Consider the following 144,179-nt stretch of genomic DNA (forward strand, 5'->3'; position numbering starts at 1 on the left):
ATAATTTGCTACTAGACTGAAAGCACTACAGTGTGACTGACACATAGGGAAGACCTGGAAGTCTGTGCCTAATCTCTCTGGTCTTCACCTAGGCATATCTTTTTTTCTGCTGATTCTATTTTGTATCTTATGCTGTATAAACTTAAGCCATGATTATAACCTGTTTAGTTAAATGAGTCTTCCTAACAAATCTTCAAACTAGTATGTTCTTGGGACTCTCAAAGCACAAGAATTTCTCTAAAGGTTATTTTTAAGGACATTTTAAGCAACAAAATGTCTAAGTTTCAATAGTTTTACAAGACTCTTTTTAAAAAAAATTATACTTCCAGGGTGCCTGGGTGGTGCAGTCAGTTAAGCATCCAACTCTTGGTTTTGGCTCAGGTTGTGATCTCAGGGTCATGAGCTCGAGCCCCACAACTGGCTCCATGCTGAGCCCATTGTCTGCTTGGAAGTCTACCCCCCCACCCCTCCCACTCTTGCAAGCTCTCTCTCACTCCCTCTCTCTCTCTCTCTAAAATAAACAAATAAATCCTAAAAAAAAATTATACTTCCAAGGAAGATATTTGCAAATGATGTATCTGATAAGGGGTTAATATCCAAAGTATTGCTAGTTGTTAATTTTAACTATATAGGACTCACACTTTGTTAAAATAAGAAATCTAGCAAAATCACGGGCTTTTTCCCCCATCATGCATGAAAAAGAAGAGGATCAAGAAGGAGCTCACACAGCACATCTGCTTATTTCTGGAAGTATCCGGAGTCATGGTACCAACCATTGGCCAAACTCTGGGACCAAACTTATACAATTTAACACCAAAAAACCCACAAATAATCTGATTAAAAGTGGGCAGAGGACGTGAATAGACATTTCTCCAAAGAAGACATACAGATAGCCAACAGATGCTTGAAAAGCTGTTCAACATCACTCAATCATCAGGAAAATGCAAATCAAAACCACCCGGAGATATCACCTTACCACCTGTCAGAATGACTAAAATCGAAAACACAAGAAACAACAAGTGTTGGTGAGGATGTGGAGGAAAAGGAAATCTTGTATACTGTTGGTGGGAATGTAAATTGGTGTAGTAACTGTGGAAAACAGTATGGAGATTCCTCAAAACATCAAAAATAGAAATACTACATGATCCTATAATATCACTAATGGGCATTATGCGTTAAAAATGAAACTACTAATTTGAAAAGATATATGCACCCTCATGTTTATTGCATCATTATTTACAATAGCCAAGATATGGAAGCAATCCAAATGTCCATCCATAGATGAATGGATAAAGAAGATGTGATATACACACACACACACACACACACTGGAATATTACTCAGCCATAAAAAGGATGAGATCTTGCCATCTGTGACAACATGGATGGAGCTAGAGAGTATTATGCTCAATGAAATAAGGCAAACAGAGAAAGACAAACACCATATGATTTCACTCATGTGATTCTACTTTATATGGAATCTAAAAAACAAATCAAACAAATAAACAAAAAGCAGAAATAGATCCATAAATACAGAAAACAAGCTGATGGTTTCCAAAGGAAGTGGGGTGGTGGAATAAGCAAAAGGGTTGAAGGAGAGTAGGAGGCTTCCAGTTATGAAATGAATAACCCACAGGGATTAAAGATACAGGTACAGCATAGGGAATATAGTCAGTGGTATTATAACAGCATTGTATGGGGACAGATGGTAGCTACACTTGTGGTGAGCACAGCATAATGTATAAACTTGAGTCACTATGCTGTACACCTGAAACTAATGTAATATTGTATGTCAACTACTATACTTCAATAAAAAAAAAGTTTTGGTAAATAGAAAACAAATTAGGGACAGCTTTATAATAACAAGAAATAGAACATGCTGAAAATAGTTATGAAGTTACACCATCTCCATTTTGCACAGAAAAAAATCAGTATTTTTGTGGATATCCACCATTTAACATTTAAATGCAAATATTTTGAACAAATTTTATGTCACAGAAAGATCTCTCTTCCTCTGTGCTATGGGAATAGAAGCATATCATTTATCTCTTTCTGAGCTATCTTTTGTTAATTAGAAAGGCTTGCATTGATAAAGCCAAGCTCTGGATTTTCAATAGTTAGCGTTATAAGCTAAAAGCAGACCTATGGAGACCAATTTTAATGGCATAAATACAGTTAAGAATGAATAAGATCTTATAATAACAATTTAAAAAGGAGCACATAGCTTTACTTTTCTACATATTTGGTCACATATTTATAAATGTGACAATAAAGGAAGTATCACTAGAATAATACTCTCTACAAATTTATGGCAATATGAGCAAATATACCCTAAATGCTGCCTTATTCTTTTTTACACAATTGTATATTTACATATGCTTTTCTGTCAGGTCAGACAAATTTTACTTTGCTATGACAAGAGATACTGGATCATTAGGTTAAAAGATAATAGATTTGGGTCACAGCCAGGGAATATAAACTTAAGTTGATTTGTGTATATTTATAACAGGACAAAAATTCGAGGCTGTTACCCAGAATGCATAGAGTTATCTAAATTGTCTCTGAAATAGAAATAATTTACTTTTCAAAAAAAGTCCTTCTTTCCTGTTTAAACACAAATAAACAATAAATTAAAATAAGTGGCAGTAAGTAAAATAAGAAAATTCCTATGTTGCTTTCTTTTGCTTTATGTGTAAAAATAAGCCCTTCTGACAATAATCTCTCTTGTAAGTACACCAGGTATGTATCTGAAACCTGATCACATAGAACAGAGTAGCAACTCCCTAACTTTATGAAAATACAACAAAACAAAAACTTGTGAGACAAGCCTCTATTAGGAACCAAAAAATTGTTTCCTAGATCAGGAAGGAGGAAGATTTTTCTTCAAGTTCAATTTCTTGCTGTTTATTGTCTTCAGGAGCTCTTCTTATCTATCTGTTCATCTATCTGTCTATCTATCCATCTGTGTGTCTATCTATATTCCAGCTTTACTGAGATATAATTGTCATGTGTTCCGTTACCAGGTCAACTAGCCTACTCTGAAGTGCTGATCCTGGGATGAAAGTTATTTTTGCTTTTTTTCTCCAACAGTCAGAGGTATATCTCTGAGGACCTTGGCCTTCCAAGTATGATACAGAACCCAGAAGAGATCTTTTTAAATTATAAACTTGATTAGTAAAAAAAAATGACACAGGGCATAAGTCAAGAATTTATTAACAAAGTCAAAAGACAAATGAGAAATACCTAGGAAATAAGAATACCTGTAAACATATATGATCCATTAAGGCGATTGGGATGTATTATCATTGAGAAAGGACTAGAATGTAATTGTACCCAACACTGATAAAATATCAATTTTACACTGTCTAAAGAAATTTTTCAGTAAAAGCAAATGTTAGAGGAGATAATTAAATGATAGCAAAAGAGCAAGGTTTGGCACTGATTACATAATTACCATTGTGAATCCAGAGAAATTGACTATGGTAGACACATATACTCTGATTGTGCCATAGTTATAACTCCTGAAGGATAAGGTTGGTTTGCTTTACTCATTATAGTTTGGATCAAGACTTTCATAGTTTAGACAAATGATATACTTCCTGTTGCTCTAATTCCATTCTCCCCTAAGTAAACTGATTGTTAAATGCTTCCCAGTCACCTAAACAGAGGACATGAAAAAATATAGAATTTCCACTATAAATTTTTCTGATAGATACATGTCCTGGCTTATAAAGTTTCTTCTGAGTTTAGTTATCAGGTTATTCATGGAGTCTGATCAATTCTGGGTTTATTGACAAGTTTAAATGTTCACATCTGTGAGCTGAGATCCAGACTGTACATTGATGACTCTAATTAACAAATCCACCTCAAGAGCTCTTAGCCAAGCAGCCATTGGTCTCAGACATATCTGTTTCAGGTAGCCTTTGTTGCATTACAAACCACCCCCAAAATCAGTAACCTAAAACCTAAAATGTATTATTCATAATTTCTGTGGATTGCAGTTTGTCAGCTGGGTGGTTCTTCTCCTGATCTTTCCTGGAATCACTCATGTGGCTACCATAATCTCTCCAAGTCTCACTGACACACCGGGCACTTGTGCTGGCTATCAACCAGCGTTCCTCAGTTTATGGCCTTATCCTCCAGTAGTCCAGACTGAGCTTATTAAATAGTAGTCTCAGGGCAGAATTATAAAAAAGTTAAGAGCAAAAGCACAAGACCTTTGGAAGCTGCAGTTCAAAAATCTGTAATACTGCTTCTACATTTTATTGGATAAAGTAAGTCATTAGACCAGTCCTAGATTCAAGAGGTAGGCATGATAGTTAATTTTATGTGTCCACTTGACTGGGATAAGGGATGCCTAGACAGCTGGTAAAACATTAGTTCTGAGTGTGTCTGTGAGGATGTTTCTGGGAGTTTAGCATTTGAATCAGTAGACTGAATAAAGAAGATCACCCTCACCAGTGTGAGTGGGCATCTTCCAGTTCCTCAAGGGCCTGAGTAGAAAAGAAAGGAGAGATAAATTCATTCCGTCTGCTTGAGCTGAGACAGCCATCTTCTCCTGCCCTCAGATGTTGGCACTCCTGGTTCTCAGGTGTTCAGACTCAGACTAGGACTCATACCATTGGTGCCCTGATTCTCAGAGATTCAGAGTTAGACTAACTTACACTACTCACTGGCTTTCTTAGTCCTTCAGCTTACAGATGGCAGACCGTGGGACTTCTTGGTCTCTGTAATCAAATGAGCCAATTCCTCTCATCTATATATCTAGATCTATTTCCATATATGTCCTATTGGTTCTGTTTTTCTGGAGATCTCTGACTTACACAGTGGGGAAAGAGTCTTCACCTCTTTTCAGGAGCAGCTACCAACGAATCTGTAGCTATATGTCATCCTCCACTATTTCTAACATAAATTCATCCCAATGAATTGTTGTCCCAATGATGTCCTTTATAGAAAAAGAAAAGATTCTCTAGTCTAGGACCCAATTTGGGATCACGTGTTGCATTTAGTTGTCATATCTCTTTAGTCTCCTTTAATCTGGAACAGTTCCTTAGCTTTTCTTCGTCTTTCATGACATTGACATTTTTTAATTTTGTCTTTTGAACTATTTGACATTTTGAATTTTGTAGACTATCCCTCAATTTGTCTGATATCTCTTAGTAATTAGATTCAGATCATGTGTTTTGGCATTAACATTGTATAAGAGATGTTATGACCTTTTCGCTATATTACATTGGGAGGAAATAATATCAGTTCACTCCATTATTGGTGATGTTAACCTTGATCAATTGGTGTTTCCACTGTAAAGTCACTGTTTTTCTTTTGTAATTAATCAGTAATTTGTGTAATGATATACTGTCCCTTATTAAACTTTTACTGACTAGTTTTGGTATCAATTAATTATTTCTAAATAAAATTTATAGAAGTAAAAATTTTTAAATTTAGGTTCAAATTTTGGTTTGCTACATATCAACTGTATGATCTTAGGGCACTCACTGATGGCTCTGAGCCTTAGTTTCATCATCTGTAAATTGTAGATAATACCAATTATTTCATAAAGTTGTGAAGATTAAAATAAGATAATACAGGGGTGCCTGGGTAGCTCAGTCGGTTAAGCATCTGCCTTCGGCTCAGATCATGATCCCAGCGTCCTGGGATTGAGCCCTGAATCTGGCTCTGTGCTCAACAGGGAGCCTGCTTCTCCCTCCCCTCTGCCTGCCTGTCTGCCTACTTGTGATCTCTCTCTCTCTCTGTCAAATAAAATCTTTAAAAAATAAATAAATACATAAACAAATAAATAAATAAGCAAATAAAATAATATACGTAAAGTACTTAGCAAAGTGATTACCATTTATTTATTTTAATTTGTTTTTACTGGGGTTCTCTAATTTTTATTAGTGTTCTAGGAAGACATAAGTAAAACAGTATCTTTGCCTTAGAAGAGATTATAGTCTAGTCTGCTGCAGATGTCAGCAAACTTTTTCTGTAAAGGACCAGAATGTAAATATTTTAGGACCCATACAAGCAATACATAAATGAATGGGTGTTGCTGTGTTCCAATAAACTTAAGTTACAAAATATGTTGGGGGCTAGACTTGGCCCATGTGCCATTGCTTGCTGATCTCTCTCTTTTTTTTTTAAGTTTTTATTTATGTATTTGTCAGAGAGAGAGAGAGAGAGCACAAGCAGCGGGGAGCAGCAGGCAGAGAGAGAAGCAGGCTCCCCGTTGAGCAGGGAGCCCGATGCGGGACTCGATCCCAGAACCTGAGCCAAAGGCAGCTGCTTAACCGACTGAGCCACAAGTGTCCCGCTGATCTCTCTTCTATAGAAAACAGACCAAAAAATAAATATAATTACAAATTTCCATAAGTGCTATGAAGGAAAAACACAGGTATTAGGAGATTATATAATACTGACCTCATCTTGTCTAGAATATCAAGGATAATAAAGCTAAGGAAATAACATGTACACTAAGACCTGAAAAACAGGTAGCTGTTAACTAAATATATGGTGTCAGGGAGCTTTCCAGGCAAAGCAAATAGGATATGCTAAGGTACTCAGGGAGAAAGTTGCACTGCATTTTTTTAAGACCTCAAATAAAGCCAATGTCACCAGAGGGCAAAAACATAAGAAAAGTGATGTGAAAGTCTTTTCACAAATGGTTATTAATTTCTTACTACATGCCAGGCATTGTTCTAGCTAAAAGGAATATATTGGTGAATAAGACTGACAAAGTCTCTGCCCTGATGGGGTGGACATTTGGGATAGAGATGGTATTAGAAATGTATAATAAACTCATAAATAAATACATATTTAATATGTAACTGCATGTATGTATATGCATGTATATGCATGTATAAATGAGTGTAATAACATATTGTGGTAAGTGCTAAGAAGAAAATAAATAATTTCTTCTATGATATAAAACAGGATGAGGATACTTAAGATGCATGGTTGGAGAAGACTTTTTGAGGAAGTGACACTTGATCTGAGACTTGAACATTGAGAAAAAGCCAAACACAGGAAAGCAGGAGGAATAACGTTAAAAATGTGAAACAAGAAAAGGAGATGAGACAATAAAGAGCCAGTATTGAGGACAGAACCCTAAGGGAGCCAAAGTGAGAATGCTTTGAAACAAGACTGAAGATGTAGGCATAGCTCAGATCATTAGAGTCCTTGGTGAGAAATTTAGATTTTATTTGAAATGCACTGAAAATCCAATACAAAGTTTTATTGAAGGGAGTTATATTACATTTATATGTTGAAATGATTTTTCTGGGTAGTAGCATGGTGAATGCAATAGAAGAAACCAGGATCAAAAGCAGAAAGGCAAGTTAAGAGACCATTTGCACTAATCCAAGTGAGAGCCTACAAAGCAGCTACAAGAGGGTAGCAACAGTATAGATGGAGGGAAATGAACAGATTAGAGAGATATTTAAAAATCAAAATTGATTGGATTTGGTGGTTGATTGGGTATGAGCATTAAAAGAGAAAGATGATCTCTAGGCTCCTGAAAGGAGAAGTTGGGTGAATGGTGGTGCCATTCACTGGGACATCCAAATGGAAATGGTAAATATGCAGTTGAAAACGGGAGCTCAGAGGAGATTTTATAAAACTAGGGATGCGTTTGTCCATCGATGGTCACTGAAGCCACAGATGTAGATAGTAACACCTGGGAAGAAAGCATGAAATAAGAATGGAAGGCAGCCTAAGTCTGGGTCTTGAGAAACTTGGACATTTAAAGACAGCAGAGGGGACAAACTGATCAAGGAGACTGGGAAGAAATGAGTATGTGTAGGCAGAAAATCAGGAAGCATATGGCTATGGACTGCTGCTGAGAGACAACAAAAATGAGGAGTGAAAAACAGCCACTGGATTTAAAGACAAGGGGATCATTGATAACCTTGGTAAGAGTTACATTAGCAGAGAGCACAGAGCCAGATTACAGTGGTGACGGGGTGTAGAAGACTTTGAGAAATGTCTTTTATTATATATATAGATAGATATAAAAGGAGTAGACACATAGGCCACAGAGTAATCTCTCAGTCAATAATAGTTTTTGTTACTCCTATTTTATAGTCATTTAATAAATGTTATAGATACTTGGGAGTTTTCACTTAAGTATCAAATTTGCTTGCTTAGTCCACATTAATTTTTAATGTTAATTTTGCTTTTTAAAATATGCAATATATCCAAATGGTTCCAAATTCAAAAGGAACAAACAGTACAGTGAAATATTTACTTCTTACCCTGTTCCTCAACCCCCAGTTTCTTTCCCAGAGGAACCAATGTTATGAGTTGAGCTGTCTCATTCTTTTTAACAACTGCATGGTAAGTACTCAATTATATATGTTACCATACTTTATTTAACCAGTATGCTTGTGACAGATACTTAGCTTGTTAAGAGTCTTTTCCTATTACAAATAATAAAGCAATGGACAATCCTGTATGTGTCATTTCACGTATGTGTGAGTATCTTAGCCCTGTCTCTGTAGATGCAGAGATTCTGGTGGAGATTCTCGTGCAAGTATTTTATTAGGAGAACACTCTCAGGAACCTAAAAGAGTGAGGGAAGTAGGAAAAGGAAGGGGAAGAAGTCAAGCAAGAATGTGATTTCAGATGAAGACTGGATTCAGTCTGTTCCTATAGGGAGCTCTAAAGCATAAACTGCAAGCAGCTTCTATCTGCCCTTAGGCTAGGGACCAGAACATTTGTACCCTCGCTGTAGGAATGCTGACAACACTGACCATCTTTGGCCCTCCATCTTGTTCATGCCTTCACAGTGACCTCCCTCCGGACTATGCGTTCCAGGCCCCCTGGAGGTTAATGTACGATAAGAATACAGGGAAGGTTTGCTCTGATCTTACCTAAATTGGCCCGCAGAAGGTGTCACTTTAGATAACTAATAGAGATGACTGGCCGACAGAAGGCACCACTTTAGATAACTACACTTTGACCTCACCACAATGATCCTTTCACCCTAAAAAAGCCGTGGGTTAAGGTCCAAAATGGGCAGAGAATGGCCATGTGGTGCCTGGATCCTTGCCCGCCTGATCTCCTCCATCAGTAAGTTAGTCACCCTGAATAATACTCTGTGTACATGGTATGGAGTGGCTTGCTTCGTTTTTCAGTCTCAAAGTGCATTCTCAGTCTGGAGAATACTTTAGAGTCCCTCCCTCCACCTTCTAACACCCAAATAGTCACTGGCTACTCCAGGGTGGGGGTGGGGGTGGGGAGGTATGGGAGATCAGCACATAACTCCGGGCACTTTAAAGTTCAGGTGGCTCTAATCATCCAAGGGCAATCCTCTGGGGTTGTAGGTGGGAGCCATTCCCAGCAGCTCCCACAGCTGGGGAGTGTGGGGGAGGGGTGGAAAGGAATAGGCACACCAAAATGGTAGCAGGGATGTCCGGGGCACCAACAGATCCTGCAATGGTGAGTATAACTGTAGGATAAATTCCTAGAAGTAATATTGCTGTATGGGGCTAACATTGCTAGCTGCCTATTCAAACAAGATCCACCCCACCCTGCCCAACTCTTCTTCCTAATAGAGCACCTATGTCATTTGTTAAGTAGCTGTGTGCCCAATTCGAAAAATACTTTCCCATCCTCCTTGGCCTCTGGGCTGGTCATGACAGTTTTTGAAATAAGATGAAGGTAATAGTTTCTGGGGATAGTGTCCCTTTCTGAATAAAAAGAGAAAGCTTATTTTGTCCTCTTCGCCCTTTACTTCACATCCTTCTTTCTGCCAGGAATGTACAGAAATGGGTCTGGAGGTACAGTGACCAGAGTCTTGTGGCCATGAGACAGAGAGTAGGAAAATGAAGGCCTATGCAGGAAAGTGGGGGAAGTCAACACAAGCCACTAATTCAAATAGTGCCTCCCTATACCCAGTAATATACACAGTTTGTGTAATAATTATTACACAAACCGGCATTCATTTATATGGTATTTTCCAAGTCACAAGTGTGCTTTCACAAAATTCACCTCACCCTCATTCTTTCAATGCTTCCGCCTCTGTGTGATAGGTACCAGTACCCTGGCAGGGGCGGGGGACGGTCTCCTGCAATATTAAGAGCACATAATTCACTGATGGCTAATTTTGAGTTAGTTTGCTCTCCTTTTAGCAACTAGCTAAGCTCCACCACCCTAAAAGCATGGAACTTTTTAATTTGGGGACATAGGACAAAAGTAGTCTTGTGGCATAGAGTATTTTGAAAAGCATCCCATACCCCAAAATTGAAGTGATAGGGTAGAGTCCCACGAGAGCACCAAAGGTCAAAGGAAAGATGCACTAAATGGGAGGGAGAGAGCACAGAAAGGATGTCCATACATTACAAAAACACGAATTTTGCCCATTCTGAAATTCTGCACTATAGTCTGTGGGAAAATTAATTTTCCCTGTATTCCTGTGTTCCTGTAGGACACTGAGCCATGGGCACTGATCTACTATGAAGATGAGAATATTTGCCCTTTATAGCCTTGCTTACAGAGACGTCTGCTGCCACTTAAAGGGTAATAAAACTTATCTTACCTGGAGTCAAAGCCTCACATTCCAGGACCAGGAGCTTTCCCTCCTCCCTAGAGATGCCTACCGAAGGACTTAGGGAACTATCTGTCTATGTGTTTACACATCAAAAGAACAGAAAACTCAGGTTGCAATTTCAAAGAAGCTGGTTTTATCTTCCCTCAGAGACAATTTAGATAATTGAGTTTCCAAAGGGTAACAATCCAAGATTCTTCCCCTTCTGTTCTAAGGAGAATTAGTTTACATCAGAGGCGAAGACTTTTCTCCCTCCTCCAAAAGAAAGGGAAAGCAGAATGGTTATTCCTCCCTAGATAAGCTCCCAGAGTCCCTCTCCTGCAGGGTGATCCCTCCCTACATGTAGGCCTAGCCACCTCGCTCCCTGTATGGTGCGTGAGGCCTGAGGGACAATGCAACAGTGTTAGTCCACCTGGTGTTATTGCTGTGAGTAAATAAAGCTCTGATCTCTCATCCAGAGACCAGGTGTTTTTGCTAGTGCCCCTTTGTCTCTCACTCTTCTCTCACTCTCTCTCCCGCTCGCCCTACCTACCTATCTACCTATCTCTATGCAATCAGGGTAGCATCTAAGACCCATCTCAGTTCCTGACTTGACATAATCTTCCTTTAAGAAATTAGTGAATTACTCTCTTTAATAATGGTTCAACCAAGACTGAATTTCTAATATGCATACGATGATACTCACTTATGCATTTTCCTGCCTAAAATGGAGGAAATCTAAACATTGGAAAAAAATCTTAATTGGCAAACATTCTAAAAACATACTTCAGGGGCGCCTGGGTGGCTCAGTTGGTTAAGCGACTGCCTTCGGCTCAGGTCATGATCCTGGAGTCCCGGGATCGAGTCCCGCATCGGGCTCCCTGCTCGGCAGGGAGCCTGCTTCTCCCTCTGACCCTCTTCCCTCTCATGGTCTCTGTCTCTCATTCTCTCTGTCTCAAATAAATAAATAAAATCTTTAAAAAAAAATAAAATAAAATAAAAATAAAAACATACTTCAAAAACGTCAATGTCAAAGAAGACAAAGGCTGAGGAACTGTTCCAGATTAACGGAGCCTAAAGGAACATAGGAGCTGAATGAAAAGTGTGAAGGAGAAGGATTGTTACAGAGGGCATTACTGGAACAATTCAAAGAATTTGCATGGACTGTATATTAATAATAACAGTGTATCAATGTTAAGATTCCTGAATTTGGTAATTATACTGTGGTTTTGTAAGACATTATCTTTTTCTTAAGGATAGATGTTAAATTACTTAGGTGTGATAGGTCATGATATCTATAACGTAAAGGGAGAAAGAGAAAAAAAAATCAAATCTGGCAAAATGTTTACTGAACATTGTTGATCTAGGTGAAGGGAGTTCCAGAGTTCATGGTACTATTCTTATAACTTTTCTCTAATTTAAAATTTTTTTCAAAATAAATAAGAGGAAAAGTATTTCTGTCAAAAGAGTCTAACATGTGGCAGGCCCTGAGCTAACCATAGCCCCAGAGATAGGGTAATGGATGTGACATATTCCCAGCCCTCAAAAACCTGACATGTAGTGAAGGAGATAAACAAGGAAATTGATATAATGTGATAAAATTAAAAAGCGTATTATTTATGTTTATGTTTATGACCATTTTCTTTTCACATGGCTTATGTGACACCCCTCTCTCTTAATCCCCTTCCTATCTCCCTGGCTACTACTTCTCAGTATCCTTTGCTAATTTCTCTATATCTGATGCCTCACAGACTCACTCTTTGAACTTCTTCCCTTCTCAGGCTACTCTTGCCCCTCAGGTGGGCTTAATTTAGTTATATGGCTTTACAAATCATCTATAAGCTGATAATTCCCCCATTTATATATTATATATCCAGCCTAGGCCTCTCCTCTGAACCCCTGCCTATTCCACATCCCCACCCACATGTCAGATAGAGATCAAAAACTCAACTTCTCTAAAAACAAACTCCCGATTTCCTTTCAATCCTACCCTTCCTGGAAAACATGTGCAGATCATATATCTGACAAAGGACTTGACTCCAGAGTATGGAAAGAACTCTCAAAAGGCAGAAATAAGAAAATAAACAGCCTTATTTTTAAAATGGTAAAAGATTGGGCGCCTGGGTGGCTCAGTTGGTTAAGCGACTGCCTTCGGCTCAGGTCATGATCCCAGGGTCCTGGGATCGAGTCCCCACAGAGCAGGGAGCCTGCTTCTCCCTCTCCCACTCCCCCTGCTTGTGTTCCCTCTCTCGCTGTGTCTCTCTCTGTCAAATAAATAAAAAATCTAAAAAATAAATAAATAAAATAAAAAATAAAATGGTAAAAGATTTAAATAATCATTTCACCAAAGAGGATGCACTGATGGCCAACAAGCACATGAAGAGATGCTCAACATCACTAGTCATTAGGGAAATGCAAAATAAAACTACAATGAAAATGAAATACTACATACCTATTAGCATGACTACACACACACACACACACACACACCACAAAAAGCTGACAATACCAAGTGCTTGTGAGGACTCCAAGTAACTGGAATTCTTATACATTGCTGGTGAGAATGCAGAATAGGACAGCCAATTTGGAAAACTCTTTGGCAGTTTCTTTTAAAGTTAAACATACACTTAGCATATTTATCTTAAGGTAATGAAAATTTATGTTCACACAAAAAACCTGTATGTGTTTAAAGCAGCTTTATTCATAATCATCAAAACCTGGAAACAACTCAAATAGCCCTCAACTGGAAAAAAAAAAAATCCTACCCTTCCTATAGCATTATCCAGCTCAGTGAGGAAAATTTCTCTTATATGTTTAGGGCAAAAATGATGGATTCATCTTTGATATCTTTCTCTCAAACTCTACATAAATCCTTTAACAAATTACATTGGCTTTATTTTTATTTTTATTTTTAAGATTTTATTTATTTGTTAGAGAGAGAGAGCATAAGCAGGGGGACCAGCAGGTAGAGGGAGAAGCAGGCTCCCCACTGAGCAGGGATCGATCCCAGGACCCTGGGATCATGACCTGAGCTGAAGGCAGATGATTAACCGACTGAGCCACCCAGGCATCCCTATATTGGCTTTAAATTCTAAATGTAATATATCCATAACTAACTATCTCATAGCATATCACTGCTACTACTGTGTTCCAAACCATCATCATTTCTTGCCCAGATTATTGCAATAACTTTCTAATTAATCTCTATACTTCTCTATATCTGTTCTTCGTACTGTTAAAAATGCAAGCCAGATCATGTCACACTTTGGCTGAAAGCCTGCAATGACATCCTATGTCACCCATCATTTTACAACCAACACCTAGCCCTAGCTACCTGGCCTCATCTCCTTTTATTCTTCCCATTGGTCCCTCAGCTGCAGCTACACTGGCTTCCTTTCTGTTTGCTGAATGCAAGCATGCTTCTACCTCGGGACCTTTGCACGTGTTTTTCTTTTCTTTCAAATTTTTATTTAAATTTTAGTTAGTGTATATATAGGGCAATATTGGTTTCAGGAGTGGAATTCAGTGATTCATCACTTACATACAACACCCAGTGCTCATCATAAGAATGCACTTGCTTTTCCTTCTGTTTGGAATACTCTTTCATCACAGCCATATTGCCATATCACTTCCTCCTTTACTTCATTCAGGTCTCTATTTAGATGTCATCACCTTCATGGTGAAGCTTTCCCTGACCACCCTATATACTATTTTGTATTTCTGCCACCCCGCCCCAGGACTGCCTAACCTCCCTTGCTCTTATTTTTCTCCATAGCACCTATTACTATTTGATATAATGTTTGTTGTTTTTTGTGTTCCCAAATTAAATGTAAACTCCCTGAGAGCAAAAACTTAGTTTTCACCCTGTATTATCCCTACACCTAAATCAATGCCTGTCATATAGTAGGTGCTCAATAAACATTTGTTGAAAATGTGAATGAATGAATCATAATGGAATGTAAGAAATACACATAGAATCATAAATAACAATTATATTTGGTTAAAAGCCTTGGAAAATGGCGAACAGGGTTATCCAGATATGGGTATCTGGAGGATTTTCAGTTCTAAGGGAAAATTTCCCTGGTCAGCAATAAAGAAGAATGAAGTTGCATAGCTGGCTCTCAGCTAAGAGATAAGAGAATGAAGACCAAATTCGGCTTCAGACTTGAGACTGCCAGACCTTACTTACCAAGTAAGCCAAGAACACATTAGAAGCTGGCCAAGGGAGTGGGTAAAGGGCTCCACAAAGCAGGACTCCCCAGGCATGCTCTGGTTACCAAGGAGATAAGCCTCCTCCTGAGGAGAACATTATAATGAAAAATGATGTAAATCGTCAGTAAGAGTTGAGCAGAACATTGGTCTAATTGGTGCCAGCTTGGAGGAAGATCTGGGGGAAATGTAACAGTAGATTAAGGATAAGATAACCTGAGCACGGGTGCCTGGTGGTTCAGTCATTAAGCGTCTGCCTTAGGCTCAGGTCGTGATCCCAGGGTCCTGGGATCGAGGCCCACATCGGGCTCCCTGCTCAGTGGGGGGCCTGCTTCTCCCTCTCTCACTCCTCCTGCTTGTGTTCCCTCTCTTGCTGTGTCTCTCTCTGTCAAATAAATAAATAAAATCTTAAAAAAAAAGAAAAAAAGATAACCTGAGCACAGATTTTAGATTGTAAATAAAATATAAACCAAGACTCAGGCTCAAGAACTTTGTGGGTGCTGATCATCCATGAACCTTCCTCTGACTCTATTAGTGATTGGGGTTTGTGTTTATAAATTTGATGTTTGACCTAACAACATTGATTCATTTTATACTTCAGTAAAAACAAAGTTGTTTTTTTGTTTTTGTTTTTGTTTTGTTTTGTTTTTCTGAAATGAAACAGAACTTATTGTCTAAGTAGTCTGTGTGCCCTGGCAAGGGGATGGAATGCCTATGGCCTCTTACTGCTTTGTTTGCTTTCTCTGCCTCTTACTATAGTTGCAAAGAAACTATCCCGACAGGGAGAATATCAAAGAGAAGAGCAACATAAATCAACATTTAATATACAGTGGAGGATGTGAACTAGGCTTCTTGTGGTGATCATTTCCCAATATATACAAATATTAAGTCATTATGTTGTACACCTAAAACTAATATAATGTTATATGTCAATTTTACCTCAATAAAAACTATATATTCACACATATGTATTCACACACAGTGTGATGGTTCAGATCAGTAATATTAGTAATAATCATTTTAAAATATTATATTTATATGGTACTTTACAAATTCAAGTGTGCACTCTTCTCTCATTTCGTTCTCACTACTGCCCCCTTGAGTTAGGTGTCAACACTCCCATTTACAGTGAAGAAATTGAGGCTCAAGCAGGTTAAGAAAACTAGCTCAAGGGGCGCCTGTGTGGCTCAGTGGTTAAGCGTCTGCCTTTGGCTCAGGTCATGATCCCAGGGTCCTGGGATTGAGCCCCGCATCGGGCTCTCTCCTCCGCAGGAAGCCTGCTTCTCTCTCCCACTCCCCCTGCTTGTGTTCCCTCTCCTGCTGTGTCTCTCTCTGTCAAATAAATAAATAAAATATTAAAAAAAAAAAAAAAGACTAGCTCAAAGCCATTCAGCTGTGACCTACACCTAGAATGAAGATATGTACTGGTGTGTCCAGAATAGTCCCAATTTATGCCTACTGTCCTAGAGTAATAAATATTAATAGTAACTCTTTTCACTCTCCAAAATCTCCTAGTTGGACAATAAATTTTAATGGTCATTCTACTAATACCTACCTACTTCTTTCATTCACTCAATTCCAATCTTTTCTTTCACTATTGCTTTGTTTCCTCCATTTACAGCAGTTCGGGGTGGTTTTAACAGCCTAAAGAGCTGGCTTCAGACCATGAGATCACTTCTCTGAGCAACGGCCTTTCAGTTTGCAAATAAACTCATCCTTAACAAACTTTTAAAAATGGAAAATTACCAATATAGTATAGCTGTTAAATGATCAGGGTCTCAATCTCAGCTCTACTACTTCCTAGCCATGTGGCTGGGGAAATTAATGTGGAAAAAATCAGCCAGAGGACCATTAGCATAGGACTTTATTTTAAAATGTTGGTCCTGGGGCGCCTGGGTGGCTCAGTCGTTAAGCGTCTGCCTTCGGCTCAGGTCATGATCCCAGGGTCCTGGGATCGAGCCCCGCGTCGGGCTCCCTGCTTGGCGGGAAGCCTGCTTCTCCCTCTGCGACTCCCCCTGCTTGTGTTCCCTCTCTCGCTGTGTCTCTCTCTTCAAATAAATAAATAAAATCTTTAAAAAAAAATAAAATAAATAAAATAAAATGTTGGTCCTGACATGAATAGACATTTTTCTAAAGAAGACATCCAGATGGCCAACAGACACATGAGAAGATGCTCAACATCACTCATCATCAGGGAAATACAAATCAAAACCACAATGAGATACCACCTCACACCTGTCAGAATGGCTAAAATTAACAACACAAGAAACAACAGGTGTTGGTGAGGATGCAGAGAAAGGGGAACCCTCTTGAACTGTTGGTGGGAATGCAAGCTGGTGCAGCCACTCTGGAGAACAGTATGGGGGTTCCTCAGAAAGTTAAAAATAGAACTACCCTACAACCCAGCAATTGCACTACTAGGTATTTACCCAAAGGATACAGAAATACAGATTCAAAGGGGTACATATACCCTGATGTTTATATCAGCATCATCAACAATAGCCAAACTATGGAGAGAACCTAAATGTCCATCGACTGATGACTGATGAATGGGTAAAGAAGATGTGATATAATGGATAAAGATGTGATATGGAATATCACTCAGCCATCAAAAAGAATGAAATCTTGCCATTTGCAATGACGTGGATGGAGCTAGAATGAATTACGCCAAGTGAAATAAGTCAGTCAGAGAAAGACTCCATATATGATCTCACTCATATGCAGAATTTAAGAAAGAAAATAGATGAACATATGGGAAGGGAGGGGAGACAGAGAGGGAAATAAACCATAGAGATTCTTAATAGAGAACAAACTGAGGGTTGATGGAGGGAGGTAGGAGGGGACATGGAATAGATGGGTAAAGGGTATTAAGGAGGGCACTTTTTGTGATGAGCACTGGGTGTTGTATGTAAGTGATGAATCACTGACTTCTACTCCAGAGACCAATATGCACTGCATGTTAACTAGCTAAAATTTAAATTAAAAAATAAATAAATAAAAATAATAAATAAATAGTTGGTCCTGAGAAGGCTCCTGAAGGAACTAGAGAACAGTTTGTCTTCAGGAAGGAAGGGGCAAGAATTTTATGGAATTTTAGCTGGAGTCAGGGAGGGGACTTCAGCCAAAATTCAGCTAGTTTTAGGAACAGCTGGTCAGAAAAGCATCTCAGAAGAGGAGGAAATTGATGGGGCGCCTGGGTGGCTCAGTCGTTAAGCGTCTGCCTTCGGCTCAGGTCATGATCCCAGGGTCCTGGGATCGAGCCCCACATCGGGCTCCCTGCTCCACGGGACGCCTGCTTCTCTCTCTCTCCCACTCCCCCTGCTTGTGTTCCCTCTCTCGCTGTGTCTCTCTCTGTCAAATAAATAAATAAAATCTTTAAAAAAAAAAAAAAGAAGAGGAGGAAATTGTTAATGCACATTAGCAGCCATTGTTTGGGCAATTTGAATTTATCAAAATGGATGGGAGAGAGAGATCAGGATTAAAATCCTGTGCAAGAAGGAATGGGAAGAACAACTGAGGCAAAGTAGAAATACAGGGGCCACATGGAAAACTCTTGGGACTTCAGGGATTCTCACATAAATTAACTTCTCCAAAGCTCAGTTTCCTCATCTGCAAAATAAGAGGATATACAGCATATACCTTCTAAGTTGTTGAGAAGAGTAAATATGTTATTAAATATAAAGCAGGCAAAATAGTGTCTGACACATATTAAGTGCTTAATGTTATTATTATTTTCTTTCTTTACATACCTCTGCCCTTCTGAAGGAGGGTAGGATGGAAATGAGGGGAACATATATTTGCCAGAAAGGTTTAAGGCAGTGCCATCTCCAGAATTTTTATAAGCTTGGGCTTAGGGCTCACAATTCGTTTGGAAGGGGGTCAGTAACAAAAGGAGGCTTGGTTTGGCATTAGTGACTTGATAATTTTAATAAACTCCCGCATATATCCTTTGATGTGAAAAATGACTTTTTCTCGAAGAACTAGCCCCACACTAATCCCTGTGACACTGGGATCCATCCACCATCCTCAACCCAACCAATTTGCTATCTCTAAACCCCAACGTACTGGATCTGTAAGGAACAGCTAAGGGACTTTTTCAAGGCTTTCTTGTATTTGCATAATAAGTCCACCGTTCTCTACTTAGATTACATATTTATCTAAAATAAATATAAATAAATAAATAAATAAAACACAATTTACTAAAGAAGCCTTGATTTACACTTTCCATATGTTTGAGGGGGGAAGACTCAATTGTTTATAATAAAAGATGAAAACCCCAAAAGGCATCTGAGGCGAGGGATAGAGAGCATGCATAGAGATTATGGAGGCAGGGAACTTTCCAAGCTGTACTCGGACCTCACCCACTCAACAGATTGGAACACAGACTGGTGACTCGTGGTAGTTTGAAGGTGCTTTATTTGTTACTCATTACTTAGAGATTTTACTATATTTTCCTTGGGGGGCGCGGGGAAAACTCCTTCTTTTGGCTTTTGGAAAATAAGGTCGATGTCTTCAGATGTCAAAAGTATTAATGACTAGTTCAACAGCTTCTCTCTAGCTCTAAGACTAAAAGAAGAGCGATTAACTCCCATCTGCTGTTTAGTAGTTTCGTTCCCAGAAATCACAAATTTTCCATTATTTTCTTGCCGGAACTGTCCAAACTCTGTCTAGAACCAAAGGCTCTGGTGATACAAACAGTTTCTAATTCTAAGTGTCAACATTCTACACCTTTTTACCCTTATCTGGACAACAGCACAAGTGCTTTATAGAGAGACGTGCTGCTATGAATCAAGGTCTGGAAAGGCTGTCCATTTTTACCTCTGTTCAAGGAGATCAGTCTCCTCTGAAATCAAAACTCACCTAACAAAAAAGAAACCTGATGCTTTACTCCATGAAACAAATACCATGTAGGAAGGTAACACTTTTATAAAGGCAAATTACTGTTTTTAAATTCAAAGTTTATATTTTTAGCACCAGACTAGATGGTCCTTCCCCATCCCAAGATTATACAAATACGCAACTAGGGTGGTTTTTTTTCCTTTTGTATTTATTGTTTTAGGACAAGTGTTTCATTTCATTTTACTCCTTTATGTTTTCTGTATTTTAAATTGAACAAGTTTTACTTTTATAATAAGAAAAAAGATAAAAATAAATTTTAAAAAATGCACATACAAAAGGATTCACATAGTGTCAAATAAATGATAAGGTAGTCAATAAGGGCAGAAAGAGTCCTGAGAAAAACAGATGGAAACTAAGGCGGCAAAAGAAGCTTTGCATGGGCAGTGAGATTAAAATGGTCTTGAACAAAAGTGACATCGGTTAAGAGGACCGGAAAAGGAGAACAAAGGATCAGGGGAAGGGAAAAAGCAACAAAAGCATTGTGAAGGGGGGGAAATTAGTCAGTTTGTCAATTAGTCTGTTTGAATTTTTATGCAAAGGAGAAAACTTTGGGGATGTAGGATCCACGCTGTAAAGAGTTTAGAATTAGGATTAAAGGAACTTTATTCTGCAAATCTCAGACACAAATTCAAGAACTGAGCAGAGTTTTAACTTGCATTTGCAAAGGAGACAAGTTAGTGCAGAACTGGCTCACCTAATCAAGAAAATAGAAGCCTTTGAATAAAAAATCGCAAGGTCAGGCGATAATTCAGTTTGTTCTATGGTAGTCAGTAATTCTGATTGGATAACTTTTGCGTCCATTTTGATAAAAAAGAAAAACAAAATGTTTCTGTCTCTGAAATAAAAAACAACTTTAGGCTTATCTTAGAATTCAAGGCTTTTTAGAATATTCCTGTTTTTTTAAGACTCATCTAGGAGCGCAATGTTTTTAGAAACGTCAGCCTTTTCTAGGCTTTGGCACAGGATGGGCTTGATTAGTCATTATTGTGGACAGGGTTAGACAAGACATCAGTATTCTTTGCCATATTGTATAGACTAGAGTGTAGAGCATCAAACGTCCAGAGGTTTTAGCCAGGCCACAGGGTAGAGCTGTGATGGTACCAGGTTGTGCACTGCACAACTATAGGGGGTGCTATGTACACAGTGCCCCCTGGAGTTATACAATGCAAAATCTGCTCAGCTTTCCTTGGCAAGTTACATAAATCAGTGAAGCATATGACCCACCTAAAGGATTCCAACTAATTAAAAAAAACAATGTTCAAAACACTGCAAAGCAATAAAACAAATTTGCAGACCGTATCCAGCCCTGGAGCTCCACTTTGCAACCTCTGCTATAGAATGTAGAAACAGTCAATATTTTTGAGGAGTGTAATGATGCATTAAAGATGTTTGTAGGGGCGTCTGGGTGGCTCACTCGTTAAGCATCTGCCTTCGGCTCGGGTCATAATCCCAGTGTCCTGGGATCAGCCCCGCATCAGGCTCCTTGCTCAGCGGGAAGCCTGCTTCTCCCTCTCCCACTCTCCCCGCTTGTGTTCCCTCTCTCGCTGTGTCTCTATCAAATAAATAAATAAAATCTTAAAAAAAAATACATCTCTAAAGAGGTTTGTAAAATGAATTACAGAGAAAAAAAAACTAGAAAGAAGGAGACCAGTAAGAAAACTACTTTAATAGTCTAGAGCAGAGGAAACAAGAGCCTGGCCTAGGCCGATGATAGTCGGATAGAAAGGAAAGAATTCTTAGGATTCAGTGCTAGAATTCAGATTTGATTCAGAATTGAGTCAATTCAGATGACTTCCCACAAGGAAAAAATGAAGGAGTTCAGAGTAATGCAAGGTTTTGAACCTAGGTGCTTAGGAAAATACTTGGAGAAAAAAAGATTTACCTTTGAAACAAAAAACCCACAAATTTTACATGCAAAGAAACAATGCTAGACTACAATAATAAAAATCATGTTTGGAAAGATTATTTAATGCTATAGTACTGCTTATAATTAAAAATACGTGGGGAAAAAAGCCAAAAAGAGGGAGAAGGGAATTGGAAAAATGATACAAAAATTTAACAGTGACTATCTTTGAGGAATGTGATTATGAGTTCTAACAATTCTCTTCTTTATATTTATATGCAGTTTCCAAATTTTCTACAATGAACATGTTATGTTTATAATTAGAAAAAGCAATTGTTTTAATATCCTAGGGACTCACCTTTTACAAAATCAATAAATTAAATCTCCATTGTTTTGTTTTTGTGACAACTATTTGTAATAGCAAATGCTAATAGGTTAGTGGGGTTTTTTGTTTGTTTGTTTTGTTTTTTAAGTAGGCTCCACACCCATTGTGGAGCCCAATGCAGGGCCTGAACTCAGGACCCTGAGATCAAGAGTCAGACAGTTAACCAACTGAGCCACCCAGGCACCCCTAGATTAGCTTTTTCATGTTGGGAATATAATCTTGTTCTAGGGTGCTAAATACAAAGTCCTTGCAATCTCAAAGAAATATTCGATATTTTCCAGTAATGTAGACTTGTAGGCATTATTTTTTGACTCAAAAATTAATTTCAAATGTGTTAATAATTTTGTTTAAAAGACAGTGGTTTTTTCTTTTTTTCAGCATTAGCTATTAGCCTTTCTCAAGTTGCACTCAAGACTTAAAGACCATCTGAGCTTTTGCCAAGAACATAAAAATTCAAGGTAAGAAGAAATGATAACAGTATCAACAATAAAAATAATATGTTTATAGCTTTAAAAATAGCTTCACATATATTTGATACAAGGCTATTTGACTTTTAAGAAAAAAATCGAATGTAATAATGGCAGGGTTTTTTTTAGCTCTACTTTGTGGAGGAGACATTGAGACTCAGGGAGGTTTGTCTCTTACTCAGTATCACACAGCTACTAAATAGTAAAATCAGAATTCAAATCAAGGTCTTCCACTTCCAAGTACTGTAATTTTTCCCACAGAGTATTAATGGGAAACCATGAAAACTATGTCCACCTTGTTAGACCCTTCTCTGTTCTGACAGCAGGGCCTGTTAATCTTGCCACCTTTGCCCGGCCCATGACCTGGTCAAGCTCCAGGCTCTCACTGTGGTCCAGCCTACTCCAACCTAGGAAAACCCAAAATACAACAAAGGAGAAGAGATAGTGATAAAAGAAAAACTCTTTCGTTAAGGAAAAAAACCACTGTCTTTCATTTCTTTGAGGCATATTTGGCATTTTAAACTTTGCACAATGGTTTGCAGGTAAGTCCTTCCTAAATGAATAAAGAGTAAAGTTCTGAGATAGATAATGGAAATGACTGCAAATTCACAAGTTCATTATGCAATAAGTCACATCCACCAACAGAATAATTTTTTATGCATGAATCTTATACTTATCATAAATGGGTTGAAGGGGGGTACAACTCTCTTGGATGACCTGAGGTAGAACTTCAAGAAACAGCTTCAGTTCCACCTGGTTCTAACCCCAAAATTAGTTTTCCTCGTATTTCTTCGTATTTCTTTTATATGATCCCATTTGGCAGTTACACACACTTGCAGGAAGAATTTCTCATTGTTCTAGGATCAAGGGTATCATTTTTCTTAACTGATACTCCACTGTTCGTCATGCAAACATGATTTTTGCTTTGAACACAACTTTGATTTGATACATTCTCAGATTGTTCTTCATGCATGCATGGGTTCTTTGTAGGTGTCATTTTTTTCTGCTTGCATTATTGACTTCTCACATATACTATTTGGACATTTGTTCATGCTTTTATGCTTAATACCCATACTGCTTTGTTCAGTATGGGTGGGTAATTTGGATATACTAGCAAATAGCTTGTCGGCACTCTACTAATCACTTTCAAAGCAACAATGTCACATAATAAATATTTATCAAATGAATTATTAAATGGATATCAGCTAAAAGGTATTACAGACAACTTTGAGTGGGATGTTACAAAAAGTAGGAGATTCTGCTGTGGGGTGTTTTGTTTTTTTGTTTTTTGTTTTTTGTTTTTTGTTTTTTGAGCAATAAAAATGATTAAAGTCTAGTTGTAAGTTAGAATTTAAAATATTTCGGGCGCCTGGGTGGCTCAGTCGTTAAGCGTCTGCTTTCAGCTCAGGTCATGATCCCAGGGTCCTGGGATCGATCCCCACATCGGGCTCCCTGCTCCGCGGGAAGCCTGCTTCTCCCTCTCCCACTCCCCCTGCTTGTGTTCCCTCTCTCGCTGTCTCTCTCTGTCAAATAAATAAATAAAATCTTTAAAAAATAAAATAAAATAAACTATTTCAAGATACCAAGAATAAGCAATAAAAAATAAGCTTAAAGAACAAGAACTTATAAAAATGACCCAACTTGATAACGTCTCTGAGGAAGCAGAGAACATCCTCCTGCGCAAAGCTGTTCCCTCCTGTATTATTTATCTATTTATGCTGATGGGGTTCAGAACACACTATCCCAAAATATGAATACTGAATATTTTAAATGAAGGAGTTTGAGAAAACAAGCAGAAGCAGGAAGATCACTCTGACCTTCCTCCTACACTTCTGCCTTGAATCAGGTCATAAAACCCTCATGTGAGAGGTGCCTTCCCTGTATGTTGGAAAGAGCATCGTTATCTCCAGGACAAAAGGACACCAAGAAGAATCCAAACAAACAGGCATTGCTAAGTGTGTTACTACAGTTACCTCAAATTCCTTAATCTATCATATTCCTCCACAGCAATGCACTCTTCAAACCTAGCATAAAAGTACTCAGTTCTGTTTCTTTGGGTCTTCATTTCCTTATGAAGGCTCCTGTGTCACATAAAACTTGTATTCAGTTTGTACTTTTCTCCTGCTAACCTTTGTTTAATTTTCAGACCCAGCCTGGGACCTTCACAGGGTTGAGGAACACCTTTTCCTCCCAGATACTGCATAGCAAATTACTTGAGACTTAGCATCTTAAAACCATAAACATTTTTTTATCTCACACCATTTCAAATGGTGAAGAATCTGGGATTCTGAATATCTCATGAGGTTACAGCCAAGATGTCAGCCAGGAATGCAGTCATATGAAGGCTTACCTGAGCCGGAGGATTCCCTTCCCAGCTTGGCACTTGGTTGTCGGCAAGAAGCCTCAGTCCCTCACCAGGTGTGCCTTTCCATAAGATTGCTTATGAAGTGGCAGCCAGCCTCCCCCAGAGCGAATGATGAGAGAAAGAAGGTACCAAGATGAAAGCTACAGCGTCTTTTAGGACCTCATCTCAGAAGCGACATAGCATCACTTTTGTTGTATTCAATCAGTCATGAAGACCACCCCTGGTACGACCTGGGAGGAGATGACCCCAGTGTGTGAATACCGGGAAGCAGGGCTCATTGGGCAACATCTTGGAGTCTGGCTACCACCCTTCCCTTGTATCCTTTACTACCTTCTCCCACTCCCATCACCCTTTTGCTCTTTCAACTTATACTACTTCCTCCTTACTAGGTCTTCCCCTATCTTGGTTCTAGATACTCTGAAACTGTACTATGAAGCTCCACTTCTATACCTTCTTGGGGAAAAAAAGAAAAAACAAAACCCTTCCGAAATGCTCTTCCTAGTTCAGCTCTAGTTACCCACTCTGTCTCCATGGATGAATTTATGAAAGAAAAGTCCATACACCCTTCCACTTCCTCACCTCCCATTTCTTTGGCCCACAGTAAACTTTCCAGTGGAGCTGCGGTCCCCAGGTCACTGGAATGTTGCAAGGAGTTCTTGGTTTAAAATTCCAATACATTTTCAGCCCTTACTTAATCTCTGCAGCGTTTGATTTCCATGAATCTCTTTTCCCTGGGCCACTGTGACACCATTCCTCCCTGGCTTTTGTCCTAACCCTTTCGTGACTATTCCTCAGCTTCCATTGCTGATCTTCTTCCTTTACCTCCCTGTAAGTACTGGCATTCTCCACAATTCAACCCTTACCTCTTTTTTCTTATTATTTTAATCATTCTCCCTATATTTTTTCTATTCCAGTGGCTTTAGCTGCCATCTATATGCTGCCAACTGCCAAATCTAAATCTCCAGATTCGTTCTCTTTCTTGAACTCCATACCATTATAACCAACTCCTGGCTTAGGAGTGTGACAGCCGCCCCACAGGTTTCTCAATAGGTAGATATGTTGGCTCAGGTCGAGGGGATCAATTACTTCTAGAACTACTAATTGGGAAGGGAAATTTTAAAAAAATATTCTGAAGGAAACCTTAACTCCAAAAAGAGTTTCATCCATCTGGTACAACCTCTAGTGCAAAGGCATGATGGAGTGTGATCCCAGCAAGAGGGTTTCCCTCTCTTCCTAGAAGAAGCCACCAATATGGTCTACCCAGCCATTATTCATCATTTTAGTTCAACATAAAGAAGAGCAGACAGCTCACCCTCATCACCAGTTTATGCAGAGATTGGTAAAAGCAAGAGCTACACCCAGCCTCATAATCAACTCCTACCTGTCAGCACCTCCTTCAAATAGTTCATGGTAGCTCTGCCAAGACTCCCAGAATCTTTCCACATTCTGTCGCCCTGGACACATTGTTCAAATAAGACCAACCTCTCCCTGGAATGTTCAGGGTTTCAGACCTAAACCCCTCCTAACGTACTGTCCTGAGACCATGTTCTGAGCCCCGTCCCACAGTGTGTTGTTAGCACAGACACAGATGTTGCTACTGCAGCTACACCTGCTCTCCTCACACTTGTACCATGTAAATGTGCTGTGAGCAGGAGCTTATCAGGCTCGGTAATGTCATGATGCCCAGTCAAGCATTCCGGGCAGCAGCCTGCTGTTCATACACCTACAAGATCAGGAGCTTTTCACATTTCCCTATTGGTATGTGCCGCTCCTCAGGAGCAAAGCTAGATGTCAGGTGGGTGGGTGTTTCCTTTTATTCGAGCCACAAACCTTATTTTTGCCAGGGAAACCACTGGTATTGAGACTGAGCACCCAGAATTTCTCTACCTCCTGGAGTCTCCAGAGCCTCATTCTAAGGCTAATGAAACCATCTCTGTAGGTCATCTAGTCAAAGAGACTGCCAGAAACCAGACAGCAGTGCTACTGTTCTTCTAAGGTATAAAACTGATGAGGAAAAAAATAAGATAAAATAAAACTGATCAGGGATCACAAGAAAAACTCAGCTTTCATCCAGGGGAAAATATCTAAACACTGAAAAACTTCAGTAGTGTGGGGGGAAATTGTAAAATAAAATGAAATATTAAATAGAATGAAAATATGAAACATATGGGGCGCCTGGGTGGCTCAGTCGTTAAGCGTCTGCCTTCAGCTCAGGTCATGATCCCAGGGTCCTGGGATCGAGTCCCGCATCGGGCTCCCTGCTCAGCGGGAAGCCTGCTTCTCCCTCTCCCACTCCCCCTGCTTGTGTTCCTGCTCTCGCTGTCTCTCTCTCTGTCAAATAAATAAATAAAATCTTTAAAAAAAAATATATGAAACATATGTACTGAGGAAATGCCATGTCTTAACAGATTTAATGCTAGTCCTAGATTACTTAAGGAGAAAAGGCAGAGAAGAAGAAAGGAAGAAAGGAAGGGAAAGGAAGAGAAGGGAAAGGAAGGGCAAAGTGGGGGGGGGGGGGAGGGAAAGAAAAAATATATAAGAAGAGCCTCTTTATCTAGAAATCAATGAAAAAGGGACAAGGCTTGGTTCTAAATACCCCGAAACCACCTTTGCAAGTTAGTCAAGTTTCCTTCATCTCATAGTGCTACTTTTTATTTACTGGGATTTCATAAATTTATGGCTGGTACTGTTTTATACTGATATGCTTGTATTTTTGTCATTTTGAGAATGCTTTATAGACTCTTGTAACTAAGACATAATTAACAGGTGAAATAGACAAAGGGGATGACCAGTACACTTATCTTGATGAGCGCTGAGAAATATATAGAATTGTTGAGTCATTATATTGTACACCTAAAACTAATATAACATTGTATGTTAATTATACTTCAATTTTTTAAATTTTATTATGTTATGTTATGTTAATCACCATACATTACATCATTAGTTTTTGATATAGTGTTCCATGATTGCGTATAACACCCAGTGCTCCATTCAATACGTGCCCTCTTTAATACCCATCACCAGGCTAACCCACCCCCATTCCCCTCCCCTCTGGAACCCCCAGTTTGTTTCTCAGAGTCCATAGTCTCTCATGGTTCATCTCCCCTTCTAATTTCCCCCCCTTCATTTTTCCCTTCCTACTATCTTCTTTTTTTTTTTTTTTAACATATAATGTATTATTTGTTTCAGAGGTACAGGCTGTGATTCAATAGTCTTACACAATTCACAGCGCTCACCATAGCACATACCCTCCCCAATGTCTATCACCCAGCCACCCCATCCCTCCCACCCCCCACCACTCCAGCAACCCTCAGTTTGTTTCCTGAGATTAAGAATTCCTCATATCAGTGAGATCATATGATACACGTCTTTCTCTGATTAACTTATTTCGCTCAGCATAATACCCTCCAGTTCCATCCACGTCATTGCAAATGGCAAGATTTTGTTCCTTTTGATGGCTGCATAATATTCCATTGTATATATATACCACTTCTTCTTTATCCATTCATCTGTTGATGGACATCTTGGCTCTTTCCACAGTTTGGCTATTGTGGACATTGCTGCTATAAACATTGGGGTGCACATACCCCTTTGGATCCCTACATTTGTATCTTTGGGGTAAATACCCAGTAGTGCAATTGCTGGGTCATAGGGTAGCTCTATTTTCAACTTTTTGAGGAACCTCCATACTGTTTTCCAGAGTGGCTGCACCAGCTTGCATTTCCACCAACAGTGTAGGAGGGTTCCCCTTTCTCCGTATCCCTGCCAACATCTATCGTTTCCTAACTTGTTAACTTTAGCCCTTCTGACTGGTGTGAGGTGGTATCTCATTGAGGTTTTGATTTGGATTTCCCTGATGTTGAGCAATGTTGAGCACTTTTTCATGTGTCTGTTAGCCATTTGGATGTCTTCTTTGGAAAAATATCTGTTCATATCTTCTGCCCATTTCTTGATTGAATCATTTGTTCTTTGGGTGTTGAGTTTCATAAGTTCTTTATAGATTTTGGAGACTAGCCCTTTATTTGATATGTCATTTGCAAATATCTTCTCCCATTCTGTCAGTTGTCTTTTGGTTTTGTTGACTGTTTCTTTTGCTGTGCAAAAGCTTTTTATCTTGATGAAGTCCCAATAGTTCATCTTTGCCCTTGCTTCCCTTGCCTTTGGTGATGTTTCTAGGAAGAAGTTGCTGCAGCTGGGGTTGAAGAGGTTGCTGCCTGTGTTCTCCTTTAGGATTTTGATGGACTCCTGTCTCACATTTAGGTCTTTCAACCATTTTGAGTCTATTTTTGTGTGTGGTGTAAGGAAATGGTCCAGTTTCATTCTTCTGCATGTGGCTGTCCAATTTTCCCAACACCATTTGTTGAAGAGACTGTCTTTTTTCCATTGGACATTCTTTCCGGCTTTGTCGAAGATTAGTTGACCATAGAGTTTAGGGTCCATTTCTGGGCTCTCTATTCTGTTCTATTGATCTATGTGTCTGTTTTTGTGCCAGTACCATACTGTCTTGATGATTACAGCTTTGTAATAGAGCTTGAAGTCCGGAACTGTGATGCCACCAGCTTTGCTTTTCTTTTTCAACATTCCTCTGGCTCTTTGGGGTCTTTTCTGGTTCCATACAAATTTTAGGATTATTTGTTCCATTTCTTTGAAAAAAGTTGATGGTATTTGATGGGGATTGCATTGAATGCGTAGATTGCTCTAGGTAGCATTCACATCTTCACAATGTCACACAGACCAGAAAGGAACACAGACAATATACAGTAACACCTTACAGGCAATACAATGGCACTAAATTCATATCTTTCAATAGTTACCCTGAATGTAAATGGGCTAAATGCCCCAATCAAAAGACACAGGCTATCAGACTGGATAAAAAAAAACAAGACCCATTGATATGCTGTCTGCAGGAGACTCATTTTAGACCCAAAGACACCCCCTGATTGAAAGTGAGGGGGTGAAAAACCATTTACCATGCTAATGGATACCAAAAGAAGCTGGGGTGGCAATCCTTATATCAGACAAATTAGATTTTAAGCCAAAGACTATAATAAGAGATGAGGAAGGACACTATATCATACTTAAAGGGTCTATCCAACAAGAAGATCTAACAATTGTAAATATCTATGCCCCTAACATGGGAACAGCCAATTATATAAGCCAGTTAATAACAAAAGCAAAGAAACACATTGACAACAATACAATAATAGTGGGGGACTTTAACACCCCCTGCACTGAGATGGACAGATCATCTAAGCAAAAGATCAACAAGGAAATAAAGACTTTACATGACACACTGGACCAGATATATTCAGAACATTCCATCCCAAAGCAACAGAATACACATTCTTCTCTAGTGCCCATGGAACATTCTCCAGAATAGATCACATCCTAGGTCACAAATCAGGTCTCAGATGGTACCAAAAGATTGAGATCATTCCCTGCATATTTTCAGACCACAATGCTTTGAAACTAGAATTCAATCACAAGAGGAAAGTCGGAAAGAACTCAAATACATGGAGGCTAAAGAGCGTTATACTAAAGAATGAATGGGTCAACCAGGAAATTAAAGAAGAATTAAAAAAATTCATGGAAACAAATGAAAATGAAAACACAACTGTTCAAAATCTTTGGGATGCAGCAAAAACAGTCCTAAGAGGAAAGTATATAGCAATACAAGCCTTTCTCAAGAAACAAGAAAGGTCTCAAATACACAACCTAACCCTACACCTAAAGGACCTGGAGAAAGAACAGCAAATAAAGCCTAAACCCAGCAGGAGAAGAGAAATAATAAAGATCAGAGCAGAAATCAATGAAATAGAAACCAAAAGAACAGTAGAACAGATCAACGAAACTAGGAGCTGATTCTTCGAAAGAATTAACAAGACTGATAAACCCCTGGCCAGACTTATCAAAAAGAAAAGAGAAAGGACCCAAATAAATAAAATCATGAATGAAGGAAGATCACAACCAACACCAAAGAAATACAAACAATTATAAGAACATATTATGAGCAATTATATGCCAGCAAATTAGATAATCTGGAAGAAATTGATGCATTCCTAGAGATGTATAAACTACCAAAACTGAACCAGGAAGAAATAGAAAACCTGAACAGACCCATAACCAGTAAGGAAATTGAAGCAGTAATCACAAATCTCCCAACAAAAGCCCAGGGCCAGATGGCTTCCCAGGGGAATTCTACCAAACATTTAAAGAAGAATTAATACCTATTCTTCTGAAACTGTTCCAAAAAATAGAAATGGAAGGAAAACTTCCAAACTCATTTTGAGGCCACTATTACCTTGATACCAAAACCAGACAAAGACTCCATCAAAAAGGAGAATTACAGACCAATATCCCTGATGAATATGGATGCAAAAATTCTCATCAAAATACTAGCCAATAGGATCTAACAGTACATTAAAAGGATTATTCACCATGACCAAGTGGGATTTATCCCTGGGTTGCAAGGTTGGTTCAACATCCGCAAATCAATCAATGTGATACAATACATTAATAAAAGAAAGAACAAGAACCATATGATCCTCTCAATAGATGCAGAAAAAGCATTTGACAAAGTACAGCACACTTTCTTGATCAAAACTCTTCAGATATAGGGATAGAGGGTATATACCTCAATATCATAAAAGCCATCTATGAAAAACCCAAGTGAATATCATTCTCAATGGGGAAAAACTGAGGGCTTTCCCCCTAAGGTCAGGAACACGGCAGGGATGTCCACTATCACCACTGCTATTCAACATAGTATTAGAAGTCCTAGCCACAGCAATCAGACAACAAAAAGAAATAAAAGGCATCTGAATTAGCAAAGAAGTCAAATTCTCACTCTTTGCAGATGATATGATACTTTATGTGGAAAACCCAAAAGACTCCACCCCAAAACTGCTAGAACTCATACAGGAATTCAGTAAAGTGGCAGGATATAAAATCAATGCACAGAAATCAGTGGCATTCCTATACACCAACAACAAGACAGAAGAAAGAGAAATTAAGGAGTCGATCCCATTTACAGTTGCACCCAAAACCGTAAGATACTTAGGAATAAATCTAACCAAAGAGGCAAAGAATCTGTACTCAGAAAACTATAAAATACTCATGAAAGAAACTGAGGAAGACACAAAGAAGTGAAAAAACGTTCCATGCTCATGGATTGGAAGAAGAAATAATTATACTTCAATTTAAAAAAAGACATAATTTTCATCCCTTATCACATTAATTATTTGTAGCCACATGTAATCTTGATGTTCTGATGATTGACTGGGAAGAAGGCACAAAAAATTTCAAATAGCATCTCTAGTACCAGATAGCTACCAGATATGACCTTCAAGTCCAAGATTGTCAACTTAGGAGGAAGAATTTCGGCAGCAGAGCAGAATACAACCTCACTCCATCAATCTGCCCTGTCTAACTCTGCATATAACACTGGTACATATATGCAAAAGAACCACTGAATTACTCCAAGTATTACAAACACTTATAGGATGTAGGTAATGGTAAGGAGACTCTTACCATTGTTGTAATCAATGTTGTAAATTTGGGAAGGTTTTGATTATATATGTTTTTTCAGAAGTTTATTCTCACAAGCTAGGTTTGAGACATCACGACACTGGCATGAATCACAAGGTCAATAAAACCTTCCAAGGTTCTGCAAACCTGGTACCTCTGTCTCCTTGACATTCTCCTGTTATGCTTAAGACAAGCTATTGAGCTTGAGGGTGAGGTTAAAGGGCAGCTTGAAGAAAATTGTAAATGTTTGTAAAATCTGCTGAGGCAATTTTGGAGAAGCAGATGGCCCAGAACAAATAAAAAGATTGCCAAGCTCTGTTGGAGGTTCACCTGAGTTTAGAGGTCATGGATTTTTTTTTTTAGACGTCATGGATTTATTGTGGCTATTATATGCCAGAACCATTAGGTTTGTTTTCACATTTAATGCTCATGACATCCATATATGTAAATGTAATTTTTCTTGATTATCCAGAATTTAAGTCACTAATATTATCTTCCGCAGCTAGTTCATTAGGGTTTTGTGGTTGCAAACAATAGAAAATCACTCTGGCTAATAGGAGATAAAAGGAATTTCATTGGGAGGATATGTGCAAGCTATCAAAACAAAGAAGAGGCTAATGACCAGTATGTAAAGGACAAAACATTTTTCCAGGTCTCAGCAGTAGAAACAGAGAGATGCCCATGTAAATCACTTAATGTCTTTGGGTCACTCCATTCCAGAGTCCAGTTCAAGAGAGAGAGAAACTGCCCTAGTAAGGGTCATATGCTTAGTTAGGAGAGCTGCCTCCAAGCCTGGAGGGTTGGGCAGGTAATTCACTAAAGGAGAATTGTAGTGCTGTTGTCAAAAGAAAAGGGGTTGGATGATGGTGAGCAAAAATTAATAAATGTCCGCTGCAGACAAAAGAGTAGAATTGAGATCTGAATCTGTATTTGTCCCATGTAAAACCCAATATTGTATGTTCTTTGCCAAGTTCCTTCCTAATAGGAATGGAGAAGGTAGACTGTTGGTTGGGGGGTGACAGTGCAGGTGAAACAGGAGAGTAAGAATGTGAGAGAGTTGAGAAAGATGCAAATAACAATGGATGGGCCTCCAAGCTTGGGATGTAAGTGAGGCTAGAAAGGGCCTTCAAAACTGGGAGAACTGGAGGGACAGGGTACTAAAACAGGTGAGGTGTGGGCATTTCTGGGAGTCTTCTGAGATGATGCCAGAAATTCTATTGTGTAAACCAAGTGAGAGACATGTCCTGAGACGCTGAGGTATGTCATGAAGGGTCATGAAAGAATAAAGTTTCAGGTGTCTTTGAGTTTCTGAGGCAGTCAGAAGCATACTAATTATTTGGTTCTTGAAAACTTAAGCAGGAGGAAGACAGTTCATTGCCATAGCCTTCTAAAAAATAAAATCTGCTCCAGAGGTTTTATGGCTTTATGTTGAACAAAGGAAAAACAAAAACTATATTGATCATGGTATTTACAAACTAAGTGAAGAATGTCTGAAGAATATTTTATGAATGAACTTATTTTTCTACCCACACACCTTTCCCCAAAGAACTGTTTTATGATTCCAGGTAATTCTCTCAAACAGAGTGTTAACACAAGCCTAGAGGCATTAAGTTTTTGTTGCCTAACGATAGTCCTACTGATAAAAAGAAATTGAAAGCAGGTGTCTCTATTTGCTTTGTATTAAAAGGAAGGAAAACAGATCAGAGGAAATCTGCCATTTACAAAAAGAGCAGAGCACATTAAAATGAACCTTTCTGGAGTGTGGGGGGCAAGAATGAGTGTGGGCATAAAAGGGCAACCTGAAGGATCCTTGTGTTGATGGAAATAATCTGTACCTTGAGTGTATCAGTGCTGGTTGTGATATTGTACTATAGTTTTGCAAAATGTTACCACTGGAGAAAGCCAGATAAAGGCAGTGTGAGATCCCTCTGTATTATTTTTTATAATTGTGTATGTATCTATCATTATCTCAACATAAAGTTTAATTAAAAAGAAAAACAACACACACACAAACACAAAATGAACTTTCCTAGCTATAGGGAAAAACAGTCATCTCCACCCCTTGTGTTTCCATATGCAATAACTTAAGGGAGACCAAAATGGTTCTCTAACCTGGTGCTCATTTGTAACCTGGGTGACCTCAAACTTCCTGGAAAGCTGAGAATCACAACCTCTCTCCACCCTTCATTTCTTCCTCCCCAGGGGAACAGGAGAGCCTCGTTCGTTGGACACGTGAGTTTGGGAGAATAAACAGCTCAGCCCTTCCCCTACCATTTCTAGACCTGTGTTTTGCAGAGAGTGTGTCAGTTTTCCTCTCATGGGCCTGTATTCTACTGGGAAGCCTGTGTTGTTCAACTGTACCAGTAACTACTGGATAAGTCTGGGAAAAGTATAGGCAGTGCCCACTTGGCCATGTCTTCTAGTCAGCTTTATTAAGGTGACAGTTTGACCTTCATTTGTCTAATTCTGTATCTCTTTCAACTGATTCCGAATTCAAGAGGAAGAAAGGGACACTATATTTTAGGTACCCGGTTCCTGCAAGAAGAGGGTTTTCAGCTGGCATGAACTCATACATGAGACCCAGGGACCCCAGGGATACGACCTTAGATTTGCCTTCTTGCCACCCTGCTCTCCAGAATGTAGCGAAGTAAGATAAATGTGGAATGTTAACAGGTCAGATTGCACCTAGTTTCCAGAAGCATTCATTGTGAAATCTCTGACTAATGAGTTGCAGCTACACTGGGAGGCATGCGACTTGGCATTTACTCCCAAAGAGACTGTACAAGAAGCATGGGATTACACTCAGGTAGGGAATAGAAAGGGGGGGCTGCCCTAATGTGAAGCTGTCTGCCCCAGGTTCAACTTCATCTCTTGTGCCTGAGCCCTCCGGAGTGGAGGAGAGTGTCACCAGGGATCCTACAACACGTGCAGCAAGTAGTCCACTAAAATTCTAGCAGCTGGTACCTGCTCTTCAGTAACTGGACAAAGTTCTTTGTTAAGTTCACTTAGTTGTTGCAGTCATTCAGGAGGTTAGCACAGCTAACCCTCATTCCGACACTGATTTCCATTCTCCTTCCCTTTTTAGAGATGCAAGAAAGCTAACGTGCTTCTCAGATTGCCTTGCAGGTAGAGGTGGCCCCCATGACTCAGTTCTGGCAAATGAGACGTAAACTGCATTTTTCTGGTACTGTCTCTTCCACTTCATTCTTCTTGCCTGGAACACATGCATGATGCTTGAGACTTACAGTCATTGCAAACTATGTATACGGCAAGACAGAAGGGGTCAGGTGATGGCGTTGTGGAGCTACCATACCAGTCTTGGACCTTCTATCACCAGATCTTCGGAGTGTCCTGGATTATCCAGCTGGACCCAATGTGATCATAAAAGTCCTTATAAGGGAAAGAGGGAGGCAGAAAGAAGGATCGGAGAAAGATGTGACAACAGAAGCCAAGTCAGAGGAATGCTCTGTTGCTGGCTTTGAAGGAGGAGGGAGGCCGTGAGGCAAGGAATGTGGGCAACCCCTATAAGCTGGAAGAAGAAACAGATTCTTCTCCAGAACCTCCAGAAGGAATGCAGCCCTTCCAATACCTTAATTTTAGCCTAGTGAGGCCTGTGTCAGACTTCTAACCTACCGAACTATAAAATAATAAATTGGTGTTGTTTAAACCACTAAATTTGCAGTAATCTGTTACTGCGGCAATAGAAAATGAATAAGCTCTATTAAGACCTTTTAATAACAAATTATGATTAGTCTAAGGAAATTGTTTCCTTTCAGTGCAAGACCCCTCTAGTTTTCAAAGCAAGGGCAGGCAAAAAGAGACATAACTTATTTTTTAAGAATTAAAAAAAAAAATCCCCAGGAACCTAGGAAAAGACTGATACTTTTATAACCATGGTAACAAAGACCAAAGCTGGTTTTGAAGCTATTTAATTGATCAGTGACAGTTTACTCCAGTAAACACACCTCAGAAACAGGATACAGGCTTTTATAACCTGTGTTTCTAAGGCTGATTTTCAACTACTCCTGCCTTGGTAACTAATACGTCCCAAAACAATACTTCCCTTAAAACCTCTATTTGCACCGCTCAGTGAGACTGTGTCTGATGAGCATAGCTTTCCTTTACCTAAGTAAGCAATAAATTCAGTTTCTAGGTTTCACATTTTGGGTGATGATCTTATCCTTTAGTATACTGTACATTCTTCTTAATTTAACAAGGGTCAAAGAAAACACAAAGTGCCAGGTTTTCATACTAACTGTTAAGTGAAGGAGTTGGGAAAGAGAGAAATAGGAGAATTTGTTTTGATTATGCGAAGAAATAACTTTATGTGGTTGTTTAAATTTGTTCCTATATTTGAAAAACAAAAACCCTAAAACTAAATAAAGTCACTCACGATTCTACCATCTTCATTTTTTAAGTATTTAAAGAAGTACAAGTTCTCCACCTCTTTCCTACTAATCCCACCCACCAGGGGTAATTGCTAATAACAATTTTAAGTATATCTTTTCAGATGTAAACTTAGGCACTGAGGTGTTACAATAAGCCTATTTTAACCGGTTGCCACAGTGTTGCTGGTGTATTTGAAACATATTTTATATGGTTAATTATAGTTTGGTATTTTAGCATGGTTGTGGGCTTCATGAAAATGGTAGCCATGATACATTCATCTCTCCATAACAAATTATGTTACATAATAGGTTTTCAACAAGTACTTATTGAATTTAACTATGAACTAAATTTCTCTAAATTTTAATTTCTGGTATGAGAATATAATACCTAGTCCTAAGGTAATAGAGATACAGATATTGAGCCCAACTGTGGTAGACTCTTTGGGATCATAATGTTTAAAGCTCTAGGGCAATACTGCTCAAAGAGTGGTCAAAAAAGTTTGGCCATTTCAGGGGAGAAAGCAAAGAAGTAATTTTGTCCACACACAGTTCATAAATGTGAAGTTAAGATTAATTACTTCTTTTACAGAAATCGTCTTATATTTTTAGTTTATTATTTTAAAAATAGATATGATTTTCATGATTCAAAGTTGAAAAATGTTGGGGTGCCTAGCTGGCTCAATTGGTAGAGCATGCAACTCTTGTTCTTGGGGTTGGGAGTTTGCGCCCAATGTTGGGTGGGGCAATTACTTAAAAAATAAAAAAATGAAAAAAAAATTGAAAAAGGTCAAAGGATAAACAGTAAACATTCTCCTTCCAACCACATCCCCTAGCCACTAGTGATCAGTTTGTTATGTATTCTTCCAGAGACATTTTACAATAGATAAGAAAACACACACATACAAACACACACACACACACCTCTGATCTTTTTATACATGTAATTTAGGCTATACACTCTTCTATACACTTGCGAATACTTTATCCCATTCTTTGGTTGTCTTTTCACTTTCTGGGTCATGTCCTTGAAGCACAAAATTTTTTAATTTTCGTGAAGTCCAATGTATCTATTTTTTTCTTTCATTGCTTATGCTTTTGGTGCCATGTCTAAGAAACCACTGTCTAATGCAAGGCCATAAAGGTTTTTATCTATGTTTTCTTATAAGATTTAGCTCCTGTATCTAGGTGTTGATCCATTTTCAGTTAATTTTTGTATACAGCATATGATACTTGGGTTTTAAATTTGTTTGTAAATTCCAATTGCCCCAGAACTGCTCATTAGAGACTATTACTTCCTCCCACTAAATTGTCTTGAGAGCCTTATTGAAAATCATTTTACCATAAGTATATGGGTTTTTTTCTGGACTCTCAGTTCATTCCACTCACCTATATGTCTATCCTTACGCCAGTACCACATAGTCTTGAATACTATAACTCTAAAGTAACTTCGAAATGGGGAATTGTGTGTTCTAACTTTAAACTTTTTTGTTATTGTTATGCATCTGAAAGTCTTTATTAAAGAATAATTGACATACAATATTGTATTAGTTTCAGGTGTACAACATAATAATTTGATATTTATATACATTATAAAATAGTTACCACAATAAGTCCGTAACCATAGAAAATAGTAACAGTATTATTGGCTATATTCCCTATGAAGTATATTATATCCCTGTATCTTATTTATTTTATAACTGGAATATTGTGCTTTATTTTTAAGATTGTTTTAGCCCTTAGGGCCTCTTGCAATTCTCTGTGAACTTGAGGACCAGCTTTTCCATTTCTGCAAAAAGGCAACTGGAATTTTGACAGGAATTGTATTGAATTGGCAGATTAATTTGGGGGAGTATTGTCATCTTAACAATATTAGCTATTCCAATCTATAAACATGGGTATCATTTCAATTCCAGTCTTCTGTAATTTCTTTCAATGGTGTTTCCTTTATTCACTATGAGTCATCCACTTCTTTTGTTAAATTTATTTTAAGTACTTTATTCTTTTTAATACTACTGTAAATGGAATTGTCTTCTTCAGTTTTGGATTGTTATTACTAATATATAGAAATACAACTATTTTTGTATATTGATCTATGTCTCTGCAACATTGCTAAACTCATTTATTAGCCCTAATGGATTTGTGGAATCTTCAGGATTTTCTATATATAAAATTATGTCATCTGCATAGAGAAATAGTTTTACTTCTTCTTTTTTAATCTAGATGCCTTTAATTTCATTTTCTTGCCTAATTGCCTTGGCTAGAACCTCTAGTACAACATTGAATAGAAGTGATGGGAGCAAACATATTTATTTCCAATATTTTTTAACTTCTAATTTTTCCCCAAATTATAAAGATAATTGCATTAGCGGGGTGCCTGGGTGGCTCAGTTGGTTAAGCAGCTGCCTTTGGCTCAGGTCCTGGGATCTGGGTCCTGGGATCCCAGGGTTCTGGGATCCAGTCCCACATCGGGCTCCTTGCTTAGCAGAGAGCCTGCTTCTCCCTCTCCCTCTGCCTGCCTGCCACTCCCCCTGCTTGTGCTCTCTTTCTCTCACTCTCTCTCTGTGTCAAATAAATAAAATCTTTAAAAAAAAAAAAGATAATTGCATTAGGTAGGAAAATATTAGTGGAAATAGTCATCATTTTTTTAACCGTTTGTTAATGGGAGTGCTTCTAATATTTTCCTATTGAACATAAGCTGGCTTGGCAGTTAAAACAGATTTATGTCAAGGTAGTGTATTCTATTCTTATTCTTTTATAAACATCTTTGACTCAAAAGTAGCTTTTAAATTTTTATCAATTCTGTTTCAAAGTCTGTAGAGTTGATCTTCTTTATATCTATTCATAAAATATATGCCTAATATTCCTGAAATAAATCCCATTTTGTCATGTTATTCTTTTAAGATATTGTAGGTTTCCTTTTCCTAATATTTTATTCAGTATTATTTCATCAATATTTATAAGTGAAATTAATGGACATTTCTTTTCCCTATCATCTTTGTCAGACTTAGTATCAAAATTATTCTTGCTTCATATAAAGAATTTGGGAGGTTTCTTTCTTTCTGTATGTGCTAGAATAGCTTAAATTTTGGAATTATCTGTTCCTTAAAGTTGCAGCATAACAACTTATAAAAGTGCTTTGATTGTGTGGGAAAGCTCTTTATACTTTCTTTTATAGTAATTGATTTGTTTAGACTTTCAGTTTCTTTTGAGATCAGTTTTGGTATATTATAGCTTCTTAAAAACAAATCCATTTTATCTAGAATTTCCAAATTATTGCATCAAGTAGATTTGTGCTTTTTTTTAATTAACTCACTGAACAGTTTATCTTTTTTTTTTTTCAAGCAACCAGCTCTTGGGTTACTTCATTCCACCATTTTTTATTTTATAATTAAGTGGTTTCTATTTATATCTTTTTATTCTCTTCTGTTTTCTTAGATTTATTTTGCTGATCTTTGTTTAATTTCACTTGGATGCTTACTTCATTTGTTTTCATTCTTTCTTATTAGTTAATATGGTGAAATTTTCTAGCTGCTTTGTAATTTATTCACCTGTGAATAAGACCTAGTTTGGAGTATTTATAAAGCTATATTCTAGGATATGTTTCTGTCAGCATGACCTGAAATATATGCAATTTATATCCACTTAAAAAACAAAATCATTTAAGCAGGCACTGATAGCCAATTACAAAACTGGTCAAACTTAATGCTTGACATAACTTTAGTTTGCTAAGAAACGGCTAGACCCTGAACTTTATGCAAACTTTCTGTGCTGTAACTTCTTTGCTCCATCTCAGACCCAAACTCCACCCATGTGCCTAACCACCAACTAAAATTTCCTGCCTTGATCTTCCCGCTTTTACAGTATTCGATACAGTTCGTTAAGTTCAAGACCCACCCCCTCCTTGCAGTTTTAGTATACCCCTTCCTCTTTCCTCTGCCACCTGTCCCATGGTCTCTGCATATAAAAGTTTTGCTTGCCCACTTCTTCTCAGAGATGTTTCTGCTTAGATTTTGAGTATCTCTCTATTGCAGTAGTCGCCCTTAATAAACTCTTGCCTTGGTAATGTCCAGACTCACATTTTTGTTTTGACACCATAACAGTTTGAAAGATACTTTGATTTCTAGAACTTTGTTGATTTTTGGATTTTAATTTTGTTGCTAGTGATTTTTGCTTACTAAATAGGATATTTACGTATGTACTAGGTTTTTGGAATCCCCTAGTACAATCCCTAGCTATTTTAAGCAAATTGTGACATATTACAAACGTATTTAAAATGTTTGCGCTGAACACTGCTTTAGCAATATGACATAGGTTCCGATATGTACTGTTTTTATTATTGTTTTATCTAAATAGCTGCAATTCCATTTTTCCCTTGGGCCCAAGAGCTGTTTAGCCCAAGATATTGTATTTCCAAGGGGGGCTTTTGTTGCCTTCTAGTCTTATTGTATTGCTACTAGAGAAAGTTATCTGTACTGGGTTTGTTTTTTGTTTTTCTTTTTGTTTTTTGGAATTTATTGAGGTTTCCTTCTTTTTTTTTTTAAAGATTTTATTTATTTATTTGAGACAGAGAGAATGGGAGACAGAGAGCACATGAGAGGGGGGAGGGTCAGAGGCAGAAGCAGGCTCCCTGCCGAGCAGGGAGCCTGATGTGGGACTCGATCCAGGGACTCCAGGATCATGACCTGAGCCGAAGGCAGTCGCTTAACCGATTGAGCCACCCAGGCGCCCGAGGTTTCCTTCTTAATTAGGAACATAAATAGGAGGTATATTTTCTGATTTCAGAATTACAGAATTTGACATACACCAATTAACTCTACTGTATTATGTTATTTAAGTCTATTATATCCTTATTTGTTTCTTTATATGCTTTATCTGTCATGGACTGGAGGGGTGAATTGAAGTATCCTGCCACTAATGTGCTTCTGTCTACTTCTCTGTATACACCCTAACTTTTGCTTAAGGACTATGCTTATCCTGATGCTACGTTATTTGTATGTAGATATCCCTAACTGTTATGTCTATGAATTGCACCCTTTTGCATATGAAGTGCCCTTTCTTATTTAATGCTTTTTCTTCTCCTAGTTTTAAGTTTCTCTTTCTTTACAGTGTAGAATTATTTTTGTTTTGTATCCAATCTGACTTTTCCCCCTGAGTTTAACTCGTTTATAATTATTACAATTATTTACAATTATTGATATGAAAGATATGTTTAGTCATGGTTATGTCATATTATATTGTTATGATTCATGCTTTTAAGGTTAAAAAATGATTTCCTGTGTGGGATTTTGCTTGGTTATATGCACAATTCTTCTGATGATTATAACTATTTGTATTTTTGTCTAATGTCTAATCCTTTCTTTCATTATAAATGCCCTATTCTAAGCAATAAATTAGTAGCTTGCTTCATCCTTCTACCTCTCCTTTCTCTCCACAACTTTCCAATTTTAATTAATTATATTATCTTTCTTAATGATTAGCTTTCTGTTTAGTAAAAATAATGCCCATATTTGTTTTTGTTTTTTGTTTTGTTTTTTTAAAATTTTATTTATTTATTTGACAGAGACATAGTGAGAGAGGGAACAGAAGCAGGGGGAGTGGGAGAGGGAGAAGCAGGCTTCCCGACGAGAAGGGACCCCACTGCGGGGCTCGATCCCAGGACCCTGGGATCACGACCTGAGCTGAAGGCAGACGATTAACCCAGGTGCCCCTTGTTTTTGTTTTAATCCTATTTGTCAACAGCCCTTAATGCTATCTACCTTATGCTTTCTAGTCATCTATTGTTTGATAAAATTTGTCCACTGGCAGAATCTTCAAATGAGTTAATAGAAACATTATCCCTAGGATCTTGTGTTTTCAGAACTCTTTGCCTTTTTATTTACACAACAGTTCAACTGGATATACAATCCCTAGGTCATACATCTTTCCTTGACTGTATTGCTCTATCTACAATGTCTTCTAGGAAAAAATAATTGTGGAAAAATATGAAGTCAGCCTATTTTTCTCATTATAAGTGATTTATTTTAACTTTCAAAGAATGTTAATTTTTGAAATCTAGTAATTTTATGAAGACATATATTGGTGTTGACCATGTGGGACTATTTTGTAAAGTAATATTTGCCTTTTTATATTGTTTTCAGACTCAAGTCTCTTTATTTCTATGACATTTTTCTTGAATTATATTTTTAGTATTTTTTTCTTCTTTGCTTTTAAGACCTATAGATTTATGCTTTTTCATCAGTTCTGAAAAATTCACAGCCATTATCTCTATATATATTGCCTCTCCTCTTTTCTCATTATTCTTTCTATGTGGAACTCTAAGTGTTAGATCTTGTCATTCCATCTTCCATATCTTTTAAGCTTTTTCTTTTTTCACATTTTCCATTTTCTTGTTTCTCTTTACTACATTCTGGATCAGTTCTTCAGATATATCTTCTGGTTTGCGAATTCTCACTTGAGTTATCTAATCTAGTTAAACCCTTCACAGTTGTTTGTTTGTTTTTGCTGCCAACAACTGTATTTTTTATTTCTGGTTTCTTTTGGATTGTTCCCAAAATGTTTCTGAAAATTCCTGGATGTTTCTAATTAAATGATCACTTTTTAAATTGCATGTTTATTTAAACAGTTCACACATAGCTGTTTTACGTTGTATGTATATAATTATAATTCCAATCCTTGAAATTTGTAGGGAATCTAAATCTGTTCTTTGTTTCTGCTGACTCTCACTCATGGTTATTGCCTTCTTGTGTGTTTGGCAATCTTGTTTCTGAGTTCATAAATCTGTCAGAGTCCTCTGGACCAAATTTGGAGAGATCTCCTCCAAACAATATTTGTTTCTATTTCTGTCAGTAACCAAGATCGCTTCAGTCCTCTTTGGGGCTTTGGCTTAGAGTGTCCCAGGTACCGCTTGTCCAGACAGCTGCCATTCCAAGCAGTGGTACCCACAACAATTGTGTTGCTATAGGAGTATTTCCTCAGGCCAGCGCTGCTCTTCCTGGCTTCCCGAAGCCAGGCAGCTTCCCGTTACTCTGGCTATCTACACTGTTTTCCAAGCCAACAGGAATCTTGCTTAGGACCTAGTATTTTGTATGGGAGTTTGACTTTTCCCCAGGCAATGGAGATAGGCCACTGCAGGGATGTTCACAATGCAAAGTCTCTCTTTTCCCCTGCTGTCACAGATGCAGACTGTTTTCTGCAACTACAACTCCAATATGTGATACATCCGTTGCTATACTTTCTCTGCTTCTTGGAACCATGTTGATCCAGGGAAGCTCCTGCAACCAACCTGTGAATTGCATTCCTGCCTTTGAAATGAGATATTTAGGCTCTATACAAGAGATTTAAGCTATGTCCTTAACTTTTAAGCAGTATATTTTGCTACTTAACCATAACCCTGACCCCAAGCCAATCTGAAACCCTAAATCTAATGAGATCTTTCTAAAATCTGCAATCTTAACATCCTCCAATACTCTCACTCCCATCCACTTATTTTGTAATTTAAGGGTTTGTCTCATACTTTTTCTTATTCTACTCTTTACTTTTGGGTGATTTAGCCTCCAAAAGGAAAAATGCTAACTTTACACTACTGTCTTCAAATAATAAGTCCTGCTACATTCTCTGTGATAACATCATTTTTGAAAATATCACATGAACTATAAGAACCGTGCTTGGCAATTTGTCTCCACTAATATTCAATTATCGGGTACAGTTCATCTCAATTTAAAACATTTCCACAACACTTTAATTTTCGTGTTGTTACTATTGTGTGGCCTTATATCTCCAATGTTTGAAGAAATGTTATTAAGAATTTTGGAAGCACTACAGCAAAAATATAATGATGAAAATAGTAATGTAAATATTAAAATTCAGAATGTCATAAATATAAACAATGAAGAGGACCCCCGTTTTTAGATAAGAGGTAAATGTGATAATTTCACAGAAACAAGTAAAAAATATATGAAGTGTGATGGTGAATATCTGAAAATTAGCAATGCAGTTATTTTTTTCACACTGTGCTATCTTCTAAGAAACTTTGTCAAGTTTCGGCAAGAAATTAATGATGCTTTGATTTCAATTTCTAACATAACACTGTAACCTCCAGTAAACCAATTAGATTTTTCATTACTAAAACAAAACAATATAGTACAGATTAAATAATTATTTTTGCTAAAGTCAGAAAGAGACCAAAACTATCAATATTTTATTCAGAGTTGTGTTCCTTGTATACTAAATGGGGTAGTTCTCAATGTTGTCAAAAGGTTTGTAAAAACTAGCTGGAAAGTTGTTGAAAATACGCTCAGAAAAAGCAAAACAAACTACTGGCAAAATTCCATTGTCAACTTATTTGACATTGCATAATGTCAATGGCATTTAATGTGAAAGAGGAATTACTGTTCTGTGCTCATGCTAGCAAATATTTTATTTAGAGTTGCATGAAGACACTAATCGCTAATGTCTAGAAAATGAATCAGTTCTTGCATATATGTGGCATAAGGAGAAGTGCTAGAGGACTTTTTGTTCTGCTCATTACTAAAATCCAAGGCTTCAGGAGAACTTTTTTTTTTTTTTTTTTTTAGATAATCACTATTTTGTGAGCCATAACATGGACTGAAAAGGTATAATGGGTTCATTTCTGATACCGGCTAGCTACACATAACAAGGAATACACGCTCTGCTTTATAAGGAAGAATTGGTGGCCAATGACGATATGCCTCCTGGTATTTTTTTAAAGAAACTGTAAAAAAGAAGAAAGTGATCGAACTGAATGGTGGTCACTGAGTGTTCAACTCCCCAGTGTGCTGTGTAAAGCCAATCAGGTTTTTGCCTGCTTCCTCCACAAAATATCTCTTATAAAATTTGCTGACCATCTTTACTTTGCCAAATCTAATAATTAGTTCTCTGTCTAAATCATAGTTGATCTCTGAGCAGTATCTGACAATTCCTTTCTCTTTGAAACACTTTCTTCTCTAAAATTTCCTGAAACTGTACTCTTCTGTTCCCTTCCTTCCTCACTGGCTGCTCCTTCTCAGTCTCCTTGGGAGGACCCACTGCTTCCTCTGCCTACCTTCTAATTACTAACACTCTACACAAGTCCTTGATGCTCTTCCCTCCTGTGTCTACACTGTCTTCCTGTGTAATCTCAACTAGTTCCATAGCTTTATGACAGCTGTATGCCACAGACTCACAAGTGTATACCTGTAGACCCACTTTCCACACTAAACCCCAGATTCATATATCAGAATGCCTTTTTGACTTCTCCACGTAGATGTTGAAAAGCTCCTCAAATTTAACATATCCTTCAGATAATTTTGTTTCTCCCCCCAAAACCTTTTTCCTTCTGCATTCATTGCTGTCCCAGTTAATGGCACCACCATCTATCCTGTTACTTCAGCCAAAAACCCCGTAAGACATTCCAACTGGTGTTCATCTTTAAAAAAAAAGAAGTTAAAAATAGAGCTACCCTATGACCCAGCAATTGCACTACTAGGTATGTACCCCAAAGATATAAATGTAGTGATCCGAAGGGGCACCTGCACCCCAATGCTCATAGCAGCAATGTCCATAATAGCCAAACTGTGGAAAGAGTCGCGATGTCCATTGAAAGATGAATGGATAAAGAAGACGTGGTATATATATATACAATGGAATATTAGTCAGTCATTAGAAAGGATGAATACTTACTATTTACATGGACATGGATGGAACTGGAGGGTATTATGCTGAGCGAAATAACTCAGAAAAAGACAATTATCATAGGGTTTCACTCATATGTGGAATATAAGAAATAGCGCAGAGGATCATAGGGGAAGAGAGGGAAAACTGAATGGGAAGTCATCGGAGAGGGAAAAAAACATGAGAGACTCTTAACTATAGGAAACAAACTGAAATTTGCTGTAGGGGAGGTGGGTGGGAGGATGGGGTAACTGGGTGATGGGCATTAAGGAAGGCACATGATATGACGAGCACTGAGTGTTATACACAACTGATAAATTATTGAACACTAAATCTGCCATATGTTGGCTAATTAAATTTAGATTTCAAAAAGAGAGAGATGTGAGAAAAAAAATAGATTTTCCCTGCCTATACCTTAGTGGGAGGATATATTGCTTAGAACTGTAGGGTCATCTTACAAGCATGAGAAGAAAACTTGAGAATTACAGAAATGCTAAGCTGGAGTCATGATGCCATTGAGTCACCGAGTAACCAATCATGGAACAATCCTACTCTGACTTTTCCAATGAGATAAAAATCTTAATGCTAAAGCCATTTTGAGTTGGGTTTTCAGCCAAATATATTCTACCTCATAACCTGTTACATTGCCCTCTTTTATTTTCTTCTTAGTACTTAACATTCTGTGTAATATCTGGTTTGTTTATTGCTTGTCTCCATCAATTAGAACATAAAAACATCAAGGACCTTCTCTTATTTGCTGCTGTACCTAAAGCATCTTAAATAGTACCTAGTATCTAGTCAATAGCCAATAATTATTAGTTAAACATGAATGAATGAACAATGCCTTGATTTCTCTCTTTCCCTCACTTCCAATCCTTCAGCAAGTCTATTGGTTCAACCTTCAAAATATATCCAAATTTGACTACTCTGACCATCCCTGGGGCTTTCATCAGTAAGTGTGCTGGTTGAAGTGTCTCACCCTCCTGTTTACCTAGTAATAATCTCTTTACTCCTCTTCCTGTTTTCGTTGATTCCATGTTTATTGAGGTGCATGCAGGGCACTGGGCTGCCCTCATGAACCTATAGTCTAGTGAGGGAGCTGGGTAATGAGTAATGACACAGGTCATTATTGCATAAGAAATAAGAGATGCAGAGGGTGGGTATGGTGGTGGGGCAGGTGGAAACCTGCAGTCCTCACTCCAACTGCACAGAAGACCAGGCAAAAGACAAGGAGCCACTCCTCTGTTTTCTGTGTGGGGTGGAGGTGGGGTTTATTTAGTATTAGGGTTGGGAGCATTTTCTTCGTGTATATAAGGAAAGATCAGGCAGATCCTTGCATATGTTCTTCCCCTCAAATGACATTAAAAACTAAAATAATCCTTCAGTCTAGAATGGGTACACTTGTCATACCTCTCCTCTCACATAATGAGGTGGGAGGGATCAGCCAGCCCCATCTGACAGATCAAGAAATTAAGACTCAGCAAGAAGCCACTTCCCTAGGGTTGTGCACCTCTTCAGCAGTAAGGCCACAAGTAGACCATACGCCTTTCACTCAGAAGCAGTTCACATTACAGCTCACTGAGACCCAGCCCAAGTCTCCCCAGAATAGGGACTCAATAAACAGGAGTTATTCCCCCAACTCTGGGGTCCTCTGAGAGGCCCTCCTGTTAGAGATAGGGAAACTGAGAAGTAACTTGCAAAGAATAGCAGCAGAGAGGCTGACCTGCCCCAGGAGCTCTGATTCTAATCATAATTATGGCCAATAGTTATGGAGTACTTCCTATATGCTAAATCCTATTCCAAACCCCTTAACACAAAGTATTTTTTTCCATCCCCCAGCAACCTTATAAGGTTATATGATACAAGTCTACAATTCCTTATCTTAATTTGGAAGCCCAAAAGACTGAAAACCAACAGTCTTTTCCTGTATTTGCTGCCCAAATGCTTCTGGTGGCAAAATTTGTCTTGAACAGATGTGAGGCTCTTTAGATTACTTATAATGTTTTTTATTTTATTTTCTTTTATTATGTCATGTTAGTCACCACACATTACATCATTAGTTTTTGATGTAGTGTTCCATGATTCATTGTTTCCCAGGACCCTGGGATCATGACCTGAGCTGAAGGCATCTGAGCCACCCAGGCGTCCCTATCTCTAAGTCCAAACCAGGTCCTCTGCTTAGGGTCTCACAAGGCTTCGATCAAGGTGTTAGCTGGGGCTGCAGTCTCCCCTGGGTTCAAATGGGGAAAGATCCACTTCCAAGCTCACTCATATTATTGGCAGAATTCAGTTCCTTGAGGTGATAGGACTGAGGGCTTCAGTTCGGTTTTTGTTTTTGTGTGTGTGTGTTTTGTTTTGTTTGCTGCCTGTCAGCCAGAGGCTGCCCTCAGCTCTTAGAGGCTGCCCATCCATATTCATTGCTGTGTGGCATCCCCTACCACGGTCATTTGCTTCCTCAAAGCCAGCAAGAATGAAGGGTAGGAGGAAGAAAGACTGAGACTCCAGCAAGATGGATACTACAATCGTATGTGACATAATCACATAATCATGTGCATATAATCACAGACATCCTATTATCTTTACCAAATTTTCAGTTAGAAGCAAGCACAAGTCTTGCCCATACTTGAAGGGACAGGATCACATAAGGGAGTGAACACTAGGAAGTGGGAATTGTGGGACCACTTTAAGAGTCTGTCCACCATAATATTTTCAATGCAGAAATATTAATGTTTGATTTGCCCTAGAGCCCCATGGGGGTGTCTCATGGTATCTGGTATTCACATCATGATAGCATTCTAAGACCCTGAAATTTAGAAATTCTCAGACACATTGTCCTCGTGGATTTTGGATAAGATACTGTATTACTACCCTTATTTTACAAGTGAAGAAATTTAATTACCGAAGAGTTAAGTGACTCAGTCCAAGGAAAGCTCACTTCCATGTGTTTCTCCTCTACTCTCAATATTCCACTGCTATATAACTTCCTCAACTTATTATGGGATTACATCCTGACAAAGCTATGGTGATTGAAAATGTCATGAGTCGAAGATGCATTTAATACACCTAACTTACCGAACATCATAGCTTGGCCGAGCCTGCCTTAAACATGCCCAGAACCCTTACGTTAGCCTATAGATGGGCAAAATCATCTAACACAAAGCCTATTCTATAATAAAGTGTTGAATATCTATGTAATTTATTGAACACTGTGCTGAAAGTGAAAAACAGAATGGCTGGTTGTAAGTTTATCAGTTGTTTACCTTTGTAATCGTGGGCTGACTGGGAGCTGTGGCCCATCGCCACTTTCCAGCATCACAAAAGAGATGGTGTCACATACTGCTAGCCCGGGAAAAGAACAAAATTCAAAACTTGAGGTACAGTTTCTACTGAATGCATATTGCTTTCACACCACCATAATGTCGAAAAATCATAAATTGAACCATTTTAAGTTGGGGACCATCTGTACACTACTTCATTTCTGACACCAGATGTCTGGGTTATCTACACATCAGGCAATTCTGCAGCACCAGCTGGGTGTCCTACAATTTAACTCGGTTCTGACACTATCTACCTGGAGACAGCACCAGATCCCACAGGTTAAAGGCTCACAAATCCCCTCCCACACTCACATCTGATGCCAATCACAAGTCCAGGTTGTCACCTATGCTTCTGACCTACTGGCTCTAAAATGGAAATTCCCTAGCGCCTGGGTGGCTCAGTCGGTTAAGCGACTGCCTTCGGCTCAGGTCATGATCCTGGAGTCCCGGGATGGAGTCCCGCATCGGGCTCCCTGCTCAGTGGGAAGCCTGCTTCTCCCTCTGACCCTCCCCCCTCTCATGTGCTCTCTCTCTCTCTCATTCTCTGTCTCAAATAAATAAATAAAATCTTTAAAAAAAAAAAAAAGAAGGAAATTCCCATGAACCCCCTCTTGGGTTCAATTACTTTGGTAGAGCAGCTCACAGAACTCAGGAAAACATTTTACTTACTAGATTACCAATTTATCATAAAAGAATATAACTCAGAATAGCCAGATGTAAGAAACGCATAGGGTAAGTTTTGGGAGAAGGAGCATGGAGCTTCCATGTTCTCTCTGGGTACACCACCCTCCCCAAATCTCCATGTGTTCACCAATCCAGAAGCTCTCCAAACCTGTTCTTTTGAGTTTTTATGGAGGTTTCATATGCAGGCATAATTGGCTAAATCACTGGCCATTGGTGATTGATTTAACCTCCAGCCCTTCTCCCCTCCCGAGATGGAGGGTGGCATTGAAAGTTCCAACCTTCTAATCAGGTTAGTTCCCCTGGCAACTAGCCCCCATCCTTACGGGCTTTCCAAAAGTCACTGCATTAACATAAATTCAGGTGTGGTTGAAAGGGGCTTGTTATGAATAACATGACATATTCCTTTCACTTTTAAGGCTCTGGAGCTATTTCAGGAACGAAGGAGAAAAGACCAAATACTATAACAAACAAAAGCTGCTCCCATTGCTCTTAGGAAATTCTAAGAGTTTTAAGAGCTCTGTACCAGAAGCAAGATGAAGACCATATATATATACACACACGTGTGTGTGTGTGTGTGTATATATGTATTTTATTATAAATCACATATTTTATCTATATATGTATATATGTATTGTATTATTATAAATCACAAACATATATACCAAATATATATTTTTATTATTATTATAAATCACAATATTATACTCACCTTAGGCAAAAATAAGGGTTCAGACTCTGAGGGTAGAGCCCAAGCTCTTAGCCACATGCAGGCTCCATGGTTCTGAGATTTAAGAGTCTCAGGTTCTGAGACTCATCACCACCATGACAGCAACCCAGGATTAAAATCTTCAGAGTCCCAGCCATGAAGGTCCTATGAATGCACATGCTGCTTACTACCACCACAGTTCTTCTCTTTCCCTGGGGCTCCTTCCACCTGCTCCTTCCGTCCTTCCAACTTTAGCAAGCACATTGTCTGCTTCAGAGCCTTTCTCTTCCATCTCCAGATCTCTGTGTGGTTAGCTCCTTTTATGCTTCAAGTCTGTTAAATTAATTAAACAAGGAGGCCATTAGATTGAGGTAGCTCTAATGCTATAGTGGCCAACATGTGCAAACCAAAATCTAAGCCTATAAATGGCTCAAGGTTCCAATATCAAAACGCTAAGGATAACCAATCACAAAAAGCCAACTAGACTTCAATATATGGCCAATCAAGTACTTTCCTTTCTCTGCTTCTGCACTTGGTGTATATAAGTCTTTCCCCTGAATTCTGTTGGCTCAGTGATCATAGCTACATTTGGTTTCGCAGCACCTAATTCCAATCAATTTTTGCTCGAATAAACTTAAAATTGTTTATCTTTTAACAAGTCTGAGCAAAAATGCTACAGCCTTAAAGATGTCTTCCTTGACCACCAGAGCAAAACTAATCCCTCTCTTTGTCTCTCCGCCTCCTTCTCCCTTTCTCCTTAGTACCCCTTTGTCCACCATCCTATCTTGTTCTTATAGTCCTTATCTCCACATATTTGTTTGTATGCTTGTTTTCTCGCTCTCACACTAAAATGTAAACTCCAAGAGGACATGTTTATTTATTGATATATCCTGTCTGGCACGTAATAGGCATTAAATACTTATTTGAATAACTGTTATTAATGGATTTTTAAAGTCTATCCAATGGGAATGCCAGGCATTTGATTCCACTGCACATGACTAATAAATGTGAGTTAGGAATTGCGTAACTTTATAAAAATAAAAATAACCAATGAAGCTAACTAGAAAAAGACAGGGCTTAAGCTGTCATTGCTCAGACTCTCAGAATCTTGATGAAAGACCACAATTGCCATCCCTCTCAGTTATAAAACTATAATAATTACTACTTTGGCTCAGACTGAGTTATTACTCTTTTTTTTTTTTAAGATTTTATTTATTTGACAGAGAGCGAAAGAGGGAACACAAGCAGGGGGAGTGGGAGAGGGAGAAACAGGTCTCCTGCAGAGCAGGGAGCCCAATGAGAGGCTCGATCCCAGGACCCTGAGATCATGACCTGAGCCGAAGGCAGACGCTTAACAACTGAGCCACCCAGGCACCCCGCTGAGTTATTACTCTTATTAATTTTCAAAATGTTCATGATATTTAATTATTTTATCTAAAAACCAGTGGCTTATGAATTGGTTATTTTCCACTCTATCCTTCTCTACTTTGGGCTTTAAGAGGCTGATTTTTATGGACTGCACAAACTGGGATTTCTTTACCTCTAACTTCTGGGTGGGTTGAAACTCTAAGCAGAGGCACCAGGAAATCAAAAAGGGATGGAGAATGGGTTTAGAATATTTATTCTTCCAGGATCCCTCCCAGCTGGGTTGCCACAGGTGGACTATGTTCCTTTACTGACCCAAAAGCCATAGCTCCTTCTAGGTGGCCTCACCTACGGCCACTCTCTCCTGGTTTTGGTAACTGTTCCCTTCCCAGCTTTCAGGACTAGGAGAGGTAAGGGCTTCCTGCTATTGCTAGTCTAAGGGTATTAAACCACCCTTACCCCTGCTTTCCTGTAATTCTGCCCACACCTTTATAAACAGCCTCTTTATTAATATCTCCTTGCCTAACCTGTTTGAACTTGCCCAGCTATTTCATGCAACAATCCTGAGTCATACATTTTATGCCTCAAATTAAACCAAGGGTTTAATCAATGGAAAATTTTAACAATGCACAAGAATTCATGAGCATGGGCACTGTTTTTTCCAATTTGGAGTAAGACATGATATGAGATATAAAAAGAAATTAAATAAAAAGAACATGTGTTATTTTCACATTGAAACGAATTAAGGACATTCCCACTTGGAAATAACCCACACATAGTAGGATAATAGTCACTCATTTGGCTTCTCTTTATTCTGTTTGTCTTCAGCCCCCTTCAGAGTTATAACCTAAAGATTAGGTTTAGAAAATATACTGGACATGGGATTGGTAAATATATTCTAGTCCCATCTTTGCTCAGAAATCTTGAGAAATCAGTGAACTTTTCTGAAACACAGTTGCCTAAACTGCAAAATTAAGATGTTGGAATAAATCATAGCTAAGATATCCTTTAGTTTTAAATCTCCGATAACTGTATTTTATGATTATCAAGAACTATCAAGAGTTTTTATTTTAAACGTTGTAGGGGCAACCAAATAGTATTGTTTAAGAACCCAGCTCTGCAGCCTAACTGTTTGGCTTCAAATCCCAGCTCTACCACTGACTAGCCACATGAACTTGGGCATGTTTCTTAGTATCTTTGGGCCTCAGTTTCCTTGTCTGGAAAATGGGTATGATAACAGTAAAAATATCTATCAGTGAGGGTTTCTTTAACAGTTAAATGAGTTAGAAGTTGTAAGATACTCACTGTGTGCAAGGTATTATTCTAACTACTCTATAAGTGTTCACAATTATCCTTGATGCTGTTAACAGAAAATTTTCCACAATTTACTGATCTAGTAGGTTTTATTCAGCAATTCATAAATGGAGCAACATCTCGTCTAGCAGATAGAAAAGAGCTCTAAAGAGCCATACAAGGCAAGAAATGTTTACAGACCAAAGTGAGAAGGAACAAGGAAGTTATACTCGCATCTGCTGATTGGTTAAAGCAGGATTACTTCCCTATATGGAGCAAAGGAGAGTCTTAGAGCCAGGGCAGATGACTTGTGCTGGGCAGGCAAGCACTGATTGGTTGGCCAAGGCCCGCTTTTTCTGGAACAGCCAAGCATAGAAACTTAAATTCCAGTTTGCTGATGTGGGCTTAGCATAAGTGGTTCCATCTTGCACCTAGTCTGGACACTAACAATACCCAAATGAAATGATTTGGGGTCAGTAGTAGATGATAATGTATAGGTTATACTGAGCTGAAAATTAATATTAGAAGAGCAATTGCTGGGGCGCCCGGGTGGCTCAGTTGGTTAAGCATCTGACTCTTGATTTTGGCTCAGGTCATGATCTTGGGGTCCTGGGATCGCACCCCGTGTCAGGCTCCACACTTAGCAGAGAGTCTGCTTGGGATTCTCTTTGTCTCTCTCCCTCTGCCCCCCAAGCCCCTGCTCACTCACACGCACTCTCACTCTCTCTCTCTCAAATAAATAAATAAATCTTAAAAAAAGAAGAGAAATTGCTATTTTGAATCTAAATATAAGCAGTATGGTTTAAAAGTGAAGAACCTAACTCATAGCCTGTTCTTATATTTTGAGATATGACATGTAAAGATTATCTGAACAATTTATTGCTATCTACTTGTACGCACGCACATTCTTAATAAATGACCCAAGATTCATTACACACACACACTCACATAGTTGACGTAGGGGGCCCAAACCACTACACAGTCGAAAATCCACATGTAACTTTTGACTCCTCCAAAACTTAATTATAAATAGTCTACTGTTAAGGAAGCCTTACCAAAACATAAAGTCAACACATATTTTGTATGTTATATATATTTTATACTATTTTCTTACAATAAAGTAAGCTAGAGAGAAGAAAATCATAAGAGATGGGGCGCCTGGGTGGCTCAGTTGGTTAAGCGACTGCCTTCAGCTCAGGTCATGATCCCAGGGTCCTGGGATCAAGCCCCGCATCGGGCTCGCTGCTTGGTGGGAAGCCTGCTTCTCCCTCTCCAACTCCCCCTGCTTGTATTACCTCTCTCGCTGTCTCTCTCTCTCTGCCAAGTAAATAAATAAAATCTTTAAAAAAAGAAAGAAAGAAAGAAAATCATAAGAGGAAATACATTTGCAGTACTGTACTAAAAAAAATCCATATAAGTAGACCTGGCAGTTCAAACCCATTTTGTCCAAGGGTCAATTTTGTATGTGTATATATATACATACATATACATATATTGCATAAGATATACTTCATCATTTTATCTGTAGACATTTATTATGTATTTTTCTACACATACACAAACATGCTAGGAATAAATAGCATGATTTAAGGTAAGTAATGTTGCTTATTATTCTTATATAACCTACCCAGAAAAACAAAACTAGAAGTTTTTTTTATATGGTAGCTAGGATAGGAAATGGAGGAGGTTCCGAGCTAGAGGAAACTACAATAAAGTGGGTACAGCAAGCAAAGAGGGGAGAATGGGAACACGACATCTTGCCCTTAGCCTGGCACTGTCCACAAATCACTTACCATGCACCAGAAAAGACTTTTATTCCTAATAACCTTGCATTCCAAGATAAACCATGAATAACAGGAAACTCCTAAAAGCATTGACTAACAGGAAATCCTGAAAGCTTTGCCTCTTGAGATAAGCCACAAAAATAAGAACATCCTGTTTTCCTTACAAAAAGACAGGAACATCTTGTTCTTATCCAATCTGAACTGTCAGCTGCCATATCTGAGCTATAAATATCTGCCATATCATCAGAGCTATAAATGCGTCCTCTTCTACGGGATGAGCCACTACTTCTGAACTGCGAGTGAAAATGTTTTCCTAAAAGGCAAAATAGGTAAAGGGGATGAAGGGGTACAAACCTGCAGTTACAAAAGAAATAAGCCACAGGGATGAAAAGTACTGCATAGAGAATACAGTCGATAATATTATCACTTGGTATGGTGACAGATGGTAACTATACTTTATCTTGATGAGCATTTCATAATATATGTAACTGTCGAATCACCATGCTGTACACCTGAAACTAATATATCATATGTCAACTGTACTTGGATTTTTTTGAAAGTTGCCAGGTGTTCACATTTGTCTCTGAATTCTATTTTGACCAAGTTACTGAATAGTCACTAGCTGAAACTGATTTTCTTGGGACGTCCTGCATACACCAAGGCCGGCTTCATGGGTGGACCACTGGTGCTGATAAACCAAGGTCCTGCCTTGGTTTAATGCTCTGCTATCACCATCTTGAAAAATCTAATAACTTTTTGAAAGAGGGCTTTGCAAGTTATATTGATGATCTTAGATGTACCATAAACCTCTCTCCTGAACACCCAAATAAAGTAGAAACAGCATGGTCTTTGGAATCTGACAGACCTATTTATTTAGGTAAACCTCACGTTCATCTATAAGATAGCATATTTCAGACTCGATTGATGACTACATGAGATCCTGTTAAGTATTTAGCATGTTTGACACCTAGAAGGTCCGTAAATAACAGTTCTGAGTTATCCCATTTTACCTTCCACAAAGTAGAGCTATACACTTTTACAATCTCCTTTCCTTCTCAATATGAGTCTTAAGAGAAACAGCAATTCATTTGAACAAGTATGTATTGTAAATGAGAGTTGGGCTACTTGTGTGTTAATTTCCTTACTTCCCATTCATTCCTGACATTACAATCAGACTGCATCCTCCATCACCACCTCAAAGACCCTTGATGACCTTCTTCTGGCTAAACCACCTTCAGGTGTTATCTTACTTGATTTCTCTTCAGCATGTGACAGTTTGGGTCATGATTATCTTCTGTAGCACCCCACTGTTTTTTTTCCCTACCTCTTTGGCTGTTTCTTCTCAGTGTCAATTGCTGTTCTCAGCTACCTCTCCAAGGATTTGTTCTCACTCTATGTACCTCTGACCCGCCCACTAGCTCTCTCCAAAATAAATGAATCTTTGAAGAAAAAAAAAAATAGTCCTAAGAATTGTGATACCATGTACACATCTTTGACCTTTAAAATAATTGGCTAGAGGGGTACCTGGGTGGCTCAGTTGGTTAAGCGTCTGCCTTCCGCTCAGGTCATGATCCCAGGACCCTGGGATAAAGCCCCATGTCAGGCTCTCTGCTCAGCGGGGAGCTTGCTTCTCCCTCTCCCTCTGCCTGCTTGTGCTCTCCCTCTCTCTGTCAAATAAATGAATAAAATCTTTTAAAAAAATAAATAAAAATTTTAAAATAAAATGATTGGCTAGAAATAACTAGGACTTTGTCATCTTATCTCATTATAATTTTCTTAAAAAAAAAAAAAACAGTTGTGATGACTTCCTTTGACTACTGAGAAGAATACTGGCACCCAAAGCTGAACATCTCATAATAATGGGGCAATGGCCTATATTTTCCTTGAAGAATCAAGTAATCAGTGGGAAGACCCAGATGGACAGCTGTGCAGCACTCAACAGATAAGGAAGGACTATGAAGTCCTACCCTTATCTGCTCTGTCAAGCTCTCCCGTGGTCTTCCAAGGTCTAAATGGCTCCCAGAACAGCAGAGGATTCTTCTAAATTACTGTTATCAATAAGTAAATGCATGCATTATCACTGCTATTCAATCTCTTCTTTAAAAGCAAACCAGCACAATTTGCAGATCTATAGCTCCATGCCTACATTTTTCCACAGATACCTCAAAAGCCACATGTCCAACAATACTTCTCTCTTCAGAAAACTCTTGCAATCCTCTCAGCTCAATAAATGGCACTACCATATGCCACCCAATTCTCCGAACCCAAAGCCTAAAAGTTCATCTTGACTCTTCACTTTCCCTCACCCCCACCAATCTCTAAATCCTATCAGTTCAACTTCTATTACCTCTTGAATCTGTTTATCCATTCCATTGTTACTACTTTAGCTCAGGCTATCATCAAAGGACTCCTATCTGGTCTCCACCTGTGACCTCTACAGTTCTTTGAATACTTCACAGCTAGAGTTCTTTCTAAATCTCATTTTTCCTATGCATGCCCTGTCCTTGCTTAAAACCTACCTATGACTCCACCCAAAGTCCTCCAGACAAAGCCTAAATTGTTTAACACAGATCATTAGGCCCCATTTTAGCTTTCTGATCAGAAGAGGACAGACCTACCACCAGCCGGCCAAATCCAGCCCACTGCTCATTTTTGTAGTTTGCAACGTAAAGTTTTAAATGATTGAAAAACCAAAATATGAATATTTCATGACAATGAAAACTACATGAAATTCAAACTTCAATAAGAAAACTTTATTGGAACACAGCTCCACTCATTCATATTGTCTATGGCTTCTTTTTGAGCTACAAGTTGAGTAGCTGTGACCAAGACAGTATGGCCCACAAAACTCTACAATCTTTACTATCTGGCCCTCCATAGAAAGTTTGCCAACTCCTGCTCTACATTCATCTCTCACCACTCTCCATTGTAGCCACCACCCTGAATTGTCTGCAGTCCCTAACAGACCACAGTTTTCTCTCTGAACTGCTCCCCCAACTCCTCCATGGGTGCTCGCATAGCATTAACTTCATCTTAGCATTTAACAATTTAATTGTCCTTCCGAATCCTCAGCACCAGCACTCTCTCTACCCTCCTTCAGTGCTTGATAAATGTGTATTGCCTGAATAAGCAGCATCCTGAAAAGAGCAAAACTGGGTTCCAACTTTCAGCTTATAAAAGGAAGACAGACACATAAACAACAAATCAATCCACAAGGAAGAACGAAAAACACTAAAAAATAGCCGGCACTCTGCAGCATAACCAAAGAGAAAGAATTCCACCTGGGAAAGGGTGCCCCTTCTTTAGAATCCTTTCTGATTTGAACAGATGCCCCTCCCCCCATGATGAAATTCTTACTGAGCTTTTTGGCATGTAGTGTCCTCATCTGTAAAATAAGGCTAAATAATCACGACTTCACAGGATTAAATGAATGTAGTTAATTGAGAGCACGTAGCTCAGTACGTGCTTCAGAGAAAATGCTCGGTAAACAGCGGTCACTCCTGGTTGCTCTAAAACGCTCCGTTTCACGTTAATGGAGTCCACCTCCAAGGGAGTCTCCAGTACGTGTCGCCAAATGCACGGACCAGCATCAAACACGTCCCTGCAGTAAGAGCAGCGGCTTCTAAGCAGAGCGCCGAGGGAGGTGTGCCCAGCTGGGCTGGCGCGGGGCTTCAACTCCTGGGAAACCGCCCGTAAACGGAGCCCGCGAGGTGGCGGAACTACAACTCCCGTCGCGCCTCACCGAGTTTAGGGCTACTCTACATTTTATCACCTCCCTTCTCTTCTTTCCCTCCGTAGTCCCGAGCGTGGCTGCGTCCCGGTCACCGGAAGAAGCCGTGTGACGTCACGAGGGCCTACGCGTCGCGCGGGGGCAGGAGTTGACGGACGGTCTCTGGCTCCGTTTGGGCGGCCCCGGGACCACGGAAGAGGCTCTCCTGGGCGGCCGCGATGCCTAGCTCGCGGCGGGTCAGTCAGCTTCTGGATCTGTGAGTCCACCCGGTCCCCGCCTCCCCTTCGCCCCGCCCCAGCCGAGCCCTGTGCTTGCTCTCCCTCCCCGCCCCTTCCCAGCTCTGGACCTCTGGAGAGGGCCCCGCTGGTGTTTCTGTTTCTGAGTTCCGGATTTGTTGTCTCCTCTTAGAGGACAGTTGTGTCAAGTGGGCTGCTAGGCAGGTTTGCCCCGCTGTCCCCCGTGGGCGCCCCCAGACGGGTGTCCGAACTCTCAGTCAGCCTTGACTACTTGATGCCCAGGCAGTTCCTGGCAGTGGCCTGTTTCTGACGGGAGCCGAAAGCCTTGGTAGAACAAAACAAAACACCAGATGTGGCTCTCAGAAGCCTTCAGCAGAGTTCCACCTGGGATAGATACTGCTTCTTCGGGGCAGCACGGCTCCTTGATTGCTTGATTGCGATTACAGGGTTCAGCTCCCAGTCCCATTCACCAGCTGTGTGACCATGGAGAGTAATTTAACCTCTGTGCCTGAGTTCTTGACCTATCAAATTAGTGTAACAACGGTACCTATCTCATAGAGTTCTAGTGAGGAATAAATTTAACATATGTAAAGTCTTTAGAAGGATGCCTAGTGTCAAAAGAAATTTCAAGGAGCTTTATTTTCGTGAGGGAGAAACGAGAATCCCAGAGGCATGTGTTTGCAAGATGGCTTATAAACTGAGAATGACTAGGTTTGTTTAACCTTTACAGTGATTGGTTATTACAGTGATTGGTACCACAATTTAAAGAACTGCAAGGGATTGGTTAAAAGTAATTGTCTTACACTATTTTAGGGAGATGATTTAAGTTTTGTTTATGATTATCGGAGGGATTTACAAGAAATAACTTGTTAAATTTCACTTACATTCATGAAATAAACCAGATTATGTTTACTTATATGATCTAACTGGTTTGGTCTGCTTAGGGGATTTTCAAGTGTGGTCTCCATTTTATTTTATCTAAAAAATTACCCCCTTTTGGTCATTCCCTCAGCAAGCTGAAAGTGTGAGCCAATATGCTATTACTCTCGCTACCACTGTTGATGTAGTCTTTGGGTCGTATGGTCATGTAGTTGCCATTACAAACAGTTGCATAGTCATTGTAGGCATGGGCAGTAGGATTACTGAGTTCTTTGAGTTGTGTAATCCTGATGGATATCATTTGGTGTGTGAGTGGCTGCTGAAAGGCATTTAAAACTCTTGAGAGGATACAGTGCACTAGTGTTAGAAGGTGGGGGAGGTACAGTAAAATATCCTCCACACCAAGTAGGCACTTGGAAAGCCAAAAATGAAGCAAGCCACTCCATAGTGTTTACACAGACTTTATTCAGTGTAACCTACTGACAAGGGGGAGCCAGTGGATAAATGATCCAGGTGCTATGCAGCTATTCTCCACCCAGTCCAAACCTTAAGCTACAGCTTTTATAGAGCACGGGGCACTGTGGTGCAGTCAAGGGGGGTTATCTAAAGTGGCGCCATCTGTGCACCAGTCATCTCTCCTGGTTATCTGAAGTGGCGCCTTTTATGCACCAGTCATCTCTCCTAGTTATCTGGAGTGTGCCTTCTGTACGCCACTTGAGGGAAGATCAGAGTAAGCCTTCCCGCATTCTGGTCAGGGCATACATTAACGTCCAAGTGGCCTGGAACATGTAGCCCTGAGGGAGGTCATTGCATGAGCAAAAACAAAATGGAGGGCCAAAGATGGAGTCAGTGTTGTTGGCACTCCTACAACTAGCAAGGTTAATATGATGACTATGAGGGAAGTAACAGACAAGGATTGAAAAATTCCTGGAAGCAGAGATTCCCAGGAGCCAAGATTTAACCAACTAAATAAATCAGTGAAAGAAGTATCACCTATTTGATGAAAGAGTGACATCTGATCTTTAAGATCTTTTAAATTGGGGGTAATTAGTCCTAATTTATTAACATGGAAATTTTTTTTTTAACCAGTTGGAGCATATGCATCTCCTTATTAAGTGGTTAGGGTGTCTAAGGCTGTGCAATTATCTAATATAACTCTGGCTAGAGAGTTTATAGATTTTTGCTGTAATTGTAGGGATTTTGCAGAAGAGATCTCTCTGAGGTGATTTAAAAGCAGTCTTTTGTTGGTGTCTTTTCCAATAAACTAAGTCTCTAAGTTCTAATGTCTTTTTTTGGAATGGATCACAGAAAGCTTCTTAGACCTGGTGGAAAGTAAGTTTTTTAATATTATATTAGTGCCTCACACTGTTGAATCATGTTATGATTACTTAGGATAAACATGATGATGTCTTATTTCAGGAGTGTTATAGGAGAGCTTCCATCTAAGTTGGGCCCCTATACAGTGTGACCAAACAGGCATTTCTATGGAAACAAAAGAAGGATAAAAATTAATCGTTGGAGCAAATTACAAACTCAGTTTCTGAGTCTGAAGAGCAGCCAGTCAAGAAAATTTCTAGATTTGAGCTCAAAACATCTTTAGATAGTGGAGTGAGGATGGCAGTTTCAATCTGTTGGATTTTCCTGATTTGCAGTTTGAATGACTTTGATGATGTCATTGGGTGTTCTGGTGAACTGGGTGGCCCGTATAGAAATAAGCACTAAGGTTGTCTGTACATGATCTCTTGTGGTGATATCTCTGAGATTTATATCAAGTTGTCTGGCTTTAGGTTGTAGGGCTTGGGTTAAAGGGCAATTTTAGTTTTTATTCCAAGTCAGAATGGTGAGAGAAAATTGGAAATGTTAGTTTGGAAAGCTGTAGCCAGGTGTTGGAGGAAACTGGAAGAATTCAGGACCAGTTGAGTTTACAGATAGATAACAAAACCTCAAAGATAATGAACAGGACTAGAATCTGATAATAGGTATACTATAGTTTTCTATTGAAACATAACTTTTCTCTCTTATAGTCACTTCGTGGGTTTTTTTTTGTTTTTTGTTTTTATTTTATTTATTTATTTGATAGAGAGAGGCACAGTGAGAGAGGGAACACAAGCAGGGGGAGTGAGAGAGGGAGAAGCAGGCTTCCTGTTGAGCAGGGAGCCCGATGCGGTGCTTGATCCCAGAAACCTGAGATCATGACCTGAGCCGAAGGCAGACGCTTAACGACTGAGCCACCCAGGTGCCCCTAGTCACTTCGTTTTTACCAAAGATAATCACAATATAATTGTAAAACAAGTTTAGTCTCATTAAATTCAGCTTGTTATTTATATAAGTGCAGCAGAATAGTGATTTTATGCATATGTTCAAATATGATATTCCAGTCCAAGCTTTGGTAACTCAAAGGGTTTTATTGGCTCCACAAACCAACCTTAGCTTCTTAAAAACCATCTGGTAATTAGAAATCTCGGATTAGATGTTTAAACACCTCTTCAGGCCAAGAAGCCAAGCCAAGGGCTTGTCCAATTGTGTCCTGTTACAAAAAGAATAAATTCTTGTTGAATTTATGCAAATATCTATACTGCCATGAAAATAAGTACACTCAATAAGGGTTTTTTTGTTGTTGTTTTGTTTTGTTTTGAATTCTGAAGGGATCAGGTAGGGAGAAAAAGATAAATGTTTAATCTTTGTTTACAAAAGTTTACCAAATTGTTATAAGTTACATAGTGGCTTCATAGGAGAAAAGGGGTTCTTTAAATTTGGAGAGTAAAACAGTAAAGAACCAAAAATGTTGCAAACAATGTCATAAAAATTATAATCATCTGCATGAGTTTAGTCCCATGTAATCAATTCTTGTTTTCTTGCTCTTGGGTTAGCAGTTTTATGGATCAGTTTCTCCATAGCATGCTAGAAATTCTTACCTAGTTAAGTCGTATGATCTTAAAATTATCAGAAACTTCTAGAGTATATGTCAGTGTCTTTTCTATGAATCTCCTTGAAAACAAAGCATTCTGGCCTGTAGTTGATTATAAATGTTTTCATAGAAGAATTAAGTGTAAAACAACTGTCTGTGAATGACAAAAGACTTAAAAACAGCCTTAAAGAGTTCACTGTAAAAAAAAAAAAAAGATGTGATTGACAGGTAAGTTTGGCTATTCCTGTGGCATACAACATTTAAAAATAACTGATAACATTTTATCAGGGCATATCAGATTCCTAGGAGTTCTATGCAATTTCTGGAACACTTATATTAATAACATATATCCATACAAATACAGTCTAAGAAGATTAAGCATCCCCTTTACTTGATAATGTTTCCCATGCAATTTAATATTTGAGAAATTTATAATTCAATGTCTCCATTTTTATAAGGAGAGAAAAAAACCAGATCTTCCAGGGAGCCTTGGGAATACCCCAAAGTTAGTTCGAAGTCAAAAAGACCTCATTTAGAATTTGATTTTGGGGAGTTTGTAAAAAATGTCAAAAGGTTTCAGTCACTTGATTAGGGGCGCCTGAGGGGCACAGTCAGTTAAGCCTCCGACTCTTTGATTTCGGCTCAGGTCATGATCTCAGGGTCGAGCGATTGACCCCATATCGGGCTCTGTGCTGGGCATGGAGCCTGCTTAAGATTCTCCCTCTCCCTCTCCCCCTCCTCCTCTCTCTCAAAACAAAACAAAACACCACTTAATTAAATAGGATCACAGGTCATTGTGAAATAATACTTAGTTACCTATTCAACCAAAGTAAGAAAAAGACTTCACAAGCAAATATAGAAAGTACATAGTTGTTAAAAATACATTAGCTCTGGGGCGCTTGGGTGGCTCAGTCGTTAAGCATCTGCTTTGGGCTCAGGTCATGATCAAGCGCCGCATTGGGCTCCCTATCCGCAGGAAGCCTGCTTATCCCTCTCCCACTCACACTGCTTGTGTTCCCTCTCTCGCTGTGTCTCTCTCTGTCAAATAAATAAAATCTTAAAAAAAAAAAAATACCTTAGCTCTTTTAATATTGAAAAGATTGTTTTCCTAAACAATCAAAAACCTGATAAAGACAAAGTGAAACACAGGAAATTATTTTCGTAAGACATTGAATCTTTGTTTCCTAGACAAAATACACAAAAGGTAAAGAAAAACCTTTCATAATCTCTGATTAAGAGCAGACTAACAATCTAAGACACTTTGTCCTTTTAACAGAGAGAAAATTAAACTGTGGTTTTGTATTAGTGTATTATTCAACTCAGTTTTGGAAAATTTTATAAATAAATCCATTTAATTTTAGCTAACTTTGACCATGGAATTTCTTCACAAGCCTTCTGCAACTTTCTGATTCCATTTAGATTTTTGTTTTATTCCTTTTTTCTTTCTCATTCTGGGATAACCATTTTACTTTAGGACAAGATTACTCTTTTTTTCCTTAATAAGAACACATCCTATATTCTTTGCATACTCTTCATATAAAAAACGCGTCCTATTCTCCTCTCATACTTTGTATACATAGTTGTTTTCTTTTACTCTTGTTTTAGTAGGCTTATTTTTATATATGGATTATAAATTTTAACTGTTAGTAATCTTTATTTTCCAATGAAAACTAGGAAGAAGGCAGTTGTAAACATCTGGCATACATCAGCATCTTGTAGTAGATTAGCAAATTTATGAACACTTAATTATAAGAAAGTATATTTTTTAGAGACATGTGCTTCTTCATAGTACATTTTTTTAATGTGGCAAAAGGCATGTTTAAAAATAGATCCAAGTATTTTTTGTCTCTTTATAAAAATTAAGCTGCTAAAAGTAAATAAACTTTTTTTTTTTAAGATTTTATTTATTTGACAGAGACACAGCGAGAGAGGGAACACAAGCAGGGGGAGTGGGAGAGGGAGAAGCAGGCTTCCTGCCAAGCAGGGAGCCTGATGTGGGGCTCGATCCTGAGCCGAAGGCAGACACTTAACGAATGAGCCACCCAGGCACCCCAAAAGTAAATAAACTTAAACATATATTTAGCAATTAATGTTTCAATATATTATCTATTTGGAAATTATCTACATTTCATTCATCTACGTTAGATGAATATACATCATCTTATTTAATCTTAAAATATTTGTTTTTAATAATTATGCTTGGATTAAATATTAAATACCTAACTAACATCTTTGTTTTTTCTTGCTTACAAATTTTGTAACAAAGACAGCATCAGCTTATTTGACTAGTAAACCCAGGTAGGAAAGATTGTATATTGGCATTATGTTTAATGTTACTACTAAGAAGACATGCCTGTTTTAATTACATCAACACATTTAAACTATTTGCAAAATGCACTGAAGATTATCCCAGGTCTTATGAACTTGAAAAGCATTTGGGTTAGTTTCTATATTTCTGAGAGTTTTAAGAATACTTAACTTATTTAAGTACTTATATTTCTTTAAGCCAATTAAATAGAGCTCTTTTTGAAAATCACATATGCATAACATACATACATACATAGACACATATACATTAATATATAGACAGTTGTAAACAGAGATTTTATAGCTTTCATTTAAAAATTTTAGCTGTGTGTCAGGTACAGTAATACAAAACTCAAAAGAATAGCTGGACCCAAATTGTGTTTCTGGCAGATAGAATAAGGTTATCTGCTCAGATGATTTAAGCTTTTTACCACAACTTTTTTATTTGTGTGCTGTAAGAATTCTTTAGAGAAGCTATTTTTGGAGTCATTTTGTCTTTTTATTTTTTTATTTTTTTATTTTTTTATTTATTTTTTAGATTTTATTTATTTATTTGAGAGAGAGAATGAGATAGAGAGAGCATGAGGGGGGAGGGTCAGAAGGAGAAGCAGACTCCCTGCTGAACAGGGAGCCCGATGCGGGACTCGATCCCGGGACTCCAGGATCATGACCCGAGCCGAAGGCAGTCGCTTAACCAACTGAGCCACCCAGGCGCCCTCATTTTGTCTTTTTAACACTTTGGCATACCAACTAATGAATGCATTTATTGTCTTTAAGTAATTTGTGATCCTCTTTTTTAAAAGGTGCCCCTAAGGTGGGCTATTTTATCTAAGTTAAGGATTTTCCCAAAATGGTCACTGCTGTTCCAATTATTCTTTGTAAAGTTCACCCATTTTTCCAAAAAGGCATAAGATCCTAGTCTGAGTTTTGGACCAGGTAGAACCCATCTTTGCCTTAGATTCCCTAGGAAATCTTAATTATCAGGGGTACTGTTTTTCAACGGCTGTTCCAAAACAGAGAATATCACACATTTACCCCTCTTTTGAACAGAATAGCGTGACTTACTGAAAACCTTGAACAAAGGTTGCTTAGTAAAACCAGAAAGGTCAACACAAAGGGAATAGAGTTTGAATCTGAGAAAGACTTACCCTGGAATTCCATGGTTGGTAAGAAAGCAGTGTGCAATGGGCTTCATGGGTGTTGGCACCTGGTTACTCACTGGCCTTGAGGCTGAGCTGGGGTCATCTTTGGATCCCACTTCTGACACCAAAAACTGTCAAAATAAAATTCAGAGAGTTTTACTTGATATGAATATTTTACTGAGTGAGAAACAAATTGTTAGCAAACAGGGAGACTTCAAACCAGAAGTGGTTAGAATCTCAGAGGCATGTAATTACAGGATAGCTTATAAAGTGAGAATGAGAAAGTTGTTTAATCTTTACAACGATTGGTTATTTACAAGAGGAGTTTACACAATATGAAGTTTCCTTAAAAAGTTAAAAATAAGATTACTGTATGATCCAATAATTTCACTACTGGGTATTTACCCAAAGAATACAAAAACACTAATTCAAAAAGATATATATACCCCTATGTTTATTTTTTTCTTCCTTTTTTTTAATTAACATATAATGTATTATTTGTTTCAGGGGTACAGTTTTGTGTACCCCTATGTGTATATTGCAGCATTATTTTCAATAGCCAAATTATGGAAGCAACCCAAGTGTCCATTGATAGATGAATGGATAAAGAAGATGTGAAACACACACATACATGCTCGTGCACGCACACACGCACTGGGATATTATTCAGCCATAAAAAAAAATGAAATCTTGCCATTTGCAACAACATGGATGGAGCTAGAGAATGTAATGCTAAGTGAAATAAGTCAGTCAGAGAATGACAAATACCATATGATTTCACTCATACGTGGAATTTAAGAAACAAAACAAATGAGCAAAGGGAAAAGAGAGAGACAAACCAAGCAACAGATTCTTAAATATAGAGAACAAACTTATGGTTATCAGAGGGGCGGTGGGTTATGGGGGGAGATGGGTAATAAGTGAAGGGGATTAAAGAGTACACTTATCATGATGAGCACTGAGTAATGTATAGAATTATTGAATCACTACATTGTACGCCTGAAACTAATATAACTGTTAAGTATACTGGAATTAATTTTTTTTTTAAATGGGAGTTTATAAATGGCAGGGGATTGGTTAAAAGTGATTCTCTTATACTACTTGAGGAAGATGATTTAAGTGTTATTTATCATTATCAGAGACATTTACAAGAAATAACCTAGGTTAAGTTTCTCTTACAATCATGATAGAAGCTAGATTAAGTTTCACTTACGTGACCTAACTGGTTTTGTCTGCTTGAGGGATTTTCAAGCCTGGTCTCCATGTTATTTTATTTTAACACTAGCAAGTAATAAGCACCACTAAGTGTTAGTTATTGTTATGAATTATTTCACATGAGATATTGTGCTGGAAGTTGCAGTTACAGTGGCAATTGCTTCTCTCCAGGAGCTTTCAGTTCATTAATATTACATTAAAAATATTGCCATGTAAAAATTAAGGCTGAGGAGAACAATTATCTTAATATGTTGAGTGCTTTTGAAATCACTGAGATGTAACCTTTACATTATATCTCATAAACTTCTGGCCCTCAGTCCACAGTCACGTGTTTTGGGTTTTTTTTTTAAGATTTCATTTATTTGAGATCAACAGAGTGCACACTCAAGAAAGAGCATGAGCGGGGTTGGGGGGTAGGCAGAGGGAAAGGGAGAAGCATTCTCCCCTCTGAGCAGGGAGCCTGATGCAGGGCTCCATCCCAGGACCCTGGGATCATGATCTGAGCTGAAGGCAGATGCTTAACCAACTGAGCCACCCAGCCACCCCCACAGTCACTTTTTATAAGAGAAATCTGTTGATTCTCCTATGTATAACTCAGGCTTGTTTAGAGTCCTGAGAAAAGTATCTTGCTTTCATTCTTGGCTTAAATTTTATGCCTAATCCAAATAGGATTTTCTTTGTCAGTAAAAAGAGTTGGAGAAATAGTTGAGTGCAAGTTAGGAAGATAGACTAAAGCCTAGCTGAATTCCTGTCTTTTAATTCCTGTCTTTATCTTGACACTTCCCTGATGTCTCCATACAAATGATCCTCTGAACTTCTGTGGCCAGAATCAAGTCTTTTATCTCTTCATAGCCACAGTTCCTTATTTTTAGGAGTTGCTCAATATTCAGGTAAGCATGTATTTAAAGTGCACATTTGGCATATGAAGCACTATGCTGATGATTGTGGGAAATAACTAGCATAAAGAAGGTACAGTCTTATGGGACTAGCATTAGGCAAATATATAAATAGCTATAATATAAGTGATAATAGCACAAAAGAGGGATTAGCAAAGAGTTTTGAAACTTCTGATGAGGAAAAGAATATACAAGACTAGGAGAAGGCTTTGTAAAGGGGGTTGTATTTGAAGATTCGTAGCATCTGACAATTGGAAATGGGAGGAAATGCATCCAAGAAGGAGTGGAATAATAAGGGCAAAGGCTTGACAAGCAGGAAAGTTAGAAATACGGGAGAAGACCAGAAAGCAGTATTTCACCAGAAAGTAGCATTTCAGTTTGGCTGGAGAATACAATATGAATAGCAGAGTAGTATGACATCAAATCATATAATTAGGAGTAGAACTTTGGGGACCAGAATGATATAACAGTGTTTAATTCTGTAGCAATGGGAGCTATAAAAGGTTTTGGAACTGTGCTGGGAGTACAGAGAGATTTGAATTAGGGAGAAGTTGGGAATAAAGAGACACTTAAGAAACTGTTGCAGAATCTTGGAAAGAGGTAAGGAGAGCCCAAACTAGGAGACATGTATGAAGATGTGCAGAATTCCACTGTGGTGACAGAAAATTGGAATGTCTATCACTGGGAGAGGTGCCATCGAGTATTATGCAGCTGTTAGGGAAGTGAAGAGTAAATTTATATGGATGGAACTTTAAGACATAATGCTGGGGTGACTGGGTGGCTCAGTCCATTAAGCTTCGGACTCTTGGTTTGGGCTCAGGTCATGATCTCACAGGTTGTGGGATCCAGCCCCGCATCCCGACCCATGTTTGCCCCCCCCACACACACACACACACTCAAACCCTCCCACCCACCCCCATCAGGTCCAGAGACCAGCTCCACACTTGATGTCGTGGAGTCTGCTTGAGATTCTCTGTCTCTGCTCCTCTCCCTGCCCACACACATGTACGCACACTCTCTCTCTCAAATGAATAAAATCTTAAAATAAAATATAGTGCTTAGTGAGTTAGCAAGGACATTAGGTTTGAGGTTGGTGTTGAGGAGAATAACTACCATGACTTCCAGTGCTTTGACAAAACCTCAGATACGAGGCCTTCTGGCCAAGCATCTGTGATTTCATATTGTTGGAGCATTCACTATACCCCTGGGGGTTGCATCTTTCTATAAGTTTGGCTGTGGCCAAATAAAGATAAATAAACAACTTGATAAATAAACCACTAACATAAAATAAATAAAACATAGTGCTTAGTGAAAAAAAGAGGAAACGGAATAACACCTTAAGAAAAATTATCTAGAACTTGGAAATAAAGCAAAAAGATTGGGGTGCCTGGGTGGTTCAGTGGTTAAACATCTGCCTTTGGCTCAGGTCATGATCCCAGAGTCCTGGGATTGAGCCCCATGTCAGGCTCTCAGCTCAGTGGGGAGCCTGCTTCTCCCTCTCCCTCTGCCTGCCACTCTACCTGCTTGTGCTCTCTCTGTCAAATAAATAAATAAAATCTTTTTTAAAAATTAAATAAAGCAAAAAAATGAACACATGACCTTCATTGTCATACTACAGTGTTGTCCCCCATAGGGTCCATATTTGGCTTGAGATTCATATTTCCTAATCCTTTTGGGAAGAGGTATGTTCAGGTTGGCAGCTGGTCAGCAAGCTATTTCTGGGATGTAACAAGGTAAGGAGCTTGATCCAAAATAACGATCAACTCTTTTACTGAGTGCACTGTTTAGTCCAGAGGATGGGACTTCTCCATGCAGGAAACTGCTTGGTTTACATCCTTGAATCTCCTCACTGACTAGCACTTTGAAGCACTGCCTTAGAGAATTCTTTGGATCTGGGATGTGGTGAATAGTTTTAAATAGAAGGACCAAGGAAAGGGAAAAAGCAAAAATTAAAGTTTTCAGCTTTGTTGACCAGGAAAATGGTGATTAACATTAGATAATCATGGAGAAGTAAGTGTCTTATGAGAAAAATGAATCAGAACATCCATTAGAAATATCAAACAGGCAGATAGAAATATGAAAGAGAGATCAAGGATTGAGTCTAAAATTAGGAGTAAATTCCTAACAGATGATAGATGAAGCCATTGCTAAGTTTAAGGGAGAGAATATGGGGAGAGGAAAAGGTGACCAAGGACCAAATTTTATACAACATTCGTATTATGCCAAAAATGATTTCTTTGTTACATTAATTCACCATATAACTGATGGGTTAAATATAAATAAGTTGTTTCTTTTAACTATAAAATTTGGAGCAATTCCTATCAGATGAGATGTCTATCTCACCCCACCTGCCCACCCCCACCCTTTTTTTTTTTTTTTTTTTTTTACAGCTTTTGAAGATTTTGTTAAGTTTTAGCTGGCCAGTTTTCATTTTTGTTTTGAGAACTTAGACCACCTGTGTCAACCGATGGGACTGAAAACTGAGATAGCTTATGTCAATATAACTTGCTCCAGGAAATTTTTGCCATCTGTTTATCTAAACAAATGTTTGGTTATTAGGACAAACATTTTGATTATTAAAGCAAACGTTATGTTTATCAGGATAGATTGTTCACCAAGGCCTGCTTTGAGACCCTGTATCCATCAGTCTTACACTATTAGGTCACAAATTTTGCCTAATATTAACCCACTCCCCATCTTGGAGGGAGAAACCTGAATGTACTCTTGCGTAGCTTTCCCCTATTGAGACACTACCAAAACCCTGTTAAATCCTTGCTGTGGAATATTTAATAAACTTTCTTTGTTTGACCAGATCATGAAGTCTGACTTTTGGATAGACTTCATGAGCCATTTAATAGTTCTCATAGCAGTATTTTTCAAAATACTGAATTTGTTTCTTTCCAAGCTCCCTAATGTTGCTGCTAGAGGGAACTGGAGCAAAAAGAGGAAGGCATTTACTGTGGAGAATACATGGCACAGGCTAGACAGCTGAGTTCAGAGAAGAGGACCCTAAAGGGCCCAGATGAAAAAGACTAGGAAGAGAGATGGAGCAGAAAAAAGGATGGCATTGTGGGGAAAAGGGAAACAGTTGAAATATAGCTGAAATCTGCGTAAAGGAAAATATAAGGGGAATGACTGTCAGTATAGAATCTGATTTTACCCTTCTTATAAGCTATTACATTTTTTAGCCTGGTTTTGTTTCGTGGATGCTGGTAGAACAAAGGTTCTTGGATCAAAGGCACAATGGACTTTATTATTCATTGCACAGCAAGCAGTATGAGCATTAGCATGTTTATGTCACTTCCTCTTGACCTCCAAGACAAACAGCAGCAACACAAAGGGCTCCGATGGATGCCAACACAAGCAGTGGGTTGCATTCCACAAGAGTAACACAGAGGGCCCAAATGAATGTCTAATCAAGCTGTGAGGTGCATTACAGGAAAGAAACACTGAATTTGGGGACTCTGCCATTGTAGAGTAAGCAGTAAGTGATGTAGAAAAGATGTTAGGATTCAAAGCTGACAGCCAAGAAAGAATTCTTGACATGGCTTTGGTACAAAAAGGTGGTTTTATGAAAGCATGGGGACAGGACCCGTGGGCAGAAAGAGCTGCACTGGGGTCATGAGGAGCTGCCCATTATATACTTTCAAGTTGGGAAGGGGTTAGTGATAGCATAAGTCTCTGAGGGATTTTGGAAGCAAGGTTTCCAGGACCTTGAGGGGGCTAGCTATTGTTGGGAAAAAGGTCATTTATTACCATCTAATAAAACCTTAGTCATGAGACCCTTCAGATGTATATCAGTGGGCCATATGCTTGGGGGATGATTGCCAACACATATCTTGGGGGGTTTAGATATAAAGGAAGTTTCCAAAAGAATTTTTATATGTTAAAGTAGGCTTACGGGATCCAGGGGGATGGGGCAGATTGGGCTAGGATTGCCTTTTGCCTTTAGCAAAGTGTCAACATCGAGGCAGTTGAGTCCCAGAGGAATGTCACTCTGCCTGTTTCAAGGACTTGTCAGTGGGCTGTAGGTAGTAAGGAAATTTAATAATTTTTCTTCTGCCTTTATTTCCCATCTCACATTGACTAGAGGTGGAAAAGCGCCATTTTTTTTAAAAGGAAATTTAATAATTTTTCTTCTGCCTTTGTTTCCCATATCACATTGACTAGAGGTGGAAAAGCGCCATTTTTTTAAAAAGAGCACAAATTGCTGTAAATGGGGAGAGCATTTGCTACTAGATCTCAAGGAGTCTCATATCCCCAGACCTGGCCCACAGAACTTTTCTCCTCCCTCTTGCATAAACCTATGTTTCCATCAGCATCCCATTCTCATCACAAAATTGTTAGAACTAGGATTTGATTTTACTTGATGAGACTGTTACTGTTCATATTGTTTGACAGTGGCAGAAGACACAAGATTTCTGGGCTAGAGACAAAGGACTTTGTTATAGCACAGCAAGCCACATGAGCAGTTTGCCTCAGTTGCCCTTCTCCCCCAAATCCAATGAGGATGACACAGAGGGCTCAGATGGATACCTGCACAATCGGTATATTACAGGGAAAAAAACCACTGAGCACGAGGAATACACAGTTTTATAACAAGCAATAAGCAGACTTGCCCTTTGTCTTGGAGGGAGACAATACCTTATCTCTCAGAACTGTTTGCTACAAACACAACCCACCTGAGAAATAGCCCAAATAAAGAGCAGTTGGGACCTTACCTTCTGAGCATACCTATGGAAGTGTGAAAGGCCTAACTGTGACCACCAGCCAGAAGTTGGGAAACTGTCTCACCTCAATTTTTAAAACAATTTAGCAATTCTATGGATTTTTAAAAATACATGAGTATGTCTGTCTGTCTCTCTCTCACGCGCGCCATTTCTTTCCAAGAATTGTTGTAGAAACAGTTGGGATAGAAAGACCTTGCACTGAAAAGTAAGCAAACTTAAAATGACCAACTTATTTGAAAAGAGCCCAAGTACATATTTGAAAGAAAAGGAGTCACCATATTTCTTATTAATGGGATACAGGTGTTAAATGGATGAGAAGATTGATGCTATTTGGAAGACTTACTGAAAAGGAAGTATGAGGAGCTGCACAGACCTGCTCCCCAGTAAAATAAGCATAAAAGTTGAAAATTATAAAACAAAACCAACTGCTTAAAGTCTCTGGAAATCCTCCTAAGGGCAGACAGCAAATGAAAAAAACATTCATTCAAGATAATCTTTTAAAACTCAGTAAGAACAACAAGTCTATGGCATTTGAACTATACCTCCACTCCAGGTGGGTATGGCTAAGGTGATGGAGCTACCTCTCCCCCCAGTTCCTAGTCAAGGGCTTCAGTATTTTCCTGGAAAAAAACAGGATGCCAGTATTTCTTGTCACACTTCTCCCTAGGTACTTGTTCACAGGCTAAATTATGGGTGAGTATGGTAGATGGTTGGGGGATTGCTACCTCCACCTAGTCCACACTTATGGAGCACAGGTTCTATTTCAGCATGGCATGCTGAGAATACTGGGATGCTGATCTCTCTTATCCCCGCTCATTCGTGGGTAGAGGTTCCATCCTAGAAGAGGCAAGTAAGAAGACCAGAGGCTACTGCCCAGCACTCTGCTCCGAAAGTAGGGGTTTCACTCAGAGAGAAGCATATCATCATCCTTGTTCCCAGCTCTGAAATTGTAGCTTAGAGATTTTTCCCAAGAAGAAAGGCTGCAAAACAATTCTAAAGCTGTCAAGAAAATGATTTTATTTGAAACAGAGGGTGAAGGAAGTTCAGATCTAAGTAAGTATTAACCAAGAGTCTGAGAGCTACATGTGAGATGCAAGCTAAACCATAGGCATGTATCAATACTTCATTCCTTTTTAATGGCTGAATGGTATTTCATTATATGGTATATGCATATACCATATAATGAAATGGGAAAAGAAGTTTACCAGAGAGAACCAGGGAAAGGGACATCTAACAAGAGCCTGCCCTGAGTCAGAACAAACCTTAAACACTGATCTCAGAAACGAATCCCACAAAGGAGTCCAAAATGAATTGGATGACATTGTGGAGCAATTTGTACCCCACACACTGTTGAAAACATGAGAGCAATCTATAAGGAGTGAAGGTTGACAGCCTTTGGCTCTGAGTCACAGAGAGCCCTACCAAAACCACTGACATCCTAAGGGAACAATGCTTATGTCCAAGCTGTGCGCACTAAGAAGCAAATCAGAAGTTGCATATAGTGAGGGAAATAGACTTCACTAAAATAGTCTAGCAGGTCACTAAACAAACAAATAATCACAAATGTGTGGGATCAATATCCAAAGTTTCTACATTTTATTATCTAAACTGTCCCGTTTTCAACAAAATAATTTCAAGACAAACAGAAAGTTTGACTCATACACAGAAAAAAATAGGCAACAGAAACTTCCTTAGAGAGGACCCAGATGTTGGACTTAGCAAAACTTCAGAGAAACTATTATAAACGTATTCAAAGAATTAAAGGAAGACATATATTAAGTAAAGGAGAAAACTGCTTGGCAGTTCCTTAAGAAGTTAAATATTAAGGGGTGCCTGGGTGATTCAGTTGGTTAGGCGTCTACCTTCCACTCAGGTCATTATCTCAGGGTCCTGGGGTTGAGCCCCACATCAGGCTCCCTGATCAGTGGGGAGATTGCTTCTCCCTCTCCTTCTGCCTGCCAATCCCCCTGCTTGTACTCTCTCTCTGTGTCAAAGAAATAAATAAATAAAATCTTTAAAAAAAAAAAAGTTAAACATGGAATTTTTAATATTACCCAGCAATTTCACTCCCAGGTATATACCCAAAAGAACTGAAACTAGATACTCAAATAAATACTAGTACATATATGTTCATAGCAGCAGTATTCACAATAGCTAAAAAGTAGAAACAACCAAAATGTCCATCACCAATGATCATTAAACAAAATGTGGGGGGCACCTGACTGGCTTGGTCAGTAGAGCATGTGACTCTTGATCTCCAGGTTTTGAGTTCAAGCTCCACATTGGATGTATAGATTACTTAAAAATAAAATCTTTTAAATAAATGTGGTATATCGGGGGCGCCTGGGTGGCTCAGTCATTGTCTGCCTTCGGCTCCGGTCATGATCCCAGGGTCCTGGGATTGAACCCTGCTCCCTGCTCCACAGAAAGCCTGCTTCTCTCTCTCCCACTCCCCCGCTTGTGTTCCTGCTCTCGCTGTGTCTCTCTCTATCAAATAAATAAATTAAATATTTTTTAAAAAAATAATAAAAAATAAATGTGGTATATCCATATAATGAAATACCATTCAGCCATTAAAAAGGAATAAAGTATTGATACATGCAACAACATGGATGAACCTTGGAAACATTATACTAAGTGGATGAGGCCAGACACAAAAGACCACATATTGTATGAATTCATTTATATGAAATAACTGAAATAGATAAATCCATAGCAACAGAGAGCAAGTTGGTAGTTGCCAGATACCCAGTGGAGAGAGGAATGGGGACTGACTCCTTAATAGGTACACATTTTCTCTTGAGCTAATACAAATGTTTTATAACTAGATAGAGGTGGTAGTTGCACAACATTGTAAATGTACAAAATGCCACTGAATTGTACACTTCAATTAATTATGTTTTATGAATTTCACCTTGATTTCAAAAAAGGAAAAGAAGGTATGATGACAGTGTCTCATCAAATAGACAATGCAGTAAAGAGATAGCAATTATATATAAAAAAAGAACATAATGGAAATTCTGGAATTGAAAAAGTACAGTAATTGAAATGGAAGAACTTAAAAATGTTATGCTAAGTAAAAGAAGCCAGTAACAAGAGACCATATATTATTATGATTCTGTTTATGTGGATGTGTACTACAGGCTAATCTAGAGGGACAGAGTAGATTGGTGGGAGATGGGAGAGATTGTCAGCTGACTGCTAATGGGTACAAGATTTATTTTTAGAGTAATGAAAATGTTCTGGAATTAGATAGTGATGATGAATGCACAAATCTGTGGATATACCAAAAAACACTGATGTTATGTCAATTATATCTTAAAGCCATTATCAAAAAATTGGGAGTTTTTTTCATTAAGCTTTTAACTTTTAGAATAAATGATATAAATGTCTGTTGATAATGGAATATCTGATTTCAATATCCTAACAGAGTAGAGGAGAATGAAAGCTGGGAGAGTCTAAACTTATTACCCTTTATTATGCCATGTAGTCCATTCAGTATGAATTACTTAAAATGTATAAACACCTAAATGAAACGTAGTTTTGGAAAATGAGAGTGCTAGCCATAGAGATACGCCACTCAGATCACTCTTCAGGGAAGGACTTGCTGCCCATGGAGAGAATGGTCAACAGATAGCTTGCATTACTCAGCTCCTTCAGAATCTACCCCTGCGGCAGAGCCACCTAGGTTGAGGTCACACACGCCCCACCCCTAGAGCAACCCACATTCACTGACAAGGATCTAGAGTCCCAGGCAAAAGTGGAATTCCAGTTGAAAAACTGGTCTTTCATGCCTTTATTATGCACAAGTGTATGGTTTGAATTTTCACTGTGAATATGTTACAGAATCCTCAAGATAAATAAATAACATTAAGTTTGCTTTGGAACTTGTGAATACTCATGGGATGTGCTACAGGCTGAATGTTAAGTAGGTGGGGGCTTTTGGAGGTGTTTCAATCATGAGGGTAGAGCCCTCATGATTGGGATTAGTGCCCTTTTAAAATTTCCAGAGAAATCTCTGGCCCCTTCCACTATGTGGGGACACGTAGAGAGGGCACTGAATATGAACCAGGAAGAGGGCCCTTATTCAACCATGCTAGCACTCTGATCTCAGACTTAGAGCATCCAGCACTGTGAGGATTAAATTTCTCATGTTTATGAGCCTGCCACTCTGTGGTATTTTGTTATTGAAACCCAACCAAACACAGGGTCCTTAAGCAGAGAAAACCCAAACCTTCACTATGGGGATGGCTTCACACAAAGAACACAGGACTCTCATGGAAAATTACTTGTGTAAAAGAGTTAACAGTAAAAACTTAAAAAGGCAGGGGGGTTGTGTTTGGATGGCTCAGTTGGTTAAGGGACCCACGCTTGATTTCGGCTCAGGTCATGACCTCAGAGTTGTGAGGTTGAGCCCTGCCTGGAGCCCTGCATCCAGCCCCACATCAGGCTCAGCGGGGAGTCTGCTGGAGATTAAAGAATTAAAAAAAAAAAAAAAAAACTTACAAAAAAATGGCACGAAAGAGACTCAGCAGAAAATAGAGGAGAATTGACACTTTAAGAACTACAAATAATAGAACAGTTTGAAAGGTATTTTAAAACAAATGTATTGGACATATTCAAAAACAAAGAAACAGTTATCCTTAAGAGAATACAAATAATAGATTTTTTTTTAAAGATTTTATTTATTTGAGAGAGAGAATGAGAGAAAGCACAAGCAGGGAGGAGGAGCAGAAGAAGAGGGATAAACAGACTCCCCACTGAGCAGGGAGCCTGATGTGGGGCTCCATGCCAGCACCCTGGGATCACAACCTGAGCCAAAGGTAGATGCTTAACTAACTGAGCTACCCAGGCGCCCCAGATTTTTTTTAATTAGAAGTCCTACAAAAGAAAAATGTAGCCATTGAAATAACAATCTAAATTCCTTTGCATGTTTCGTAGTGGATGATAGATTGGACTACATCCTGTCTATCTAAAATGAGATTTACTGGTCCTCCCCACCCTTCCATACTTATTCACAGTTAACTAAGTCTGGGACCCTGGGGGTGCTGTCGAGGTCATTCCTGCAGATTGGCCTTACCCTGCTACTTGGAATACTATTGATAGTAGCCTTAATTAAATGCTTTAAGAGACAAAGTGAACAGATTTGGTTTCTGCCTTTGTTGATCAAATTAATTAGAGTAGCTGACAGAGTGGTACACTTACATAAATATTTGAGTTCAGCCAAGAACATGTTGGGTAGATGTTGGGAGAGGCAATCTGCCATGAACTTTACAGGTATGCCAAGAATGTAGGGCCTTGACTACTCTTTACCTAGGGCATTTCTCAGGGTTGTTTGTGCAGCAAATATTGTCTCCTTCCAAAACAGAGCAGACTTGCTTCCGTTTACCATAAAAGTTGTGAATCACCCAAGCTCGGTGTTTTCTCCTGCAATACAACCCACCGCATGAGCAAGCATTTATCTGGGCCCTACGTACAGTACACTGTAGGACTTAGAGGGCATGCGGAACCTGCATAAATGTGAAGCTCTGGCTACTGCTCTTGTCATGAGTAATAAAGCCCTTTTTCTATGACCCAGGAATCTCTGGGTCTTCTGCCAGCATTCATGAATTGGTAATAGGCTCACTTGTAAGCTTGTAAGTGGGGTAAACTCTCAGATTCTGCATAGTTCTTTACAATTGCAACAATTCCAGGTAGTTTTTAAGTCAAAAAGCGAAAAGTAGGGGCACCTGGCTGGCTCAGTCAGTAGAACATGCAACTCTTGGTCTCAGGGTTGTGAGTTTGAGCCCCACAGTGGGCATAGAGTATACTTAATTTAAAAAAAATTTGTTTTTAAGTGAAAGGTAAAACAATACATTTAGTGAATTTTTTCTGGAAGAAAACATAGCAGAATATCTTCATGAACTTAGGACAGTGAAAGAGTTCATAAACAGAACCCTAAAGAAACCATAAAGAAAACATTAATATATTGGGCTGCATTACATTATACTTCTCTTCAACATAAGACATGATTAAGAGAATGAAAAGGCAAACCACAGAATGGGAGAATATATTTGTAATATATATAACCAACAGAAAGCTCATATCCAGAATATAAGAGGAACTCCTACATATCCGTAAGTAAAACATAGACCCAAAAGAAAGCTTGGCAGGATACTTGAACAGATACTCCTCAAGAGACCATCCAAATGAACAATAAAGAAATGAAAACATGCTCAAATTAATTAATAATAAGGGACTGAAACTTAAAGTCACATTGCATTGCTACCATATATTCATAAATTGGCTAAAATTTAAAAACTGACAATGCCGAGTGTTGACAAGGATGTGGATTCCAGGAATCAGTACAATCACTTCAGAAAACTGTTTGGCATTAAGCTAAACATATGCATACCTTATCAGCAAGCCGTTCTGCTCCTAGATATATGCTTGATCAAAACACAGGCACACATGGCACCAAAAGACCTGTCCAAGAGTATTCATATGAATTTTATACATAAGAGTAAATTATAAACCACCCAACTGTACAGCAACAGCAGAAAAGATAAATTATTCACACAATGGAATAGTATGCAGCATTGAAAATGGACATGAACAAAGAGAAAATTAAAATGAACAAATTATAGCTATCTGCAATAATGCAGATGAGTCTTGTAAACATGTTAGCAGAAGAGGGGCACCTAGGTGGCTCAGTCAGTTAAGCATCTGCCTTCGGCTCAGATCATGATCCCAGGGTTTCGGGATTGAGCCCTGCATCAGGCTCCCTGCTCAATAGGGTGTCTGCTTTTTTTTTTTTTTTTTGAAAAGATTTTATTTATTTATTCATCAGAGAGAGAGCACAAGCAGGGGGAGCGGCAGGCAGAGGGAGAAGCAGGCTCCCTGCTGAGCAAGGAGCCCAATGCGGGACTCCTCCCAGGACCCCGGGATCATGACCTGAGCCGAAGGCAGAGGGTGTCTGCTTCTTGCTTTGTCTCCCCCTTCTCATGCTGTCTCTCAAATAAATAAATAAAATCTTAAAAAAAAAAAAATGTTAGCAAAAGAAGCCAAAGAAGGATAGTAGAACAACTTTAAAACTGGACTGAATACAATCTGATGTGAAAAACAGTATGTATAGAGAGAGACATTACTTAATGATAAAAGGAATATTCCACAAGAAGATATAATGATCATGAATTTGCAACTAACACCAAAGTCTTAGGAAAAGGAAAATTGTCACTTACAAGGACGATTGACAAGGTCAGCCATGGTAGGAAACTTAATACACTACATTTTGCAAATACAAAAAACAATAGTCTGTTATTTATGCATATATACTTTAGTAGTAAAAATAAAATCATGGACACAAACTGTTTTCAAAAACTTCATGCTAGTGATTGCCTCTGCAAAGACAAAGAAAGAGTAAACCTATGTAGATGTACAAAGGAGGCTTTATTTTTATCTGAAATGTTTTATTTCTTATCACTTTTCGGCCTTTTGGCTAAGATCAAGTGTGAAATGTTTTATGTCTTAAGAAAGATATCTGACACAATGATAAATAATAAATTTTAAAATTCTAGACTTATGGTACATGGGTTTTATGTCATCCTATTTTATTTTTATGTATTTTTGAATTTTTTCATTATAAAACAGTAATGTACAAAAAGCAAAAACGAGTAGAAATGAAAGTAAAACTTGATTTCAAAATACAAGTATTATAAATTAAGAATTCTACAAATAGGGGCACCTAGGTGGCTCAGTCAGTTAAGCGTCCAACTCTTGGTTTCAGCTCAGGTCATGATCTCAGGGTCGTGAGATTGAGCCCTGTGTCAGGCTCTATGCTCAGTGCAGAGTCTGCTGGAGATTCTCTCCCTCTTCCTCCCCTCCGCTCCTCCCCTCTGCTCATGCTCGCTCCCTCTCTCTAAAATAAAGAAATAAAATCTTTAAAAAAAAAGAATTCTACAAATTTGGTAGAAAGAAGAATTAAATACTATCAAACAATCACATATATTCACATAATGTATTTGTGTGCATATACATATACTTATATGGAGAGATATATTTAGACATACATGTATAATAGAACATTACATCTCTTAGAGAATATATATTCTCTGAATACTTGTGGAACAAATACAAATTCAGTCATATATTTGGCCACTAAAACAACTCTTAAAATTTAAGTCAAAAAATAGCAAAATAGGCAAAGGATATGAATAGACAATTTAGAGAAAAGCATATCCAGAGAGCCAGCAAGTTCATAAAAAGATGTCAAATTTACTAGTAATTAGAGGAATACAAATTAAAGTAATAATAAGATACCACTTTTCACACATGAGATCTTCCAACATTTAAGAGTAGGTAGATCTTAAAAACACTGGTGAGTGAAAAATTAAACAAATCTATGACAAATACCAGATATATAAATTAGAAATACATACAACAAGCATGTTAAAAGGACACATACAACGAAAGGGTACACACTAGACATTAGAATGGATTCCTGGAGTAGTGGGGTGTGGGATTGGGGAGACAACAGAAATAAATGGAAAAATAAATAAAATGAACCTGTTGCTTCAGGAATGTAGAGGAATACGATACTCCAGTACTGCTGATAGAAATATGAAGTGTCACAGACTTTCTAGAAAACAAGTTGACAACGTATGTTAACATGTCCTAGAAACAGTGGAATGTTCATAAATAGGGGAATAGCTAAATAAATCCTCCATGCTGTGAAATATTATATGGCCATTAAGGGAGCATTAAAACTATACTTGATGCTTTGAAGAATTCTGTAAGATATTATTGAATGAAAGAGGGTATAAAAAAGTGAGTATACGGTGAGGCCATTTTAGGAAACAGTGATCCCCCCATCCCTTTAAATGTGTCAGTGTGTGTGTGTGTGTACGCATGCAAATGTGTATAAAAGCACAGAAAAAACTAAAGAACATACACTAGATATTAGTGGGAGGAACTAATCTAATGGAAGGGGGAAGGATAGGATGTAATGTATAGTGTATATGTATATAATGTAAAATTATATATGTGGAGGTAGTTGAAGTCAGAGATTTAAGTAAGATTTATGTTTGTTTAAGGTATGAGTTTCTCAGATAGTTGGAATTTCAGACTACATAGGAAATATGTTGGTCATATGGGCCTTGATTATTGCCTGCTCTGATAACTCTCCTTTATATATATACAATCCTGGCACTAAGTTTGTTATCTCCATGATTTGTACTATTTGTGCAATCGTTGTGGTTGTAGTTCTTTCATGATTTCATTATACACATAATTTTTAAGAAAAATAGTGAAAAGTTTGCTGGATTAATAGATAAAACTTGTCAATAAGTAGGCCCTCATCCAATATTTATTTAGGAATATGTAACTGAAATCTTGGTAGTAACTGTGTCTTAGGAATTAGAGAGACTGACTTAGGAAAAATTTTTTTTGTCATTTAGAATGCATTTTAGTAAATGAGGTATACTGAGAAAAAAATGTAAAGGAAGAGCCTCAGCCTAACAGCGCATGTTAGGCTTTTGAATCTTAGCAAGCTTTAGTTGCAAATATTGATACAAATGTACACCCTATTTATGAAAAGACTAAATGAGAAGGAACAGCATAAATATTAGGAATGGGTACCAGTACCATGTGATTTACTATATTGTATTTGTATTTCAGATGCCTGTGGTGCTTCATGAAGAACATTTCCAGATACATCACAGACATTAAGCCTTTGCCTCCCAACATAAAAGATAGACTGATTAAAATAATGAGTATCCAGGGGCAGATAACAGATTCAAATATAAGTGAGGTAAGAGTATGTACAATTGCAAAGCAAGCATATTATATTTTACTGTTAGATATGGTTTCAGATTTTTGGAGCAATAGCATTAGTAGGCTTAATTATAATTTTAAAATATAACAAAACATTGGGGCTCTTTTTTTTCTCCAGATAACCAAAATGTTCATGTGTAATAGTTGCTAAAAATCTCTCACCGTTCTTTCAGCTGCTCCCCTTGTCTTCATCATACCAGCACCCTTGATCTCTACATTTTCAAAAAGTTATAAGCTTTTTGATCAATTATACCTCAATAAGACTGGAAGAAGTAAAAATAAAAATGCAGGGTGAATACACAAAATGGCAAAAAGAAAAAAAAAACCCACAGTAAGAAATATATGCTGCATTATGACTCTGGTCCACAAACCACACTCACATGTAACCATACTACGTACAGTACACTTGGATATTTTCTACTTTATTCTGTTATGTCTTATGTCAGTTTACAGAAATGTTGATCAGAGTCTACTAAATTGATTTTATCCATTCATGGATAACAATCAGCAGTTAAAAGCCACTCTTCTAAACTCTTCTCACTCTTCTGGAGACCTCACTCCTGCTAATTGATACTAATCACTACAACTAAGCTAAAATTGGCTGTTCTATAAGGCAGTAAGTATAGTAAGGCCCTCCAACCTGAATTGAAATCCTAGCTTTGCCACTCTTTCCGACATTGAGCCTCAGTTCCCTTAACTGTAAAATGGGTTTGCAGCCATCATCACTGTCTGCCAAAGACTCTAGTCTACACTGGACTAGTCTACTGTAGAAACTCTGGTTCTAACTACCAGTTGCTGACTTTACTACACATTCTGCCCAAAGCTTATGATCAAAAGGGATCTGATGATAGTACTCTAGCACATGACTGTCCCTGTGACCTCACATTACAATTGCACTTGGATGTGCCATTTGTGTTTCTTCTAACATTAACCTGATGTACTTATAATGGTTTGTTTTCTTCATTTTAGCTTGCATTGGAATATAGACATTTTAGTGTTGTAATCTGCTTAGCTCTGTGGAGGTAGAATAATATCCCCAGGTTCTTACTGTCAGTGGTTCTGTGGATGTATCTAGTTTGTGTGTGGTCCACAGAAGAATCATTATGACGCTACAGAAAACTGGTGGTTTTCTTCTGTTCCCCACCAGCCCCATTTTGTTCTCACCCATTAGCCTATATTGCAGTGGCTTAGATTTTTGTTTTATGGCAATCCTTAATATTCATTTAAACCTAACTTTACCTGAAAAAAAAAAAAATAAACCTAATTTTACCTGAATAGAAAAGGGCTAAGGAGTGAAAGAGATAGAAAAAAACAGAAGTATGATTTCTTTGTGCTCTCCCTCGAATCTCCATCCTTACAAGTCCTACTTATGAAATTATTCAAAAAGCCAGATCTAACATCTGTTACAAAGTTGCATGCATAGTTGGATGACTGTCTTTGAAATATTTCCTAAATCTTTTTATAGTTGGATGGAGGAGGCCTTTCTAAACATGACACCAAAGTTAGAAACCAAGAAGAAAAAAATTGGTGGATTTGATTACGTAACAATATGAACTTCCTTATAGCTAGAAGAAAAAAAAAGAAGCAAAGTCAAGTAACAAACTAGGAAAAATATTTGTAATACACATGCAATTCTAAAGGTTTGTTATCTTGACAATTTAAAGAATCCCTACAAACCACTAAGAAAAATTAAAACAAATACTAAAACAAAGAATCAGGAAATACTCAAAGGAAAATATATAAATCACTATTAACATATAAAAGGAAATTTAACCTCATTAGTAATAAAAGTCACAGTTTGTCTTTCAGTTTGGCAGACTTAAAAAATAATAATACCCAGTGTTGACAATAGTGTGGGCAATAGTCACTTTTATCTCCTATTGATGGGAGTATAAATTGATAAAAAGCCTTTTAGGAGGACAGCTTGCCATTAACTATCAAAAGTCCTAAAAATGTGCTTACTATTGACTCAACAATTTTAGTCCTAGTATTTTTCGAGTTTTATTGAGATATAATTGACATATAACATTGTGTAAGTTTAAAGCAAATAACGCAATGATTTGATGCATTTATACATTGCAAAATGATTACCACAGTGGGTTATTTAACATCTCCATCACTTCATATAATTACCATTTACTTCTGACATCAATCCCAAGAAAATAATAATAGGGAAAGCACACAAGTGTGCTTATCATAGTATTTATAATAACAGTTGACATATATAGCATACATTATAAACCAGGCATCTTTACTTCTCACAAAATATTAACCCCATTTTAATAATGAGGACATTGAGGCCCACAAACACATACAAAAACCAGAGCTTGATCATATTCATAGGGTTCAAACTCAGGCAGTCTGCCTCCAGAAGACATGTTCTTAATCACTATACTATATTGCCTCCTAAATCAGCCTAAAGGTTCAGCTGAAGCGTTTGTCAGGTGCCTCAATTCCCTGATTTGTAAAATGGCAGTGACCAATCTTTCAGGGGTGTGTCTGTGTTTGAGACAGAATATTAAATGACATAATGTATATAACACACTTAGTACCCTTCCTGGTAAGTGCTCAATAAATAGAAATATTCTTATCATTTTTATAACTTTTCTATATTCTCTGAATCTTTTACAACAATAGTACATCACTTTTTTTCAGAAAAGTAAAGCCGTTTCTACTTTGGAAAAAAATAGAAAGCAGCTTGCTTAAGATTCTCTTTCCCTGGGGCACCAGGTGGCTCAGTGGTTAAGCATCTGCCTTCGGCTCAGGGAATGATCCCAGGGTCCTGGGATCAAGCCCCACATTGGGCTCCCTGCTTGGCGGGAACCCTGCTTCTCCCTCTCCCACTCCCCCTGCTTGTGTTCCCTCTCTCGCTGTGTCCCTCTCTGTCAAATAAATAAATAAATAATATCTTTAAAAAAAAAATAAAAAGATTTCCTCCCTCTCCCTCTGTCCCTTACCACTCCCTCATTCTCAAAAAAAAAAAAAAAAAAAGAAAGAAAGAGCCAAGGAAGAGAGCTCAGAACAATTTAAAATCAATTTGCTATTTGTTGCCCTTAAGTAAATATTCAATAATACTGGGTTTGTTTGTACGCGCTCCCAATAAGAATAAAGGAGGTAAATGTTCTAGAAAAGCAATACTCACATCCTATAACCGTTCAGTATGTAGAGACTAAATACTCATACCTGCTGAGTAGAGGCACATAGCTAGGATCTCTAATAACAGTCAGGAACTACTGGAAAAAGATAAGCACATGCCAGCACCTTGAATCTGCTTCTCAGTTCTAGTGGGTCCTTACGCTGTACCAGCCGCATCAACAATGCTATGTGTTCCAGTAAAGACTTTGGGGGCACTAGAAGCTGTACCTCCAGTTGGAAGTGGACTTGTTTCTTCCTGCTTTACGTTTTATGTGTCTGCACTCAGATAGGTTTTGCTCTGGTTTCCATCCACCATTTGTCTGTCATCGCCACCAAAACACTCAACATGGAATAAACATTTATTATATTTATAGGAAAAATTAAGTTTTCAAAATCATGTATTTTTTACAGATTTTACATCCTGAAGTCCAAACTCTAGATCTACGAAGCTGTGATATTTCAGACACTGCTCTCCTGCACCTGCGCAACTGCAGAAAACTAAAGAAATTAAATTTAAGTTCCTCAAAAGAAAACAGAATTTCCATAACTTCAAAGGGTATGTTTATTAACACTGAATAAATTGGTAGATTCCTATTCACCATCTAGTATAATTAATATGTCAGAAGTGAGTATGAAGATGTCAAAGAAACAGAAACTGTACTTATCAATAAAAATATTCAAACTAGGGCGCCTGGGTGGCTCAGTTGGTTAAGCGACTGCCTTCGGCTCAGGTCATGATCCTGGAGTCCCTGGATCGAGTCCCGCATCGGGCTCCCTGCTCGGTAGGGAGTCTGCTTCTCCCTCTGATCCTCCTCCCTCTCATGCTCTCTGTCTCTCATTCTCTCTCTCTCTCTCAAATAAATAAATAAAATCTTAAAAAAAAAATATTCAAACTAAGATAAAGAATCCAAATTAGAATTCCTGCTTATAACCGTTGCTGAAAGTTAAGAAATATACTGGGTAAGTCACTACTTGTAATCTAAACGTATATGAAGTAGGCATGCCTGGGTGGTGCAGTGGGTTAAGCATCTGACTCTGGGTTTTGGCTCAGGATCACGATCTCAGGGTCATGAGATCAAGCCCTGCATCCAGCTCCACGCTAGTGAGGCGTCTGCTTAGAGGTTCTCTCTCCCTCTCCCTCTGACCTGCCCCCCCAACCCCCGTGCTCTCTCTCTCAAATACATAACTAAATCTTTAAAAAGAGAGAAACATATTTATTTATTTATTTTGAAACATATTTAAAGTAAACATGGATGGACATCCATATACAAGAGCTCAGAACACTTTGACATTCATTTGCTATTTAGCAGTTCATACTTTAAGGCTTTCTTGATGCTAAATTACCACAGAAAGTTAAATCATCATCACATTAAACTTACTAGGCACTCTCTTATCAGTCTGTACAATGATAGCTTGTTTTTTTGTTTTTATGGTTTTTGAATTAAAAAAATTTTTTATCGGCGTAGAGTTGACATACAATGTTATATTAGTTTCAGGTGTACAACTGCGTGATTAGACAACTGTATTCATTCTGCTCTACTCAGCACAAGTGTAGCTTCCATCTGTCATCATACAGCACTATTACAATACCATTGACTGTATTCCCTATGCTGTACGTTTTTTCCCCTACAATGCATAGTTTTTTATAGCCAGTCAAACTGCATTTTTCAGTGACACTAGAGGATTTTTTACCCTTTTTTTAATCAATAAAGGATTTTAACCTTTTCCTTCAATGTAAGAAAGACTTATTTGGCTAGCTAGGTTTCTGGAAAATGTTTTGAGTAGTTTGCTGTATTTTGCAATTATTGGTTAGCAAGTTAGGCTATTCATAATATTACAAAGAAGCATAAGTTTTTAAATATTTACACAAATAATGCCTCACTAAAAAGAACTTTCATGCTGGACACTAATAAATAAAACAAAAGTTCTTTCAGGGAGGTAAAAAATTAATTAATTAATTAATTGAAAGTCCTTAAGATATGGAGAAGAGTAAAAAAGACCTACACATGAATTCACCATATTCCCTTTTGTGTATTTTGCTCATAAAGTTATCTTTTCACACTGTTATAATGTTTATGCATGACTGAAGGGCCCAGGATCCGCAAAGTACTCTTTTATTTTTGTGACACATTATCATGTACCAGTCTCCAATGTGCATTTACATCAATTTAATTGGATTTAAAAGTCAAAAGGGGAAGAGAGAATAGAGAGACAGAAGTATGATTCCTAAGGATAAGCATGAAAACTATCACCTAAGACATTTGGGCAATTTAACTTTTGATTTCCCTTCAAGAGTCCACAAGAAAATTAACTTTATTACTTTAAAACTTTGGTTGTAACAAAAAGATTCATCTATTATTTAATGACCTAATTTGATTCTGAATGACTTTTGGCTATTTCCTAAGGGCAAATTTACTTGTCAACAATAAAGGCTTGCCATAAACTACAGCCTATGGTAGACAATTCCTGAAATATTCCAAAAGAGTTTTAATAATGACAGCATCACTGGAAGATAAGTATATCCTCAGAGATGGACTACTTTGCAAAAGGCTAACATACAGTTGGGTGTATCAATACTGGTGATTGCTAAAATGAAAATCAGTCGCATTTCTCATATGTATACATATATAGCTCATTGATACGTAATTGTTTTCCCTCAGGAGTAAAAGCTGTGGCTTCCTCTTGTTCGTACCTGCATGAAGCTTCTTTGAAAAGATGCTGCAATCTCACTGATGAAGGAGTCCTTGCTCTTGCATTCAACTGCCGGCTGCTAAAGATCATTGATTTAGGTGGCTGTTTAGGTATTACCGATGTGTCCTTACATGCATTAGGAGAAAACTGCCCATTTTTGCAGTGTGTTGATTTTTCAGCTACTCAGGTAAATGAAATATAGACTTGAAATATAAAGACTGTGTGTGTTTGCCCAGTGAACTTCCATGACTCATCAGAAGAACATAATTAATTTTTTTGGTTTTTGTTGGAATTGTTGACCACCTCATGCTTCAGTGGTTATAGAACTGCAATATAACTTGGCACAATCCCCTCAATTATTTTAAGTAAGGGTGAAAAAGATAAGTGTGGCTAAAACATGTTTGCTGAATGGGAGGCAATAAAACCATATATAAGTGATTAATAATATTTGGAAAATTTTACTTTGATCTTTCCCATTTATGTGCCATGTTGATTGTTCTCTTTGCTTAGGTATCTGACGATGGCGTGGTTGCGCTTGTTAATGGATCTTGTGCCAAGAAATTAGAGGTAATTTTAAGATATCTATAAAGTTGATGCTAACTAAATTTTTATATTATCCTCAGAAATTGCTTTTTGAATGTAGAAAACAACCAGTGCCTTATTATCAATTAGGTGTTTCCATGGCGTGTTTTTGGTTTGGTTTGGTTTGGTTTTTGCCTCTACCTCGTTATTTCCAGAGTAAGGAAAAACTGGTAAAGTTAGGAGGTAAAGCATGCTTTAAATAAAAACCCATTTTACTTCCAGTGAAAGTCCTCATTTTCCAGAAGTTTTAGCTTCTAACACATTGAAGAATAATCTTATTATAGTGAAGATTATGAAAGTCCATCAATGTGAAGTGATATTCTTTAGAATTTTCATTACCAGGCCTACTTAGTGGCTTGCCATCCTACTTTCTTAATATACATGCAGGGATCCAGAATATGCCTGTCACATAAAAATTATTTTGAGCTAAAGATGTTTAAGAATCAACAGATGCAAAAAGAGGCTTTGTCTGAAACACTCTCCCTCCATCTGCCTAAAAACAGAGCCTTCCAAAAGAATTCAGCTGCCATCAAACCCCTTCAAGGAAGACTATCCAATCCCAGGGAAGATCACTCCTATCACTGGAGGAGTCAGATGAGAAATGACATAAAAGAAAATTGTCACAAGACTATCACACCTCCCCATCTACTCTCTAAAAGCCCACTTTGTTTTTCCTAAAAGTCATCTGTTTTTCTCTAAGTGTCCTTTCTCCCCCTCCCTTTCTCCTATGAAAATGATCTATAAACTCTATACTGTAGCCATTTCTTTGAACCACTTTCTTTGTGAGCTTGTGTGTGACCAAACTTGCCTTTTCTCTTGCTTGTCTGTCTTTGTCATTTTAATTCACAGGCTCCCAAAGATAGAACCTAATAAGAGGAAAAAGGTTTTCCTCCCCAACAGCCACATTGTGTTCAGGCCTTCCATTCAGTGACTGATGTGGCACCTATAAACTGCTTCTAAATATATTAAGAATCCTTTTATCCCAGGATTTTGGTTTCCTCCTTTCCCGGTTTATAGTGAGGTTTTTAGTCTTATTTAATATAGATGTGCTTTTCATGGGGCACCTGGGTGGCTCAGTCATTAAGCGTCTGCCTTTGGCTCAGGTCCTGATCCCAGGGTCCTGGGATGGAGCCCCGCATCAGGCTCCCTGCTCAGTGGGAAGCCTGCTTCTCCCACTCCCCCACCTGTGTTCCCTCTCTCCCTGTGTCTCTCTCTCTGTCAAATAAATAAATAAAATCTTAAAAATAATAATAATAATATAGATGAGCTTTTCAATGATGAGCCACATCAGGGGTGCCTGGGTGGCTCAGTCGGTTAAGCATCTATCTGCCTTCTGCTCAGGTCATGATCTCAGTGTCCTGGGATGGAGCCCAGGTAGGCTCCCTGCTCAGTGCAGAGTCTGCTTCTCTCTCTCTCCCTCTGCCCCTCCCTCCTGCTCATGCTCTCTCTCTCTCTCAAATAAGTAAATAAAATCTTAAAAAAAAAAATCAGCTACATAAATTCTTTTTGGAAGCAAACAGGCTATAAATGAATTATAAATGTTAGCAATAACTATCATAAAAGAATAACAGTATCATGTTTTTGCCAAAATATTTCTCCTTGAGTTATTGCCCAGAGACAATTTTTTAATCTTTTTATATCTAAATCCTGCTTATACGTATGTGTGTGCACGTGTATGTACATATAGCGTATATATTTTTACAAATCTTTTGATTAAGAAATTACCATATTTTCTTATACTGAGTTCCAAATTCCAAATTGCATGCTAACTGTAGGGGCAATAAACTCTGCCATAATTTTTACTGTTTGAAACACTAACATTTATTGAGCACTAACTATATTCCAGCCTCCACACTTATTACTGCTTTATATTCATTAGGTTATTTAGTTCTTACAATAACATTATCTTATAATCATCATTTTTAATAAAGTTCCCAAACAGTTAACATAGTTTATCATTCCCTAATAAAACCACCAGGAAATTTGTTGTCATGCAGTGATAGGAAACATACCTACGTATTTACTTCAGTATTACAAAATTAGGAGTTCGTTACCAACCTAAGCAGACTTAGAAAAAGATTCAGGGGCGCCTGGGTGGCTCAGTCGTTAAGCGTCTGCCTTCGGCTCAGGTCATGATTCCACGGTCCTGGGATTGAGCTCCACGTCGGGCTCCCTGCTTAGTGGGTAATCTGCTTGAAGATTCTCTCCCTCTGCCCCTCCCCCCATGTGCATGTTCTCCCTCTCTCTCTCAAATAAATAAATAAATCTTTAAAAATAAAAAAGAAGGGCGCCTGAGTGGCTCAGTCGTTGAGCGTCTGCATTCGGCTCAGGTCATGATCCCAGGATCCTGGGATCCATCCCCGCATCAGGCTCCCTGCTCAGCGGGAAGCCTGCTTCTCCCTCTCCCACTCCCCCTGCTTGTGTTCCCTCTCTCGTTGTGTCTCTCTCTGTCAAATAAATAAATAAAATCTTTCAAAAAAATACAAAAAAAAAAAAAAAGAAAAAGAAAAAGATTCAGTTACCAATAAGTGCTGGCGATTATAGTGCCATACTTTAAATTTTTTATTTTTTTCAATTTTCCAAATCTTATTTCTGTAAGTGCCAAAACATTTCAACGGAAATCTTTCTAAACTTTATTAGAACTTAATTCCTTCCTTAAACAGAGTAAATATACTTTAACCTTTGTCTCATAGCATCTAGTATTTTTGTGACCACAATTTCTGACTCAAATTGAAATACAAACTTTTTCATCTTTTTTACTGACTTTTCTCTTGTGGGCAATATGTGTTCCTACCTTTTATCACGTGTTCTGTTTTAATCTGTTGCTTTTCATATGTTCTGTTCCTGGAAATTATATTATCAGTGTTGCTTAATTGTTTATAATTTGAAAATAAATTCGATCAAAAGTCCAAGGACCTCGGGACACCCAGCTGGCTCAGTCAGTAGAGCATGCGACTCTTGATCTCGGGGTTATGAGTTCAAGTCCCATGTTGGGGGTAGAGTTTACTTAATAATAATAATAAAAAGTCTAAGAACCTCTCCTAAAGATTGACAAACAACATATTAAAACATTTATTGAATGTCATGATTGTTTCTGAAATGTCTGTTGATCTGAGTTCCCGGTGGGCAGAGACCATTTTGTTCATCATTTTATCATCATTTTATCCCCATATTTTACTGAAGTTCCAGGCACAAGATAGTCCCTCAATAAATGTTATCATACTAACTTTATATTATAGTCATATTTATAAGTTTCTATAATCTTCATGGTTAAAAGTTTGTTTGCCTGTAGAATTTCATTTATTCAACAAATATTCATTAAGTACCTGCTATGTTCTAGACATTGGTACATCAGAGAACAAAATCTGTTCATAGGATGGATCATTTCTTTCCTTTTTGTTGTTGGTAATTCAGATTATTTTCAGTTTTTAGCTACTAGAAATAATCATATGTTGGGTTTTATACTTTTTTCTTCCATTGCTGTAATGAACTCCAAAAAACAGAACAAGTGGATCAATAGGTATGGCTACTTTAATGGTCCTAAATTCGTATTATAAAATTGGTTCCCATGAAGGTTATGTTGTAAATTCACAGTTTTGCGAGGATCCCAGTTTGCAGCATTGAATTTTTTTTTTATGCCTCAATATATTTTAAATGTTGGACACTATTCCTTCCATCTGTTCTCAAATTGTATTTCTTTGTCTGTAGCCTTCACCAATTTATATCTATATCATAGGACATGTTTGCCAATTTATAACAAGATGCTTTTTTCCTCAATTTTTATGAGTTTTCAATATACTCAGGTTTCCTTTATTTGTAAGATATGATTGATTATAATAGTATACCAACTTAATATCAACTTTTCAGGAGGAAAAAATATTAATACCATAAATATACATGTCAACTATTAGATAAATCTTACTTCCGGAATTCTTAAAATGTCTTCTATTATGGTCAAATATACACAACACAAAACTTACCACTTTAACGATTTTTTGTGTACAATTCAGTGGAATTGAGTACATTCACATTGTTGTGCAGCCATCGCCACAATCCATCTCCAGAACTTTTTCCTCATCCTACACTGAAACTCGTTACCCATGAAACAATATCTCCCCATTACCCCTTCCCCTCAGCCTCTAGCTACCTCTGTTCTACTTTCTGTCTCTATGAATTTGCCTATTCTAGATAACTCATAGAAGTGGATCATACAATATTTGTCCTTTTCTGTCTGACTTATATCACTTAGCCTAATGTTTTCAAGGTTTATCTGTGTCCCTGCATGTGTCAGAATTTAATTCCTGGGGCACCTGGGTGGCTCAGTTGGTTAAGTGTCTGCCTTCTAGCTCAGGTCATGATCCCAAGGTCCTGGGATCGAGCCCCGCATCGGGCTCCCTGCTCAGCAGGGAGTCTGCTTCTCCCCCTGCCCCTCCCTCCTACTTGTGGTCTCTCTCTTTCTCTCAAATAAATAACTAAAATCTTAAAAAAAAAAAAAAGAACGTCATTCCTTTTAAGACCGCATAATATTCCATTGTATATATATGATATATTCATATATATATATACACACACACATGTGTATATGTTTATATGTGTTTATATATATATGCTTATAAGTGTGTATATATGTACATAAACATTTCATTTATCCATTCATCTTTCAATACTTGTTTCCACCTATTCTCTACTGTGAATACTGCTGCTATGAGCATAGATATACAAATAATCTGTTCTAGTCCCCACTTTCAATTCTTTGGGTATATACCTAGAAGTGAAATAGCTGGATTATATGGCAATGCTGTGTTTAATTTTTTAAGGAACTGCCATACTATTATCACAGTGGTTGTACCATTTTACATTCCCACCACCAGTGCAGAAGGATTCCTCATTAGGACACAAAACGAGGGATATATATTTCTAACATATGGAAAAGGATAGAAAGTAATATAACACAAACCTGTGGACCAGCCACTTAAATTTTAACATTTTCCATACTTATTTTAGTTCCTTGTTAAAAATTATATGTTACATGTAAAGCTCCCTGCACATTTATTCTCCCTTTCTTCCTTCAAAGTAACCACATTCTAAAGACACCTGTTTATTTTTCCTTGTGTGTTTGTATACTTTACCTATATATGGATAGACACATATAGATCCATAAACAAGATATTGTATTGTCTTATGTTTTAAACTTTCACATAATAGTTTTATAATATATGTGTTCTATTACAGTTTGCTTTTCATTCAAAATTAATTTTCCAAGCTTTATTAAGGTATAACTTGCATGCAATAAAGTTTACCCATTTTAAGTGTACAGTTTGATGAATTTTGGTAATTGCTATACAGCCTTTAACCACCACCACAATAAGGTATAAAACATCTCCATCACCCTACAACATTTTCTCCCACCCCTTTGCAATCAGTTCTCTACCTGCTTCCATCCCCAGGCAACCAGTGATTTACTTTGGCATTATAGTTTTAAAGTTTCTAGAAATTCATATAAATGGAGTCATGCAATGCCCAGTTTTTTTGTTTTTTACTTTTTTCTTTTACTTTTTTTTTTTTAAGATTTTATTTATTTTGACAGAGAGAGAGAGTACAAGCTGGGGGAGCGGCAGGCAGAGGGAGAGGGAGAAGCAGGCTCCCTCCTCAGCAGGAAGCCCGATGTGGGGTTCGATCCCAGGACCCTGGGATCATGACCTGAGCCAAAGGCACTTAACCATCTGAGCCATCCAGGCGCCCCTCTTTTACTTCTTTCATTTAGCACAATGTTTTTGAAATTCATCCATGTTGTTGCATGTGTTACTGTTTCATTACTTTTATTTGTTTATTTTGCTGAGTAGTGTTTCATAGTGTGGATATGACACAGTTTGTTCAGAACGGGTGAATGTACCATTTGATGGATATTTGGGTGGTTCTAATTTTGGACTGTTATGAATACTACTATAGAAATTTGTGTACAAGTCTTTGTGTAGACATACATTTTCATTTTTCTTGGGTAAACACCTAGGAATGGGATTATCATATAGTAAGTACACATTTAGCTTTAAAAGATAAGACGATACTGTTTTCCAAAGTGTCTGAACTAACATTATGTTTGAGATTTATGTCTATTAATACAAGTAGATATTTTTCATGTTAACTGTTTCATCTGTTCCATTAATAAACCACCATTTGTTTACCCATTATCCACTTTTTTACTATTACAAATAATATTAAAATGAGCACATTTATAAATTGTTTCCTTGGGCACATATACAAGAGTTACTCTGTATAGTGGACATTTTCAATTAGAACTGCTGGGTTCTGGAGTATACTCATCTTCAGTTTTAATAGATTTTGCCATATTGCTCTATAAAATGATTGGGCACTTAACTTTTAAATCATCTATACTTTCCAAATTACTGCATACTTACATTAGTCCTTTCTATTGAATGTTTCTTGCAAGTAGATATTTGGTTCTTTTTGTTTGTTGTTTAAAGATTTTTTATTTATTTGAGAGAGCGAGCGCACAGAGGGAGAGGGAGGGGGAGAAGCAGACCTCCCCTCTGAGCAGAAAGCCTGACAACATGGGGCTTGATACCAGGACCCTGAGATCATGACCTGAGCTGAAGGCAGCTGCCTAAACAACTGAGCCACCAGGCACCTCTGTTTGTTGTTTTTTGTTTTATTTATTTGAGTAATCTCTATGCCCAACATGGGGCTCAAACTCATGACCCCAAGATCAAGAGTCTCATGCTCCTCCAACTGAGCCAGCCAGGCACCCCTGGTTCTTTTTGTATCAGGGTAGTTCCCAAGCTTTTTCATGCTGTCATCGTAAATCTGTTTTTTCTTTTGACTATCCTTTCTTTATTTTTAAATAGGAGATTCATATGGGACATTGTGTGAATCTGACTGATGAGGCTGTAGAAGCTGTCCTCACTTGCTGTCCTCAGATACGTATATTACTCTTCCATGGATGCCCCCTAATAACAGGTTAGTATGATAGATTGGGTGGTTCAAATCCTGGCTTCATCTTTTAGTAACTGTGTGACCTTAAGTAAACTGCTCAACCCATTCCATTATTCCGTTTCCTCATCTGTAAGATGGATATAATAGCAGTACTTACCTCATAAGCTTAGTCATGATAACTATCTGACAGCACTTTATATGGTGGCTAGTCCATAGTGAAAGCTCAATAAATGTTAGTCGTGATGATGATGGTAGAGGTCTTGATAATAAACATGATGTTTTATGTAGACAAAAAAATTCAAGCTTAAAATATTACATCTATTAAATATGCTGAATGACCTGTTGACTCTAATCTCATCAAACTATAGCCATTGAGATTCAGACCAATTTGGACTCTTAGGCTAATGTGATAGATACTTCACTGAAGGAGAACAAAGTAGTCACAGCCCATTTGGCCTGTATAAGAGCCATGATACTGGAAATAAAAGGTGCAGCATAGGGAATATAGCCAATGATATTGTATGGTAACAGATGGTAGCTACATTTGTGGTGAGCATAGCATAACGTATTCAGGACAATTTGGATTCTTAGGCTAATGTGATACTTCACTGAAGGAGAACAAAGTAGTCACAGCCCGTGCGGTCTGTATAAGAGCCATGATACTGGAAATAAAAGGTGCAGCATAGGGAATATAACCAGTGATATTGTTGTATGGTGACAGATGGTAGCTACATTTGTGGTGATGATAGCACAACATAGAGAGATGTTGAACACTATGTTGCACACCTGAAACTAATGTAATATTGTGTGTCAACTGTACTCCAATGAAAAAAACTTTTTTTAAAGAAAAAAGAGGGGCACCTGGGTTGCTCAGTTGGTTAAGCGTCCAACTTTTGATGTCAGCTCAGGTCTTGACCTCAGGTTGTGAGTTCAAGCGTTCAAGCCCCATGTTGGGCTCCATGCTGGGTGTGGGAGTGTGGAGCCTACTTAAAAAAAAAAAAGGACTACTAAAGATACAAAACATAAAGATTTTACCTTTAAAAATATTTTATTACTTAGGGGTCACCTGGGTGGCTTAGTTGGTTAAGCATCTGCCTTCAGCTCAGGTCGTGACCCTGGGGTCCTGGGATGGAGCCCCACATCGGGCTCCCGGCTCACTGGGGGGTCTGCTTCTCCCTCTCTCTCTGCCCCTCCCCCCACTTGTGCTCTCTCTCTCTCTCTCTCTGTCTTTCAAATAAATAAAAATATAATCTTTAAAAGAATATTTTATTACTTATAAAATCTAATAGAGCTAATAGTGATATATAAGAACATAAATTTTAAAATTGCAAAAATATCATTTTGGTATCACAATTTATAAAATAATGAATAAAATACTATATTATTGTGGGAAAAACAGAGCCATGATACTATATATGACTGTGTCCTGAAACCACAGCACCTCAGCCCTTTTGCATTACACCAGGAATGGGCCACGTACCACAGGATAACCTGTACCTGACCTGTAAGTTAGCACTGATGTCCAGTCCTTCCAGCTCATTTCTCTAATTACAGTCTAAATAGTTACTCTCTAGGTTGAGTTATGATCCTAGAAATCCTCTTAACAACCTCTGTTCTTTCTTATGTATGGACTGTCAGTGTAAACCAAGTGTACAACGGGGTGTATTTTGTATCAGTGGCATCTATAATGAAGACTAAATCTTTTGGGCCAAGACATTTCTCAAAAAACTAAAGCCAAAAGGACATGAGAAACTGTTAACAGTGCTTACCTCCAGGGAAAGTTGTGGAGGGACAAGAGTAGGAAAATCCTGCATTATACACCCTTTGTACCTTTTGAATTTTTATCATGTGAATGGTTTTATCTATAAAAATTAGTAATAATAGTCTTTAAAAAATCACTTAGAACAAGAAAAACTCATGGGACTGAGTGCAGGAGATTGGTACCTGCATATATTATTGGTTGTGAGAAGGCAAACAGAGGTTTTCTGGTCATCAAACAAGGCAGAAAATTGTATTCTAACCAGTAGGCTCTTATTTTAAGCTGGAGGAGACCACAGTATATGGAATGTATAACAGCAATCTTTGATAATCTTTCCAGAATACCAATCAAGTTGTGTAAATCTATCCACTGAGCTATGTTTGATCAATATATTGAACAAGCAAGGGGTACTTGTAAACTGATTCTATTTTCTTCACACTACCTTATTGCAAATCTGCTCTAAAGAGGCTAATTTTTCCCTACTGCCAGATGAAATCTCAGGTGCCATTGACTTATCATTCTCAGATAGTCAAAATGTCTTGCCATTCTGTATCACTGAAACCTCTCATTTCAGTAATTAAAATGTCTTAGGTCCATGCAGTAGTCCGAACAAGTTCAAGCTAAAGCTTTTGCTCCTCTAGTCAGCTCAGATTTGGCTGCAGTGGGTAAGGGGACATTGTTGGTTTCTGTATTTTACCATCCCTCACTTCTCTTCTTTCTTCCCCAGCTTGCTCACCGTGGTTTCTGATCCCACCTATGTTAGTACAGGGTGGGACTGGTATAAGCAAGAACAGAGGTAAGGGAAGGAAAAGTCTTACTTGACCAGTGCTACTGTGATCAAGGGTCAGCACTCCAGGCCCTGTGGGTGAGCTGATCCGTCCTCTCTCAAAAGTGGGGCACTTTTGGGGTTCTTCAGGGCCCACTTCCTACCAGCCCCTCATCATTGCATATATCTCCTATCTGCAATTCTCTTGATTCAAGCCAGGATGTCTCTTCTGGTTAGTAGCTACTATTTTCTTCCTCTCTCCCCAGGCATCCAGCAATATACCTTCAGTCTCTTTCTGCTCAGGTTTCCTAACTTAGTTGGGTTCCTTTCATGAGCAAAATATAAGGCAAACCCATGGCAGCCCTCATCTGTCCACAGGAAACACATACTTTAGGCAGTAAGAGTGCAGATACGTCCCAGCCTCAGTCTCCTCTTTAGCTACAGAGACTCTCACGATAGCCTTTTGCCCTTTAGTTTTCTCAGATGTGGGTCTGAAATTAGTGTCCTGTGTCCTCCAAGCCCAAGAGACATATCAGACTCTCCAACCGATCTCCTTAGAGTTTCCTTTCACTGGGCTTGAATGGAAAAGCAAGCACCTCCAGCCCTCTTTCCAGAACTACAATCACTTTTGTTTTCAAAGAAATCCTTTCTTCAATTTCCAACTCTCCATCCCTTCTCACTTTAACACTTTTGTATCTTTGAATGGATGAAGTGCCATGGATTCCAAAATCAGATTTCAGCCAAGCATTTACAAGTCATATATAGGTCTGGAATCTCACTGGAATGGGAGAGAGTAGCTGGTACCTCTAGTCCTGGAACCTTAGCTGAAATAGTTCTATTTTAATGTTCTATTATATTTGTCTCAGGATAACTTGACTAGGCAACATATTATAAAATCAACCTTTGCTAATTTTACCTTCATGATCTTTCTGGTTACCCTGTGGACACTCTTCTTTGATATTACCCCCAAACTCAGTAAGCGGTCATTTCTTAAAGGTTAGTTGCAGTGTGGAAGGTGAAAATATATCAATGAACTTTTTATACACTCACATTACAATCCATTCATCTGTCTTGTATTTTGATTGGATCTTTTACCCATACGTGATTTTGTAATGTCATGCATTGGCAGTTTGGAAAATATTGGCTCTCTTAGTAATATAGATCTTCCAATGTCAACACATTTTATTATAGCAAAAAAATCACATTTGTTAATATCACCACTGGGTAGTTGTCAAGATCATAATGATAGCTACAAATTTTCCAAAATCCATTTGAAAGCTAAAATTTTATCATTGGCAACAAACTGTGACATTTGTTTTCTTTGAAGTGATAGGCTCATTTTGCTCTTTTTCAAGAAGTAATCTGTGCTGGCTGGGAGGTGGGTGGGGGGACAGGGTAACTGGTGATGGGCATTAAGGAGGGCACTTGATGTAATGCGCAGTGGATGTTACATGCAACTGATGAATCACTAAACTCTACCTCTGAAACTAATAATACACTATATGTTAATTAATTTATTTTAAATTTAAAAAAAAAAAGAAGAAATAGTCTGACAGGTACCCAAGTCTGAATAACCTTAGGTTGTCAGCTGTTCTTTCAAGTAAAAATGATGTTCCATGAATAAAGTGAATATCTTAGCTCACAACCCTAAAAGGGTCTCAGACTGTAGGATCCACAGACCACACTTTGAGAACCATTGCTTTACAGTAAAGAATAATTATCAGTTAACTTTAGCAGTTGGAGCAGGAACACAATACCCCTTTCAAATCACTTCTTATATTTTCATGTGGGTTTACTAGAAGTGAAAGTACACATTAAAATGAGAGGAGTTTGAAATCCTTGGAATAGAATAACAGTAGTTTTGACCTAGAAGATTATCTAGGCCAGCATGTACCAACTGTTACTGCTATGTAAATGAACCAAAGATGGCCTCTATGTAGTTTCTTTTTTTTTTCCTTTTTAAAGATTTTATTTATTTGAGAGAGAGAGAGCACAAGCAGGGGGAGCAGCAGAGGGAGAGGGAGAAGCAGGCTCCCCGCCGAGCAGGGAGCCCGATGCGGGGCTCGATCCCAGGACCCCGGGATCATGACCTGAGCCGAAGGCAGATGCCTAACCAACTAAGCCACCCAGGCGCCCCTACATAGTTTATTTCTTCATAACAGATTGGGACTGTTCAAAAAGCCACCGGCATCAGAATCTTTATTCATTCAGTGATTTGAAATACAGCCTAAAGAAGCAGATTTTTAGCATCTAGAGCCTGCCTGCTTTGCGTACCCTGAAAAACTGCACTCAGGCCACTCCTGCCCTTTGGAGCTCTCTGACCCAGAGACTCCCTTATCTTGATGCTGAGCAACATCATGACACACAAACCTCCTCTGCAGCCCTCTGGGAATTCCTTTACCCTCCTTCCCTTCTCAGTAGTGCCCCCACCACTCTCGATCTCTCTCTCTCTCTCTCTCTCTCTCACACGCACACACACGCACACACATTGTTGTCTTTGGAAGATCTCACGTTGTGAGGGACTTCTGAAAGCAAATCTGCCGAAGCGCAGCCCAAATAAAGCTTATTGTGTCCTACTGCCACCTTGTGGTCATATCTTTTTCCTTGATCTGCCCTGAAATCCCTTAACTATAGTGACATGTTATTATGTTCTAGAAAATACCATAGGTATAGTGTTGGAGCTTAGGGCAGGCCACCCCAAAATATGCCATGGAGTATATTTATTATTTTGAATTAAAGTTACTTAAGAAACAGCCAATGCAAGAACACTCTGACCTTCTTTTGTCTCCCGAAAGTAGGAAACAAATCTCCCATGTGAAAGGTACCCTCCCTGCACCAGGAGCTAGAAAGACATCCTTATCATCAGAGATGGGGAAGTCTATATAAACAAACCTTGTTACTTTTACTATTTTACTACCCCAGCCTCAATTCTGTTTAGAATTCCTTATTAATTAAAGCTCCCAAACATAAATTTTCTTTGTCCTGTCAGTTCATAAAAAATTTGTTTCTCCATCTAAAAAGCATAAAAGCTGTCTATCTTGGTCACTTCTTAGGTCCCATATCTATGAGACCTCCATACATGCAAATTAAATTTGATTTTCTCCTGTTAATCTATCTCCTGTTTAATTCAGACAGCAGCCAGAAGAATTTTAAAGGGTAGAGGGATATTTTGTTTGTTTGTTTGTTTGTTTAATTTTTTTTTATTCTTATGTTAATCCCCATACATTACATCATTAGTTTTAGATGTAGTGTTCCATGATTCATTGTTTGTGCATAACACCCAGTGCTCCATGCAGAATGTGCCCTCCTCAATACCCACCACCAGGCTAACCCATCCTCCCACCCCCTCCCCTCTAGAACCCTCAGTTTGTTTTTCAGAGTCCATCGTGGTAGAGGGATATTTTTATTCCCCAACAATAGCATAGAACTAAAAGTGGCTTTTTTTTTTTTAGATTTTATTTATTTATTTATTTATTTTAGAGAGAGAGCATGCATGAGCTGGGGGAGGGGCAGAAGGAAAGGGAGATGGAGAGAATCTCAAGCTGACTCCACGCTGACCTCAAAGCCCAATGCAGGGCTCAATCTCCTGACCCTGAGATCATGACCTGAGCTGAAACCAAGAGTTGGATGCTTAACTGACTGAGCCACCCAGACACTCCAGAACTAAAAGCGTTTGTGTGTCCAAAAAGTTTGGGAAATGCAGCATACCACTATAATGAATGTTAATTTATCAAAGGGTCTGAGAAATGCTATAGCTAGGAAACTTATTTAACTATCTTATTCCAAGCATTTCCCAAAATTTTTTTAGCACAGAACACTTCTATGGACCTCAGCTTGCCCTTGTGTATAATTGTCAATCATAAAATTGAGAGATCTGATAATAATGCAAAAGAGTTCATATACCATTGCTTTATTAAAAAAGGTTCATAAAGAGAAGAAGCTGAAGTTTTTCAACTACCCAGATCATTTCTACTCTTCCCCCTTTCCTGTCAACACTACCACCATTGTGTATTTTCGCTACCATCATTAAATGAAAATAAAATGGGGTAATATATTCACCTTATATTTAATTTTTATTTATTTTTTTCTCCAAAGAAGGTAAATGGTTTCATTTACAAGGTTGGCCTGGTAAATGAAAGTTTTTTCTTCTTTCATGATACCTTATATAACATTTTTCCTCATGCTTATATATTTATGTGGTTGCTTATATATGACTATATAAGACAATATGATTTATTTTCCATAAAAATATATGTACATAGTATGTTCAATTATAATGTTATCCCCAAAGCAGTCTCACCCCCAAATTGACAGTGTCACTATAGTTTCCCCCCAAATTCCCTAAATTAATAGGTTTATCTTCTCTACTATAATTCTATTTTTTTAATTTCTTAACCTTAAAGTCAGACTATAAACAGAACTGTTTGAAACACCTGATTTTATTTCTGCAGAAAAGAAAATAAAAACTAAACTGCTATTGGACGCCTGGGTGGCTCAGATGGTTAAGCGTCTGCCTTCGGCTCAGGTCATGATCCCGGGGTCCTGGGATTGAGTCCCACATCGGGCTCCCTGCTCAGCACGGAGCCTGCTTCTACCTCTCCCTCTCCCTCTGCCTGCCACTCCCCCATGTTTGTGCTCTCTCTTTCTCTGTCAAATACATAAAATCTTTAAAAAAAAAAAAAAAAAAACTAAACTGCTATTTAAAGTCTCGTAAATTATAATTTTTTAGAAAGAAAACCGCAGGTCCAAGATAGAGCCACTTGCCCCAATAGAGCAAACTTAGACTTAACTGCAGTTTCAGTTTCTCCAAGGAGTGAAATTTTAAGACAAACAATGTAAAATTTTCTGTTCAGCACCAATGAGGTAATCTATCACATGGGCCCTCTTCATCCCGCCAGAGGAAGGTGAGGTAATCCACCTAATAGGACCCTTTGCCTTTCCCCCTATGAGAAGGTGACCTTGTTTGAACCAATCCCTACTTTTCTTTTGCTAATAACTTCTTGCCCTACTCTCCTTCCTATAAAAATCTTCTATTTTGTACAACTCCTTAGAGCTTCTCTCTATTTGCTAGATGGGATGCTGCCTGATTCATGAATCAATTAATAAAGCCTATAATTTACTTGGCTGAATTTTGTTCTTTGACATGATGTACTTTTTCTAGATGTTATAGAAGCAGAAAAATAATTTTACAACTTACTAAATTCTTTTTAATTCAGTTATGTCTGCAGTGATTATCAGTAAGTTCAGCTCACACACCTTTACTAATCTACAACAGACAGGCATTTCAGTTTCTCATAATTATCTAAACATGTTTCACAGTATTTGCAGGCGTGGAGGTTTAGATTTTAAAAGGGCAATAAAGCAATAAGACAGCACTAAATTAATTTATGTTTTACACTGAAAGGCAGGAAAAACCAACAGAAAATCTGCTACTTTTGATTGAATTGACCCAAATTTTAGTCATATGTGAGGATTTGTTTCAGCCTGATTACTATACAAGGAAGTTCTTTACTTAGATTCCTAAATCATAAATATGTCAAGATTTACCACCTAGAGCCCAAAACAAACATTAATACCCAAGTGGTTTGCTTCTGAGATTCCTTTAATTAAAGTTGATTCCTTGCTTAAAGGACAACTCTTTTATTATTTTGTATTTTACTTTTCCTAAATCCTATATTATTGTTTCCTCATTATTATTTATTTATTCATTATCAATTCCGTGCCACAGAACTTCTTTATTCCAGACACTGTAATGAGGCATTAGAACTTTGACCATTGTTTGTAAAAATCTGCCAGCCTTACTTTTTTCACTGTGTAGTCTATAAAAATATCTAAATTACAAATGTAATTGATCATTTGAAAAAATTAGTTAATTTCTGTTTCCCAGTTTCTTCTTTTTCTTGGTGCTCTAGAAGCCCCGCCATGTAGCTCTTTCAAAAAGTGATCTCCAGGGCGCCTGGGTGGCTCAGTTGGTTAAGCGACTGCCTTCGGCTCAGGTCATGATCCTGGAGTCCCTGGATCGAGTCCCGCATCGGGCTCCCTGCTCGGCAGGGAGTCTGCTTCTCCCTCTGACCCTCCTCCCTCTCATGCTCTCTCTATCTCATTCTCTCTGTCTCAAATAAATAAATAAATAAAATCTTAAAAAAAAAAAAAAGTGATCTCCATCTATATTAATCATAGACTTTGAGAGATGGTAAAATCTTCCTTAGACTTCATCTACACAACACCCTTGTTTTAAGGATAAGGGAACAGAGAATGACCTTAAGTGGAAATACTTGATAGTAGAACTGGAAGTAAAAACCTAAGTCACGGGGGCGCCTGGGTGGCTCAGTTGTTAAGCAACTGCCTTCGGCTCAGGTCATGGTCCCAGGGTCCTGGGATCGAGTCCCATATCGGGCTCTCTCCTCTGCGGGAAGCCTGCTTCTCCCTCTCCCACTCCCCCTCCTTGTGTTCCCCCTCTCACTGTGTCTCTCTCTGTCAAATAAATAAATAAAATCTTTAAAAAAAAAACAAACCTAAGTCACGGGGCGCCTGGGTGGCTCAGTCGTTGGGCGTCTGCCTTCGGCTCAGGTCATGATCCCAGGGTCCTGGGATCGAGCCCCACATCGGGCTCCCTGCTCGGCGGGAAGCCTGCTTCTCCCTCTCCCACTCCCCCTGCTTGTGTTCCCTCTCTCGCTGTGTCTCTATCAAATAAATAAATAAAATCTTAAAAAAAAAAAAAAAAAACCTAAGTCACCTGATGCACAATCTCTAATTCTTTCCCCAGCGGAGCAATTTCCCAGAACCATTGGTGTCAGTGGCTTAACTGTTACTAGAAAAGGGACGGAAATAGGAGAGTGACATCAAGCAACAGCAGTGTGATTGGTACTGATGATTTTTTGAGACTTTTTCAGAGAGTCTGTGTTTAGAAGGGTGGCAGAATATGCCACCCCAATATGCTTCTTCAGGATAAGGACTTTTTTGAGTTGATTATTTTTGAGAAACAGCAGACAATAGAGAAGCTCTGAATACGGAACAGAAGTTACCCTTTTGTAAGAGAAATTTGCATTTATAAAGAAAAAAATCTCCCTTGGGACACCTGAGGGGCTCAGTCGGTTAAGCATCTGCCTTCGGCTCAGGTCATGATCCCAGGGTCCTGGGATCAAGTCCCGCATCCGGCTCCCTGCTCAGCGGGAGCCTGCTTCTCTCTCTGCTGGCCGCTCCCCCTGCTTGTGCACTCGCTCGCGCTCTCTCTCTCTCTGACAAATAATAAATAAATAAAATTTTTTAAAAAAAAGAAAAGAAAAAATCCCCCTTTGTAAGTATCTCCCTCTCTATACTTAGAAGAAAAGGGTGACTCTAAATCACAAGAGAATCTTGTCAATGGAGACGACACCAACACAAATCTGTATAGCAAACCTTACCTTTACTTTTTACTGTGCTTTTTCTAATAACCTCCTATAATTTGATGCCTTCCCACCCCGCCTCACCCCAATATCTTTCTTTTGTCTTTAGCTGAAGATGGTATGTAAGGTGGTGGCTAGGGCCATCTCAGGGAGTTTACTCATTTTCCCTGGGTATCTCTCATGCATACATGAAGCATACATATTGATAAGCTGTTTTTCTCTGGTTAATCTGTCTTTTATTATGGGGGGTCTCAGCCAAGAACTCAGAAGGATAGGGGCGCCTGGGTGGCTCAGTCGTTAAGCATCTGCCTTCGGCTCAGGTCATGATCCCAGGGTCCTGGGATCGAGCCCCGCATCGGGCTCCCTGCTTGGCAGGAAGCCTGCTTCTCCCTCTCCCACTGCCCCTGCTTGTGTTCCCTCTCTCGCTGTGTCTCTCTCTGTCAAATAACTAACTAACTAACTAACTAACTAACTAACTAAATAAATAAATAAATAAATAAATAGAACTCAGAAGGATAGGAGGAAAAAAAACACTACAGTGTTCTGGAAAGGGATCACTAAATAGTTAGAGAACCCACAGTTTCTCTTTATAGCATAATAAACTCACAGGCACTGGTTATTCCTACTATTCAAAGTCACCATCCTAAATACTCTATTTTCTCCAGAAAAAGGTGCCTGAGGAGACTTTGAGTAATGTAATACTGCCATCTAGCATCAAAATTTTTAAATTACCTAAAATGGTGTACTGGAGGGAAAAATGTCATCCTATGTATGTGCAATAATAAATTTCTACAGAAGGATGACACAAATGCAGTCAGAAAACAAATATGTATGTATGTTTGATAACATGTTCATAATTAGTAAAAATGCCAAATAATCCTAAAAACACCAACTAAAATGAAATTGGGAAGTATAAGTTTCCGATTTAATTTTTCTTTTTAAAATTGTATTGGTTGTTCTGGGTCTCTTGAATTCCCATATACATATTAGGATCATCTTGTCAATTTCTAAAGAAAAAAAAGAGAGACAGCTGGGATTCTGGGAGCGATTGCATTGAATCTGCAATCAATTTAGGGAGTATTATCATGTTAATATTATCTTCTGATCTATGAACACAGACAGGTGTCTTTCCATTTATTTATTTTTTTTTTTTAAGATTTTATTTATTTATTTGACAGAGACACAGCGAGAGAAGGAACACAAGCAGGGGGAGCCAGAGAGGGAGAAGCAGGCCTTCCGCGGAGCAGGGAGCCGGATGCGGGGCTCGATCCCAGGACCCTGGGATCATGACCTGAGCGGAAGGCAGACGCTTAACGACTGAGCCACCCAGGCGCCCCTATTTTATTTTTTTTAAAGACTTTATTTATTTATTTGACAGAGGGAGACACAGCGAGAGAGGGAACACAAACAGGGGGAGGGGGAGAAGGAGAAGCAGGCTTCCCGCGGAGCGGGGAGCCCGATGCGGGGCTCGATCCCAGGACCCTGTGATCATGACCTGAGCCGAAGGCAGACGCTTAACGACTGAGCCACCCAGGCGCCCCGTCTTTCCATTTATTTAGATCTTGAATTTCTTTCAACAATGTTTTGTAGTTTTCAGACAAAGTTTTTCACTTCTTTTGTTAAATTTATCCCTAAGTATTTTATTCTTTTTGCTGGTAATGTGAATGGAATTTCTTTTCTTAATTTCATTTTTGGATTGTTCATTGCTAGTGTATACAAATACATTTGACTTTTGTATATTGATCCTGTATTGTGCAACCTTGCTGAACTCACTTATTAGTTTTCATTTTTTAGTGGATGCCCTAGGACAGTCTGTAATTATACAGGACATTCTATATGTATTACATAATGTACAAATAAAGATAGTTTTACTTCTTTCCTTCTAACATGAATACCTTTTATTTCTTTTTCTTCCCAAATTTCCTTGGCTGGAACCTCCAATGCAATGCTGAATAGAAGGGGGAAGAACAGGGGCGCCTAGGTGGCTCAGCCAGTTAAGCAGCTGCCTTCAGCTCAGGTCATGATCCCAGGGTCCTGGGATCTGGGTCCCTGCTCAGTGGGGAATCTGCTTCTCCCTCTCCCTCTGCCCCTGCCCTCCCTGCTTGTGTGCACACATGCATGCTCTCTAATAAATAATCTTAAAAAAAAAAAAAAAAAAGTGGGACGAGCAGACATCCTTGCCTTGTTTCTCATCGTAGGGGGAAAACATTAGTCTTTCATCATGAAATATGATGTTAAAACTTTAGTTCTTTCATAGACACTATTAGGTTGAAGAAGTTCCCTTCTATTCCTAGTTTGTTGAATGTTTTTACCACGAGTGTTGTCAAATGCGTTTTCTGTGTCAAGATGATCATGTGCTTTTTGTCCTTTATTGATATGGTATATGTCATAGGCAGAATAATACCCCAAAGATGTCCACGTTTTAATGCCCAGGACCTTAATATGTTATATTCCATAAGGTTGCAAATGGAACTAATCAGTTGACTTTAAAATAGGGAGATTATCCTGGATTATCCAGGTGGGCCCAGGGTAATCATAAGGGTCTTTATAAGGGGGAGAAGCAGGCAGAAGGAGAATCATAGAATTGGCAGCATGAGAAGGACTGTCAGCTGTTGTTCATTTTGAATATGGAGGCATGCAAGGAATGTGGTGGCCTCTAGAAGCTGGAAAAGTCAAGGAGGTGAATTCTTTCCCTTGAGCCTCCAAAAAGGAGTGCTGATCCAGTTTAGCCCAATGAGGCCTAATTTGGAATTCTGACCTCCAAACTATACAATAATAAATTTGTTGGGCACCTGGGTGGCTCAGTCGTTAAGCGTCTGCCTTCGGCTCAGGTCATGATCCCAGGGTCCCGGGATCGAGTCCCACATCAGGCTCCCTGCTCTGCGGGAAGCCTGCTTCTCCCTCTCCCACTACCCCTGCTTGTGTTCCCTCTCTGTCTCTCTCTCTGTTGAAAAATAAATAAAATCTTAAAAAAAAAAAAAAATTGTGTTGCTTTAAGCCAATAAGGTTGTAGTAATTTATTACAGTAGCAATAGGAAACTAATGAAGTGTATTAATATTAATTTATTTTCAGATGTTAAACCAACCTTTCATTCCTGGGATAAATCCCAGCTGATCATGGCATACAAGTTTTTTTATATATTGCTAGATTTGATTTGCTAGTGTATTGTTGAGGATTTTTGAGTACATATAAGAGATATTGGTCTGTAGCTTTGTATGTGTGTGATGTCTTTATTTGGCTTTAGCATCAGGGTAATACTGGTCTCACAGAATGAGTTGGGAAATATTCCCCATATCTGCTGTTAGTAAAGCACTCCACCTTTGTTATAGTTACTGTTTTCATGATATACATTTGTCCATGCTTTTACTTTCAACTTATTTGAAACCTGTCTTTAATCTAGATTTCCTATATAATGGATTTCCTCTGTAATAAATGATATTTTTATGACAATAAGACTGCATTTGTTCTCTTATGAGCTGCTATTTTTGAAAATTAGCTGCTGATGTAAACCTTAGTTTTTTGAAGTATAATTACTTTTCATTTCCATACACTCTGGTTCTCTTGCTTACATTAAGTTTTGGTGTTCGGGCTTATTTTTGTTTTGCTTAAAATAAAATTTAGAGGTTGCCTGGGTGGCTCAGTCAGTTAAGTGTCTGCCTTCAGCTCAGGTCATGACCCCAGGGTCCTGGAATCAGAGTCCCATATCGCATCAGGTTCCCTGCTCAGCAGGGAGTCTCCTCCCTCTGCGCTCTGCCCTGGATCCCTCCCCCTGCTTGTGCTCACACTCTCAATCTCTCTCAAATAAATAAAATATTTTTTTAATTAAAAAATAAAATAAAATAAAATTTAGAAACCGTATGTTGGGCCCACTTTTTTTTCTATTGGTTTGTGAAATCTGTAACTCTAACAACCACTAAACGAGAAAATTTCCAAGACTAGTTTGAAGAGCTGTTGTATATACAACATAGTCTGTATCTATTAAACAAGTTTGGTAAACTTATGAATAATTTTTAAAGTAGTAACATTTTATCAGTATTTTTGTTTAACTCGTATTTTTTAAAAGACATTATAAAATTGACTTGGCAAAAGAGATATAAACCATATTAAAAATCACTACTGAGAATAATTAAGAACCATCTACATGTCCAATAATATACATTGATTAAATTATAATGAATTCATATAATTATCTATTAAAAATCATGCTTTATAAGAGTATTGTGTGACTTGGAAAATGTTTGCCTCCAGGTCAAGTTGTCCTATTCTAGTAATTGCTCCCTCCCCTAACCATTTTGGGTATGTTGCAGCTTCCCAAAGTGTCTTACCACACCTATTGGCATTCTTTAATCCTGCTCACTCCTTTGTAAATAGTCGCTCTGTTAAACCCTGTTCAGGCACACCACATTAGTATGTCTGTTGCCTGCCAGGACCCTGAGAAAGTTTATACACAGGTTAATGGTGAAATTATACCTTTACTCTCTGGCTGGTGAAATTGAGACTAAATTACAGAGAAAACAATGAATGCCTATTTTTTTTTTTACAAGTATTACTATGATATGTGTACTGCAGCTAATAATGAGGGTTACCACTAGTTAAATGTTTTTAGTTGCAGTTCTTTATATATCATCCCCTTTAATCTTTTCAATAACCCTATGAGGTATCATGGTTATCATCCCTAGTTTATACATGAGGACATATTAAATATCTTTGATTATTGTGAATTAATGTATTGTCATTGTTTTCTTTTGTAGATCATTCACGAGAAGTCCTGGAGCAATTAGTAGGCCCCAACAAACTAAAGCAAGTGACGTGGACTGTTTATTGATGCTTATTAAAGCTTATCAAAGCAATGATCTTCATACTACATTCCCAGGAAACAATGGTTTTAGAGATTGGCTTTCCAATAATGTTGCTTGTTGCTTTGAAGTTAACAGACCCTTAAACATGTAATAGTACTATTATCCTGTTTGTTTGCGGAGTCATTGTTTTTGACATGGTAAGCCTAGCATGCCCTCTGATGTATTTGCGGCGTGGCGGGGGGGGGGGTGGTGGGGGGGGAGTACTGAGTTTCTTAAATAACAAAGTTTTAAATTACCAGTTTTTCCTGGAAATTTCCTTCTCCTACCTACCTATTTGAGCTGCCATAAGTTAAATTTACCAGTATGAATAACCATTAGGAGAATTCTTAGTATCTCTTAAAAGCATAATTACCTTCCTAGCTATTTTCTGGGCCCTACCTTCCTTAAGTATTTAAATGTTCATTGGCCAAAAGCAAAGCTGAACATCAGCCCTGTAAATCCTCACAGAATTTAATATTTCAATAAAACAAAGAAATAGAATAGTTTAATGTCATAAACCCAGGACATCATACACCTTAGCCATTTAGCATATGAATGTTACTGAGGCCCTTGCCCAGCCACTTACTTGATTTTCATGGCTACTTTTCCCGAGTACATGCTATTCATCTATGAAATTTCCTCCTTAACAACTGCATTCAGGAAAGTGTAAGAATGAGTAAATACAAAATATCATTATAGAGGCTGTTTCCTAAAGCTCTGTCGGTTTCATATTGTGAACAAAACAACACAGATCTTAGTTTTCAAATGAACTGCATTACTCTTTTATAATCACAAAATTCTCTGAAGTATATATACTATGCTTAAACCACCCCAAATTCAGTATATTCCCTGTGCCATGAGCTTGTCTCAGTGGGACTTTTTTAAAGATTTCCTATTTTAACTCTGATGTAGTACAAAAGAAGGGAAGTATGGTATGGTAAATTTCTTCCACATGTTTAGAAGAATGTTTATACATTCAACTCTATTTCTTGACCTTACTACTAATTACTTTATAAATGCGGTATATGTATAGTATGGATATATATATTGCCCCTCAAAGGTAAGACATATGTATATATGTAAACCATGGGTAAGGCCTGTTCACCTATGAAATTTTCCTAAAGACAAATTCAATAAAATTTAATAGTAAACGTCAAAGTCAGTAGCTTTTCCCCCTTTTTGGGAAACAAGTTTTTCAAGATCTAGAGTGTCAGCTTTTTAGGGTCTGTAAAGAATTATCTTCCTAAAAACACTTTGCAGTTTAATATTCTTGCCTTTATAGATTGCTGGTTGTATTAGCTATCTCTGTTTAAAATTTTAGTACTCCACTCCTACCTATCTCTATCATCCTCACCTCACACTTTGACCTCTTTATTTTTCTCCTTACCGTCTATCACCATCTGGCATCTTGTCTGTTTTTATTATCTATCTCCCTAGAATATAAGCTTCATAAAGACAGGAATTTTTGTCTTTTCTTCCCCAGTGCCTAGAAGAGTATCTGGTACATAACAAGCACCCAATATCTGTTGAATGAATGAACACACAAAAAAATAAATAAATAAAGGAGAAAAATAAAGAAAGAAAAATAATACCCATACTTCCAGTTTCCAGTCTGATGTTATAAAGTGATTAGAAGTCATCACTCCTGTCCTCATAAGATAAAAGCTGAACAAACTGAAAATCATGAAGTGATACAGTATTACTTGAAAGTGGACTTGGCGGGTGCCTGGGTGGCTCAGTTGGTTAAGCAACTGCCTTCGGCTCAGGTCATGATCCTGGAGTCCCTGGATCGAGTCCCGCATCGGGCTCCCTGCTCGGCAGGGAGTCTGCTTCTCCCTCTGACCCTCCCCCCTCTCGTGCTCTCTCTCATTCTCTCTCTCTCAAATAAATAAATAAAATCTTTAAAAAAAAAAAAAAAAGAAAGTGGACTTGGACTAGTTGTAAGTGTATACTAGGGCAACCACTAAACACAATTTTTTAAATATGTATCATTGATATCCTAAGAGAGAAGAGAAAATGGAAGCATGTAAAATGCTCAACTAAAACCAAAGAAGGCAGGAAAAGAGTGGAACACCAAAAAAGAAACAAGGAACTAGGGCAACAAATAGAAAACAGTCGTAAATACGGTAGAAATTAATCCAGCTATATCAATAATCCCTTTAAATGTGAATGGTCTTAATACAAATCTGTTTGTTAAACTATGAAGTCATTCAAGGCTCACCATTATATACATGGGAGATTTTAAAATATCTTAAGTAACATTTGGATATCTCAAAGATTTTGTGCCTGCCTAATAAATCAAGAGAGGATAACAGAAACAGGGTCTGTAGATATTTAAACTTAAATCTTCTCTTTGTGTCATCAAGTTGACTTCCACAGTGCTCCCGAGTATAATTAACTCTTTCTTACCTTGCTGGGAAGGGCAATAACCAGCAGAGTACTCTGAATTTTCAAAGGATATTGTCAAAAAAACTCTTTCCTCTCAAATATCATCCAATGCCACTGTAACCTTTAATTTCTATTAATTTTAACCAAGTCTGAATTAAAATTTAGGTTGATAATGTTTAAGACCCAACAGACCAATGGGAATTAGATGCACAAGAGTTGTTTCACTGGGCTAAAATAAACTCTGACTTCCAAGTTCAATAATCACCAAATCCTCTGCAGCCCCAACTCCCAGACTCCCATCGAATTATCCTATTTTCCTATCTGAGCAACAATTTGCCCTTAACTGCTTTCTCCACATTTCTGCTGTATGACTAACTCTGATCACATTTCCCTGGTACCATAATCCCAACAGTATGCATGTATTATTAGAAAGTTTATATATAATGCACATGTTATAAACAATTCTAAGCAGTATAAGAACATAAGAGTACATTAGAAAGGCTGCATTTATTGTAACACATATAATGCTGGTGTTTAGTTTTAAATTAGAGAATAGAAAATCTACAGTATAGAATTATAAGACCCAAAGGTAAAACCTAAGCCTCCCTCCCACCCCAGTCTACCAGCTATCTGGTACCCTCTCAGAAGGCAACCACATTAGCAGTTACTTGTTTATCTTTTCAGGAATATGCTATGTATGTTGCAAGCAAATATGTATTTTATATGTATATACATATGTAGGTACATACATACATCTTTTCATACATTCACCTATAAATAGTGGTATACTATACATATTCTTCTTCACATTCTCATTTATCTCATAGGGTTTTTATTGATATATAAGATCCTGACAACCTGGGCCATATAGTAGCATTACCAATTTCTAGCTAACCTTAGTGAACCATAAAGAGGCATCAAAAAGTGTCACGGTATATAGGAAATTCTAAAATCTTGATTTTTATCCATGACTGTCAGTTGAGGTCCTATTATGTACTAAATACTGTATGAGGCACTTTATACTTTCATTTTATAAAATAGCCTTGAGGTGAGGTTTATTAAGTTTGTTACAATTTTATAGATGAGGAAATTAAAGCTCAGAGAGCTTAACTAGCCTAAAGTCCCAACTAGAAAGTGACAGAGTTGCCTGACTCCAAAGCCCAGGTACTCTGTACCACACTAAATGCAGCTCTGATCTTTACAGGTCATTTTTTGAAATACAGTACTCTTCTATATTTTGTATTGTGTCTAATTTGAAGATCCATCATAGAGTTGTCCTCAACTACAGAAACAGACATTGCTTTCTCATTTCCTTTCTCATCCCTCTCCACTACTTAAATTACATGTTGCTACCATTTTGGTGTTGCCTTCTAGAATCCTATTCCTACAGCAGCAAAACCAGAAAACTGCAGGTAGAGATTTGTATATTTGGCATAATGCAGAACAAATTACATGACAAAGGCTGACAAAACTTTAAGACTTCAGGTTTTGGAAACAAGATACTACATGCTTTAAACTGGAGGTCTTTTAGGGTTAAACCCAAACATAGCTATATTCACACCTGGAAGCACTTGGACAACTCAAGGCTGAAAATCCCATACTGTGCTTGTTGTCAATCCATTGTTTTCCTTCCTAGTAGGCTCTGGAAGTGAATATTCTACCACTTTGTGCAGTTGATGTTGAATGCTATGTCCACTGAACTGGGGTCGTCCAGGGTCACCAATCAGGACTCGAGTTCTATGGGTCCAAAAGCAATTCTTCAGCCATTGATGAAGACTGTCTGCAAGGTCTTCATCATAAAACATATCTCCAAGCACAACAAGGTCCCACTTATCTTGTTCCAAATCCAAAATATTTTTGGTTAAAATGGGAAAAGGATCCAGTTGGTTCAACTCACAATTCAGTGTGATAGCCATTCCTGCAACTTTAAGAAGCACATAATGAATTGGTTTATGCTAGGCAGTTTTAATCCCCTATTGATTCATTTAAGTAATTTAGAAAATCTAACAATATTTTTTCCCTTTTGTTGAAAGTTGTTTTTTAGGTAAAGAAGTATCTACCAATATAAACTATTTACTGCAATTTTCAAATGCATGAATGGATATCCTGAAAAAAAAACAAACAATACAAAACACCTAGAAATGTGGAGGTTTTAAGGAACATTTGCTGATCTAATAACCAAGAGGTTTGGTTTATTATAGCTATCCAGGGAAACAAGCCTTGGGCTTGAGCACCCTGGCAAGTTAGAACTGAGACCCCTGTATAAAATAAGGATCTTGGGGCAGCTGGGTGGCTCAGTCCGTTAGGCTTCTGACTTCTGATTTTGGCTCAGGTCATGATCTGAGTTGTGAAATCAAGCCCTGCATCGGGCTCACATGCTGGGCATGGAGCCTGCTTAAGAATCTCTCTCTCCCTCTTCCTCTACCCCTCTCCACCCTCCCCCCAAAAAATAAAATAAAATAAGGATAAAAGCTAGATCCTCAGTAAAATTGAAAACTAAAAGAAAATCAGAAAAAATTAAAATGACCTGTCCCAACTTAGGTTTTAATGGAATAAACTCTCCCTCAAAACACAAGGCCTCTCTCCTCACTTGGGTTTTGGTCAAATACACACAACCTACATATTTCAGGAAATCCCTCGCCCAGAAATTAACAGTAAGTGCTCCCAGCTTGGTACACTTTGGGATATCCGACAGACATAAATACAAATCCTCTTGAGAAATACGCACTTCAATTCAGGCCTCACAGGCTCCTCACAGATAATGTCCTACTGAACAGAAGTTCACAATATCAGATTACAAAATATACATGGAAATAAGTTATCATATTGAGGCATCTGTAGATATTTATCCTGGAAGAAAATAAAGATGAGCTTTAAGTATTTTTAAATATCAAATCCTTACTAGGGTCTATGTCGTTGGCCAAGATCCTCGATGCCCCGCGCATCTTGGCAGCTATAGCCGTAGCTCCACATCCACTCCCAAGATCTAACACAGACTTTCCTCTAACAACATCAGGATTATCCAAAAGATACCTAATTTGGAAAGAAAGCAAAAAAACACTGAGACGGGAGAAGGTCAGTAAGAGGTATTTAAAAAAAAGTTGTTTTTTTTTAAGCTCTATACCCAACATAGGGGTTGAACGACCTCTAATGACTGAGCCAACCAGGCACCACCCCCCCCAAAAAAAGTCTTTTTAAAATACTGAGCACTTACTGTGATCCAGAAACGGTCACACACCAAGAATACTGACTGACAAAATACAGCTATAATAAGGATTCGGTAAACTAGATCCAAAATCACTGTTTCCTTCTGATTGATTGTGCATCATAGAGTGGTTTTACCTACTGCTTATGTTGTTATAATGACCTCTCTGGTAAAGTACAAAGTCCAGTTCAACCAAACAATTTGGACCAGGACTAAATAGTTATCAAACACTGAAGATGGATGAGAAACCCTGAAATAAATAATAAACCCTGACACTTGACCTTACCACTGGAAAGTGAAGAATATCCAGGATTATGGTAAACTAGGGATGTACATGGCCTGTCTAAAGCGAAAGCGCTACCCATCTTCAGCTCACTGTTGCCATGCAGAAATCCTGTGTTATCAGATTTTCCTGTTTTTCAAAATCAGACATTTTTACATGAAGTTTCCCAAGTTTTATTTTTATTTTTTATTTTTTTGAAATGTCCCAAGTTTTAAATGTTAGCAACTGATTTTTTTGTTTTAAATTTACAAATAAAGGCCGAACAAAACACATCTGTGGGTGCACCAACTTGTGACCTCTGATTCAGTCTGTTAAGGAATTTGATTGTATTTATATTTGAAGTTGATAAACAATCACTTTAATAGACGTCACTGAAAATGTCAATATTTTTAAGGTATGATGTAAGTGAATAAAGCTTGAAAATTTGGCAACAACAACCAGAAAATCAGAATTGTTTGATAACACCTAGAAAGCTTTCCAATCTTCAGGATTCTCTGAAAAGCTCTACATATGCATTTATTTCTTTTGCATTCAAAACTATATACAACATTAATTGTTAGGCCATCCCGTTCCTGCCAATGAGAAGTCCTTATCCTTTTCATTTCAGAGGTCCAAACCCTTAAGGTATAAGCAGGTTTAATCATTTACCAATCTAAGAGCAAAAACCAGACTGAAATGCTGAAAGCTCCTGCCTTTGTCTCAGCAGCTGTGTTTTAATAAAAAGCATAGTGTGAAAATATGAGAGAGTGTCCTAAAGAACATTTTTGCTGTGTGGGGGCGGGGGGGGTGGGGTGGGTGGAAGAGGAGACCTTAAAAATGCACATCCAAGACACCTGGCTGGCTCAGTCAGTACAGCATGAAACTCTTGATCTCAGGGTTGTGAGTTCAAGACCCACGATGGGCATAGAGCTTACTTAAAAAAAAAAAAGAAAAATGCAGATTCAAGTCCAGAGTTCACCTGAGATGTGAGTAAGCCACTAGAGAAGGAATCCTTGTGGATCCCACTCACTCACATCTCTTGTTCTTTGAGAGACTGAGAGAAGTGAGGCTCCAGGGAGGGAGGGAGTGCGAGGCTCGAGGAGCAACATTTACTAGATCAAACTAGGAGAGCTAAAGGACCAGGGCTTTAGGTTCCATCTAGAAACTCTGCACTGGCCATACCTTATGAACCATGGACCAGAAAATAGTGTGAAATTTCCAGATCATTCATAGTATGACAGCTGATCCTAGGGTTTCTCTTGGAGAGAGAACTGTATTTGGGGAAATACACTGATAAACTGCTCCAAATTAAGAAAACAAGAATTTGGGGGTTCAACTCTGATTTTTTGTGAGGAGCAGGGAGAATGCAGAGTTGGAAGGGGCTGAAAAAAGAATCTGCTGAAAAAAAGAATCTGCAGAAAACAGATCTGTATGGGCCTTAAAGCTTCCCATTTCAGTTAGGGCAATACCTAGACAGGGCCTGGCCTCCTGGCCAGTAGATTGCCCAGTAAGGTTCGCTATAGGGCCACAGGTCAGCTTTTTGCCACCAGAACTTGCATCTGGGCGTCAGAAGCCGCAACTGGATTTCAGGGGTGAGGCTGCCACTGCTGCTGACTTCAGTGTTCTCCTCCAGGAAAGCTTTCATCTCAGGGTCCAAAAAGCTTCCAGTTCCTCTCCAGGGGTAATGGCCCCAGGGAAACAAGGCAAGACCATTGCTTCTCAGAGCTTTCAGAAAGACACCACAGTGGTTCATGGGAAATGGTGCACATGCTCTCCGACCTAGGCTTGAAGCCATCGGTCCTTGTCCAAAACACAGGTTCTGTCAGTGTTGCTGTTGATAAGAGCTGATGCTCCTCGTGAGGAAGGAAGGGTACGGCTGCCACGGTGATCTCAACTGAAGTCTGTGGGTCTCTAAAAACAGAAATAATACTGAAAATTCCAAGGTTCACTCACACTTCCATATCCCATTACATAGGAAGAAAATATTAAGAGTGTAAGCTCTGTAGCAGAGCTGCAAGTGCAAGTCCATTTCAGATGGAAGTGTTGGTGCATCAACTTGGGAAAATCCAACCTTTTAAAGGAAGTCTTTTCACAACAAAAGCCTTTTAATAATTTAGAACAACAAATATACAAGCATTTGATTTTGAGAGAAAACCTCGGGAACATGCCTGTTACATAAAATAAGGTTTACCTTTAAAGTTCTTTCACACACACACACACACACAAAATAAAGTTCTTTAACACATTTAGTAAACCACTTACCTTTAAGCAGGCACTGTGAACAAAATAAGTCTCCATCTTTGGGAAGCTTAGACTCTAGCAGTGGGGTAGAGCTATTGCCAGGGCAAACACAGTTCTGGCCTTTATGAAGTCTTGCCAAGAGTTGTGGAGGTTACCAAACTGTAATTGTGGGCAAAGATACACAAATTATACGGAGTACACATCGATGGAATCAAGATTCAGATTTTTTCTTAAAACTTTATGGATTTAATTGTCATAAAAAATATCAACTCGCAAGTATCTTCCTATAAATATCTCTGATGACTCATCTTTACCAAGCCTGGGAGGAAAAGACTTGTTCCAATAGAAAAACACCTTGATAAGAACGAGAAAGAATAAGAAACAGCAGTTTAAACACAAACTATATGCCCAGTTACTTGGGACCTCTGACCTGTTCTGCATAAATGTTTTAAACAGTCCTATATCCATCCACCCAAATATTTAGAGTAGGGGCCAGACTGGTGATCCATGAGTGATGCCGCTGGTTATAGCAGAGGGGCTGTGGCGACCTGGATTCTGTTTCTGAGCAGTGCAAAGGGGCCAGCAAACTGCTTGCAGGTAAGAACACGCTGCCAGATCTTCCAGTTTCTCAAGATAATCCAGATATTCACACAAAAACCCCCACTTGTAAACGCAAGTGATCAATTAAAATATCAAAACACAGGGCAGGCTAAAATGCCTGTCAGGCCACTTGCGTGCGAACTCAGCATAGGCTTTCAGTAGGTGTCATCTCCCCATCGTGCCCTCAGGATCCCAGGTCTCTAACAGCCTCACTTCTCCCCGGACTAATTCTGTTAGGAAGTGTTGGGTCAGCCCTTGAATCGCACGAGCCGCAGCTTATAAATACAGCAGAGCAAATACGAGAGGATTTTGGTTTGGAACACCGTGTTGTCTAGACCCAACACCAAAAAAGCATCCTTCATGAACACGGGACTATGCGGTGGGCACTCGGTACCTGTTATCAATTGTTAAGGAAGGAAGAGGGGTCAAAAAGGCAAGTTCCAAAAGTGTTCGTGACCACGTTATGTCCCTCCGAGGAGAGCGGGACTCGGTCTTAAAGGGGCAGGCACAGGCCTCCTTTCTGTCCTCCCCAGGGTGGGCGAACAGCGCCCAGGGAAGCTAAGCACGCGCCTTTGGGCGTCTTTCCCGGCATTCCTTAGAACCGCCCCTGGCGCGCCGACCCCCGCGGGCGGGCAGGCGCGCGCCTCCGGGTGCAGAGCGTGGACCGCGCGCCCCGCCCTCCTTCCCAGCAGCCTCCCGCGGCCTTTTCCTACCTTTCTTAAAGGGGCAGGGCCTCCGCAGGAGGCGGCACTCCGACCTCGCTCTGGAAGCGTGAGACCGTGAAGCTCTGATTTCTGCGAAATCCAGTCAAACTGGGAGCGTTTGCTTTGTGCCAGTCACTTGTTGGAGAGGAAAAATGTTTCTCTTCCCTTCCTCCACCTTTCAAAGCTTCTTCTAGCTGATCTTAGAATTAAATTGACAGGAAACACATCAACGGAAGAAAACCAAATTGAATCTTGTACCTATGGAAACGCCAGCTGCAGAAGAGATGCAAAAACAGAAAGGTAAAAGGAGGTTTATATGTCGTCCTGAACTAAAGAGAAGGGAGTTTGGGACTTCAAAGGGAAGGAAAGTAATTCACAGAAGATGAAAGGAGTAAATGTTTGCTGGGCCACACAGAAACAATGGGACAGAGAGGAATTTTAACAAACAGACTTTGCTAAATTCCTCCCTATCACACCTAGTTCGTATTATGCTGTAGTTATCTATGATGATAGATTTCTTCTGGAGCAGGTCCTCTATTTATATTCTTTCAGGCAGTAAGGGGGGAGGTCAGCTTCTTCCTGAGTCTTTTGTACCTTGATTGTTTTCAGCTCAGAAATAACCCACAGGTCAAAGTGGCACATCTTGGGGCAATTCCTTCAGAGCCCCTACGCACACTTCTAGGCACTGGGCAGAGTGGTGAGCAAAATAGACACAGTATAAGCCCTTGATGACACTTAACCTTCCACTGAACTTAAATCATAATGTATGTCCTCTCTTTTATAATTTGCATAAATGTACAATATAAATCTATTTGCAACCTATATCATTCAAGTTCTGGACCCATAGGTCCATCTCCCAACCCTCAACATCTCCAAAATAGACTTGCCACCCCACCTGACAACAATTAAAACCCGCTCAGGTGTGCCAAAGGGAAAAAAGAAAATTGACCCAAACTAAGAAACAGGCAAATCATGTTTCTGCATCTTAGTCTGCAGTTTGGGGGATGACCTGACAGCCGCCTGTTCAAAATTAGAGCTTGTTGCTTCTGTTCTCCATTTCTGCCCTCGAGTTTACGGGGTTTCCCATTTTCCCTGTAAACTGGAACCTCTAGGAACTACTAGAAGGGAATGAAACTTTGTTATTCCAGTTAACAACCCCAGATGCATCCTGCTCATTTGCTCCTTGCATGAATGACTGTACTTATTTTAGATGGGTAGGATACACACCTAGCATCTCTGAGTCACTCTGCCCTACATTTCCTCTATAAAAACTAATATGACTGTGAATAAAACTGTATTTATTAACTGGCTACTTTTTAAAAAAATTATCTGCTGATGTAAACCTTTTTTTCTCAACTATAATTTCTCATTTCCACACACTCCGATTCTCTTACTAGCAATAAACCTTAATCCATGTTCAAGATCAATTTGTCAAAGAATTGTTTTTAACTAGCTTGTGTTCTATTCCTGTGAATAGCAAGAACATCCCAGTTATTGCCTAAGACACCAGGGACAGGAGGTAAGCCTAACATTTTTACAAAAGAGGGTTTCCAGTAAAAATATAAGTGCTCGGGGCGCCTGGGTGGCTCAGTCGTTAAGCGTCTGCCTTCGGCTCAGGTTAGGATCCCAGGGTCCTGGGATCGAGCCCCACATCGGGCTCCCTGCTCAGCGGGAGGCCTGCTTCTCCCTCTCCCACTCCCCCTGCTTGTGTTCCCTCTCTCGCTGTGTCTCTCTCTGTCAAATAAATAAATAAAATCTTAAAAAAAAAAAAAATTGTAAGTGCTCATCATTGAAGATGCATTTAATAATGTGAAGACAAAAAAAAAAGTGAAGACACCTTGACCAAAACTTGGAACTAGGCTAAAGGGACTGCTGAATGTCCTCTCCCCACCTTAATAATTTTAAAATTGATCCACTTTCTATTCCTTCTGCTATTGCCTTAGTTCAGCCCTATGATCCTTTCCCTGAATTCCTTTAACTAGTCTCTCTCCAATCCTACCTTCCTCTCTCATTCTCTATGGTACAACTTAAATGTTTTGTTGTTGTTGTTGTTGTTTTCTGGACTTTATATTTCTATAGCCTAGAAAAGGCCTTACATTCCTATAAGATAAACCAGATAATCCATGAAAAATAGACCTGGATTTTCTTTTCTGTCGTTGCTTGGTGTTGATGTATTGTTTTTTCTTAATTAAAAGAAAGAACTGTCTTGCTTTTATTAAAGTTGACCCACATGTACCAAGCAGACTTGTGAACTGTCTGATAACAATTGAGCTATCGTCAATAAAGCTCAATGCTTTATGATTTTTGCCTCAGGGCCTGTCCTCTCCCCTAGGCCTTGGTTAAGACAACAAGGTGCAGCCTTTGCCACCTAAACAACCCATCCTCCCTCCTCAACCTTCAAAACTCAGCTCAGGGTCAAGGCCCTCTGAAAAGCCTTCCCCAACACACACACTAATCTTGACAGTTTCTTAGCTTCCTATGGGTACATCCAACGAGAATATCATGCAGAACAGCCATTGCCTGGCTCCTCTACTAGACTTCGAAGCAGACCATCTCTTTCCTCTTTTATCTTCTGGCACAATTAAGACACTCAATAAATTCTGTTAAATGAAAGAAAAAGCAAATAAATGAGTAAATTAACAAACATAACATATTAGTGTCTCATTTTTAAATTTCATTTTTAACAGTTTTATTGAGGTATAATTAACATGCAATAAATTTCACATATTTAAAGTGTACAATCTGATGGGGTTTTTTGGGTTTTTTTAAGATTTTGTATGTTTATTTGTCCGAGAGAGCGCACAAGCAGGGGGAGCAGCAGGGGGAGGGAGAAGCAGGCTCCCCGCTGAGCAGGGAGCCTGATGTGGGGCTCCGATGTGGGGCTCCATCCCAGGACCCTGGGATCATGACCTGAGCCGAAGGCAGACGCTTAACTGACTGAGCCACCCAGGCGTCCCAATCTGATGTTTTGATATGTATATATACACTCATGAAACCATGACCAAAATCAAGATGATGAGCATATTCAGTGCCCCCTCCCCTGCCCCGCCCCCCCCCCCCCCGTATTATCCCTCCCTCCTGTCCTTGCCCACATCCGCTCCTCCATCCCCAGGCAGTCACTGGTCAGGTCTCTGTCACTATAGATCAGTTTGCATCTTCTAGATTTCTATATAAATGCAATCGTACAGTATGTACTCTTTTTTTGTCTTTGTTTTCACTCAACATGCTTATTTTGAGATTCATCCATGTTGTTTGAGCATCTTTTCTTGTGCTTCTTTGCCATCCATTCATCTTCTATTCAAATTGTGTCTCATTTTAAATCCGAATTGCTGCATTGTTTTTCTGTTCTTACACGATTCAGGTACATTAAAAATAGGGGCTTTGTATCTTTGTTTTTCCTCAGTGCTGGAAGAACAATTCAACAAAGTTAATGGAATTATCTGGAATGATGGGAAAAACATAACTTCTTTTGCCACTTTGGGAGATTGTTTATAACATAATTTTTAAGTGTTTATCAATATAAATTAGTTTGTAAATATATTTCTAATAAAATATTGACACTTCAGTTTTGTTTTAAAATGAGCCTTGAGGCATGCCTGCGTGGCTCAGTCCTTAGTGTCTGCCTTCGGCTCAGGTCATGATCCTGGGACCCTGGGATCAAGCCCACATCGAGCTGCCTGCTCAGCGGGGAGCCTGCTTCTCCCTCTCCCACTCCCCTTGCTTGTGTCCCCTCTCTGTCTCTCTCTGTCAAATAAATAAAAACTTTTTTAAAAAATAAATAAGTAAAATAAATAAAATCAGCCTTGAGAGGCAAACAACATATAAATTGCCCCCAAGGAGGGGTGCCTGGTTGGCTCAGTCTGTAGAGCATGCGACTCTTTTAGTATATGTGCTGCCGAAGCGAGCACAAGCATGCGACTCTTGATATCAGGGTTGTGAGTTCAAGTCCCACATTGGGTATGAAGCTTACTTTAAAAAAAAAAATGCACCCAAGGAAGTGTGATTTGCCTCTGCCACCTCAGAATGTGTTTCTCCCCACACTTTTGAATGAAGTATGAAGTTTGGGGTTTTCTAGAGCTTAAGCTTCCTTCTAGCTTCTCTCCACCAAGCTATCCTTGCAACCATTCTGTAGCACCATGTCTTTGTGAATGTGTAGGTTTCCTCTTTTCAGTTCCTCCTCTGAGGTTTGCAGTTGCTGCTCCTTCAGGAGGCAAACTTGTCCAGGTCACTAAGTCACGCTTAAAAATCCTGACAGCGGGCCCTTTTAAGACCAGTTTACGATAAAAGGGATTGAGCTGTTACAGAGCAGGCCAATCTTCAGCCAACTAAAATTACAGTGCCATCTAGTGATAATTTAGCTTAATATTGGCGAGGTGTGTCAGTTAAAATGGTGACAGCAAAAAACTAAAAACCCAACAAAACCCTGAAACCGTGAAATCACCTTAATTCTGAATAAAGAGCAGATTCTCACCCACAATGTTACCACACACTGGCATGCTTGTTCAGTTGTAAAATACGGTGGAAATAGTCATCCCTGGTAATAGTTAAAGTCTAAAGTTTAAGAAAGACTCTGTGCTGGGGCTCCTGGGTGACTCAGTTGGTTAAGCGTCTAACTCTTGATCTCAGCTCAGGTCTTGATCTCAGGGTCTCAGGTTCAAGCCCCACGTTGGGCTCCATGCTGGGCATGGAGCCTACTTACAAAAAAAAAAAAATGTTGGTGTCATCCATGACACATCCTCTGCCTCTCTCTCTCACACACACTCCACAACTAATCTACCAGCAAATCCTATAAGCGATACCTTCAAAATATACCCAGAATCTGAGCACTCCTCACCACCTGCACTGCCGCTGTACTCTAAGCTGCCATCACCTGTCTCCTGCGGTTATTATTGCGGTAGCCTCCTAACTAACCCCTCCAGTTCCACCCTTGCTCCTTGTGGTCTATTCCCAATAGAAAAGGCAGAGCCACCATTTGAACAGGAAGTCAGGGGCACCTGGGTGGCTCAGTCAGTTGGGCGTCTGCCTTAGGCTTGGGTCATGATCCCAGGGTCCTGGGATGGAGTCCCACGTCGGGCTCCCTGCTCGGTGGGGAGTCCACTTCCCCCTCTGTCACTCCGCCTGCTCTCTCTCATTTGCTCTCTCTTTCTCAAATAAATAAAAGCTTGAAAAGAAAAGAAAAAATATCTTCTCTTGAAAAAAAAAAGGAAAGGAAGTCAGGTCATGTCACTGCCCCACTGAATACCCTCTGGTAGCACCTCCACCCACACATAAGCCTGGCCCCTTCTCTGGCTCCCACTCCTACTACTTGCCCCTTCAACAACACCTTTTCCAACATGCCGGACCCACCATCTTGCTGCCATCTTGCTGTTTGCAAACACATTTGCCGTTTCCTGCCTCAGGGTCTTTACACTTGCTACACCACCAGCCTGGAATGGTCTTCCCTCAGACAAGGAGCACCACTAACCCCTCATTTCCCTTAATTTTGTCAAATGCTTTTTCTGCATCAAATAAGATGATCGAGTGGTTCTCCCCCTTCGTTCTGTTAATGTGGCATATTAAAGTGATAAATTTTTGTATGTTGAATCATCCTTGCATTCCAGGGGTAAATCCCACTTAGTCATGGTGTATAATCCTCTCACTATGCTGCTAAATTTAGTTCTCTGGTATTTTGTTGCAGATTTTTTTTTTTAAAGATTTTACTTATTTATTTGATAGATAGCGAGAGAGCACAAGCAGAGGGCAAGGGAAAAGCAGGCTCCTCGCTGAGCAGCTCAATCCCAGGACTCCAGGATCATGACCTGAGCCCAAGGCAGATGCTTAACCATCTGAGTCACCCAGGTGCCCCTTGTTGCAGATTTTTAAGCCCTTCTCTCTTTTAAGTCTACTCAGATGCTACCATCTCCACAAGGTCTGACCACTGTACTTAAAATTGCTTTCCCTGCTTGGCTTTGCTCCATAGGCATTCATCACTTATTTTGCTTACTGAACTAAAATGAGGAGAGGGACTAGCTGTAAGGACAGGGATTTGTTTCATTTTTTCTTTTTCCCTCTAATTAAGGGAAATTCTAATTCATCCATACTGAAATGCACAAATCTCAAGCAAATAGTCTGATGAGAGGTGTTGGGGTTTTTTTTAAGATTTCATTTTTAAGGAATCTCCACACCCAACGTAGGACTTGAACTTACAACCCCAAGATCAAGATTCAAATGCTCTACCGACTGAGCCAGCCAGGTGCCCCTGCTGAGAGTTCTGATAAATGTATGCATGCATGTGACCCACACCTCTCAAGATATGGAACATACCCATTGCCCCAGAAAGTTCCTCCTGCCCCTTCTCAGCCGGTCTCATCTGTCCACCCACCTGCCTCTAGGCAACCACTGTTTTGATGTCTATTCACCAGAGGTTAGTATTACCTGTTCTAGAGTTTCACACAAATCGAATTACACAGTATGTACTCTTTTGTGTCTGGCTTCTTTTGCTTAGCATAATGTTTTTGAGATTCGCCATGCTGTTGCTGCTAGTGGTACTTCACTCTTTCTGTCATTCCATAGTGTTCCACTGTGTGAACAGACTTTATCTCTTTTTCTGCTTATTGACATTCGTGCTGTTTCCAGTTTGGGGTCATTACAGACAAAGCTGTGAAGCTGCTTGAACATTCTTGTAGGACTCTTCTCGTGGATATATGTTTACATTTCTCGGGTTACCTAGGAGTGGAATTGCTAGACTCTAGCGTAGGGTAGGTGATGGAGTTCAGGGCAGGCCGCCCCAGAACGTACCCAGTTTGCCATGTAGATTATTTCCAGCTGAAGACAACCAAGGCCCAACAGACTCAAAAAGAGCTTTTGACCTCTCCCTTAACTGCCTAAAAGAATTTAGATAGGGGGCCTGTATTGGGAAGAGAGCTATTCCCAGAGAGAAATTTTTACATCAGAAAGACTTCTCTGCATGGCATGGCGAACATTTATTTATACCAAACATTTGTTCTTCCCAGTTCCCTGTGAATTGTTTTCCTTCGCCCTGAAGCCCCAAACCCCAGACTGATATGAAATCATACAGAAAAGCTTTAGGACAGCAAACAAGAGTGTTGCATTCTGAGGCCAGTCATTTTTTTGTTTTAAACAAATGAAACACTAAAAATGAACTTGTTTTTAATGTTCAGTACAGGAAAAGAATGTCTCTTCTTCCCAGTTTCCCAATCATAAAGCTGAAAGGAACTGGTACCTTGCCAAAGTCCTCGTTGCTTACTGAGGTTAAGGTTCAGATCTTAGGGATCTAAAGGGGTCTTCCTAAGAGCAGTGGGGACCCCAAGGCTAACTTGAGTGTTCTCAGCCAGGAACCCCTTCTGGCAGCCCCGCATTAGCATATGCCCTCAGGAGAAACAGTTTGCAACTACAGTTTTGAGACTTCCCCCAACGCTCCTTCTAGCCATATTGATGTGGGAAACAAAGGCAGAAGAAAAATTATTAAATTTCCTTATTACCTACAGCCCATTGACAAGTCCTTGAAACAGGGAGAGTGACATTCCTCTAGGGACTCAACTGCCTTGATGTTTACACTTTGCTAAAGGCAAAAGGCAATCCTAGCCTGACCCCACCCCCATTCCCAGGATCCTGTTAAGTCCAGTTTAACATATAAAAACTCCTTTGGAAACTTCCTTTATCTCTAAACGCCCTCCCCACAAGATACTATTGGCAATCATTCCCCAAGCATATGGCCCACTGATATTCATCTGAAGGGTCTCATGACTAAGGTTTTATTAGACGGTAATAAATGACCTTTCCCACCAATAGCTAGCCCCCTCAAGGTCCTGGAAACCTTGCTTTCAAAATTCCTTAGAGACTTACACTATCTCTAACCCCCTCCTAACTTGAAAGTATATAATGGGCCGCTCCTCATGACCCCAGTGCAGCTCTTTCTACCCACGGGTCCTGTCCCTGTGCTTTCATAAAACCACATTTTTGCACCAAAGGTATCTCAAGAATTCTTTCTTGGCTGTGAGCTTTGAACTCTAAGGTCATCTTTCCTACATCAATATCATAGTCCCTACACTCTGAACCCCAAACTTCGCTTACTCCCTCTTCAGTTCTTCCGCAGCATCCTGAGCCTTGGCCTATTTCCAATGTTCTCATCAGCAAAAACAGTGTTTAAATGAAATATTCCCCCAAACCTAGAGAGGGTGGTGGGCTCCTTCTCCCAGGTGGTCTGGTGCCTCCCCTCCAGGAGGAGGCCTGTCCTGGTCCCACGTAAAGTTGGGAGTGACAATAGCCACACCTCCGAGTACCCCCAAGGCAGTGCTTCTCAAACCTTGATATGCATACCAACCAGCTAGGAGTCTTGTTAAAGGTCAGATTCTGGTTCAGGTTGTGGAGGTACCTAAAAGTCTGCATTTCTAACAAGCGCCATCAGCGGACCACCGGAAAAGAGTTTTAAATTACGCATGCACTCTCCTCATTACACATTTAGGTGCAGAATCCTCAGGCTGGAATCAGGGAGCCGTCATTTTTAAAGCTCCCAGAGCCAGTGCTATTTACAAACACAATTCCAGAACAATGTATTCCAAACTCCCCTGATGAGAAGACCCACCTTAAATAATTCCACTTCCCAGACCCTGGCCTGGAGATGCCGACTTAGCTGGTGTGGGGTGGAACCCAGGAATCTGTCTATTTCACAAGAGACACACATGACCAGGAGCCCAACAGTCTGGCAGACAGTGGACCTCAACCATAATTCTGAAACCACTCTGTTCTGTGCTCCAGCTCTCAGATTTCTTCATTCTTTCATTCACGTGACATCACTGTTAACTTCTGAATTATCTCCTCCAGGTCTTGATAAGCTGCTCTGTTTCTTTATCTGTCCCTTAATCAGACTTTCCCGTGGTGTTTCAAAAAGCAACTCAGGCATTCCCCCAGAGGGCAGTTTAGAAAGTGTAATTATTGTTTATGTAGGGGAAAAAAAAAAACCAAGATTTTAGCATGAGCTTTTATTAGAGAATGCCTGGCATGAGAAATCTCAAGAGGAGCTGTCGCTTCAGAGGGAAAGAGTGGAATGCTTTATAGGTCTTCAGCAAGAGGAGTCTGTCAAAGTTCAGACCGTTTTGGGATTAAAGGAATTGTTTGGAGGTTTAGCAGCCATACCTTGAGCAATCTGGATTTTACCTAGTGATGGAGAGGAGCAGATGGGGCTGAAGACCTGTGCAAGAGGGGTGAGGCGGAAGAGCCACAGGACAGACACCTGCCAGGTCCTCAAGGGAAAACGTCTAGTCTTTAGGGTCTCGAAATCTCTCATCTTGGTCAACAGGGATCCCGACATTCGTGTCTTGGTTTGTTTAGCTCACTAGATCTACATCACTCCTGAAGACTGCTATCTCAGACTCTGGTAAGAATAAGTATCAAGGATGGGGCGCCTGGGTGGCTCAGTTGGTTAAGCGACTGCCTTCGGCTCAGGTCATGATCCTGGAGTCCCAGGATCAAGTCCCGCATCAGGCTCCCTGCTCGGCAGGGAGCCTGCTTCTCCCTCTGACCCTCCTCCCTCTCATATGCTCTCTCTCTCTCTCTCTCATTCTCACTCTCTCAAATAAATAAATAAAATCTTTAAAAAAATTTAATTAAATAAACCTCACTTTAAAAAAAAATAATAAGTATCAAGGCTCTCCAAGATTTTTTACCTTTGTGGTTAAATTCCAGTCATTTGTCAAGTGAGTGGTAGGACAATGGAGAATATAGAGAATGACTGTGGAGACGAGTATTAGCATGAGATTCATCTGAAGGTCTTGAACAGTGCCTCTAAGTCCTGTTAATACTGGCTATTACGATCTGCATGTTTCTATCCTCCCACCCAATTCATATGTTGAAACCCTAATTCCCCATGTTGATGGTATTTGGAGTTGGGGCCTTTGGGAGGTAATTTTGGCATCAGGGCGGAGCCCTTATAATGGAATTGGTGCCCTTATAAGAAGAGACAGAAGAGAGTTTGCTTCTCTTTCTGCTCACCACCATGTGAAGGTGGCCATGTATAAAGCAGGAAGAGGGACTTCACCAAGAGCCCAACCACGTGGCACCCCAATCTTAGCCTTCCAGTCTCCTGAACTGTGAGAAACACGTGTTTATTGTCTAAGCCACCCAGTCTATGGTATTCTGTTAATTCTGAGCTGGCCCACCTGGGGTTAAGAGAGAAAACAAATCTCATCCACATCCTAAGCCTGTAGAGAAATGAAATTTGATATTAACAGTTTTGTGTAACACTTTGCTCATCCTCCTTATTTACCCAAAATATCAAATAGTAGGGAAGGAAACTTTATTTGATTTTAGCAATAAAAGCTTTAAACTAGGGGTGCCTGACTCTTGACCTAGCTCAGGTCTTGATCTCAGGGTTGTGAATTCAAGCCCTATGTTGGGCTCCACACTGGGGCATGGAGCCTACAAAAAAAAAAAAAAAAAAAAAAAAAAAAAAAAAACCAGAGAAAATAAAGCCAAGAAAAGGAGGAAAAAGAGAAAAAGAAGGGTGTGCCAGTCAATGTCTCCTGGTATGCCTAGGCCCTGTTTCCATGGTCTTGGGTAGAAGCTGTTCCTGTCTAGCCACCTACTGTGTAGTCTGAGGCTCTTGGAAAAATGATCTCCTTCATGACATCTTCTGTTTCTGATAAAGTTCCTCCTGGTACTGTTCGGGAACAGTCTTACACTGATAGGCTTTTCAATATGCCAAGTCTCTGGGATGAAAGTTATGAAGGGATTCTTGTGGTTTATCTTTTTTTCTAAGATTTTATTTATTGGGGCACCTGGGTGGCTCAGTTGGTTAAGCATCTGCCTTTGGCTCAGGTCATGATCCCAGGGTTCTGGGATTAAGCCCCACATTAGGCTCCTTGCTCAGCCAGGAATCTGCTGCTCCCTCTCCTTCTCCCTCTCCCTCCAACCCTCCTCCCCCATGCCCCCGGCTCCAGGTCTCGCGCTCTCTCAAATAAATGAATACAATCTCATAAAAAAAAAGATTTTATTTATTTATTTATTTAGAGCTCCCAAGTGTGAGTGGGGGGAGGGGCAGAGGGAGAGGGAGAGAGAGAATCTCCAGCAGACTCCATGCATGACTAATGCAGAGCCCAACCTAGGGCTCCATCTCATGATCCTGAGATCACAACCTGAGCCGAAATCAAGAGTTGGACGTTCAACCAACTGAGCCACCCAGTTGCCCCAACTTATCTTTTGGATTTGATTAGAGAACATATTTTGTATGATTTTAATAACTTTTAAACCTATTGAGACTTGTTTTTTTACTTAGCATATTGTCTATCCTGGAGAATGTTCCACGTGTACTTGAGAAAAACATGTCTTCTGCTGTTGTTGGATATAGTGTTCTATCACTAGCTGTTAGATCTAGTTGGTTTATAGGGTCATTTAAGTCTTCTGTTTCCTTCTTGATCTCCCATCTAGTTGTTCTATTACTGAAAGTGGGATAATAAAATCTCCACTTATTATATTTTCTATACCTCCTTTCAATTGTCAGGTTTTTTTGTTGTTGTTTTTTTTAAGATTTTATTTATTTATTTGACAGAGAGAGACACAGTGAGAGAGGGAACACAGCAGGGGGAGTGGGAGAGGGAGAAGCAGGCTTCCCGCCGAGCAGGGAGCCCGATGCGGGGCTCGATCCCAGGACCCTGGGATCATGACCTGAGCCGAAGGCAGACGCGTAACGACTGAGCCACCCAGGCGCCCCTGTCAGTTTTTGCTTTATGTATTTTGTGGCTTCATTGTTAAGTGTGTATATAATTGTAATACATTCTTGATGGATTGACCCTTTTGTCATCATATAATGTCCTCCTTTGTTTCTCATAACTCTTTTTGTCTTAATTGTCTGTTTTGTCTCATACTATTTTAGCTGCTCCAGCTCTCTTCTGTTTACTCTTTTCATGGAATATAATTTTCCATTCTTTACTTTCAACTGATTTTTGTCTTTGACTCTAAAGTGAGTCTCTTGCAGACAGGATATACTTAGATCATCAGTTTTTTAAAATCCATTCTGCTCATCTCTGCCTTCTAATTGGAGTTTTAATACATTCACATTTTGTATATACTGATAAGGAAGGACTTCTTCCATTTTGCTACTTGTTTTCTGTCTCACGTCCCTTTTGTTCTTTCATTCTCCCATTACTGTCTTCCTTTGTGTAAAGTAGATATTTTCTGGTGTACCCTTTTAACTCCCTTATCATTTGTTGTAGTATATATTTTTTGAATAACAGTGGTCCCCCCTTATCCAGGTTCATTTTCCGTGGTTTCAGTTACCTGTGGTCAATCTTGGCACCTGTTTTGAGAACCAAATCCTTGTCCTAATGGAGTCTTCCTTCTCATGGAGGAGACAAATAATAAAGACATAAAGGCATATGTCAGCTATTGATAATTTCTAAGAAAAAAGCAGAATAAAAGGATTAGAGAAAAATGAGTTGAGGTACAATAATGTTTTATAAGAAGGGTCAAGGAAGGCCTCACTGGTAAAGTGATGTCCCTGAGGAAATACATCGTAAGTGACACAGGATGGAAAAGAAAGGAGAGAGAAGTAAGAAGAAAATCAGAAAGAGTCGTGTCCTAGAAACTAAGGAGAAGGAGAATAACAGTTCCAAATGCGGCAGAGAGGCCAAGGAAGAGAAATGTTTTGAAGTGTCTGATGATGACCTTGACCAGGGCAGTGACTAGAGCTGGGTGGGAGGCCATCCTGCTGCAGGAAGCATTTTACCGGGAAGCATTTTACTGTTAAGTTTTCAAGGCCCTTGCTGTGGAAATGGAAGGTGTAAACTAGTGTGAACGCTGGATGAGGGACACAAACCAGAGGACAAAATCCTTAAATTTGTTACTGCACTTTAGTTTGTTTTAAATTGAGGAAAAGTGAAGAACAGTACAGACAGAAAAGCTGATGTTACAGGAATTACCTGATGGAAATAGTTACCAGGGGAAAAAAGACATGTATGTGCAAATCGATTTTCTCCACAGAAAAAAGCCTAAGTCTTTACAATGGGTTTTAAGGCCCTCACTCTGAGGTCACCCCCCAACTCTCTTTCTCTTGCCCTGTTGACGATGTAGTCACCCTGGCCTGCCTCCTGCTCTCCCCATGAGCTAAGCAAGCATTCCCACTGCCCATTTGCTCGCCACCCCCGACGGCCGAGACTCCCCCTTGCTTCCATCAGAGCTCTGCTCACGGGTCCCCTTGTCGCGGTGTCTCGACCGCGCTACATAAAGTAACACCGCCGTGCCCACCCAGCGTTCCCAGTCCCTCCCCTCATTTTGTCCCATCATATTCATTACCATCTGACAAACCATATGCCTGCCTTATTTAATTGCCCACTGCTTGTGTTCCCACACTAGAATATAAGCTCCACGAAGACAGGGACTTTGTTTTGTTTACAGCACTGAGAACGTTGTGTGGCCCATAACAGGCACCCAACAAATATTTGTGGAATGAGTGAATATGTGGCGAAGAAGGAGCAGAGACAGTATGTGAATTTAGGAAAAGGAGTCGTTATTGTGAAAAGGCTCAGGTCCGAGAAAGCAACATGAACAATACCAGCTGAGCGGACATGCTTTGGTCACACTACCCAGCAGATAATGCTCTAAGTTCTTGACTTAAATCCTCTCCTTTAAGCATCAGAATTAAGTCTAGAATATAGGAACTCTTGTGACTTCTGTTTTCAAGGTAATGACGTGGAGGCACGGGGAAGCTAAGTAGCGGGCTCGAGGGCTCATCGATAATTGGCAGGGGAGCGGGGATGACAAGCCCGGGCAGTCTGGTTCTGGAGCTGTGGCCATAGAAAGCTGCACACCAGGCTTTATTCCCTTAGCCTTCCAGGACTTAGACTTGGTAATGAGAAAGGAGAAAGATATTTCAAGCATAAAGTGAAAGGCAAGAATTTACATGCTTTTTTATGGAGCGAATAAAGCGCATTCGCGGGCACCAGAGAGTGGGAGATGAAATTAGGATAAGGTGGGGGCCAGCCGGAGGAGGGTCTCGATGGCCGGACTTAGAAGCTTGGATTCCATTAGGAATTTTAATTGAGAGTCCTGGTAGGCGTGTGATCAGAGGAGTAACAAAGTGAGGATGGCAGTTTAGTACCTGTCAACATGTTAATGGCCTCTGAAAATAAAGTACACAAAATAAGGACCATCGGGAAGGTGAAGGAAAAGCTTTCTCATCACCGAGCAAAAACGGACTCTGTATTCTAATTATGTGTTATAAAAAAAATGGAAAGTCAGCCAGGTATCCTCACCAACTTTCCCTGTCTGCAAAAGACAGACTCAGATGTACAAGTCCATAATCAGCCATTGTTAGCAGTGATGATACAATCATGACCTAGTATCACCCATGTTACTTCACTTCATGTCCTTTACAGAAAGTATTTCCTTTAATCTAGGCAGCAGCCTGTTCAGAAGAGGAACAGGATGCTCAGTTCTGGAATCTTAGGCTGTTGGAACAGAAAAGAAACTTTCATGTCACCCACACTGAGGCTCAATTTTTTCTACAACATCTGAAGATCATTAGAGTCGGTGGACTCTAGTGTCCTGCCTATTGAGCCACGTCTACTTCGGGGGCAGCTTTTCAGAGTCTGTCCCCAACCCTCAGCCTACAGTGATCCTCAGCAGCTGAGGGCTGGGGACAGTGCCAGTGCTTCTCTGATTACATCAACACGTATGGCACTGACGTTTTTCACATTTGCTCGGGCATGTCCCTCGGGGGCATACTGCAAGCCCAGAAACCTTGTGTATGACGGCTCAAATGATAACCATTAGAGAGATCTCCCCAGCCAGTTCATTTGTCAACAACACTCTGCTGAGAATCTGCTAGGGGTAGACACTGAAGGAGAAACGAAAATGGGTAAGACTCGGTCTCTGCCTTCAAGGACCATTAATAGGAATCTCAGAAGTAAAGTGAGATGTTGAAATATGCCTATGTTCCAAAATAAATTCTGTAAAAGAGCAGAGCACAGTGGCTCTAAGGTCGAACTCCTCCACCACTTAATAGCTCTATGAGCTTGATGAAGTAACTTAGCCTCTCTCTGCTTCAACGTTCTTGTCTGTAAAGCGAGATAGTGAGACGTACCTGTGTCATAGGGTCAGGGTGAGGATTCAATGAGTCAATGTAGGGGCGCCTGGGTGGCTCAGTTGGTTAAGTGTCTGCCTTCGGCTCAGGTCACGATCTCAAGGTCCTGGGATCGAGCCCCGCACCCAGCTCCCCGATCAATGGGGAGCCTGCCTGTCCTTCTCCCTTTACCCCTTCTCCGCGCCCCCAGCCCAGCTTGTGCTCTCTCACACTCAACTAAATAAAAAATCTTAAAAAAAAAAAAAAAAAGAGTCAATGCATACAAGTTTCTTTCTTTTTTTTTTTTTTAAAGATTTATTTATTTGACAGAGAGAGATAGCGAGAGAAGGAACACAAGCAGGGGGAGTGGGAGAGGGAGAAGCAGGCTTCCCGCGGCGCAGGGAGCCCGACGTGGGGCTCGATCCCAGGACCCTGGGATCATGACCTGAGCCGAAGGCAGACGCTTAACGACTGAGCCACCCAGGCGCCCGCATACAAGTTTCTTAAAGCAAGACCTGACCATAGGAAACATTCAATAAATGTTTATAATAATTATTATTATTTAAACTACCAATAAGTATTATATCCCTGCATGAATCAATCAGCTAGAATTTTTATAAACTCAGCACAGGAAGTCCTCGTCTGTTTGTTATTTCAGGAGTTGGAGTATATCTTTACACAGAAACATTGTAATAGATGATGCTTAGTTCCCAGGCCCTCAAACAAAAGGCTCTTTATGCCATGCTATCACTTAAGACTTGCATGTTTGTACTTTAAAAACCAATTTAAGACTACTTTATTGTAATAACAGAAAATAAATGGAACCGTGATTAAAAATATAATCAGTACCTTTTTCTTTATCTTGAAAGTTGGCACTTGAAAAAAAACAGGGTAAAGTTTTAAAAGGATGAAAAGGAATATAGAAATTTTTGACAAGAGGAAGAGAAGCATCTGAGTACTTGAAAGGTTTTAGAGGTTGACACTCTAGTTTTTAGAAAGTCTTATTTTATTCACTATTTATATGGTTTTTGTTTTCAGCCACTTTTAGAAGCAGTTTTGTGGGGCACCTGGGTGGTGTAGTTGGTTAAGCATGCTACTCTTGGTTTCAGCTCAGGTCATGATCTCAGGGTCCTGAGATTGAGCCTCCCTCCCCCCCCTTGGACTCCCCCCTCAGCAGGGAGTCAGCTTGGGATACTCTCCCCCCACCCCAGTGTGCCCCTTCCCCCCATGCCCTCACTCTCTCTCTCTCAAATAAATAAATGTTTAAAAAAAAAGAAGTGGTTTTGCACCTGTACATGGAATTAAAGGAGACAGAAGAGGACCAAAAGAAGTTCTACTTTCCTTAAAACTATGTGTATACAGGTGGGAGGAGAAAATTGTCTGGAATGGAATTAAGTCCGCATTAAGAAATAAGGGCAGGGGCGCCTGGGTGGCTCAGTTGGTTAAGCGACTGCCTTCGGCTCAGGTCATGATCCTGGAGTCCCGGGATCGAGTCCTGCATCGGGCTCCCTGCTCAGCGAGGAGTCTGCTTCTCCCTCTGACCCTCCCCACCTCATGCTTTCTCTCTCTCTCTCAAATAAATAAATAAAATCTTAAAAAAAAAAAAAAAAAGAAAAGAAAAGAAATAAGGGCAGGCTAGAGGCTCCAAAAAGAAAAAATATATATATTGTAGCAGTTCTTGACTTCAGCCACTGCACATTTCAAACCTGCACCATTACATGGTAAATATTGGAACCAAAGCCAACTTCAACTCTACAGAGGTTTCTGCCGGCCAACAGTACAGTATGCCATCTTTCTTTGACACTGTTTGCCATGTGATTTAATACCCTGTTTTGTTTTCCCTTATTTTAATTTTTTTTAATTTTTAATTTAATTTTATTTTATTTATTTATTTGACAGAGGGAGACACAGCGAAAGAGGGAACACAAGCAGGGGGAGAGGGAGAGGGAGAAGCAGGCCTCCTGCAGAGCAGGGAGCCCGATGCGGGGCTCAATCCCAAGACCCTGAGATCATGACCTGAGCCGAAGGCAGATGCTTAACGACTGAGCCACCCAGGCGCCCCTTCCCTTATTTTAATTTTAAAAATGTGAAAAAAAAATCTTTAAAATATGAGAACATTTAAAAATAAATACTAGACTATATAAGTAGAACACAATTGAGACAGAGAGGACTCTCAAAGGAACAAATCCTAAGTCTCAGTCGAATGTCCACTGATCCACCTGTGAAGGAAAAGAAGAAAATTAAAGAATATGTGGCAACTATTAGAAATATATATTTAGGGGCACCTGGGTGGCTCAGTCGTTAAGCGTCTGCCTTCAGCTCAGGTCATGGTCCCACGGTCCTGGGATCGAGCCCCACATCAGGCTCCCTGCTCAGCGGGAAGCCTGCTTCTCCCTCTCGCTCTGCCCCTGCTTGTGTTCCCTCTCTCACGTTCCCTCCCTGTTTCAAATAAATAAAATAAAATCTTTAAAAAAAAAAAAAAGAAATATATATTTAAAGACTGTGAAATAAAATTAAGAATTCAACTACCCGGGGCGCTTGGGTGGCTCAGTCGTTAAGTGTCTGCCTTCTGCTCAGGTCATGATCCCAGGGTCCTGGGATTGAGCCCCACATCAGGCTCCCTGCTCGGCGGGAAGCCTGCTTCTCTCTCTCCCACTCCCCCTGCTCGTGTTCCCTCTCTCGCTGTGTCTCTGTCAAATAAATAAATAAAATCTTTAAATAAAAAAAAAAAAGAATTCGACTACCCATTTTGGTTCTCTCTCTTTCAAACAAGCAAACAAATAAATAAGATCTTTAAAAAAAAAATTCTGGGGCGCCTGGGTGGCTCAGTTGGTTAAGCGACTGCCTTCGGCTCAGGTCATGATCCTGGAGTCCCGGGATCGAGTCCCGCATCGGGCTCCCTGCTCAGCAGGGAGTCTGCTTCTCCCTCTGACCCTCCCCCCTCTCCTGCTCTCTCTCTCTCTCAAATAAATAAATAAAATCTTTTTAAAAAAAATTCTGTACATAGGTACAAGAGGAAAGAGATGGCAAGCACAAAGCGAGAAGCATGCTGTGCTGTTGTTTCCCTCGATGGCCACCAGGGGGCGCCATCAGCTCATAACTGTCTGGCAATAAGCGCTAGGAGTGGGGAAGGGCCGTTTCCAGGGCGGTTGTAGAAGGAAAACACCAACCTGCTCTTTAATGCATTCATTCAGCTGAGACTAGCATTTGTAACCTAGAGACTGCCAGAGATTCAGGATGTAATTGGGTTTTTACTGTGTCACTAAGATACCTTGTACACGTGTTTTTAAATGTAGTCTTGGGGGTAACAGACTGCTCCGTTCTCTCAAGAGCCTGTAGAATTATGCCGGTTCTGGCGTCGCCCTGTGGCTTTTATCTGCCTGAGGAGATAATCTTATCTCTTGAACTCTGAAACACCAAATCTAAGTAAGAATCTGACCCTAGATTTTTCTGTGTTTAAATAAGATAAACGGTGAGGGGCGGGGGGCGCCTGGGTGGCTCAGCTGGTGAAGCGTCCGCCTTCCGCTCAGGTCATGATCCTGGAGTCCCTGGATCGAGCCCCATTTGGGCTCCGAGCTCAGCCGGGAGTCTGCTTCTCCCTCTCGCTCTGACCCTCCCCCTGCTCCTGCACGCTCTCTTTCAAATAAATAAATACATCGTTAAAATAAATACATAAATAGGGCGCCTGGGTGGCTCAGTCGGTTAAGCGACTGCCTTCGGCTCAGGTCATGATCCTGGAGTCCCTGGATCGAGTCCCTGGATCGAGCCCCGCATCGGGCTCCCTGCTTGGCAGGGAGTCTGCTTCGTCCTCTGACCCTATCCCTTCTCATGTGCTTGCTCTCATTCTCTCTCTCTCAGATAAATAAATAATATCTTTAAAAAAAAAATAAATACATACATACATACATACATAAATGAATAAATAAGATAAACGGTTGCACTTACGGTTTATCTGAGTAAGTGCTGTTCATGTCAAGACAGGAGGCAGATTCTAGACCAAACCAAACCCCCCAGCCAAGGAAATGGCAGCCGTCCAGCCCCACTCAGTTTCCATGGCTCTGCTGGTCGTGAAGATATGTACTGTTGCAGCATGATGGGTATGGGGCCCCCTTTTCTTTCATTAATGCTGTTCAGTAGTTTGCTTTTCCCTTTTGGCTGTTTCCTCTTGCTGACTATCTGCTTTCTTAAGCCCTAAGTTACTTTAAACCACTTAAACGACAACTGGGCTGCATGAGAAACTGGCTGGTGAGCCTAGCTGGCTGCTAAAGGAGGGCTTCCTTGGAGCAGAAAGCTGGCAGGGACCTCACATTCCAGGGTCTTGTCCTTCTTGCCACACAATCCAAAAACCAACCTTGGTAGGGCATGATGAGTGAGTCTTATACTTCCACATTCGCAAGAGATTGTTGCACAACAAACAGTAAGTTGCAATTTATTAAATCATAATGAACAACGAGGGCATAGGAGTAATGATGGAGGCACACGGTTTAATGGAAAGAGCTCTTGGGCCATTAAAGTCGGGTTATTGAAGTTATTTTAACAGATGGCAGCCTAATCTATTAAATGTGAGTTTTGTTGGTTGATTTCCCATTACTTCCAGGTATGGGGAATACATTTTCCTATAATATCCCATATATACTACCATATGAATGTGCCTTATTTTATAGTCACTTACCATACTGTATATCCCTGAACTCTCAGGGTCTTAACGCTATAAAAGTTTGTTCCTCATGCATGGTGGTGTTCCTGGTCAGAGGGTTCACCAGACATTTGTTCTCTGAACAACATATCAGGAATTGGTGCTCCTTCTATCATGTACCTCCATCATCCTGGAACTTTCACTTCCAAGCCATGCACATGGGCACATGGAAAGAAATCCAGCCTGAAAAATTGTGAGAGGTATTTTATGCAATATAGTCTTCCTCAGAGCTCAAAAGGAACATGAAATGGTTCGGAACTGACTTTGCCACAATCATTAATCATTACTTCTCAACAAAGGAACTTTCAATAAATATCAGTTTCATCTTTCTGTTTCAATTCCACCTTTTTGGATTATGTAAAATTTCTAGTGACTTTTTTTAAGTTTATTTATTTTTTTAATAATCTCTACATCCAACGTGGGGCTTGAATTCATGACCCCAAGATCAAGAGTCACTTGCTCTTCTGACTGAGCTGGCTAGGCCCCCACTCGGATTCCGTAAAATTGCTAATAACAGAGAGAAGTTAAATAAAACTTTTACCTCCTTGTGACATTATCAAAAACATTTTTTTTAAAGATTTTATTTATTTATTTGACAGAGAGATAGCAAGAGCAGGAACACAAGCAGGGGGAGTGGGAGAGGGAGAAGCAGGCTTCCCGGCAAGCAGGGAGCCCGATGCGGGGCTCGATCCCAGGACCCCGGGATCATGACTGAGCCAAAGGCAGACGCTTAACGACTGAGCCACCCAGGCGCCCCTATCAAAAACATTTTAGGGATGCCTGTGTGGCTCAGTCGTTAAGCGTCTGCCTTCAGCTCAGGTCATGATCCCGGGGTCCTGGGATCGAGCCCCGCATCGGGCTCCCTGTTCCGCGGGAAGCCTGCTTCTCCCTCTCCCTCTCCCTCTCCCTCTCCCCTTGCTTGTGTTCCCTCTCTCTGTGTGTCTCTCTCTGTCAAATAAATAAATAAAAAATCTTAAAAAAAAAAAACATTTTAAACTACATAAGCATTTTAATCTATGTAAGATTTTACTTAAACTGGAAGAATATTTTAATTATAAACCACTCTCCATAGACAAAGAACACTGACCCTGCTTCCCCTCACCCCACCATTCTCACCTTTAGTCTTCCAACCACGTTACAATTAGAACCTAGAAATCTTTTGTAGGTTCTTGCTTCTCCACAGTTGCAAAGCCTTAACCTTCCTATACGTAACAAAGAACATTAAACTAGAGTAATGTTTCCAAATTCCTGACAGATACTGTCTTTGGGATTCAGGAATGAGAAATCAGAGTTCCCAGGAATTCAGAAACCTTAAGTTCTTAAAATACTGCCAACATTCTTCCTACTCTTTATTCATTGTTATGGATATCTAGCACAAAATTTTTAAGGTTTATTTATTTATTTGAGAGAAAGAGGAGGGGGGAGGAGCAGAGGAAGAGAGAATCCTGAAGCAGACTCCCTGCTGAGCATGGAGCCCTGTAACTCAGGTTCAATCCCAGGACCCTGAGATCATAACCTGAGCCGAAATCAAGAGTTGGCCGCTTCACCGACTGAGCCACCCAACCGCCCCTATATCTGACACAAATTTAATAATTAATAGACATTAAGTTTAGTAGTATTACAAAGAACTGTAGCCTATAGGGAAGAGTCAAACACTGAAGAACCATGAGTGAACATTAGTATTTGAGTAATGTAACATGGAGATCTCTAGTGGCACTACCCGAATCACATGTGGAAATTGCCAACTTAAGCATTTATTTCGCTTCCCAAATGTGTTATCTCTATGACACCACTCATAGGATTTGCATAAGGTATACCATGTACATAAACATGTTAATTATTTACTTTATTTGCAAGGATGACTCCCTGTCAGCAGAGATAGGGCCATGAATACACACAATAACATGGCAACAACTACAAGCAACCCTGACTGATTTGATGGTAACCACCTCTAAGGGTTGACGTTAACCCTCATCTCCACGTGTCAGCAAAACCATTCCAAGAAAAGCTGGAGAGGAACAGTAAACCAGGACAAGTGCAGCTAAGTCCCACACCAGGACTAACAGCAATAGCCTGTTTGCCAGCTCGCTCCCACTGATTGCCAGGCTCCTGCCTCCAGCTGAGGCTGACCTTTTGAAGAGTCCTTTGCCTCTGATCTTCTTCCTAGTGTTTATGAACTAGTTCCCATTTGCTTTCTGAGTCCTCCCAGCTCTGAATGCTCTTCCCCGTCAGGGTTGTTCCTTCTCACACTTCTCACACACATTTCCCTGCCCTACATACTGCTAGGGAGCTTGGTCCTCCCTGCTTAACCATTAGACCTGAGGACTGCCAGCTCCCATTGATGGCCAGGGCGACACACTCATCCTGATAACTCACCTCAGCTGTGTGGGCCTTAATGGGAAAAACATACATATATATCTTAAATCTACACATTGAGATAAAATATATATAATCTTCATCTCATGACGTCTCTGAGAGGCTAAAAAGATGACAGACGTTATTTTCTCCCTCTTAAGGTGAGAAAAACTGATGCATATGGAAACTGTGATAAATTTAAATGTCTCAGAAGGTAGCGGGAGGGGAAGAATGAAGCGGGGGAAATCGGAGGGGTAGACGAACCATGAGAGACGATGGACTCTGAAAAACAAACAGGGTTCTAGAGGGGAGGGGTGTGGGAGGATGGGTTAGCCTGGTGGTGGGTATTGAGGAGGGCACATTCTGCATGGAGCACTGGGTGTTGTGCACAAACAATGAATCATGGAACACTTCATCTAAAACTAATGTTGTAATGTATGGGGATTAACATAAGAATTAAAAAAAAAAAAGAAAAAAAAAGAAATAAATTTAAATGTCTCACCATTTACTGGGGTGGGATTGGAACTAGCATTTCCTTTTTATTCTTTGAATAGATAGTTGAATGCCTACTGTGTGCCAGGCACCTAATGCAGCTTTGTTGTTTTTGTTGCTCTGTACTCCCTAGGAGGGAATGCACTTACAGTAGCAGAGAAGAATAGCATTCCACCATTATGGTTTTTCAGCCAGCTATTCATAACAAGAAGTTACAGAGGTAGTCTGTGTTGTTTGAACGTTCTGTGGAAAGCCTAATCGTGTCTGACCGCTTTCATTCACTGTTTCTTTTTTATTTTATTTTATTTATTTATTTGACAGAGAGAGACACAGCGAGAGAGGGAACACAAGCAGGGGGAGTGGGAGAGGGAGAAGCAGGCTCCCCACTGAGCAGGGAGCCCGATGTGGGGCTCGATCCCAGGACCCTGGGATCATGACCTGAGCCGAAGGCAGACGCCCAACGACTGAGCCACCCAGGCGCCCCTGATTTTATTTTTTTTTTAAAGATTTTATTTATTTGACAGAGAGATTCACAGTGAGAGAGGGAACACAAGCAGGGAGACTGGGAGAGGGAGAAGCAGGCTCCCCGCTGAGGAAGGAGCCTGATGGGGGCCTCGATCCCAGGACCCCAGGATCATGACCTGAGCCGAAGGCAGACGCTTAACGACTGAGCCACCCAGGCGCCGTTCATTCACTGTTTCTTAATAACTGAAGCACAGAGCTAATTCATCCACCTTCACGGCCCCGAGAGGAATTCATGGGGCACAAGTCAGATGTCGTCACTTCAAGACCTTT

The 144,179-nt window shown here is 39.2% G+C and overlaps 2 protein-coding genes across 5 annotated transcripts; one reads left to right on the forward strand and one right to left on the reverse strand.

Moving 5' to 3' along the window:
- Positions 1-59,231: 59,231 nt before the first annotated feature.
- On the forward strand, positions 59,232-111,887 carry AMN1 (antagonist of mitotic exit network 1 homolog). 3 transcript variants are annotated; one of them, XM_045873664.3, is made up of 7 exons: positions 59,232-59,411; positions 83,123-83,255; positions 86,825-86,969; positions 89,074-89,291; positions 89,615-89,671; positions 96,550-96,661; positions 111,300-111,887. In XM_045873664.3, the coding sequence occupies exons 1-7, from the start codon at positions 59,374-59,376 to the stop codon at positions 111,371-111,373; spliced, it is 777 nt and encodes a 258-aa protein (XP_045729620.1). In that variant the 5' UTR covers positions 59,232-59,373; the 3' UTR covers positions 111,374-111,887. The 3 variants fall into 3 exon arrangements, with proteins under 3 accessions (XP_045729620.1, XP_064447497.1, XP_064447498.1); XM_064591427.1 differs by lacking the exon at positions 111,300-111,887 and adding an exon at positions 108,504-110,025; XM_064591428.1 differs by having other exon boundaries at positions 59,275-59,391.
- A 143-nt stretch (positions 111,888-112,030) lies between these two features.
- ETFBKMT (electron transfer flavoprotein subunit beta lysine methyltransferase) lies at positions 112,031-120,753 on the reverse strand. 2 transcript variants are annotated; one of them, XM_045873665.3, is made up of 5 exons: positions 120,477-120,753; positions 119,504-119,641; positions 118,711-119,152; positions 116,677-116,807; positions 112,031-115,698 (listed from the first exon to the last, which is right to left on the reverse strand). In XM_045873665.3, exons 3-5 carry the CDS (start codon positions 119,034-119,036, stop codon positions 115,355-115,357), a joined length of 801 nt encoding a protein of 266 aa, XP_045729621.1. In that variant the 5' UTR covers positions 119,037-119,152; positions 119,504-119,641; positions 120,477-120,753; the 3' UTR covers positions 112,031-115,354. The 2 variants fall into 2 exon arrangements, with proteins under 2 accessions (XP_045729621.1, XP_045729622.1); XM_045873666.3 differs by lacking the exon at positions 120,477-120,753 and adding an exon at positions 119,913-120,444.
- Between the last annotated feature and the right edge of the window lie 23,426 nt (positions 120,754-144,179).

The sequence above is a fragment of the Mirounga angustirostris genome, unplaced genomic scaffold (genome assembly GCF_029215605.1).
Source record: "Mirounga angustirostris isolate CCGP_5_RB_7025 unplaced genomic scaffold, mMirAng1.0.hap1 SCAF_5, whole genome shotgun sequence".
In the NCBI taxonomy this organism is placed as follows: domain Eukaryota; kingdom Metazoa; phylum Chordata; class Mammalia; order Carnivora; family Phocidae; genus Mirounga; species Mirounga angustirostris.

Excerpts from the sequence above, each read along its gene's own strand:
- AMN1 (XM_045873664.3), top strand. The coding sequence starts at position 59,374 with ATGCCTAGCTCGCGGCGGGTCAGTCAGCTTCTGGATCT. Across the intron at positions 83,256-86,824 it reads CAGATTCAAATATAAGTGAG|ATTTTACATCCTGAAGTCCA; the intron begins GTAAGAGTATGT and ends TATTTTTTACAG. Across the intron at positions 89,292-89,614 it reads TTGATTTTTCAGCTACTCAG|GTATCTGACGATGGCGTGGT; the intron begins GTAAATGAAATA and ends CTCTTTGCTTAG.
- ETFBKMT (XM_045873665.3), bottom strand. The coding sequence starts at position 119,036 with ATGGCTTCAAGCCTAGGTCGGAGAGCATGTGCACCATTTCCCATGAAC. Across the intron at positions 116,808-118,710 it reads GGAGGCCAGGCCCTGTCTAG|GTATCTTTTGGATAATCCTG; the intron begins GTATTGCCCTAA and ends TTTCCAAATTAG. Across the intron at positions 115,699-116,676 it reads GGCCAACGACATAGACCCTA|TTGCAGGAATGGCTATCACA; the intron begins GTAAGGATTTGA and ends TGCTTCTTAAAG.